The 123,580-nt window shown below is 37.0% G+C and overlaps 11 protein-coding genes and 4 long non-coding RNA genes across 18 annotated transcripts in view; 4 read left to right on the forward strand and 11 right to left on the reverse strand.

Moving 5' to 3' along the window:
- The first annotated feature begins 6,935 nt into the window (after positions 1–6,935).
- LOC106161743 (uncharacterized) lies at positions 6,936–9,725 on the forward strand. The gene has a single exon (XM_013538768.2). It carries the CDS (start codon positions 7,028–7,030, stop codon positions 8,996–8,998), a length of 1,971 nt encoding a protein of 656 aa, XP_013394222.2. The 5' UTR covers positions 6,936–7,027; the 3' UTR covers positions 8,999–9,725.
- Positions 9,726–12,308: 2,583 nt separating this feature from the next.
- Positions 12,309–25,282, forward strand: LOC106160813 (caveolin-3-like). Its single transcript, XM_013537574.3, has 3 exons — positions 12,309–12,618; positions 20,117–20,194; positions 24,156–25,282. The coding sequence occupies exons 1-3, from the start codon at positions 12,469–12,471 to the stop codon at positions 24,420–24,422; spliced, it is 495 nt and encodes a 164-aa protein (XP_013393028.1). The 5' UTR covers positions 12,309–12,468; the 3' UTR covers positions 24,423–25,282.
- A 1,410-nt stretch (positions 25,283–26,692) lies between these two features.
- LOC106160856 (uncharacterized) lies at positions 26,693–29,373 on the forward strand. The gene is made up of 3 exons (XR_001238178.2): positions 26,693–26,970; positions 27,183–27,253; positions 27,737–29,373. It is a non-coding gene; the product is annotated as an uncharacterized LOC106160856 (long non-coding RNA).
- A 2,480-nt stretch (positions 29,374–31,853) lies between these two features.
- On the reverse strand, positions 31,854–43,621 carry LOC106160742 (prestin-like). The gene is made up of 17 exons (XM_013537417.2): positions 43,130–43,621; positions 42,195–42,305; positions 41,164–41,393; positions 40,500–40,670; positions 40,089–40,244; positions 39,303–39,385; positions 38,730–38,877; positions 38,195–38,308; positions 37,921–37,998; positions 37,588–37,683; positions 36,769–36,875; positions 36,458–36,527; positions 35,964–36,146; positions 34,957–35,142; positions 34,412–34,466; positions 33,731–33,854; positions 31,854–33,373 (listed from the first exon to the last, which is right to left on the reverse strand). The coding sequence occupies exons 1-17, from the start codon at positions 43,515–43,517 to the stop codon at positions 33,364–33,366; spliced, it is 2,310 nt and encodes a 769-aa protein (XP_013392871.2). The 5' UTR covers positions 43,518–43,621; the 3' UTR covers positions 31,854–33,363.
- Positions 43,622–49,670: 6,049 nt separating this feature from the next.
- LOC106161740 (protein mono-ADP-ribosyltransferase PARP14) lies at positions 49,671–56,069 on the reverse strand. Its single transcript, XM_013538765.2, has 12 exons — positions 55,937–56,069; positions 54,978–55,109; positions 54,550–54,657; positions 54,244–54,384; positions 53,843–54,028; positions 53,291–53,427; positions 52,996–53,089; positions 52,617–52,761; positions 51,713–51,912; positions 51,259–51,505; positions 50,897–50,994; positions 49,671–50,641 (listed from the first exon to the last, which is right to left on the reverse strand). Exons 1-12 carry the CDS (start codon positions 55,992–55,994, stop codon positions 50,352–50,354), a joined length of 1,836 nt encoding a protein of 611 aa, XP_013394219.2. The 5' UTR covers positions 55,995–56,069; the 3' UTR covers positions 49,671–50,351.
- A 77-nt stretch (positions 56,070–56,146) lies between these two features.
- Positions 56,147–61,925, reverse strand: LOC106160757 (uncharacterized). The gene is made up of 13 exons (XM_087016005.1): positions 61,920–61,925; positions 61,153–61,282; positions 60,696–60,800; positions 60,374–60,511; positions 58,941–60,016; positions 58,479–58,650; positions 58,270–58,361; positions 57,944–58,019; positions 57,667–57,788; positions 57,353–57,445; positions 57,073–57,171; positions 56,695–56,814; positions 56,147–56,424 (listed from the first exon to the last, which is right to left on the reverse strand). The coding sequence occupies exons 1-13, from the start codon at positions 61,923–61,925 to the stop codon at positions 56,173–56,175; spliced, it is 2,481 nt and encodes an 826-aa protein (XP_086872131.1). The 3' UTR covers positions 56,147–56,172.
- Positions 61,926–62,603: 678 nt separating this feature from the next.
- On the reverse strand, positions 62,604–64,888 carry LOC147761351 (uncharacterized). Its single transcript, XR_015335206.1, has 3 exons — positions 64,140–64,888; positions 63,551–63,763; positions 62,604–62,964 (listed from the first exon to the last, which is right to left on the reverse strand). It is a non-coding gene; the product is annotated as an uncharacterized LOC147761351 (long non-coding RNA).
- Positions 64,889–66,900: 2,012 nt separating this feature from the next.
- LOC106160798 (ankyrin repeat and BTB/POZ domain-containing protein 1) lies at positions 66,901–75,542 on the reverse strand. Its single transcript, XM_087015900.1, has 12 exons — positions 75,353–75,542; positions 74,650–74,712; positions 74,126–74,181; positions 73,610–73,754; positions 72,947–73,106; positions 72,166–72,211; positions 71,672–71,788; positions 71,016–71,137; positions 70,233–70,325; positions 69,595–69,783; positions 68,503–68,703; positions 66,901–67,796 (listed from the first exon to the last, which is right to left on the reverse strand). Exons 1-12 carry the CDS (start codon positions 75,406–75,408, stop codon positions 67,590–67,592), a joined length of 1,455 nt encoding a protein of 484 aa, XP_086872026.1. The 5' UTR covers positions 75,409–75,542; the 3' UTR covers positions 66,901–67,589.
- A 25,231-nt stretch (positions 75,543–100,773) lies between these two features.
- Positions 100,774–102,019, forward strand: LOC147761352 (uncharacterized). 2 transcript variants are annotated; one of them, XR_015335180.1, is made up of 3 exons: positions 100,774–100,910; positions 101,201–101,375; positions 101,624–102,019. It is a non-coding gene; the product is annotated as an uncharacterized LOC147761352 (long non-coding RNA). The 2 variants fall into 2 exon arrangements; XR_015335181.1 differs by having other exon boundaries at positions 100,828–100,910; positions 101,288–101,375.
- On the reverse strand, positions 102,009–103,666 carry LOC147761353 (uncharacterized). The gene is made up of 3 exons (XR_015335179.1): positions 103,377–103,666; positions 102,751–102,816; positions 102,009–102,400 (listed from the first exon to the last, which is right to left on the reverse strand). It is a non-coding gene; the product is annotated as an uncharacterized LOC147761353 (long non-coding RNA).
- A 1,566-nt stretch (positions 103,667–105,232) lies between these two features.
- LOC106160768 (angiopoietin-related protein 2-like) lies at positions 105,233–111,083 on the reverse strand. 3 transcript variants are annotated; one of them, XM_087014522.1, is made up of 5 exons: positions 109,846–111,083; positions 109,193–109,337; positions 108,151–108,216; positions 106,999–107,119; positions 105,233–106,712 (listed from the first exon to the last, which is right to left on the reverse strand). In XM_087014522.1, exons 2-5 carry the CDS (start codon positions 109,320–109,322, stop codon positions 106,214–106,216), a joined length of 816 nt encoding a protein of 271 aa, XP_086870648.1. In that variant the 5' UTR covers positions 109,323–109,337; positions 109,846–111,083; the 3' UTR covers positions 105,233–106,213. The 3 variants fall into 3 exon arrangements, with proteins under 3 accessions (XP_086870648.1, XP_086870647.1, XP_086870649.1); XM_087014521.1 differs by lacking the exon at positions 109,846–111,083 and adding an exon at positions 109,686–109,796; XM_087014523.1 differs by lacking the exons at positions 108,151–108,216; positions 109,846–111,083 and adding an exon at positions 109,686–109,788.
- A 986-nt stretch (positions 111,084–112,069) lies between these two features.
- LOC106160843 (fibrinogen-like protein A) lies at positions 112,070–115,111 on the reverse strand. Its single transcript, XM_087014713.1, has 4 exons — positions 114,510–115,111; positions 113,933–113,957; positions 113,583–113,703; positions 112,070–113,249 (listed from the first exon to the last, which is right to left on the reverse strand). The coding sequence occupies exons 1-4, from the start codon at positions 114,861–114,863 to the stop codon at positions 112,748–112,750; spliced, it is 1,002 nt and encodes a 333-aa protein (XP_086870839.1). The 5' UTR covers positions 114,864–115,111; the 3' UTR covers positions 112,070–112,747.
- Positions 115,112–115,851: 740 nt separating this feature from the next.
- On the reverse strand, positions 115,852–118,646 carry LOC106160823 (uncharacterized protein F36G3.2-like). The gene is made up of 3 exons (XM_087014715.1): positions 118,323–118,646; positions 116,980–117,066; positions 115,852–116,678 (listed from the first exon to the last, which is right to left on the reverse strand). Exons 1-3 carry the CDS (start codon positions 118,504–118,506, stop codon positions 116,047–116,049), a joined length of 903 nt encoding a protein of 300 aa, XP_086870841.1. The 5' UTR covers positions 118,507–118,646; the 3' UTR covers positions 115,852–116,046.
- Positions 118,647–118,932: 286 nt separating this feature from the next.
- On the reverse strand, positions 118,933–122,762 carry LOC106160862 (uncharacterized). The gene is made up of 3 exons (XM_087014714.1): positions 121,181–122,762; positions 120,604–120,690; positions 118,933–120,071 (listed from the first exon to the last, which is right to left on the reverse strand). Exons 1-3 carry the CDS (start codon positions 121,362–121,364, stop codon positions 119,440–119,442), a joined length of 903 nt encoding a protein of 300 aa, XP_086870840.1. The 5' UTR covers positions 121,365–122,762; the 3' UTR covers positions 118,933–119,439.
- A 138-nt stretch (positions 122,763–122,900) lies between these two features.
- Positions 122,901–123,580, reverse strand: part of LOC106170970 (uncharacterized) — a 2,496-nt gene continuing 1,816 nt past the window's right edge. Inside the window, exon 3 of the mRNA XM_013551041.3 lies at positions 122,901–123,580. This exon is cut by the window's right edge and continues 324 nt beyond it. Within this exon, the coding sequence (XP_013406495.2) occupies positions 123,273–123,580 (308 nt within the window). The 3' untranslated portion in view covers positions 122,901–123,272.

Raw genomic sequence — 123,580 nt, forward strand, 5'->3', positions numbered from 1 at the left:
ATTAAGCTAAAGGAACCGAGCAGCTACCGTTTCAGTTTTACTTCAGTTTAATAAACACCTTAATCTATAGGCCTTATTGCCCTGAAACACAGTCAACATATTGCTTCAATCCGCTGGCTAATTGGAAACCAAATAAACTTAATCGCATCACATTAAACCCAGAATTACAGAGACAGCTCCTCTTTATTGAGCGATTTGCGATGGGTTAGCACTGCGTTGAACTTGAAAAAATGCATTAATATTTGTATTCCGTGGCCAGTTTTGAAATTCTTTTATGCCAGTTTTGAAAATATAAAATAATTTATCTTTAAGTCAGGAATCAATCTGTAAGTCTGAGATATGAAAAAATTGCGTTGGGAATTTTAAAAATTAAATTCCATTCGATTTTTTATTCAAGCTTGAAATAAGACCCTTTTTTTGTGCATTTTGATGCACGTTAGGTTCTTTTTTAAATGTATTGCCATATGCAGGAAGCAAAACTACGAGTGTTCGTGTGGGGTAGGGGTTAGAAACAAATAAACTACGGGCTTTGAGGGAGGAGAAAACAGCCAAAACACCTCTCGTAAGTTAGGTATCGTTGGATTAGAGACTTGACGCATGGCGTGATACTCTGTCATGAAAATATCTCATCTAGGTTTACATTTGCTTATAGAAATGGACAGAACCTATAAACCCTGCTATGTCCTGCGCTTTTAACTGACTTGGTCGCAAAACCCAAACCCAACCAACTCATTTGCCAAATTAGGACTGTCACATAGTTCGTGCCTACTTATGCTCAAGAGCGCTGAAGGCGCCTTTCTACTCTTCTCAAAAACCTGTCAATCTTGCCTTTCAGTCAATTAACAACGGAATGCCAGGTAGGCAATTTACTTTGGAAAGAAGTGCCAGACATATTCCTTATGGCCATACATTAAATATGGTGTCGATCGATGTAACTGTCGAAAATAGATGGGAGTACGATTAATTTCGAATTTCAATAAGCAGTATACCCTATCACAATGTCTAAGATAGCATTCACAACGAGTTGAGCCATGGCTTTACAAATCATGGAACTAAATATGGCGGACGTACATGAAAGAAAAACCGCCTAATCTTTTATTAGTCTTTCCGCCTCTCACACGCCTCCCCATGCGGCGTCCCTGCGGGGGTACGGTCATTAAATCTCGGCTCCATTGGGACGACACATGGGGAGGCGTGTGAGAGGCGGAGAGACTATTAAAAGATAAAGCGTTTTTTCTTTCATTTACGTCCGCCATATTTAGTTCCGGGATTTGTAAAACCATGGCTCAACTCGTTGTGAATGCGATCTAATACTTGCATCATGTCGCACATTTGTTCCCTATAATCCAGTTAAGAATATACACTGTCCAAAAGTTACTTAACATCTTGCTTTCAAAAACGCACCACTGGGTTCTTAAACCAAAATTAGTACAGTACGTACTTTTCCTGCTTGACAGTGAATCGTGGAGCATGAATACAAAAGAGTCTTTAGCAGAGAAATATGGTAACAAATTGGCTCAGACCGATATTGCAAATATAGTTTAAAGGTAGTCGCGACACCTAAACCACCGTGTTTGATACTGACATCTACCTTGGTAGAGTAATGCCATGGTAGTTGTCAAACTATATTTTATAACTGAACCCACTTGTAAATGAAATCTTTTAATAATTTAAAATCAACTCTTTCATAATAATGCCATTTCCGTGCAAGATACATGTAATGCTTCAGTAACCCAGCCATCGGCCGCGCACAACAATATAGGGATTACAATTACAAAATATATTTGTTATGTCGTCTAATAAGGCAATTGTCAAGGTGCCCTCTGCTTCTTGGAAAGTTTATGCAATGAAAAGTAGCCCAGACACTTCCCTTTCTGTCGCACACATACATGTCGCCTTACGGCAAGTTGGTCTGAAGGTCGCGCGCATTGTCGTTTGTAGCTAATATCTGTTTGGTTGGGTACATTTGTGCACAGGATCGTAGTTTCAAACAGATTTGACATTTGTATCAACCCGTAATGATGGTAGCATTTTTGAATGAGAACAGGATCCCATGAGAACAGGACCCCCCCCCCCCCCTCAAAAGTTAAAAATAAATGAAGTCTATACTCTCTTTTAGAGAACGCTCTCTCCCTCTCTCTCTCTCTCTGGATGCTAGCGTCTTAAGAATCTCACTATAATATTATCATATAGATCATTAAAAGAAAGGGTGCTGTAGCCCGATATCCCATTTATATGTTTAATAGCAAATAAAGATAAAAAATACTTTTTTAAATAAATCAGTACACATCTTGTCACTTAGCTAAAATGAACCGAGCAGCAACCGTTTCAGTTTTACTTCAGTTTAATAAAGACCTTAATCTATAGACCTTATTGCCCTGAAACACAGTCAACATATTGCTTCAATCCGCTGGCTAATTGGAAACCAAATAAACTTAATCGCATTACATTAAACCCAGAATTACAGAGGCAGCTCCTCCTTATTGAACGATTTGCGATAGGTTAACACTGCGTTGGACTTGAAAAAATGCATTAATATTTGTATTCCGTGGCCAGTTTTGAAATTCTTTTATGCCAGTTTTGAAAATATATAATAATTAATCTTTAAGTCAGGAATCAATCTGTAAGTCTGAGATATGAAAAAATTGCGTTGGAAACTTTAAGAATTAAATTCCATTCGATTTTTTATTCAAGCTTGAAATAAGACCCGTTTTTTGTGCATTTTGATGCACGTTAAGTTTTTTTTTTCATGTTTTGCCATATAAGTATGCAGGAAGCAAAACTACGAGTGTTTGTGTGGGGTAGGGGTTAGAAATAAATAAACTACGGGCTTTGAGGGAGGAGAAAACAGCCAAAACACCTCTCGTAAGTTAGGTATCGTTGGATTAGAGACTTGACGCATGGCGTGATACTCTGTCATGAAAATATCTCATCTAGGTTTACATTTGCTTATAGAAATGGACAGAACCTATAAACCCTGCTATGTCCTGCGCTTTTAACTGACTTGGTCGCAAAACCCAAACCCAACCAACTCATTTGCCAAATTAGGACTGTCACACAGTTCGTGCCTACTTATGCTCAAGAGCGCTGAAGGCGCCTTTCTACTCTTCTCAAAAACCTGTCAATCTTGCCTTTCAGTCAATTGACAACGGAATGCCAGGTAGGCAATTTACTTTGGAAAGAAGTGCCAGACATATTCCTTATGGCCATACATTAAATATGGTGTCGATCGATGTAACTGTCGAAAATAGATGGGAGTACGATTAATTTCGAATTTCAATAAGCAGTATACCCTATCACAATGTCTAAGATAGCATTCACAACGAGTTGAGCCATGGCTTTACAAATCATGGAACTAAATATGGCGGACGTACATGAAAGAAAAACCGCCTTATCTTTTATTAGTCTTTCCGCCTCTCACACGCCTCCCCATGCGGCGTCCCTGCGGGGGTACGGTCATTAAATCTCGGCTCCATTGGGACGACACATGGGGAGGCGTGTGAGAGGCGGAGAGACTATTAAAAGATTAAGCGTTTTTTCTTTCATTTACGTCCGCCATATTTAGTTCCGGGATTTGTAAAACCATGGCTCAACTCGTTGTGAATGCGATCTAATACTTGCATCATGTCGCACATTTGTTCCCTATAATCCAGTTAAGAATATACACTGTCCAAAAGTTACTTAACATCTTGCTTTCAAAAACGCACGACTGGGTTCTTAAACCAAAATTAGTACAGTACGTACTTTTCCTGCTTGACAGTGAATCGTGGAGCATGAATACAAAAGAGTCTTTAGCAGAGAAATATGGTAACAAATGGGCTCAGACCGATATTGCAAATATAGTTTAAAGGTAGTCGCGACACCTAAACCACCGTGTTTGATACTGACATCTACCTTGGTAGAGTAATGCCATGGTAGTTGTCAAACTATATTTTATAACTGAACCCACTTGTAAATGAAATCTTTTAATAATTTAAAATCAACTCTTTCGTAATAATGCCATTTCCGTGCAAGATACATGTAATGCTTCAGTAACCCAGCCATCGGCCGCGCACAACAATATAGGGATTACAATTACAAAATATATTTGTTATGTTGTCTGAATAGGTAATTGTCAAGGTGCCCTCTGCTTCTTGGAAAGTTTATGCAATGAAAAGTAGCCCAGGCACTTCCCTTTCTGTCGCACACATACATGTTGCCTTACGGCAAGTTGGTCTGAAGGTCGCGCGCATTGTCGTTTGTAGCTAATATCTGTTTGGTTGGGTACATTTGTGCACAGGATCGTAGTTTCAAACAGATTTGGCATTTTTCTCAACCCGTAATGATGGTAGCATCTTTGAATGAGAACAGGATCCCAGGAGAACAGGACCCCCTCCCCTTGAAAGTTAAAAATAAATGAAGTCTATACTCTCTCTTTCTCTCTCTCTTTCTCTCTCTCCGGATGCTAGCGTCTTAAGAAACTAACTATAATAGTACCATATACGGTAGATCATTAAATGAAAGGGTGCTATAGACCAATATTCCATTTATATGTTTGATAGCAAATAAAGATGAAAAATACTTTTTTTAATAAATCAATACAAATCTTGTCATTAAGCTAAAAGGAACCGTGCAGCTACCGTTTCAGTTTTACTTCAGTTTAATAAACACCTTAATCTATAGGCCTTATTGCCCTGAAACACAGTCAACATATTGCGTCAATCCGCTGGCTAATTGGAAACCAAATAAACTTAATCGCATTACATTAAACCCAGAATTACAGAGACAGCTCCTTATTGAGCGATTTGCGATGTGTTAGCACTGCGTTGGACTTGAAAAAATGCATTAATATTTGTATTCCGTGGCCAGTTTTTGAAATTCTTTTATGCCAGTTTTGAAAATATATAATAATTGATCTTTAAGTCAGGAATCAATCTGTAAGTCTGAGATATGAAAAAAGTGCGTTGGAAATTTAAAAAAATTACATTCGATTTTTTATTCAAGCTTGAAATGTGTATCAAAATGCACAAAAACGAGACATGAACATCCAATGTTACAAGAACTTCTCCTCCACAAGTTTCAACTGAAGCAGTTTGTACGTACATGTGTCATAACTTCAAAGTTTTAACCCTTAGTCTTCAACATGCTGTCCATTTCAGACCAAGCAGATTTAGGCTCTTCTCCTCGTGCCATAAACTGCACGTCGTACATTGGATGTTCATGACAAAAGAACATAAATGGCAGATAACAGGAAACAAAAGGTTAATTGGCAGGTTTTTAATTTGAAAACCATTTATATAACCATTTCATGGCAATTAATCAACCTTTTGCGAAAAAAAAGTTCTTGAAATAAAAATTTGATCCTCATGACGTAATTTGACCCTGCTCAGTCATGCGTGAAAAGACGCGACAATCCATGGTGTGCTTTGAAGCATAATTTCCCTACGAACCTATGTTTACATTAACATTTGTTATATGAAATGAAATTTTAAAATTCTGGGTATTTTTTTAAATGTTCACTTTTTTCTTTATACACCCTGCATAGGGAAATTCATCAGCATGGGATATTTAAAGGTTATTGCAGGCATAGATATATGATATTTTTACATTGTCAGAGGCTTCAGCACCCCAGTAAAAAGAAAACCAACCAGCCATACTTGCGCGTACTGTAACATGGCTTCGCCGAGTAATTATGGGCGGATTACAATACTGTGTATTGTGACAAGAGCCTCCAGGAGATTTTGATAAATTCTTAGTGATCGGAAACAGAGGGATTGAGACACATACCTTATTCATTTGTGTATCATTGCTTTGTAATTTGCGGTATTCGTTCTAATCCATTTAAATTCATATACGATTTTTCGAAATGTTTTTAGTTTTTGTTTTAGCTTATTCCAGTTAAAACACCCTTTGAGTCTCATGGCTTGGCTTGGTTTAGTGTCATATAGTATGGAAAAAGGAAGTACGATACATGGAATAAATTGAGTTGTGATAGTTCTGGATGAAAATTATTGGTTTATTTTTACATAGAAATTTTTAAAAATGAGTTATAGCTTCGAAGAATTTGAAAATTCACGAATAGCATTGCTGTCACTGACACATTTTAAAATATATGCACACCCAAGTGTTAATTTCCTGGACCTGTACCGAGTTGAGTAGTTAAAGTAACGTATTTTTCTTTATTTGTACTAGTTAAAAAGTTCCATTTAGCAGTAGCCAATACCCCAATTAACGTCAAATAAAATTACACTTTTTCTTAATCTGTTCAATTATCAGTATCACAAATAAGGATTTTAAGTAAAAATATACAGTCTGATTAAGTTTCCTGTGATTAAGTTGATCCGGAAGCTTTTGGCAATTGGCCAAATCTCCATTTACATAGTATTTTGAAATAGATATATAAGTTGCGTGCATGTTAATCAGTGTTCGGTTTAACGAAACACGTCATTGCGGTTGCTGGTGACTGTAATGAGCTGTACCTAGCTGAGGAATAAAATAACTGTATTTCTTCAAAGGCATCGTATTTAGCAGGTGAGCTTAGTCTATTATGAGTTTCAAGATTTTCTGCGCGGATGATGATGTTTATCTGTTTAGAAAAGAAGATCAAAAATAGATTTTCATTATGAAACGTATCATATTCTCTTCCAGGCTGATGAATTTGTGAAGGGGGAGAACGATCCTAGGCGCTCGAGTATCAACAAGGAGACAAGAGGAAAGAAAGATTCCCACGTACGTACAACACGAAAGTAACACTAGTCTTCTTTGCATGAAGAGGAGTGCCACGCTTGGTATGACGATAACGTATTAACCGCAGCGTTAGCAACCTTCACCGTCTTAAAACAACCTGTTTCTAAGAAGCACTTGTATGGTTGCATGCACCGAGTCTCTATGCGGTTACCGAAGATTTAGTGCTTCTTTGCATCTACCAACAACGCAAAACATGTAAAACACACTACAGGGAAACGTTAAAATACACTAGTTTTGTAAAAACGATAAATGCCAACACCTAGTTTACTGCCGTAAAGACTGGATTAACTAGTTCACAGGGATGTCGGGGCTTAACCAGAATATCACAGGCATTAACGGCAGCAATGCTTCTATGGCGGTCGAAGAAACAAATTATATTCAAAATGGTGTCGCTCGCGATCCAATTCTAGTCGTCAATCTGTTCCTGCTGTTCGTGGCTCTAATTCTTGGAACTATTGGCAATCTGTCCCTGGTAGTTGCTGTCGGGTGCAGGAGGGCGCTACAAACAGCTGTCAACGTCCCATTGGTCAACCTGGCCATTTCGGACCTGATCATCTGCCTTCTGAGCGTCCCAATCGCGTTTGTGATCATTCTAGAGAATTTCACGACGTACATCGTGCCGTTAGAAGTTTGCGTAATGCAAGGTTTTTTTCAATCAACGGGGGAGATTGTTCAGTTGTTGACAATAGCTGTCATCAGTTACGAAAGGTACCAGGCAGTTGCGAAACCCTTTGACAAAGAGCAAAGGCGTCTGAGAGTGATCGTGATGACAGTGGTGACTTGGACTCTTGGTCTATCAATAGGCATTATATGGGCTGTCCTTTTGCGCGATTCACCTCTGTTTGATATGTGTCTGAAGTACAACACGGAACTTTTACATATGGATGGCGTCTACAGCCTTTATATTCTATCACCATTAACCGTTGTAACAATTCTTATAGTGTCCGTGGCGTACTGCCGAATACTTTGCAAGGTAGAGGAGAAAAGGAAGATATTTAGAAAACCGTTTGGCGGTCAAAAAAACAAGGTTCACCCGATCAGAACTCTGTCAGAGGACGTTCCAAACGGGGAACAAGCCCGGTACATAGTAAGTCCCCGGAAAGACATGACTCAAACAACGGCAATTCTTAACTCGTCAGATTTACTGCCGTCAGGAACCCCTCAAGTGAGTCCTCCCGACCAACATACAGTGGAAACGCACAGACTGAGCACAATTCATTCAACGAGCACAATAACTAAAGAGACACCTGGGTTGAATATAAATGAAGAAAGTGTGCGTAGCACGCAGTGCGTTTCGAATGAAGCGACTGAAAGGCCATCTATTGGTAAGACAAGTGACAACACCTTGCAATTCCATGATTTTGGTTCAAAAAACAATTTGCAGGGAGTAAAGCAGGATTCGCCCAATGTCTTAAACGCTGCACGATGCGCGACTAAAAATCATAAAGAAGCGGCGTTTTTGATGCTAGATGGCGCGGATTGTTGTGTGCAATGCTCGGGGGTGAATGTTTCTGCGGGAAAAAGGAATCCAAACATTGTTTCACCGCAGAGAGTGAACAATTGGCATTTACCTCAAAGAGTACAAGAATACTCAGAGAGGAGTACAAACATAAGCAATCAAAATGACAAAGAAACTCGCGCGAATCTCCGATATTTATCTTACAGCACAATTCCAACAGCACTATCAGATGCCTGTCGAGCCTCCATTAGTGTAGTCAAAGACTTGTCTGTCAGTGATGCACCTGACAGCACAAACAAAGATCTCATTGAGAATGGGCAGCACCTTCGAGGCGACTCGGATCGTGACCAAGGATTCCAAGCCGTTCGTCATAGTTATCAGAGCGGCAAAAACACTGCAGAAAAAAGAGAAGACCAGAATGTGACTAACGAAATACAAGTGATTGACTTTGATGGCAACGTCACCACATCGCAAGCAGTTGCCGTGGGTGAGGCAAAGATATACGGCTCGGTCTGCGTGATGACTAACAAGAACCGGGTTCTTGGTAAGAGACGCCTGGAGACAAAACTTGCCAAGATGACGTCGGTTATTATCGTGACATTCTTTGTATTGTGGCTTCCGGTTCCCATAGCAACGGTCGTGCAGCGGACGTACTCTGGGCAGCAGGAAGGGGGAAGCTTTGTACTTGTTGATTCCTTGCAGCTGCTGATAGCTACAATAGCTATGTTGAGCGCTGCCGTTAACCCCATCGTCTACGCCCTCCTTAACAAGAAGTTCAGAGCTGAAATTGCTTGCATCCTGAAACGGCAATAAGACGCAATACGTACCTATTCGTCCGGGCAGTTGGTATTTAGTATAATTTTTGAAGTTGAGGATTAAATGAAAACGAACACTGCACCTTGCTTTGTAATGCACAACAGTTGCTCGTTGAGATGTCAACGGTACTCGGCTGTTAATCACAGGCAGGTTCCAATATTTGGTTCCTGTATTTCTGAGGATATTGACTTCACATTTAAGAATGATAAAACGTTTATTGTGGGTTTGACATGTCATCCTAGAACCTCTAGCACGACATTTAGTTTGATATTGTTTACACGTTAATCTTCGTTTCATTTGATCTACAATGGGGCTGTGGCTTTTAGATGCTCTTTCCAATTAGCATCCATAAATTGTGCTTTTTACACATCCATTCAAGGCCTTGCTCTTAATAACTTGATTACTTTTAATGATCTGTTCAAGTATAAGTAAATGGGTTATATTTTTCTATCCTGGAACCTCTAGCACGACATTTAGTTTGATATTGTTTACACGTTAATCTTCATTTCATTTGATCTACAATGGGGCTGTGGTTTTTAGATGCTCTTTCCAATTAGCATCCATAAATTGTGTTTTTTTTACACATCCGTTCAAGGCCTTGCTCTTAATAACTTGATTACTTTTAATGATCTGTTCAAGTATAAGTAAATGGGTTATATTTTTCTATCTGATTATCCAGATACATTTAGAGTTGTTATTAATAAATGATGTTGTTTTATCTGATCGCCTTGAATTATCGTTGAGTCATCCAGTTTTCAGACTTCATTAGAGAAGCACGTAAGATAAAAATCTACAGACCAGTGTTGATAAATCTGATCATGCTATATTATATCAGTAACGTCGTATCGTTTTTAATATTGACATCGAGCTTCATCTTGGCAGAATGAGATAATTAATAGAATTGAACTACAATACATCTTTGTTCCATATAGAAAACATAGAAACCTGATAGGCTCTTTCCCTCTCTCTCTCTCTCTCTCTCTCTCTCATTCTTTCTTTTCTCTCTCTCTTCACTCTCTCTTTCTCTCTCTCTTTCCCTCTCTTTCTATCTCTCTTTCTTTCTGTTTCTTTCTCTTTCTTTCTTTCTCTCTCTTCTCTCTCTCATTCTCTCTTCTCTCTCTCTCTCTTCTCTCTTTCTCTCACTTTCTTTATCTCACTTTCTCTTTCTTTCTCTCTTCTCTCACACAATTTCTCTCTTGCTGTCTCTCTTTCTCTCTCTCTTTCTCTTTTTCTCTCTCTCTTTTGTCTCTCTCTGTCGTTCGTCTCTCTCTATCTCTCTACCAGAAATGTTTGCTAGACACACACTAATTAAGAGTACAAGGCACATAGTTTCCGTATGCGTTAACCCCTCGGCCCCCCGTTCCCCGTCTAACAACGCTATCAATAAGGACCATTAGTAAGTCCCTGTGGGATCATACTCTTCACACAATCGATCATTAGTAGTGACAATTCATCCACACTTTTATGCCATCAAAACATTCACTGGGGCATTTTCACATATCTAAGACATACTCATTATTGAATATCAACCTTATATATACTGGTAGGTGCACTCGATTTTCAATCCCTTACGTATGTTCATGTACGGACTGATCTCTAATTTATTTATTTGGGGGTATTTCTACGATAATTTAAGTAAAAAAAGGTTGTTATGTAAAACGAGTTGCATATTAAAAAGGACACTTTGAATGATGGAGCATTGTCAGTCTGAACTCAAGAATGCAACAGATGCGACGTCCTCGAGCAGCGATCACAATCCTAAGCACAATGACGCTTTGGGCACAACCGGTGCTTCAATCGCAGTTGATCAGTCCAGAAATTCTTCTTCGACCATGAGCAATTTGAGATAGATTTTGTTCAGCTTTTTCATTATACAACCTGCATTTCAACAGCTCGAATTCATACATTTTCATTTTGCTCTCTGTGGTATATAACTGGGCCGCAGGGTCTACGGCTGTTTGCCTTCACTTGTCTCCCAGTATTCCAGAAGCTTTTTGTTTTTCATTCACTCTGAGATGCAGGTAATCTGCTTGCGCGTACAGAATATTACGGACCTTCCTTCAGCTGTTGCCCCACTCCTCTCCACAACCCTGCGCGTTTCTTTCAAGCTGTGGTCCTGTATTGTTGAAATCAAACTTAATTTCAGACTAGGGGAATCGTGTCAATAGAAAGACTAATTCTTATGACCCCGAGTTGCAGAGTTCACCTTTATATTATCAACACACATTTGCTGTTAACATTAACCTTCGTTATCCAGGGTGCGCACGTGCTGATATTCCCTTCTACCCTGCAAATGTTTTCCGTCATCTGATACTTTGAAGGTGGGTTGCTTGGATCAGCTGGCTATTAACATCGACTGCAAGATGATATGATTTTATCTCTTTTTTCTGAGGGTAAAATGCATAACAAATCCGTGTTGTCTGTATTAATAATACGCAAATTACTGCACAAGGTATGAAGAACCGTACGTGGGAGAGTAGGGAATTTTTTTAACAGACCAAAGTCCTTCGGCTGGTAACTTTTTGATCGTGGCCACCCTAGCATGCTTTTATGAGATGTTTTGTTCATAAATTCAAAAATTAAGCAATTGATTGTTATTAGGCCAAAGGCATTCGTTCTTTAAAATTTGTAAAACTGAAAAAATATTTGACTTTCGGCACTGGGGTTAAATTATCAAGAACACAATCAAAGTGCGTTCAAATGGTTACTTTGCACAAAGCGTATGCACACACGTACACTCACTCACTAACATGCAGGTACCAGTACATAAGCACGCATACAGTGAAGGTGCACACACACATACTTGTGCATGAAAACGCACTAAAGAAACAATCCAAATACATTATTTACACCTCGAGTTTCCCGGTATCGGTATATACAGCACACTCATCGACCACAACTTCACATTTGGGCCTTAGCTCTACAGAAGCACACGCACACACATTAAATCACACACGCACACGCACGCACACACACACACACGCACACACACACACACACACACACACACACACACGCACAAGATGCAATACCAAATCCAGATTTTTCCGATGCGTTAGCTGAAGTCCACTAAGTATAAACCATATAATTGATTCACATCAACACATGTCAGGTAAATAAATAAAAAAAAAAAACTTACATGCCATTTTTTTAATCAAAAGTAGCTGTCAATTTAAAGTGCCATTTTTTTTTTCAATTATGCACACCCAAACCCTTCTTAATATCACCAAGAAAGGTACATGTATATATTATTTCAAAATCGGAGAGTCATCACCCCTCTCTCAGAATGGGATCGTCTTCAGCTGGCATCCGTTGTTTAGCTTGATCTGAACATTTGCAGCTGGAATTTACTACCAGCGTCCGCGGCAGTTTAGGACGAGAGACACCGCCTAACCGTTGAGGTCAAGCACTTGGGTTATCCTTGCACGTTTACTTCTCTTTCGGCGAGTTTTACGTCCCACGCGAAAATGTCGGATAAGAAAGCTGACGAAGCCGCAAATGAGTCCTCCATCCCTTTGACAGTTGGTGGAGAAGAGACGAAACTGGAAGAGCCTCATCAAGATGTCAACATCGATCTGTTTGATAGAGATCCTAATCTGCTGAATGATAACTGCAAGGTAGGATTAATGTTTCGGTTTCTCTCTCCCTTTCTTTTCTCTCTTTCCCTCCGTAATTCTCTCTCTCTCTCTCTCTCTCTCTCTCTCCCCTCACACAAACGAACACACACACACACACACACACACACACACACACACAAACAACCACATGCATGCATCTATTTATATCAACTGATAATGTCAATCAAAAACGAACGCAAAATTTTTTGCTTTTCTAGTCCCTTAAAAACGCATGAAGCCTCCTATTTCCCCAGACTAGCATCATGGAAACATGAAGCCTTGCACAAAATGCTGATAACACGGAGGCAATTCTGAAGCAAAGCTAGTGCTACATGTAGTACCGCGGGATACCGGTCTTGTAAAATAACCAGATGCACATACAGCTCTGTGGACCAATAAAACCTGCAAATGGAGCCCACCACCAGCCACATATGGCCATTGGCTCCAAAACGGTTCCGAGGGGCGAGGCTATCTAGAGCTGGCAATTCAGTAGAACGGAAATTTAATTTACAGAGGATTCTGTCAGCTTGTGGACCATTCAGGGTGAAAATTATGCAATCTTTCTATGCTATGTGTTGGCGCTTGAGAGCTGTGTATCTTATCACTTAATGGTATGTCTAACTGTTCTTCAAACATTTATAAACACAGTGACCCAGTAATCTGATTTGGTAACAGAATATCAGTCTCACGCCCATCCGATATATAATGCACTCTCCGGCCATTACCACCTTATTATACCGTTCCTTGTTTCACATCCACTTACTAGTAATAGAGACAATGAAAATGCAAGGGATGAAATTATAGTCTTGTTTCTAGATTTTCTGTCTCTTTGGTTTAATCCTAGATCTCCAGGACTTCAGGTCAATTTTTTAGGTACCAGTACTTGACTTTCTTTCTTTTCGGTTTTCCTATTTGGGATTTTTCCAACAGTTCCTGTTCTCATAATAAGAAGATATGAAGCCGATTTCCAGGCACCTGAAAAAGCAATATCTTTAAAAAAATTAATCGGGACCTAGAAATCATTTCTGGAAAAACCTCTAAGAAATTGGAAAAAACAATACATCCCGGTTTATAATACGCAGTCCCCAGGAAAACTGTTTTTAAAACAGCCCGTTATCAGAGTCAATTCACTTGAGGTTCCGGGTAACAGTATACAGCTAACAACGTTTTCATGACCTTCTTCGTCTCCCGTTACTAACACAAATTGGTTAATGGAAAAGATCAATACAAACTGCTACTGAGTGACGGGCAGCGGAGCAGTTTCACTGTAGAACAGTAAAATGCCTTTGGAATTGAGACAAAGGGTAAAATATCCCCTTCGTGCCGCTATCTGAAACTGCTACCGTTTAGTTAAACTAAGAAATATAACTTAGCTCGTTTCCCATCGGTTTAAACCAAAAGCTCTACTGCATCGCTTTGATTCACTTTGGTCTTCGTTTCGCCGCCAGGTGAACTATGAGGTTTAAAAAGGTTTGTGTATGAGGGGGGGGGGGGTTTATAGGGTTTTACATGGGGATACATGTAGCAATCAAGCGCTCTGTACGTGGATCACTGGTTACCACTAAGAGTGTACATCAGTGTGGTTTTAAAGCGAAACTGAAATGTTTTACAATAGCCCTTTCCATTAGCATGAAATAAATACTCATACGAACAGTTCGACCAACAATTGATTCCTTTACCACATGCTATGAACCGTGAATTAAGTATGGAATATCACCGTCATCGCCAGCATCAATGTGAACCTCCCTGTAAACGGGTTGATTTGGTTATTATATGCTGCAAAGGCTGAGAGCGATGATTAAGGACTGACTGGTTGCCTCACTGCGGAAACGCCATTAGACACTTATCCAGGTTTGTTTTCCCAGGGACCGATTACACGAATATGCATATTTTATCCTGAGCTGGTTTTGTTGCTATAATCTTGCTTCCATTGGTTTTAGTCGCGTGCTGAAAACATGAAAACGAATACTCTTGTAAAACAATGCGGTCAGAGATTCAAAAGATTCGCATTATTTTAAAAACGGTTCATGTTTCAGGGTAATTTCAATATTATTGTAAGCCCGCCAATCTTTTTTTTCTATGAAGACGGGTTTTATAATGGAACGGTAGACATGAAAAACAATCACGTTGGAAAAATAAGAATGGGTTCCCACAGATTTAGATCGATCCATCTGGATCGAGCTAACTCCCTGGGGGTTCATGCTACATTGCTGTCAGCCGAGCGCGCACGGAAAGTTAATTACCCCCTTACAGCTTTTAGTAGGCGGGACAGACATTTAAGCTGGCTAAGCTGACAGCAATCTAGTGAGACTCCCCACGGGGATAGATCGATCTAAAAATCTGTGGGAATGCAGTCTAGACACCATGCAACAAGACGTCCCCGCTGGCCACATTGTTCGCAATCACCTCGAAACTGTTACAAACATGGAATAATCGATGTCTAACGTGCATCAAGCTAATGGAAGGCTTCTCCATGGGACTCCGTTGTTATGAATTAGGTAATGGGTTTTTGCGACATTATATCGCTGGATGAATCAGCTCTGGTTTTCCATGCTGCAGTGAATAATTTCTATACAAATAACTATAGAGTTACAATTGATGTAAAACCAATGTTAGTGTTGCAGATGTGGCCGATTGTTTAAAAAATGACGAGATATTAACCCTTTGGCGTTTTTAGGCGTATTCATTAAATAAATTGCTATCATTTTTGCTCATGTTTTACTTATTTATCTATTTATCAGGAGACAACAAATGAGCCCATCTTCGTCCTTTTTATAGCATTTGAAAAGCGGGCGTAAACCTTAGCCCCATTCACACGAGACACTTTCAATCGCGATTAGTGCCAAATCGCGATTCTATCGATGTAAAGCTTCTAGTGTGAACGCAGTAGAGACGTCAAATCGCGATTCAAATTAATCCTACTCGAGAGGTGGATTCTATCGATAGTGCCATTCACACCTACATGGTTAATCGAGATTAAGGGAATCGCGATTCTAACGCGCTTAGCTAAATTCACTTTTTTGCGTTCACACATGTAAAAACGAAATCGCGATTTACCTTGCTAGATCTGGTAATTGCAACTGCGCTCCCTAGGGGAGTCACGGTATATCCTGTTGATCATGCGCAGTAGCTGCCTTCAAGACCATGCTTTCGGTGTGTACGGTGTTATTTTCTGTTTAATACTCTCATCGGCCCAAATATTTAGTTATGCTGCCACTGAGTTTTCAGACCAGTACGTCCTCGTGGCCATTTTGCTGACTGCTAAGAAACTTGAAATTGCGTGAACAGTTTCTTTTCTTTCACTTTCCAGTCGGCGAATAGATGTATTTAGCTAATGTTTCAATTTATACCCGACATGAAATAAAATTTATTGTATTGTATTGTATTGTACTTAGGGCCTACGATATAAACTGTGCACGCGCCTAAGTCCTCAACTTCCGGTGTTAACATCGATCCCGTTCTCACTAGGAAATTTTATATCGCGATTTAAGTTTACATCGATAGAATCCACCTCTCGAGTAGGATTAATTTGAATCGCGATTTGGCGTCTCGACTGCGTTCACACTAGAAGCTTTACATCGATAGAATCGCGATTTGGCACTAATCGCGATTGAAAGTGTCTCGTGTGAATGGGGTTGATGTAAACTTAAATCGCGATATAAAATTTCCTAGTGAGAACGGGATCGATGTTAGCACCGGAAGTTGAGGACTTAAGAGGCGTGCACAGTTTCTATCGAAAGTACAATATAATACAATACAATAAATTTTATTTCATGTCGGGTATAAATTGAAACGAAACATTAGCTAAATACAGCTATTCGCCGACTGGAAAGTGAAAGAAAACAAACTGTCCACGCAATTTCAAGTTTCTACGCAGTCAGCAAAATGGCCAAGAGGACGTTCTGGTCTGAAAACTCAGTGGCAGCATTACTAAATATTTGGGCCGATGAAAGTATTAAATGGAATATAACGTACAAACCGAAAGCATGGTCTTGAAGGCAGCTACTGCGCATGATCAACAGGATATACCGTGACTCCCCTAGCGAGCGCAGTTGCAATTACCAGATCTAGCTAGGTAAATCGCGATTTCGTTTTTACATGTGTGAACGCAAAAAATACCCCATTCACACTACAGTTGCAAAAATGCGCATTTCTATAATCCGAATTTTTCGTTAGGAATCCGATTCGGTATTGCGTTCACACACGCTAAGCGAATCCGAATCCCACGTTGAAAATTTCAGGTTTAACTTCCTGTTTTGAACACTCGCGCATGCGCCGCACAGAAAATCTTAAAATACCAACAACAATTTGTGACGACAAATGCAACTCTAAAGACATTCCAGCATTCTTGAGAAGTATAAGATGGCAAAATAAGTTTGTTTCCTCATGTTGTAGTGAGTGGCGACCTCCAAATACGTTTGGTGCAATCGCTAAAGTAATAAACAAGCGTTCATAGATACCCGCACTTATCTGCACGCATGTGCAGTTAGATCTGTACAGGTGTCGATTCCGGTAAGTTATCCGGATCGCGCTTAGAAATCCACCTCGCTTGCAGGATTTTGAAAATGCGCATTACAAAAATCCTCTTGCGTTCACACTACTGCATTTATTCGAATTGTGACCTAATTCGCAATTTATCCGGATAACTGAGCGTAGTGTGAACGGGGTAAAAGTGAATTTAGCTAAGCGCGTTAGAATCGCGATTCCCTTAATCTCGATTAACCATGTAGGTGTGAATGGGGCTGTTACGCTGAGCACCCAGCACGGCATTCGAGCACGCAGAGTTTCAATCTCAGTGCTCTTCTGAAACTACTGGTGTTACAAGGCAGGTCACCTTCCACTTGACCTAAACTGTTAAACACGTGTTAAACACATTACGCACTCTTGGTACCTGTTCATCATCTAAGGAATTCCTGTTTGGTAAACACAAGGTGAAGAGATATAATTTACATTTGACTTCTGTTAACCCGATAAGCAGCATTTGTTTTAATGGGGATGAATATTTTCTACCTGGAGTATTTTCATTTTACAATGGTGGGGGTGGGAGGTCGGCTGTTTCTCTGAAACTATCTGCTCGATGTTTCTTAAAACATCTAAAATATCTAAATTCAGAGAGATTCACAATCTCGTTAACGAATTTTCAAGAGGAGGCGTTCTACGCTGTTGCTGTGATTGCACTCAGCGAGAGTCCTCGTGGAGTCGGATCACACGAGCTAAGTCGACATAACATATTCTGAACAGACTGCCCCAAATACACCATCACCATGAAATTGAAGGTGGTGTAAAGGTGGGTCCAAAAGATAAGACCAAAATAGGTCAGAACACGTAACATATCGGCTTGACCTTTATCTGAGAGCGTTCCCTGGATTTACTTAAAACGAGGTAGGGGCGGTGATTGATGTCATATTTACAAAATATGGAGTACTTGTTCACCGGCATCTCCTGGGCTCACTCTTTACGGATAATCCGCTTATTGTGGCAGTGCGTTTTGAATTAAATCGACCGCGGAAAATTCCATTTCTGAAACTGTGTTTAGATAGCCATATGTCTTGAAACCGAATTTACTTGATGAAATTTCAATGAAAATATAACTTATCAAATCAAGCCATTTCCCGGACCAGAAATAAGTATACTGTATATAAATTTAGATCTCTTCCTTCATAAGTTTGCAAAAATGGACATCGTTCGATATCCCTGGCTTCAGCCTTTAGTCAAAATCCCTGGGCAAAGATATGTGTTATTTCACATATATAGATTTTTTCCGGTCAAATGAAATAGTTTCTGTTCTGCCACACTGTGGAAGCCATACAGAATTGACGATCATTCCCAGACGTCACCACAGACAGATAAAACCTGATAAAGAACGACATAAAATCGACTTAATTTCAAACGCAAAAACCCTTTACAGAAACGGAGTATGTAGTTAGAGATGAATCCCTTGGCTTATGGTTATCTTCGCGCATTTCTGTGTTATAAAAGGCCTAAATAAAGGACCACGTTGCATTAGCCAAGACGCAATTCATGTGGCTTTTTTTCAAGCACGCAAGAACCGCTGATGTGCAGAGTGAATTTCAATTTAAACAAAGGCGTATTGTGGACTGCACTTACTGCTGCAGTCACTGATGTGTTATTGCTATGTTGATCGAGATGTTATAAATATTTCCCTGGGCAGGATGTTACATTTTGAGACAATTTACTGCTCTTCAATTTATATTCTTGTGAACCACCGTGGATTTGATAATGTTGATTTTTTGTTTATTGTGGGAAAAGAAACCAAAACTGGCGAGTTAGTTAAATGAATGAATATGAATATCTGCATATTTAAGTGTTTTTTTATTCCTGGCAACTCAATAGGTAGACTGATTTCTGTATTTATATCATAAACCAAGGCGCCCGACAGCCGTCACATTTTATAAATAAGAAAAAAAAAACGTTGAAATATGATAATTCAATAGGGTAGATACAACGATTTCTAACGTGCGACCAAAGACCACGGAATTAATATGAGTGCATGACAATACCTACTATCCGACCTATGCTGATTCATTTTCTGAGAGAAGAGACGAGAAAGCAATGGGGGTTTCGGAGGGGGGGTCGGAAGAATCCCTTTTGGGGGGTAAATGTCTCCCCTGGGTAAATTTTTATCTAGGTATACGAATGTTTCATGATAAAAAGTCCACTTTCTCAGAAAAAGAGCTCCCTTTTGGAAATTGCTGGTTACAGGCCTGGGTGTACTACATGTATACTAGCTCTGTAGATAGATTGATAAATAAATCGAAAATATATTGACGGTAGACGATCATCTTCTATATACCCATAGATTTAGACTAAGGTGAAAACATGACTGTTCAGTGCATTATCATAAGTATGATAATGCATTCTCGCCTCGGTGAAAATATCACGGTGTCATATGTGAATGAGCCCTATCCGAGATGAGATTCAACTTTTTGCCTAGTGATGGTTGCATAATTATTTCACCTTGACTTAATTCAGTGCGAAAACGGCATATTATTTTATCGATTATTTTGCTCAGGCTTCTCCTGTCTCCTGACGATGATGGATAGACATGGGATAAAGCATATGCTTAAAACCTTTTATTTTCCAAAATCGATGGGTTTGTCACACGCACACTGGAAAACGTTGTAAAAAGCGTCACGCCTGTCTGTGCGTCTGTCTGTCTTTCAATCTTGACATGTCTAAAGAACAAAGGAAGGGGACCTGAAAGGAGTAACGACATGTCAACATTCGAAATTATAACTTAGATTTTACTTCAATTAAAACAAAAAAAAAAAAAACAACTCTTCCGTGACCAGAAATATGAAAATAAAATCAAATTATCAATCGTCTCTTACCATCCCTTCCAATTATATTTTGACGATCGGTGTTATTATGCGCCACAATTAGAAACATATACATATAAAATGTGTAATGGTTACCAAAAATGGAACACGTGTGAACTTACGAGGTGATTTAACGTTGTATTAATTTACAATTTCAGGTTCGTTTTGAGGACATTATTGCAGAACCGGACGACTCAGTATACAGCTTTGACAAGGTCTGGATCCTGAGCCACAAGGTAGGATATTGTGTATGCTAGTCAGTGAGAATGTATTATTTGGAAGAAACTCTGTATTTTCTGTAATTTCTGCACTACATACCTGTACTAGTCTACGTTGCAATTACAAATAAATAATAATTAAAAAGCAAATTATAATAAGAAATAGAATATCACAATAAAGAAAGGAGGGAATAACAGGTCGGTTGGATTATGTTTTCCTGTTCGTACCCTGAATTTCAAAAGTTCAGAAGAGACTGGACACTCACCTCTCTACCACTGAGGAGTCTGGAAACGCACCTCTATATAGGCGGGACATTAATGACAATATTTGGGCGAGTTCCATTGCCGTCTAAAACACAGGATGCCTGTTTGAGATTCAACAAATGTATTTTTATTATAAGAGATCCTTGAATTGACTACAAGATCTGTGTTACATACATGTATAAATATGTGGTTTGTGCAATGTGTGCGTACCTGCTGTTCAATTTATAGTTTTAGCACTATGAGAAAACTATTACACAGCATGCGATGCATATTTCGCATTCACTTAGAAATTCCTGAAGTAGCTGCATCGACATATATCGCTATGGTTGTAGTCCCACACTTTCCATTAGATATCACACTCAGAGCTACTGAGACCCACACGAAAATCACGGCTTTAGGGCATAATACATTAACATTTCACTTTTCCATTAATCGTGAAGCGTGAATCGTGATCCTGTATTTCCATTACGAAAGTGACACAAAAACTAGAGCTAGTTTATCCTGGTACATCTTAATTTTACCAACGGTCTTGGATACTGTGTAGCTTGTGATTGGTCATTGGGTAAAAATTTGAAATTTCCAGGAAAAAATACGATTGTGTTGTATAAAGTCATAATTACGCTCATGGCTGGCCTGAAAACATTTTCCAGGTGCACTTGAATGCTCTAGTAAGGCCACAACCGCATGCTGCTACACATCATCGTAATCATGTTCGCCTGAGTTACACATTCCGTTATAAGGAAAATGAAAACAATGCCGGCACGCAGTGCAGAATCCATGCGTTTGTTCCGCACATTGCGTTTCACGAAGGCCAAGTCTTTTTATACATACGAGACTATTTATAAAACATAAAGAAATGCCTTTGTTTTCCATCATGTTTATAGAACTAGTTTTTTGTGGTCAATTTTTAAAGGTATATAAGGTATCATTATAGAAGACAGCTGGAAGAAAAGGTCACGACTTACTGGACATTGCCACTTAGCACTGACAAGCGTGAACTTCACGCTTATTTGGGCCCTATCTGAATTGATCACGAGTTTATATATCAAAATCTTCAGCTGCGTTGGGCCGTCCAGTCTGTGCTACAGTAAGCCAAGCAAGTCAATTCCATGTTTTCCAATAGCCATCTCTGTTGCAATTAATGCCGCTTAACATGCAGCGGCACCTGTGAACGCATCAAAAGCGACCTAATGAGACTTGATGCAAACGAGGCTTAAAAGGTCTGTAATCAGAGCGACTAAATGCACTGCCCACGCTCCACGCTTCTGATGCTGTGAGCGTATTTCCTATTCCTTTATAGGAATATCACAAGACAATCATAACTGGTAAATTGCAAATGCAAATTTTGTAATAGACTCACTTCTACAGTAGCCTGCTAGGGTACCCCCTGTGGTTAGAAAGTACTTGCTGTCATCGTCCACTCGAAATGAAGCTACACAGGCCTGGATATATGTATCACAGTGCCCATAACACTGACTAGGGACCACACGGGTTCACAGTTTATACACCCCATTTAGAGCTGGGTCAGTGTTTATGCCCGGTACCGTAGGTTCCGTTTTTCTACAAAAAGCACAAATGGTCTAATTTCTACGTCGTCCTAGACCATCAGGCACGAAACCCTATCAGGGTATTACAGTACTTTCTTGATACAACAGAACCGAAGCTATTCCCCATCTGAACACGTGTTTTCAAGAGAACTAAAATAGTTTGTAAATTAACGTAGTTTCAGTCTTAAGATGGGTATTTGTAGTGAGCCCTGGGTGCAGTGTCCTTTATCCAAAATTTAAAAAGAAGAGCCCAGGAACAGGAGAGACCTTACGTAATTTTTGTCACCAAGGAATTGCTCTCGCTCATTAGTACGTGGTCGGTAATACAAAATATTATTAGAATCTTTTCCTAAGATACCAGAAGTGTTTTGTACCTATGCGGCATATCAAATCAGTCATGTTATCAAGGCTCTTTGGTGAATTGAGGTTCGAAACGTCATGTCCCAACGGTAGACTACACGTTTTGTCTCTTTAGGTATGGTTTTACTTTTGATCAGCATTACAAAGATACAATGAAAAACTCTACATGTAGATGCAAAGTCTGTCTAGCAGATTTGAAGGATTGTTATTCCTCCCTTTATATTCCAAAGAAAAGTAAGTAAAATGTGCATTTTCTCAGTTTCACCAGATTTGAGCCACAGAACTGATATTTTGTCAGAATATAACATCCTTTTAAGCCCAGTTGTATAGCAAAGGTTCCAATCCTCCTTAGCTTTACAGTAAGTTATTGCATTGGGCGTTAATTCCGGTAGAAGCGCACAATTCCAGCGAGCATAGACTTTGTCACCATTTATTGATGAGATTGCAACGGTTACTTGGTCCAAAGTCGTTATTTCTAAGAGTAATAAAACTGTCATAGTGATGTAGTATGTATGTCTAAAACATATTTGTACAAGACCCTGAACGATCTATTAAAAAAGAAAACATGTCGGAAATGCTGGGATATGTCATATGAAACGTGTGAAGCCAAGTCTGTCAGTAAAACATAATTCATCTAATTGTTTGAAAATACGTGAACGGGCCTATAAAATTTGCAAACACTTTGATAATGAATGTTCTTTTTGTCTTTCTTGCAATTATTCCTTAATTTCTAAGGCGAGTTCGGTTAAACTCGATAACACTTCTTTGCTTTCTTGCCTCTTGAAATTAAGTGGATTGAATCACAAGACGTAGCTCGCAGAATACATGCAGTTATCACGTACAGCACCACAGGCTTATGTATATGTACATATATATATATATATATATATATATATATGTAGATGGAATATATGAATATAAGTTAGATTAAACTATAAGCTTTGTTTTCCTTTGTAGATAAGAGAAAATGGCTCCTTGACATTATTAGTACGCAAACCGCCCCTTCAGATTTTAACAAAACGTTGCATTCACTCACTCACAAAAAACATTCGCGTGTGCGCTTTAGAATGAATCGAATTCTATCTATCAATGTCAAATAACCCATTACAAAATTCAGAAAAAAACTACTAATATGCACAATCGCTTGGATGATTACACGTCTATATATGTGTGTGTGGCTATTTGGCCAAGCAGACCAAAGTAGATATGTTAGACTGGAATACATTTGAACATCGCCATATCGCAAATACAAATCTATTATCCCCCAGGATGACATGAATATGGATTTTAAGATTAGATTGCTTCAGAGAGCTTTGTGTCGGTGGATGCGTTTCGGCATTAAAAGAAGATATAACAGATATTTGCACACGTTGCAGCAGAAATTAGACGTGTGGGCTAGCATTTGTGTTTGTGGAAATACCTTTTTCAGAATATTTACGGAATGGGAAATTCATAGGCTGTAAATCAATTGTGGTGCTAGCACTGGGATACGGGGAGTGCACCAACCGTGTCCGAAGTGCCGCACGCCCCTGGCATGGTATAATAATATAACATTGAAATAATATACCCAACCACGCCCATTGATTTTCTCCTTTCTCAAATGGCAAATTCATCGCATACATAGGGTTAGTTTTGATTAAACTAATAACCGTGGATTATATATTTAAACCTGAGTTTTAAAAATGGCAATATGTAGCTTTTTATAATGACTAAAACATATTTAAACAAGCATGCAAACGCCACATCACATTGGTTGCTGTTCATCAAAATCACTTTTGTTCAAGAAGTTTCCCTTAATTCTTCTCCAGGTTTTCCATGGGGCAAAGCTCTGGTGTTACCGCATCTTCTCCCTGGTGCTCGGTCTCCCATTGGCCTGCTGCTGGGGTGTCTACTTCGCCTGCCTGTCTTTCTGTAACATTTGGTGCTGGATTCCCGCGCTGAAGGCGTACGACATTGAGATGGGCTGCGTGCGCAGAGCCTGGTCAACATACCTTGGGGCCATCGTGGCACCGTGTTTTGAAGCCGTTGGCAAGATATTGTCTGGTATTAGAGTCACACACATCAACCAGAATTGATAGGGGCGTGCAATCAAATACTAGTACTCCTCTGGGATGATTTCATTAATTTTGTAGAAACGGTGTCTAGAAGCCACGTTGTATAACACATATTCTGCAGTGACAGTTGGCATTGAAAGCTCCAAGACAAATTTCTCTAGATACATGCAGGGAATTATGTTAGTTTGATTGTGACATAAAACGTGTATGTCTTTGAGAGCGGTATTTTAGAAAATGTATCTTACAGATATCTCATAAAATAAATGATAGTATATTTTGGCTCTAATAATGATATTTTCAGTCAATTCATTTTCAGTCAATACAACGATTGCTTATTTTATCATCACGTGTCACATGAAGATTAAGCGTCATTATTATCCAGATCGGGGCTCATGGCAATCATGTTGTTCTGCTTCCGTAAAGACGTCAGCTTTATGTAATCAAAAGTTGTAAACCAAAGAGGTAAGACAGGCTCATACGTGTGTTGCAAATATCTCATGTATCTGGAAATACTACAACATATATGGATTTTGTACAGTTTTCACCTTTAAGCATATTTCATTATTTCTGATACTTTCGGTTTGTAATGGGTATACAGCGCAGTTGCGAGATATATAGAACCTTTCTAAATTTTATTCCACATATAATTATTCTACTATAATTCATACTGTAACTATGAATGCAACACGAGGTATATTTTGAAAGTGCGTATATTTTTTATTATTTCTATACATATACATGTATGTAACCAAAAGCATACATATATTGAATTTTGTATTTTAGTATAGAACCTAGATTTTAGTCTGAGTTAGATAAACATTTATCTGTAATTCTGTATTATTTTATTATTGGGAATATTTCAAATAAACTCATACTCTTTACTGATGTTTGTAATAAGTTGTTGGGGGGGGGGGGGGCACATCTAGTGGAGCTGTGGTTTATTTGGAACGCTTTTCAAGTGTTCGGATTCCATTTCAAACACGTTCACAATTGGTGCAATTATTAATTCTCCAAATTAATATAAGGACTACCCTTGAGTAATTTACACCCGAACCATCTGGAGCTTCTCTCAATGCAGCACGAGACATCAGTAGAAAAACCACTGTTAGATCCAGTGCTGTACTATAAAACCTCTCGTGGGATAGAATCGCAATTAACTAATAGCGTATTCTCTTACTTTCTCATCATCAGCGGTGTGATTCCGAATGGAGATAATTCAAGACAGCTATATAATCCAATTGTTTCTATATGCATTTATGTTGCGTCTTGCTAAACGCAACTTGGTTATGTTTGCACATTCATCAGTTATTTCTGAGGATTATTTACAGAGACTGATCAAAGTGATTTTCTTTCAATAGTTCGACCAAGCGTAAGTGCTCGGTATGAATGCCATTATACGGATAAATATACCAACAGCATCGTGTGAAACCCCGATGGTCCGTTTGGTAAACAAAATCTCGACAAACGAGTCGACGGGGGACTTGAAGGCAGCACCATTTGTTGGTGCAAGTGGTGGCGTGACTCTCTACGTTCCAGTGAGGAAATCTTAGGTACATGTATTATATATATGCCATTGCATGTATGTGAATCTACATTTTACCAAAAGGGGTCACTGGTGTAGGCAGAGGGTGTCGGGCGTATAATCTATGAAATAATTTTGTATTGATTCTATCCCTAGACATGCATGCTGCTTGTCGCCTAATATCACCAGGTCAAGCTTGGTGGATGCAAATGATCCCTTTTTTCACTGAGGTGAATCTATTATAGAAGGGAAAGACTGACAATTCGCTGAAGGATATAGTCTCAAAAATGCTAGTGGAGTGAAGTATAATGTCAATGCTATTAATGTTGTTTTGCTTTTTGGGGGGATAAACCATTTATGTATTTTCTGTTGCTTTTCAATATACATCCAAAATATTGTGTTGTATTCGCCGTTTTTTCATAAAGAGAACTTTGCCTATCAGAAAGGTAGAAATTAATATATACATACATGTATGCCAGTTAAATAAATGGAACTATCCGGTACATACAGGTAATAGCCGCAAACGAATACTGCAATTTCATTTTTCTTTTATTTGACAAGGTGGCATATTTAGACAATGACCTTATGGTAACGTTGTGGATTGAGTATAGTAAAAATGGCATCGTGTCTTCTCTAACACAATCCCGTGCTAGTGAATTGGCACTTTCGTTCTACGTAACTTTCAATACATGTATAAGGTTGGTAAGCCTGCTCACAGGTAGTCAAATGCAATGGTTGGCCAAGTATTTGTTTTTAATTTCATTATCTAGCCAATAATGAATTCAGCAAATCCGAATCACTGCCTTGAGATGGAATTGCATCATGTCTTATCGCAATAAATACTTAATTCTTAGCTCGAGGCTTCCGCGCGGAAAGTGGGTGAACTGTATCTCAGTTATGTAGATCAGGTGATCGTATTGTGAGAAGTGTTCAGGTAGGACCATGCAAGGTCAGTAGACGACGGAGAATAAGGAATCCCCATTGCACACTGCTCCAATTTCCACGAGAACGCCGACAAAAGGGCACTGAAAACGACAACAATCTGCTGTAAGTATTGCATTGACGGTGTAAGATTACACTGTTACCTTTACAATGGCCACATTTGTCAAAAAAGACACATTTGCCACTTGAGGCATAACGACCACGGAGGTACATGTACAAAGACCTGTATCTTTTTAACGTGAACTATCAAACCAGAAACGCTTTACCTTAAAAGTCCGAAATAAGCTTTATGTTAAAATAGTTTTTGTTATTTTCAGAAGAAATAAAGAATTAGTAAATGGCTTATTCCTGCTGCTCAAACGTCTGAATGCAGACAGGTCTTTGCTAGGTACATAACTATATAACTGCAGCACGCACCTTATAAGCATAATTTTATTACTAACGGAATATTTTACTATTTTCAAAGCACCAAAATACACTTAGTACTGTCCATCAATGGTCTTATCCGAAAACTACAAATGATTCCGTAGTACATAATATAGCAACCAAGAAAGAAAACAAACGAACATATTCCATGGCAATGTTTAATTCTCTCGACTTCGATGTCTTTGATTTCATTTCCATCCCCTTCCTTGATATTACAATTTGCATATGAAGCTTTGCATATATGAAACTTTTGATTTTAAATGGTGAACCTTAACTCAACAGCGATTGTATGGGCATATAGGCTTATATTTCGTGTTTATGTAACTACAAAATTTAGTATTGATTGGATTTGTTTAGTTAAATGTGAAATGTATACCGACATTTTAGTTACTGTCATGATTTTACAGTGCTTTACTTAACTTTAAATCTCCTCCTTTCATTTTAGTGACGCTTACACGTACCTACCTGCAAAGAGACTGGATGCAACATCCGCCAAAGAAGATTCGTGTTTGACAGCGCCTGCACTCTTACCTAGATTTTCTCGTTTGCCGAAGTTTATCTCCTTAAGCTATAGAAGCTTCTTGTTATTTGAAGGGTTTTTATATGGAATATGATATTCGTTGGTGGTTTTAATATTCTGCCTGAAAATGTGACTCAAACCGAAAAGCCAATTTATACATTTTTGAGCGGAAAAATAGGTGTTAATGGAAATGGACTTAATTCATAATATTTGTCAATCCCGTAAGTTACTGCGTTTATACTCTACGAGTGTGACATTCCCTAAGTCGTACGTATGCGGTACTCTATCTGCCCATAGTGTTTTAGTATTATTCCCAGAACCTGAAACTTCACTTTTGGAGATATTATTCAACGGAAATAATGCCTATACAAACATAACCTTGCTTGAGTGATCATAAAAAGACAGAAAAATTGTTATTGCAAAAATAGCATGGGTTGTTCTAATAGAGTAGTGCATATTGTACGATCGGTTTTCTGTCTGACGGTAAAATAGTGTGGGGAAAATCTGCAATTAGAAACTTCGCTGTCTTTAAAATCAATTTAATATTCTATCACGTTATATTACTTTGAAAGCAAAATTTCGCATCTCATTGCGTAAAAACGTAGATGAATGCATAGATTGTGTGTTCAGTAGAATAGAACGAGATGGGATGTGTATTTGCGATAACCCAATAACACTGTCATCTCAGTTATAACACCTCAAATATTACATCTTTCTGATACTGAAAATCGCCCACGCCATTGCAGAATTATCCGCACTTATTCAAACGATATTTCTAAAAATGTGAATGTGCGGTTGTGGCGCATATGCTTAGAATATTTTTTTTCTGTTTTCTGTGTTTTGGTGCCATGTGCCCGATTAAAGTGACACACCCATGTTTAGTGTTGAGAGTGGGTCAAAATGTTCGTATGGTTTAAAAACGATGCAGCCAGGTGTGGGGTAGACACTTCTCTCCTTAACCATCTATTATTGCAGAATGAGAATATACACTGTGTGTTGTGTACATGCTAAAATGTTCCAACTTGGAATACAGAATGGTTGTCGAAAAGTGATTTGGAGGGAATGTTTTGTTATGTCGACAGCTTTTTTCAATCTTGTCCAAATAGATTTCAAAACAAACTGATAAGAAATTTACAGAAAAAATTAATTGCATTATCATTCATGCTGATATTTGGTACACTTTTGCTTAATACTTACTGCAATCGCTCATTCAATATGGAATTTATGAAGTTATCATCAAGAAGTATTTTGTATCTCAAACCTATATTATATCAATATTGTATTAATGATTACATTTTGATTGATTTGAATTTTTGCAGTCAAAAGTTTGTATGTCAGCATTTTATTTAGGGCAGTGCAAAGAATCTGTCACATTTAAGTTAGATATGATGGACCTTTGCTTTTGTTAAAGAAACACTTGACAATCCACAATTTAATGTTCTTAAATGCCTTGCTTTTTTGTAACGCTCTGACATTGTTACTTTTGCATTGTTACTTTATGTATGAAAATCATTGCTTTAATTGTTTAATTTCATTCAGACAATAATAAACGCATCATTACATTCGATCGTTCAAATTTTCAAAATGTATGGCATATTTTCTTCACCACTCCTACCATTCGTTTTATATTTCTGTAGTCCGTAATATGCCGTGTTGCTGCTATGTTTTTTTTTCTTTTTGCAAAAAAGAATTTACTGGGACCCAGAACCAAGCGGATTCGAACCCGAGACCTCTTGTCTCTGAGGCAATCGCGCTATCCACTCCCCTAAGTCTTTCCACCCTCCCTCCTCGGGTAGACTTTCTTCTAATAGTAACCGAAAGAATTGCCCAAATGCCCTACGCTTATAGTAATTTCCCAAGTAATTGACCGAGGATTATAACTCCAACTGATTGGTTATGTCTTTGCCAATGAAAGTACTAAGACAGTGTGCATGTTTGGAAATAATTCATTAATAGCAAAATCAATATGTATTCATTCATTTCAAAAGCGTCTCTCATTAAAGCTTGGTTGATATTCACAAATAAAATGTCAACAAAAGTACTCGATTAAGGTTCATTTTATCAAAATTAAATTTTGAAAAAGCACGGAACTTTTTAAGCATTTACTTTTGAAAGGCAATGGCTGGTCTAGTTCCAACTTAATCACCAACATAAAATGAACATGCAAAAACCAATAATTACTCGACATGGTACAGAATTTTTAAAAGTGCTCTCTTTCAAAATACAAAGGGCTCTTTACATTAGTTTGATATGAAAAATATTGACCGATAATAGGAGTGCCCTTACATGTGCAATTTGTGAAACGTGGACAAAATTAATAATCAAATGATGTATAAACGTTACAGTAAAATGGGGATAAAATACTTCACAAATTTTATTTAGAAAACACAGTATATAACACGTGCAATGATTAACTCCATTCTTAATCTATTCCTCTCACGGAAAGGAAACTAACACCCCATTTCCATAGATTTTTAGATCGATCTATCCCTGTGGGGAGTTTCAATAGATTACTGTCAGCTTGGCCGGCTTAAGCGTCTGTCCCGCCTACTAAAAGCTGTAAGGGGGTAATTAACTATGGTGCCCGCTCGGCTGACTGCAATTTAGCCTGAACCCCCAGAGAGTTAGGGCGATCTAAAACTTTATCTTTAGATCGATCTAAATCTCTGGGAAAGCACCCTAAGCACTCTCTTTGCACTGGAATAAAGATCCATGGTAGGTGTAGTATGCCAAAGAACAGCAGGATTTGGAAACTTTGAAAAAATTCAATCACAGGCCCCTAATTTTTACTCAGAAGCTCGATTTTGTTTAGCATGTTAATGTCACAAATATGTTATCTATACTTTACGATAACGCGTTTCAAATATTATTTTCTACCAGCCTATATTTATGAAAATGGGTAGTATTAAACGCACGATTAAGTGTTTTTCGAGTTATTCGGATTCTGACGATAATATAATACAACATAAAAATGTTTATATCCCATTTTATGATCTGTAACATTTGTATTCACCACATCGGATTTCCCTCAAAAAAACTATTTGATCGTTTTTAAAATAAAATTATCGATTGTGGTTTTAACAATGACTTTTTTCTCAACAAGGCAGCAAGTTCCCACGCTACAGGTTATAATATCCATTTTCTATCCGAAAACAGAAAACAAAACAAGCGATTAATCAAACAATAAGCGTTTCTAATTTCCTAGTTTTTGGGTCACTCTTTTATTGGAGAACGAGTGGTGCATCGTGCATTGTATGCCTTTGGAATCAAAAGATAATAGCAATGTTTCCGGAGTCCACAGTGAGTACGAATATTTTTGGTTCTGCTGGGATCAAATTGACAAATAAACTCTGGCAATTAATATAAAAGGGTTGACGTAACTAAATAAGAAAATAAATAAATAAAATAAATCATTTAAGGTCACATTGTCAACTTATCAGTAAGCTGATTTAAAAATGAATTTTTCATAAGATTAATACCTTAATGCTGCGCTTACATCTTTAAAGATTACTCGCCAGGATAGAATTAAAACGTACAATTTTATGAAGTTAATCATGAAAATGTCCAAAACATACATAAGTGTTTTCGAGGTTGCTAGAATATTTTAGTAAACTTGTTATTTCTTGATAATCACTTCTGCCAACATATAAAAAAATATCAAATTGAGCTTAAAGATATTTTTTCAAGACTGTCTGGCAATCTGTCCATAGCTATGCGTACTTTGTTCTCACCAGCCTACATGTACAGGTATATCAGTAAAGTCAAGTCAACACTTCATGCCTTGCTGAAAAATATTACAAACAGTAACATTTTACTAAGTACAAATGCATATTAAGTCCCCATGCATAAAAGTATAATAATGATTAAAAGAAGACATGTCTAAAGGCATAGGGGGTGATATTCCTTATCGAATGGAAATAAATAGAGTTTTGTAACCGATAACCATTTAGTCTTTAATATGCCACTTTTCAAATATTATATATTTATTTGTGAAATACCTCATGATTGGTAAAGCAATGATCATCAAACACTATATAGAAAATACATCTGTATAGCGTTTTATTCAGAAACAGTGAAAATTCGCCAAAATCCGTTCAAATAATATTTTGTGTCGTCAATTCGCCCCTATATATGCCTTAAAGCTCTATCTGTCACATAAACCAGTCTAACTTTACTTTATCTCACAAAAACCATGGATTGCTACATTTTATTTCATTTGTAAAACTATACCAAAATTAGTAATGGGCATACATGTACATGAATATATAACTACAGGTGTACGTGTACCGTGTTCTTTAATTCGGAAATGGAAGACTATACCACTATACATAATGTTTCTACGTGTGTATACCATGTCATTTCATCCGGTAACCAAATGCCAATATTTTGAACAAGCCACTCCACAACTTTCTTTACCTCCATTACTATTTCCACGTCAAACTTTAACTGTTACAGTTGCTAATACTTTTATATGCACTAACGGAGGTCTAATAGATAACATGTGCGAAGGCATTTTTCATCCCCATGGAATATGGGCTGTGAACTTTTGTAGACGAAGCAAAATGTTACGTCAGGTAAATATCGGGGAATGGCCAAAACCACTGACAGCAGGCGCACATTTAAATGAATCACAAATAACACATCTTCAAATTCCTAATAATAGTAAAGAAAAACCATTATTTTGGATAGTTTAAAACCTGTATACTTAGTTCCTACACTGCACTGCATCCATTCCCTTCTGACTCGACCGGAACTGAAGGAAGTGGCATCTCTCTCTAGAGGGTAAGTTCAATTAGATGGGGGGAGAGGGAGGTGTGATAAATTTGTCACCTTTTTAATAAACACTCACCATAATCTGGCAGATGAAACTGCATTTATAATGTCCTAAATTGAAAATAAATTGAACGCATCTGTGTTCAATATATTTAAAAAAATTTACTCAAAGGAGGTAAATCTCACAACCTTGTCCACCCAAAATTGAAGCGACATTATGTAGGTCACTATGAGTAGTGTTTGCCATGTTTGACAGATCAGACTGTACTGTAGCGCCATCTTGAGATGTAAATAAGCAATTATCGTCTCTACTGCAATTGGTTGAGCTGAACAAATTGTTTCAGATTTATGAAGTTAATTCAAGAAATGAACACGCAGGAAATTATTTGTAAATGTACAAAGTGTAAACATTTTTCTCTGTATAAAATGCACTTGGATACCGATACTTCTTTCAAATATAAAAATGGTGATTAACTGTAAGTTAAATTGGAACGGGACTTTAAATAAAAACTGACAAATATAAGAGTAACATTACGCCATTACACGTTAATGGCCCGACCTTTTCAATTGGAAAATATTTTTGATCTTTCAGATACATCCTTTAGGAATCACTAAAAATATTTCTGTTTAGCAGTTTTGGTGCTTTTACTATAAAAAGTATAACTATAAGTTAGCCTGCTTTTCAATGTAGTTGCTATCTGTACATGTTCGAGGACTGGTCATCGTATGACTATGGTGGCAATCAGTCAGACGGTGGACCTATCATCTGCGGTTACAAATCATCTACAGCTGTCAAAGAAAGAAAAACATTATGATCGGTTAAATGCAGCTTTATATCCTTTCAAAGCAGTGATGCAATGATTGACAGGATTACGAATGTTTAGAAGCCGAGAAAAGGTTATAGGCGATAGTTTGCTATCTATGGCTTATATATGTGTGCTTCATAACTGCCAGGTTTGGATTTTTGTCGACATTCATTTGATCTCCAGTACCTTTAAACAATGTATATATGTCATTATAATCAATTAATATTATCATATTTTTATATACTAAAATCTAAACTTTAATATCTAAGGTAACGATTCAGGCAGCGAGTAGTTGACTCCTTTAGATGAAAACAACGAGGTACTTAACCGTGTACGTTACCTTTCCCTGTTGTTTTTCGCTCTCTCCATTGCGGCCATCACGGCATCATGAACCATGAAATATATAAAATCATCACCAAACTTGTCACTAAAGTTGCTTTTCTGTAGCATATCTCTGATTTGGGCTGAAAAATATATAAAGTAAATTGAATCTTAGTGAACAGTGCTAAATGATAAACACCTTTACTTTGAGTCCAAGAGCACTACAAATATTAACCAATCGGAGTTTACTGTTCTAGAACTAGCTAAATCTGAGCAATGTGAAGAAGATATAGCAAGAGTAGGCCTATGTGATCAAGCATAGTTGACTACACACGGGGTTAACTTCACTTTATTCAAGTACCAGTAGAGTTCTTTACTTACGCTAGATCTACAGGTATAGTGGAAAGCGAATCAGTTTTCTGGGGTTTATAATTATTGCGTGATTAATATTCTGCGTTTTTTTTTTTTCCTCTACCGTATGTCAAATTTATTCTAATTTCAGACCGGTTATCAACCAATCTAGGTATAAAAAACTTTTTTCAAAGAAGAAATAAACAGAAGGATTTCGGGATTCTTAAAATGCTTTCAACTCCACAATCGTCGGTGAAAAAGCCTTTGTCACTAACAACGGCCACAAAAATTACTGAAAATTGTTTTGCGTCCACATTAAAGTTTTCGTACAAGCGCATGGCCCACCTACCTCTACACATAGCAAGCAGCACACAGATGTTGACTTTCTTGTATTCAGACATAACCTGCAAAGGCACATGAGATTTTTTTGTAAAAACACAGGTGAGTATCCTGATATAAAATCCATGCTCCTCAAACGGCACTTGTGTATCATCTGTGTTAGTTTCCCTACCATTGCGGTGTCAATGACTTGATGTACTGATGTGGGACTTGTGTAATTTTCAATAAACTCAATACAAATTTCATAGAAAATAAATATTCATTCCTATAAAACGTACACTCGTGTGCATATAATATGCTTGTATTAGCACAGAATTCAAGGTACACATTTGAACAACATGTAGTTTTTTATGCCCATGCGTTGACCGTATTATGTACCGGTAGTTGGACGGATATTCAAGACACCAACTAAAACCAGTGGTCTGGTTTTATAAAAACCTGTAAAAAGAAGAGACTGTTTGTGTTCCTTTATTTTTAAGCAATAAACGAACCCCCTCCACATACCAGCCACACACTGTGTGTGAGAGAGAGAGAGAGAGAGAGCAACCATTTTACCTGTTTCAGCACCTTAATACCAACGTCATCTATAAACGTCATAGCTGAGCAGTCAAGTATGATGTAATTGATCGGAGGTTGCGCCACCCTGTTGCCAACCCTCTTCCCAGAATTTTCTGTGAGGTGCGGTATTGTCGTTGCGACGTCCAGTACGAGTTCCTCTGTCGACTGACCAACACTAAGACCCTGGAAATGACCATTTACGTCCTTTGATATGTAACGTTCAAGGTACACTCCATGGGTTCGAAATTCCCCCAAATGCTTATTCTGGGTCATCCACAGCTTCATATAAAACCTTTCATACGCTTATTTTAGGTCATCCACAGCTTCTTATAAAACCTTACATACGCATTAAACTGATTTAACCCCTTAAATAGGGAGTGCAGAGAGGTATAGATAAATAACTACGAGAAAACTGCTTATTTTCCCAGGAAATTCCATTTTAGTGGGTAAATCTCATGGAGCAAACCTTTCATTAAATGTAAAGTTATTAACTCTAATATTTGACACTGACGGGGGGATTCAGAAGTTTCGTCCTCATACCAAGGACATCTTCAGGGATCTGTCACTACAAGTGACACTGCTGGTGGTAGGAATAAGAAATCAGGTCGCCCCTTTGACTTGGATGTGTTGGAAATGATGGAATGTTTTGCAAATTAGAGATGTAATTTTTAATATTAATTTCTCTTTGATTATTGTCGCAAAATAAATAATAAATGATAAACAGTTTTGAAATTATGAAAGTGGAATCAACTCTTTGAGCGATGTCGGTTAGAAATACGTATTCTGTATAACAGAATTGGGCAGAATGACAGGCCACGCGTACCCTAATGACGTAGAAACTGGTGTTTGCAGGTCAATTTGGCTCTGTCTGCACATTTGAAGGGTGCCAATACGCGACTTAAAGCAAGAGTGTGTGTACTAAAACGTTTGGTCTTTTTCGAATGGCTAACCTTTTTATAACCATTTCACAAGATAAAAAAAAAAAATAGTTCACCGTATCTTACACGTTGTGTCTGGTCATCTTCCCCCTCCTTCGCACTCTTGTCTTCACCTCTGTCCTGTGACGTCATCAAAAGTCCAGGGTCACATCCGGTGGCTGAGTACAGCTTGTGACTGAAGCGTTCAGCGTTTGCGTAGTACAGGGAAGATTCAAATCGGAATATCTTGATTCCAGGGTCTTGTATGGTCTAGGTGTAAAGAATATGTAGGTTTAAATCGATATGGCTACCCGATAAAAGTGGTAATTTGAAAGCATATTTCAGTCTTATGCACATTCTTCTGCATTTTCTATGTCGAGGTTAGCACTACAGGGTATGGCAATTTCAATAGAAATTGTATAAAAATAGATTTGATCCAATTTGCTCATTATTTACGAGTTAAATAGTTATGGATTTTTTCATAATTATTATTAAATTATCCATTATATGCTTATCAAGGATTTAACCCCCCACTCCCCAACTCTACCCAAATTATACACCATGTAGACAGTAATACTTACATTCTCATAGGATTTGGTATCCACGTATATTTCTGAATTCGGGACTCGTCCTAGCACAGATGACCTCGGCCTAAAATATAATTTCATGAAAATATGCAAATATACATACATTCATTGTATCTATCTATGCATGGGTTTACAAGAATACCCAACTCATTTTCATTTCTTGAAAATTTGGTACCTTTGGTTGCTATTTTCTTTTGGTACATGATAAAAAAGATAAAAAAAAGATAAAGATAACAATACATTCTGAGTACTTTAATGTAGCGACCCTCGTCACTGGGACACACTGTACAAAATGGCATGATTACCACTGAGTTCTAAACACAACAGTCACGAGAGAGAATCCAACTCCAACGATCAGACCCCAGTCCACGTTCAGTAGCACTACGGCCAGAAACGTAACAGTCCAGATAGCCTAGAAGATAAGAACAGGATACCAAATTAACAAAATTAATAATGGCGGATATAGCGGAGGCACAGCGCCACGTGTTCCTCTTTAAGTCTCAGAGGTACATGCCATGCATCCCTTCTGTAGAATCAGTGATTAAATGAAAAATAAATGACGGGCGAAACTTAAAAGAATCAAGGTCTTTTCCATCCTGTTGTCCTAAACTATGCACTTGTGACATTTTTCGAACGGATCAAGGCAGGTCTTTTCTTGCCCCCCCCCCTTTAATCCAGATCCACAACTGATCGGTTATGTACACGGTAACACGATTATTTCTAACAGTGAATATAAAACTGCAGTTGCGTGAACCTTAGACATGATCACCATAGACGGAACCTCACAGCGCCCCGAAGGAAAAAAAACAATTAAATGACATGCTCCATGACAAGTTAATCGATCAATGCAAAGACTATGACGGCGAATAATGGTATATTTTTCTCTAACGTATATATTCTTTACTTGTTGAGTTCGGGGTTATCCGATTATCCGAGGAATATTGCCATGTGTCAAAAGATGAAATTACGTCCAATGTGTCAATAGTAACTACAATATAAGTGGCAATACTAATTGCGCTAGAAGTACCAAATAGTGAAGGTGGTATGGTGTATTGTGTTTGGTGTGACTGCGTGCATTATTTTTTGTAGCACAACCGTTAAAGTAATTATGTCAGATCCCTTACAAAATCAAATTTTGAAATCCTCCAGAGTCTCCTTAAATCTTTGACCTGCAGGAACATGCCTTTCAGTGCCACGATGACGATGGAAGCAAGAACACACTGAAATGAAATATTGTTGCTGATAGTTTATATCAATCTTTATACCTTTGTCAAAGCATTATTGAAACGAGTTGCATGTCTACCTGTTGGAGAGAATATTTTTGTCATTTGAAATATTCTCGCTGTACTAAGTAAAACGATACTTTTGAAATATTTGAAATGAAATTACTCAACGATTTAGGGTTAAATACAAGTAAAATTACATTAACAAAGGAGCAGACAAAAATAAATACTTACTCTTGGAAGTGTCCTAAAAAGTGAGCCAGCAAATAGTATGACAATAAATATGAATAAACAGGAAACCAAGCTTGCTACCTGAAATCACATTTCTTGACACATTCATACATGTATGACAAATGTGTTGAATGGAGTAAAAAATAATTTAAGTCACTGCCTAAAAAGTTATGTCGCAAAATGCCCCTTTCTCAAAATTTGCCTAGAAATGGAAAGATAATATTGGCAAAATCTTATATATTTGTTTGTTTTTTTAGACTAATGCGTTGTGGTATACCTGGGTTCTTCCACCAGTTGTCTCCTGCACCAGACTTCTTGACATAGAAACACAGCACGGGAATGTGGAAAAAACAGAATCAACCACATTACTCAATCCATAGGCAATAAGTTCCTGGAAATGTCCAAACAAACTGAATATTGTCACATTTTGTATATGCAATCAGACGTCGCCATTTAACATTTGACAATAGTATAACCGTATATAAAATTCACAATTGCTTTCCTGTACTTGATCACTTACTCCTTTAGACTTGTGCAGTCCAATGTGCTGGTTTTTGAGCATTCATGAGGATTGGTAGTTATGTAATTAACTACAGTTGTAAACATTTCAAATTGCAGCAAGCCATTTTTAGTCTAAATGGCATACATCTTCGACTAATGGTAGTTCTTATTCGCCGGTTTAAGTTTGCAGGCACAACTGTCACAGAGACTAAATGTATAACTACTGCAATCGCCATTAAAACCAAGTGCACTGTTCCGCGCAAAAAAAAAGTATAGCACCAAAAAGATTCATTTAAAGAAACATAACTGACCTGGGTAGCATCGATGGTGTACGCCTGATGCTGGGCCAGTATCTTTGCCATTGACACTGATATGGTGAATGCAACAATTGACACTCCAAAAGCATCCATTATCAAATTTGAGAAATGTTCCACGGGTGGCAGAGTAGGCTCTGGAATCCTGTAAAAGAGACCAAATATTGGTTTCACGAGCACTTAAAAACACCTGAGATAAACTTCTACTTATTATTTACACAGGTGGTTTCTTTTTATTGCCTTTTATATGGTGTCATATACAAAAGCCTTTGCAAAATTTATCACCTTATAACTCTATATTATTGTGTTTCTAAAACAATTAAATCTTGCAAAAGTGATTTTTATCGACTGGTAACGGCTGAACACTTATGTTGTCTATAACTTGAATTTCTATTAACTCGCTCGAACAAATATCTAGACCCCCCAGGTGTATGAGTCAGTCGAATTCTATTGTAGAAGTCTTCTCATGGTGCAAATGCAAATACACCAAATGCAATGATGGTCCTTCTTAATGATACGTATTTCACACAAAGGTATTTGCCCACACCGACAATTCAAAATTGTAATTACCCTGTAGGAATGTACCCAACCACTGTCACCTTAAATTCCTCGTCTAGTTTAGCAAAGTAACATACAACTGTTGACACGATTACCTGAAATAAGCAATGTATACGGGTTATAAAAGAGAGAGAAATAAATACTATTCAGCCAGTATCACATATCTAAGTTCAATAGTTCAGAAAAGAATTACCCATTCACGAACAAGGATCTGTAAACAATCGTTCCTAGAATTGACAGAAATCTATAAATTTACGAAAATGATATTCAAATAAAAGATTGCTTGTGGACCCAGGGTAGAAAAAATACAATACTCTTCCATTATCTCGGATTACCCCATTAGTATTTGATACTAATATATAAGAAGCCTTTTTTTTTCAAAATATTGTTCTCTAAAAAAAATTAAAAATCATCAAGTTTACGTATTAAGTAACAGAAAACAGAAAAACACTTCAGCCAGAAATTTGGGTTTAATATTTAGGCCAATGGTGTAGGCTAGCGCTACTCAAACTTAATAAGATTTGGCACAATTAATTGAAGTGAATATTAGTCTATGTTATAAGCCGTGTCTTAATGGTTATAAAACAAGGCCAGGCCAATTATCATTGAATTGGCCAGCGATTTCCCTAGGTCAACAAATACAGGATTCAGGCCTATCCAACTCCCAGACTTGGCACCTACGGACCGAGTCTGGTAGTTGGGTAGGCCTGGGATTTGGTCAAAATGTAAAGGTCTATTTGAGGGCTAAATCCCGTTTGTGAAACAGGAACCAGGACACTTATCTATTTGATCACTTACCACTATTAGCTCAATAGGCACCGGCATTTTCATTTTAGATTTGAACCTGGCATTGATGCATTCTTTGGTAAGTGCAAGAGCCAGAATACATATAACAGATGTCGCCAAAGCTGCAAGATTAGTCTGTGGAAGACTTTGGAAGAATTGGATGTAAAACTGAAATTTGAAATTAAAATTTATCCAAATTCTAATAGTTTTAGATAAATTTATTAACCGTTTATTTTTAAACACTCCACTCATACATCATACACTCATACATAATATTATATGCACGAAATGTCACACTACATGTCCCACACTACAAAACAATGGTTAAGATAAATATAGGTCAATGTTTCAGACAACAAAGCAGGTATCACCTTTTTTCGTTTACGGTTCTTTTTTAAACAATTTAAATTACATTTACCTTACCTTGACGAGTTTAAACGGATTGGTGACTTCTGACGCCTTAATACTGAGTCCAAAGACATGTTTTATCTGCGAAGAGAACACGTGGCAGGCTGCCCCCGTGGTAAATCCACTGATTAGGGGGTCGGAGAGGTAGTTGGTGATAAAGCCAAGACGGAGAATTCCCTTCATCAACTGGAATTTTAAGAGATAATTAGGTTTTAATAATTCAATAAAAATAACAGATGTATTAGTTAAAATTTAGTGAACTTTAGACCGTTAAGTTCTATCACTTTCCTTGCAGAAATAAAATATTTAATCAAAGGAAATATATAAAACTATAGGGTCCATGTGTTTATCTGTTTTCACTATAATAAAAGTAAATGTATCCATGATTCGACAATACATCAAGACAAAAATGTTCACATCCTGTCACATATCCATGAGTAAAATCACATAATGTATATCTCTCATCTAGCAGAAGGTCTGAAACAGACATTGGCAAGCATGGTGTTCCATGCTAATCTGTTATCAGCGAGTCGAATTTGCTTGCCTACGGGAATATTTCGGTTGACAAACTTCCCATGAAGTAATATATCATAATGAATATGATAACTAATCGCTATACTCTCACCCATGGAGGATGAATGATAAGATAGAGCGAGATAAAGAATGGAGGATATATCACCTGCCAGAATCCAACCAACATGGCCAAAGCAGTTGCTACACCTATCTTGAAGTCCACGCACTCTTGGTTAGAGTTGGTATCGGCATCACATGTGATGTTTCCAGAAACTGGGGTGTCATTGGCAAAGCTTGAAACGTTTAAGATGTCAAGAGACGAAATAGGAGGTGTCCATGATACGGTTTGTCTGTCAACGACCGCTCCGGCCATGAGACAAACCACTGCCATTGTACCTAGCAATAAATGGAGTCAAAAGAGCTAAGTCCTTCAAACCGAATATATCAAATTGGTCAGAAATCTCATAGTCCTATATATTTGAAATTGGAAACTCGTGCTCGATTTTTTTTTTGTTGTCTGGTTATATTAAATATATATGTACTTGTATACCGTGTAGTTTTGTGCCAAATTAAAGACACATTTAGAGAGACTAAAACGTATGGTCAATAAACTGATCGATGTACCTATCTTTGCCATATTACGCAATAGGTGGAGTATATTCCTCGCCTCATCTCATCCAACTCCTCCCCAAGAGATACTTACAAATAAAAATAAAACGGGGGTCGGGCGTGCTAAATGCATTGCACCGTCTCACATACCACAATGCTACACTCACCTATTGGATACTGCCCGCACGAAAATGCAGTAGTATCGAAGTAGCAAAGAAGCATTAACGCAGTAGTGGTGTGGAGCATATTTGCAGTAGAAATGCAGTATAGCCTACTGCAATTCTACTCCAAAAAGTACATAGGTTTGTGCAGAGAGGAGCATTAATGCAGTAGATTAGCAGCATGATAGAAGCATGTTTCAAATATGCTAATTAGCTCCCAAATCGACGCAGATTTGAAGCATGTTTGCAGTATGATTGCAGTAGTTTGCAGTATGATTTCAGTAGTCTACTGCACTAGAGTATCTACTGCGTTTTCGTGCGGGTGACGATACACAATGTTTTACTCGCCCAAAATATACTCACCTAACCCAATATTATACTCACTCACAGAATACTCACACATCACATTACAGTGCATCAAGCTCACCTAGAGAAGTGTGCTTGGACGTCCCAAAGAAGAAGTAAACTAGCGGGGGGAAGAAGGACACATAGAGACCGTGGATGGACGGTAGACCTGCTAACAAGGCGTATGCCATACCTGGAAACGACACGATGTCACCTTTATGACTACATGTTGGTACTGGTTCAATAAGATACCTTACGGTTAATTTATATGTGATTCTGTAATTATACACTTTATCTTCACTATATACTCTTCACAAATAAGGAGGCACATCAGTATACCAGCTATCAATAATTTATATGACATGACTGAGGCGATTATGCATGTAAGGTTTGGCACCCTGATCTTCCCAACAAGTAAAAAAAAAAATAAAAAGGAAGAAATACTTCAAAACAAATATAAGAATATGATATCCGGTGAGCTAGTATATCGACAAAAGTTCAAAATTACAAAAGCCGTACCCAAGCATTGTCGGCTACATAATTTGTGTAAAAATGTTCTACAAAAAATGTACATTCAATCCGTAAAAACCAAGGACAGACTGAACCAGACTTATTCTATGGGCAAAGCCAACTTTCCATAAATTTTATGATTTCATCATCAACATTCCAATACTAACTCAGATATTTAGATGTATTTAGAACACACGCGTATTTTAATACCCTTTATGTCTTTTTTAAAATTATAATGTATTATTATAAATATTATTATTCACTTTTCAGTCGTAAAAAATCGAAATACTATCTGTAGTATATATTCTTCACACACGTTCAAGATTTTATGTGTTGGTTTATTAATATGTTGGTTTTTCTTGGGGGGGGGGGGGCGTCCGAGCTTCAAGTCGTTTTGGCCTTAATGCATTTTTCATTCTATTGTAATCCAATTTTTTCTAATTCTTCGCATAAATAACTGCAGCGCTTCGATCTAGTGTAGATATTGTATTGACAGTCATGACTTACCCTGCGGTAGATGCATTATTCCCACCGTCAACCCAGACACTAGGTCACCAATGAACCACTGGGGGAATTTATACTGCCTCATTATGGACACGAAGGGAAACAGGCGCAGCAAAAATCCCTGGACGCATCCTGACCCACACGTGCAGTGTTTTCGACATTGTTGGTGAATGCGACTGGCTGCTGTAACACTTTGTTTTGAATATCCATGTTGTTTATCAAAGTCGTGCTGTAAGTACACAGGCCTGACTGGGGTAAATTTCGTACTGTCGTCTGCTTCAGTGATGCCTGGTGTCGTCTGCTGAGGAAAACTTTGTATTGCCTGCCTTGACGATGCTTCACCGCCTTCTGTCGGAGGAGGTGGGTGTTTTTCTTTGCTACTGCTGTCCATCTTTTGTTATATAAGCCAGCAAAGATGTGCTTCGAAAAGAGAATCGGACTTTTTATCGTACCATGCCCACAGAATTGCCTATTAAAGGTAAAATGCGATTTTTTTTCTTTGTAAGATCAATAAACTTGTACGCATCAATTTTGGAGCACGAATCCATATTTTACCTTAAACCATGTTTTTTGTTCATTCATCATACGTACAAGTCTTTTACACTCTTGCTTAAAAGTGTGGGACATTTTGAAAACTATATAGGGAAACATTCATTTCAATATACTCTTCTGTGCCAGTTTTAACAAAATTATTTATCTCGACTTTAGCAACGGATATTATACAATTTTTTTATAAGGGAGGAGGAACCCTTTACTAGAGCAGTGCATAAAAGGCGGTTGTACTGTATGCACGTCTGCATTACGTGTGGCAAATCAGAGCAGAATGTGAATCAAATGGATGTTAATGTGTCTGTCGTTAATCAAGGCGTTGTACTTGTAAATTCTTAATAGGAAATTTGAATGGTGATTATGTTCCCTTTTATATCTAATTGATAACCCTGTGGGTTGAATAATGTATTTTCCATGCTTGGCGCAATTTCAACCACAACATATAATTTTGATATTGTTTTGGACCATTTCATATTTTAGAAACAGTGTTTATAATCAAAACGGGAATAACTAAAAAAATAAAAAAATAAAATAAAAATAAAAAAACATACATCAATTAACGACCTTTTAAACAAAATTGAATAATATGATTAATAAGCCATGTTTTCCACAATGATAAATATATAACTTCGCGTGGAATCAGTTTCAAGATTTTCTTTAAAATGCACGATACGTGACATATCATGATAGCTTATTTGATAATAGTTATTTGTCGAATACCCCAAAATATACATGGTTGACAAAAAGAAAGAAATTCCACTTTTTTCATTAGAGAAGGTGTATGCCCTCCTCCAATACATCTATTTTGTTCATTAGCTTAATCATATGTTTGTTTGTTTATTTAAGTGACCTGTGCTATAATGCAAGTAATACAGATACATTTTTTTTCTTTTTGCACCAAGCCCCAGTGGGCTTATAAGTCACTGTTTCATTTATATTATTCTAATATATTAATAAACAAGAAAATACATAGAAACAATAATCATATACCAGACAGTAGAGCAATTTACGTTTTTATACTAAAATCTTATATATATGGACAAGATGCACATATATAACCAACGCTCAAGGCTCTCAAGACTTTCCGCACGTTCTTTGTGACGGTCGAGGAAATTTGTTCTATTCCCGTCTTAAATGTATGTTGACCCTGAACCTGACGTTAGATGTCATTTGCATTTTGTTTCAACTTGTGTGGTTAAGATGCTTTTAATGAGACATATTACAGCATTGAAGTGCAGGGTAGATCTCGGCATTGGCATTATGCTGGAAGACAGTCTTCACTAGTTTATATATTAAAAACACATCCGTAGGCCTTACAGATAGATTACATAGCAACAGAAAATGTGCGAGAACATCAAAAAACACCGCTGGTAATAACCTCCATGTAGATTGTCTCTCTCACATTACTAAGCACGTTTCTCCTTATCCTTTCATCTTTTCCAACTCACGTACTTGATGCTAAGGAGAAACTGCACAGATACGCCCAAAGTAACTATTTTGAGTCAAATAAATTGCTTTAACTTTTTAATCTACGACCTCGATTACAAATTAAAGGCGTGGAATACACATTCGATCTAAATATAGCTCAAATTTAATTTTACTAGAAATTGCAGCATTATTGCTTAATCACCAAGGTGAATTATACCCAAAACCACTGACAAAATTATGATCTATAAACTAGTTTTCGACTTATACTGTATGTTTCCGATTTACTAATCTCTCTCCTGCGTAAAGAAGTTGGTGGCAAAAATATACAATGTGACCTTGAAAACTGTTTTGTAAATGATAATTGTTGCAATGGTTCTGGATAGGCATGATAAAAAGAACATTGCTGAAATATGCAGAAATTTTTGGGGCTTATCAAATTAACGCGAATTGTATATGCCTTAAAATGGTTACAATGTGGCCTTGAAAACGGGTTTCTAAATGATAATTGTTCCAATGGTTTTTGATAGGCATGATAAACAGAAAATTGCTTAAATGTCCAGAAAAAATATTTTTAGGGCTTATCGAACTCTCGCGAATTGTATTTGCCTTAAAATGGTTACAAGTGCTATTTTTAAAATGATAAGTGCGTAAGCAAAACATTCGTTAAAATGACTCCGTAAAGCGTGCACTCCAACAGCAACTTCAATTAGTTTAAACGATCTCTTTTTAATCTTCCTTTGAACCATTAAAATAAAGATTTTAAAAACCATTAAAAATAATACTTTACATAGGCGTACATTTAACTCTGCAATGTCAACTGCCTTCATTTACTTAGATCGCATTCACAACGAGTTGAGCCAGGCTTTACAAATCCTGGGGACTAAATATGGCGGACGTACATGCCTTTATAACTTCACATCTTGACTACGGAAACAGTCTACTCTATGGTCTTCCTACCTATCAAATTGAAAAATTGCAATCTGTCCAAAATGCTGCAGCACGACTACTGACCAAAATCCCTCTCAGATCAAACATTTCACCCATTTTATTCGAACTACATTGGCTTCCTGTACGACAGAGAATTGTTTTTAAATTACTGTTGTTTGTTTTTAAATTCACTAGAGGTGAATGCCCCTCATATTTTAACTCGATGCTACATCCAAGTACACCCAGTCTCACCAGGTCTACCAGATCCACCTCCACTCCTTGTTTTATCAGAAATGATAATAAAAAAAGAACCAAAACCTACGGCCACAGGGCATTTTCAATTTCAGCACCAATTTTATGGAATCAATTACCCTCACACATTCGGACTATTGACAGTGTTGAGGTTTTTAAAAAAGATTTAAAAACATTCTTATTTGCACAGTATTTTAATTAATATCTTCTCATTTTATCAGAAAAAAAGTTTTATTGTTCAGACCATTACTATTTTAACCAGTTTTAATTATTTTAAGTGTTTTTTTTTACCTTAGCTTTTATTATATATATATAATGAGTTGTAATCCTAATAATTTTACCTGTAAACAGCACTGAGACGCTAGTGTAGTGCGGTTTTATGAAATAAATATTATTATTATTATTATTATTATTATTATTAAAGAAAAACCGCCTAATCTTTTAATAGTCTCTCCGCCCCTCACGCGTCTCCCCATGTGTCGTCCCAATGGAGCCGAGATTTAATGACTGTCCCCCCGCAGGGACGACGTGTGGGGAGGCGTGTGAGAGGCGGAGAGACTATTAAAATATTAGGCGGTTTTTCTTTCATGTACGACCGCCATATTTAGTCCCCAGGATTTGTAAAGCCTGGCTCAACTCGTTGTGAATGCGATCTTAGGCGGTAAGCATACATACTAAATAACTATGACGAAATGTCAAGGTTTTCCGCAAATTACGCAATTGTGAACTATAAATCTACGTCCCCTGACAAGTAAGATTTAACTGACAGAAAATCAAATTTTTGTCTGATAAAATGACTCGAACAAGCATAGACTATTTAGAGCAAGACGTAAATGAATTGCGGGCGGGCAAGCAATTACCGAAGACAGCCAAGTGTGAAACTAATAACATGAAATGGATAAAAACGGTGTCTTTTTCGTCGAGTAATTTATCCATTTTAAAGGTTTTAATATTTATAGTACTATTTCAAACACCATGTACATATCATTAAGTTAACAGTTTGACACATTTCCTCGGGTAATATGCCACTTTAAACGCATATTATCACTTTAATGAGCGTGACATTAAGCAGGTATGCTTAAGGGCACACTAAAGCATTCATTCTCAATCCATAGGTCCATTTAACATACTTTTATTTTATTAAAAATTAGCAAGCGGAATAATTGTGTCTCCAAGTGGAACTATACTAACATCAGTCAAGCAACAAAAACAATAATTACTAGATTTATCTGTTCTTACAAAAAAACATAAACGGACTATCTCACTTCCTCCACTATCTTACTTCCTCCAAGTTAACTTTATTTTTTCTAAAGTAGAAAATATGCAATTTGTCAGGTGGCAATAATGGTGTCTTACATCTCAGAAAATGTCTACAATATTTCTACTCACTCAATAAATACTACTTTCTAGGTGTCGCGTTTTTTTTTTTTTTTTAAAATTGAAATAACCTTCGTTACGTCTTTTGTCGAAGATAATCATTTTTAGTTGTTGGATGTTTTTATAATATTCAAGCCATAATAAAATCTTCAATTCAATAACATCCATTATAAGCTAGACGATATGGTATCAGGGCACAGTTAAATGTTTTACAGGAAACATGGCTTAACTGCATTCTCCTTAAAAGTACTAGTAATGCAAAAGCATTCGTTATCAGGCATGTGAAAAAATATACTTGAGGCCGAGGACAAAATGTTTCAGTAAAATATACGTGCATCTCGTAATACCGCTTTAGCGCAGTCTAATTTTGCTAGTACTGATCAAGTGCAAGTATTATCCAACAAGGTTGTTATTTCTTAACTTTCGTTATTAAAACCGTTATTAGAATTAGCGATTATATCTTTAACTTCATTTTTCACGTTTTTATTTTCTTCAAGTGGGCCTATTTTATTGAAAATGAGTATTTGCGAATTAAATTTTTTTCGAGAAATTTCTTCCGTTTTCGTTTCTTAAGCTTATCACTAAGGTAAACTTTATGATTAATACGCCCAAACCAAGATTCATAAACTTGTTGTAGACTTTACGCTTTATCATATTTACCGACATACCAATATTAAAAAACATACGCTCAAAGACTGTTCTGAACTTCTAAGTTTAAATTAAGTCTACTTTGACCAAATATAAATCAGTTTTAGTGCAATAAAATAACAAATCTTCCCGGATTCTAAAACAAACTGTGGTTAATGTTATAGGGCAGTACCCTATTAGCGTGAAAAACCATGGTTTGACTTTAACTGACGTTGATCAAATTACTAGTAACTTCAGTTTAGACCAATTTTTGGCCTCAGTTCTTTAGTGAAACTGGTGTGAATTGATAAAAAATCTCCAGCAATTTCTTGTCTCTCGGACCTAGATTATAGCAGACATATAATGCCAACACAAAACCCAAATTACTGCATTGATGAAAGTATCTACATTGTCACGCCTTACCTTCACTGCAGTCTCGCACTGAAAAGCGGAATGGTCACTAAAGCAAGTGAGACTGCATGTCCTGCTTACGCGCAGCGAAGCACGTGCTATATTGGACCCTATCCACGATTAGCAAACAAATGAATGTGTACCTATTTCTATTAGCATTATAGTCTCGTACGTGTTAGAGAATTATTCTTCGCCATTACGATCTTACAGTGACGATGCATTTGGTGATTATTAGTTCAACTGTAAAAAATGTCGATTAAGTGGGTAAGGGTTGAAAAGACAAGGGCCCCGTATCTCGAAAGCATCGCGTATTGCGAATAGCGATGTCACATAGAGGCTACAATGTATTATATGGGGCGAGTATGGGCGAGTTATGGAATGGAGACGCTTGCGCACGGTCGCAATGCGCGATGCTTTCGAGATACGGAGCCCAGCTTAAGAAAGTTGTGGGCATTCTAGAATTATGCTCAGGAAGGTGATCATAATATTGATCAATGCTATTAACAACCGACCATTGAATAAAGCACACATGTACTTTCGATTGCTTTACTCGAAAGAAAGGCATGTGCAACGCAAAATTTCGACACCAGAACTTGGTATTTTTGACATCAAAGTACAATTCTACTGAAAAGCCTTCCTTCGTTTTAAAGTACATACCTGTGAAAAAATATTTTCTGATTTGCCCTTATGGAACACTAACATTTGTGAACTTAGAAAGTAGTGTTATATAGAGCTGCCATTGTTCCCATAGGCTCACAGAAATCACGTGATACCCTTGTACCTGACGATTAGTTATAGCGATAAGTTGACACTATTCACGAAGTCCACGCTCCTAAGTAGCGCCCTTAAACATCGATGCCCGTGCCCAGAAATAAATTAATAAATAAATAAAGTTTAAAGTGCCTTAAAATACTGCAGCAATAAACGTTTCAATTCTTTGCCCTTTATATAATCCATATTAAACGAAAATAAAAGAGTATGTTCTGAGTACATTCTAACAGCAAATGGCACTTTATTTCAGAAATAATATGTAAAAAGTGTCCAATTCAAGCTTGCAATGACATTCTTAACTGCTAATATTTTTCAACGAAAAAAATATGTTCAAAATCATATCATACTTAGACTGCAAAAATAACAGTTTTCCGACTACGGTTTTAAAGTGGAGGATCAGAGAGGCGTTAATGCCTCCGGGTATTGTACCACCAGCTGGAGTAAGCGCACTCGTATGGTAAACCAAAAAAGGGACACCACCACCAATGCTATGCTTGACAAGCTCTACAAATTGCAATAAACAGATTTCTCTTTTTTTGTAGAAAATTGCAATTTATAACAAAATCGTGGGGGGAGGTGAAAGGGCAAATCCAAGGTTGCAGTAAGAGTGGTGAATATAAGACTTCCCATCCAAGTTCAAAAGTAGGTCAAATTCAAGGTCGCAGTAAGATTCTAATATATGACAAAAAAAGGGATTAAAAAACCAATGAAACAATTCATCAAACTGAAATCAATCAATCAAAGTATTACATTAGTCTCACAAAACGTCACCATTAGTCTTTTTATTTAAGCTTGCCAGAATGGATTTGTGGCAAAAAATAACATCTCCAATACCAGTATTTCATTCTGAGATTATGACTTTGCTCTAGTATTAACGTAATAACTATGCCTTGAACTTAATTAGATATTCGGGATAAGCTTGCGCGTCATAAAATATCACAAAAATGGTCGGAGTTTTTGTATTGTCTACTACAGAGTTGTATGTCTCCAGTGGTTTCTTAGGATCTTTAGGTGGAGGAGTCAGCATCTCGGGGTTTCCCTTTGTGTAGGATCCAACAAGTACCTTGGCCAGGAACATAAACTGCTCCCCGGCTGCATTAGGCTTGCAGTACGAGGGCTGGGCAGAATAGGTGGCTTTTTTGGCAAAGTATACCCCTTTTCCAAAGATGGCGCCTGTATACATGAAACAAGAGCGTTACTGTTCAAAATATTCTGAAGCACTTTTCAGCAAAAATGTGTATTATAATTTCATGAGATAAACGAGAACACCAACAGATTTTATCCCTAATAAAAAGTGCTCTTTGGTAAGATCACTATGATGTAGACGGATTTCCCTTTTAAGTTCAGAACATATAATTTTAACCTATCATTCACTAAACAAGCACTGGATTTAATAAACTGAACAATGGACTTAATGAATTCACTTACCAACGTTTAATCCACCAAAGCTTCTGTTAAACCCTTGGTGGCTTATGTAATCGCAATTAGCTTCAGACGTTCCATGAAAAAGTGACATCTCATTGTTCCTACAGAACGCAAACATTATGTTTATTGCACTGCTCACTGAGCAACAGTGACATTCTATAAGGTTATACACCACAGTCTAACGAAAAAAAGCTGCAGATATGAAGAACTGTGATAAAGATCATTCGCCCTTTTTAATTAATTGATGCAAAGTTGATTTATTTTCAATGTGAATATGTGTTCGAATAAATCTAAAAAAAAATCTATATTATATATAAGTTTATAAGCTGCATAAAGTTCTCAAGATGGATCCAATGTGCACTTACACCCCTTGGTTCTCACGCTCCAGTTTAGCACTGTATGTCTTATACTGCTTATATAAATGTGGGTTCTGGATTCTCAGCAGTTGAACGATTTTCTTTCTTCGCAAACCGTCAGTGTCAAAGGCGGCGTTGAACTGCTCGGCCACTTTGTTGAACTCCTGGTCCCCAGCTTTTATATTAACTTGATTCACAGCATGCGGGATATCACTGTCACGTGGCTGAGGTGACCAATGAGAAGGTAAGGAAGGATCTGCAACCGAAAGCAATGCACAAAATGCCTGAATATATATAATTTTTTGCACAAATTAATGATAAAACGGGGTATACCAAACCTTGACAATTTTTGTTTTCAAATGCACAGTTAACAGGCAAATACAGTTGAAAAAGAAACGCCTTAGGTAAAGAGCTCCATGGCGTGGTACCATTTACAGAATTCATTAAAAAATGATGATCCTACCTTTGACTTCTCGTATAACCTGGGTAACAATGTCTTTACTGCAATCCGTCTCTGTCATAGTGCTAAAATCCAACTTACAAGGACTGCCTTCTATCTCGTACACCACTGCCCCTTCCCTTGCTCTGTGAGCCAATTCCACGCGATAGTTTGTCATTTTATCAAAAGGCTCCCTACTCTGATCTTTAGCAGCTAACCAACACCTACAAAAAATAAATAAATCCAATTGTTTTTCACAATGACAGTTATTGTGTATGCCTCTGTTTGAAGTGTAGGGTAATGTAAGGACAGGGTAAGACAAATATTCCCTAATTGCTATCCTAACATGTATGTTTTGGATAATAAACAAATGCCAGTGTTCACTGACTAAATGCCTTTGTATTTTTGCAAATGTCATTTTTACCGATGACGTCATGTTTGCGATTTTGGGGTAAATTTGCAAAATCGGTTTTTCATATACCCTTAACCTGAGCACCCACGGACACCGTTTCGATCTCCAATTTCATGACATCATAAGCACTTTGAAGCCCTCCCTGTGATTTATCTTAAAAGCCTTACTTCAGATATAATATCGTTGATAAGGCAAAGTATGTCCTTTGTTCAACGATGCATTGGGGGCAAATAATTCCATGACAAAACAAATTATGACGAAACTTTGTAAAATAAATTAAAGGTCGAATAAAAGTACAAATAGAGATAGAAACACTGCACCTGATTTATTTAAGAATGAAATAGTAATTTTGTGAACCGGGTATTCAGTGGATCGACTGTTGTACATTTTTCGTGGAGTGAAAAAAATTGATCCAGAAATGAATATACCAGTCTTCTGTTGTGAAACACAGTGAATGTGGGAACACGCCTGAAAAGCGAAGAGTAAATTAAAAAAAACATGGAGATATATACTTACCACTGAATTTTCTGCTGGAGTGCTGCAGCTTTTTCCTCCTCTGCTCTGTCTTCTATCTTCCTATGGATTATTTTGTAGATAGTGCTGACAGTCGGAGAAACATCCACAGGACATCCCACAATCGATATTGTTGACGTATTTGTATCTGTAATAATGTTAAATAATTTATAAGAATTAAAACTAAAAAATATATTAACCTGGGTACAGTAATTGTTTTGCTTCCGAGCTTGGGTCTTAAATAAGTGCAGTATTCTGTAGTGTAAACATGTACAAATGAATTATGTAGCTTCGTAATTACCACACTGGGGTTTATTTTAATGAAAACAAAATTTAAAATGTCATTTGCAAAGGAATAGGCTTTAACAACCCTATGCCTTACCTATGGTGGCTGTTACTCCTCGTTCGACCTCAAGGTCTCGTATTTCTGCTATGTCAGCTTGTGTTAGTGTATGTCCCTTCAACTCAATGATTTCCTGTTTACAATAATTACAATAAATAATCACATATCTATATTATTGGTATTTGTTTTACATGAATTTAAAGGCCTATTCTCGTCGCTTTGCAAATTACTCAGTGGCTATATCGAAATACTCAGGGGTACTTGTTATCTGTAAGAATCCTAAACGAACAGAATTCTGAAACCCGAACCAAGTAAAACACTAAAACCTGAGTACCTTTTGGATGTTCTGTTTAATAAAAGCTGCAATGTCCTCGTCTGTTTCGGCAACTTTATCGCTGGCTCCATATACATCAAGTACCACTCTTTGTAAAGCTGTAAGGCTTTGGCGTTGGCGCATGGATTGGCGACGACCTACATGTAGTACAATTGATCAATGGAATGCAAAAACAAATGCAGTTAAGGTATATCGAGATTTTATAATACCAATTAACAGTGCATAAGAAATGACAAGTAAAACATCATCATCACACAACGTGTTCATAAATGAAGCTCCAGTAAAAATCATTTGCTGCTCAGATGGTTCTTTTATCCTACTATATTTTATAGGGGAAAACCTGTTGAATTACTTCTATTAATGGTAGGCCTGTCCGATACCGCTACAAATAAACCAAACATATATCAATAACTTTTGGGATAATAAAGTTAAAGTACAAGTTTGTGACAAAAACTTTAAGCCTTACTGGGTCTTTGAGTCACCGGGAATTACAAGACAACTGAATCAAAGCACATAATGGTGTTTTCAGAATGTACCAGTACAGAAAAATACCTTTTCTTGTTCCTCTTGTAACTGTACTCTGAGCTCTTGCTTCGTCTATAAAAATCGGAATTTGCCCCTGGTCGTAAACCGTAACACAAATCATCTTCAAACTTTCAATATTATTTTCCTGGAGGGTCTGAAATATACCACTCAGTGTTTCTTTGGCACAAGTCGCTGGATCCAAGTTAGCTTTACCTGGAAAATGAATTCGGATAAACCATAAATTGCACATTCACAACCACATGAAAAATGTAAAAAAATCCAAATCCAAATGTAGTGATGCATAAACTGGTGCATGAATATACACGATATGCTACCTTTAAATGATACATTTACATATCGGCTGTATTGGGATAAATATTTGTTCACTTGGTGTCATCTTTGCGAACGGGCAAAGTGTTTGAACATACCTGTTCCTATGGCAGGAAAAGCAATTGAAGAAAATCCGAATTTCTCAGCCAGAAGTAAGCACTGCTGAATGCTTCGATGAATCTGATTGGCTGAAGGAATAACCACGTGGTAAATTCTCTTAAAAGGAAGTTTGCCGGGTGCTACAATAAAAGACAAATTTTCATTTTTTTTACTTCTATTGCAGATTATTTCAATAGTTTGGAACGAAAAAGTAGCTGTATGTGGTAGACCTTATCCGTCCGCTTATGTGATCAAGATAAATTAAAATTATTCAGGCAGACACTTAAAAAGAAAAATGCATTTACTTGTATCTAGAACCGCCCCGCTCTGTGCATGTCTCTTTTTAGTTTGTAGTTCTTTCTTGATATCGTTACCTCCAGCTTTTACTAAATGCTTGCCAAGCACCCCCATATCTGCATGCAAAAAAAAATATATATATAAAGCTCATAAAGTTATGACAATACAACTCAAGCATTGTACAATAGCCATTTGTAATGACATCTTGATAAAAACAAGTTAGACAGTTTATGAAGCCTTATTCCGTGAACGTTATTGGTTTTAATGTACGCACACCACAACGATTATGGGAAAATGATAGTAATATCCGAGAAAATTAAAAAAAAAATGAAATTATATTATGTTCCATAAAAAAGACTTAATTCTGTGTCTTTTATGTCATATATCCTCTACCCCATCCATTCTATGAGATTACTGGTAAACGAGTGATACTTACTGAGTTGTGGGTCAACAGTATTCACAATAATATCAACAGTATATTCCATAACATTGCCCTGCTTGACTTGCACAGTTACTGCATTACAAGACAGCTCCATAAAGTTAGGCTTTTCCAATTGCATTGTAATGCCTACAATTTATAAGAAAAGTGATCAAATTGGGCAAATTTCCTAATCTGATTAAAATAATTATCTTGACGTCGTTCCTATAAACTGAAAATATTTTGTTTCTTTTACATGATTTTCTATTACATTCATGAAAATTAAAGGGATAACAACTCTTCGTTTGAGATCTATTTTTCACAATAAATACATTGTAAACAAAACACAGAAATATAATATATTCCATTTTACCACAAAAAACACAGTTATAGCAGTTAATCTGAAATCTGTGGTTGCCATCCGACCACGTGAACTCCATAGATGGCAATACTCTGCATCAATCTCTTAAGAGATTATTACAAAAACATAAAAAAAAAAAAAAAAAAACTTTTTTAGAAAAAACAGTGACTAATTTTAAATGTAGAAATGGATTCATTAACCACTGGCAAGTACCCAAGGAAAATTCATTTTCTGGCCAAAATCAACAGTTGTTATCCCTTTAATACGATTTACATTTACCAAGAAAATGAAAATATGATGCAGCCTATAAAATATCAAATAAGAGATAATTGAAATAAACAGAAATAAACATACCTTTGATCCTTAATCAACAATATATCTTTAACTAATATACACACCCTAACACCCGTAAATCACGACGAAAAAGTGATATGTGTACACTGTATTTGCAATGTACAACTTCTGTTTGATTAGCAAACACTATGCGTTCTTTCAGATTGTTTTCAGATTGTTGATATCGAGTAGTGACAAATTTCTCTTCAGAAAAACGCTGATGAATTATATTCAATGATGAATATCTTTAACTTAATGTATTGAAAATCAGTATAATATATACCTTTTCGACGACGAAAATGCACAGTTTTGGGCCGTTCCTGTACTTCGAACAATTTCATCTTAAAAGCAGTGATAGTTTGTGTATCTTGAGGATAAAGAACAAATCGAATCTCCTGTGAGGCACAAAATAAAAATAAAATAAAAAATGCGATGAAATTAATAAGACCTTTAAAGCAAAATGGTTACTAGTACAACAGTGTGTGTCCGTCTTTACATGCCAGAAAAAGGGACTCACTGCTAAAATATAATTGAATAAGAAATAAAATTCATTGAGTAAGAAATAAGTGCATTATTTTCAAACAGACTGCTTGCCTTGACTTTGGTCTGCGAGTTCTTTGCACTGAATTGCAAGGCCTCCTTAAACATGACGTCAGCCACAACATCTTTGGGAAATTTCAGGTTCCCGGTTCCAAGAGCAGGAAATGCTATAGATGATACTCCATCTTGGTGTGCTTGTTCTAAACACTGTGACATTAACCTGGACAGCGTCTGGAATAAAATACTGCAATTAGTGAAGGCTTAAACCCCAACAACTATCATTTGGCTTCGAAAGAGCTTGGAAACACTTCACATCGTATTGAGGTCGTTTTGTCATGTGTTCTTACATTCCACACAAGTTCGACAAGGCTACAGACATGATACATGTATGAAAGATCTAGAGAAAGCAAGAATTAAATCATATTGGAATTAAATACAGTTTTGATAAAATAGAGAGACAAAAAGAAAAAGAAATAATGGAGGAAATTAGACCAAGCAAACCTGTTCTTTTGCAGGTCCCCAATCCGGACAGACAACATGGTAGATTTTTTGGCATTGGAGATTGAAACCATCCGTCTTCTTCATTTCCCCAGTTGATATTTTCCCTATTTTTGTGCATTCCTTGTAGGGAATTGAAGCTGGTTATCATGTATTACATGTGGAATTCATTGTTATTCGTCATAATAGTACCTAGCTGATTTTTTTTTCTTATGCTTCTAACTTAGCACTCTCTATTACCTATCGCTGGATAGTCCCAGGATAAGTTCTTGCAAGAAGAAATAATTTTTAAAAGCGACTTTACAACTAAAATAAGTAATTTTGTCAAATCACCCAAAATGGGTTTTTACAAACCCCATTGCAAAACATAACACACTGTACCTGCTGCAGTTGCGGGCCAGCTACTTCAGCAATGGCAGCAGAGACTTTCCCGGCACGAAGATCCATATCGAACTTGATGCTATTAACTATAACATCAGCCTTGTTTGTGAAGAGGAGCAGTACATATAGTGACCAAAAATAAAAGCTTTATGGATATGAAAGATGATACTTTGACTAACAGCTTTTCATTGGGTTATTTGAGGTATTTGTTGGGATAGATTAGCTAAAAATTATAATTAGCTATAGTTTGCTAGGCTTGCTATGTTCCAAATTCACTCACCGTTTCTTGTTCGATATTCCCTTCTACCAAAGTTATGCTTGTGCCTTTGGGTGTGGTAAAGCTTCCAGCTGGCGTTTGACTCGCCGTTATTGACTGTAAAATATCACATTAAATGTGTTTAGCAGAAGTGCCATATCAATGTTTAAAGACAAACGTATTTTACAACCTCACTTTAAAAAAGCTCCTTTTTCTGCAAAGTTTCATGGGCAGTCCTTGTCAAAAGATAGTAAGATCTTTGCTGCTTATGACGCTGACAAAGGTATGAAAACATATTACCCTTTTATGATTTCTGAACAATCTACACAAACATTTACCGTTGTCATAGTTGAGGCTGAAAGTCTTGCAGCCGCTTTGATATCTATATACACACTGTTCTTTTGCTCAAGGTCTTTCAGGAAGAGGCGTCCCGGACCACTTTGCATGCTCGTAACCATTCCTGGAAATTATGTTATGCCACAAAAAAATACTTCATAAAACTCCAAACACCCATACCGGATGTAACCAATAACATAAAACATGAAACATGAAAGTTATCTGATTCTAAAGCATTCTATGTGACAAAGATATTCTTTCTTTTTATAATTCACCTACCTGGCTGTTTGATGACGACCTGCTTCTTTTTAATGCTGTCAACGACTTTCGACAGTGATGACTCAACTTCATGGATCTACGACAAAAGATAAGATGAAGACGATTGTTAAAGTGTATTTGTTAAATATTTCATTTCGAATAGATCCAATGTTAATTCCAATTCCTTCTAAGGTAAGGAGCCGAATCAGTCAGAAGCAAACATATAGAAGTACATAAATGCAGTTATATGAATCGGAGTTATTACGAGGAACATGTAACCATTTCATCAATTGAGTATTAGTGTTTAAATTAACATTATTCCGTAATTTCCTCCCGTGTGTACTTACTATAATAGTTGGGCCCTGGATGATCAGCTCCCCGTTGTTTTTAATCATGACTTGCACTCCTTTCGACTTCTCCAAGTTCTTAATCTCGGGTACTGTTGAATATGAAAGACACATTAAACGCTGAGGCATAACGAATTGTGTGACAGAAATATTCAAACCAGGTATAAATCAGATGCTTATACTTCATAAATCAGTTGGGAATACTTCACCTTTAAATTTGATTAAATATTCCGCCTGACCAGGGAGAATCGACATAGTCTCGCTCGCGACTGATTTCTGTCCCAAATGATACCCTATTTGTCTCGAAGCCTCTTGAACATCATCACTAAAACCATACAGAACTACGGTGTTCGTTTCTTCTTCTGCTGCCTCCACCAAAACCTACAATGCATTAGGGATGTTGAAATTCTTTTGCAAATAATGATATCATCAATTTGTAATTTTTGTTCCATGTTTAGTGACAGATGAATGACCTCACCTTTGTACAGTCCTTCTGCAGTAAATGTGAAGCAATAGACTTTCGGTATGTTTATCGACAGGTTTCGTTGAATATACATAGGAGAACCAATATGCATTGTCATTTCCCTATCATTTTTCCAAACATTATAATGTCTGATACAGATATATAATTATATCTCGCTTCAAGTTCAATCAACATTTAATATACTTACACACAAATCTTTGGCCAGTTTTTTCTCTAGGGCCTCCCAAGTATCGGTTTGCAAATATGAAAGCTTGGTTTTTGGCACGGGGATGCTTTGCGTGGTCAGACTGGCTTGAACATGCTCTGCTGCTTTTTCCGTTGCATCAGCATCAAGTGAATAAAAAAACATTGTGCATTCAGAACCTTTTACCGTGACTTCATGAACGACGTCCAAACCTTCCTTTCTTAATATGCATCGGACTTTCTCCCCGCCGTCACTTGACGCCAAAATCTTGGCAAAATGTTTCTCTGTGACATGGATGCTTTTTTCATTAATGGAAGTAAGAACATCTAGGAAATTACTCACAGCTCTCTCTACCGGAGTGACCTTTCCTTTGAACTCAATCTCCCCTTCATGTGATCGAATCATGACGGACACTCCAGATGGCACACCAGCAACACCTTTACTTATGATGAGGACTAATTTGGCCTTGTTTTTATCAGTCAATACTTTGACTATTTCTTTTTCTTCTTCTTTGGATTTTTTCTTTTCTTCTCTCTGAATTCGAGCGAAGTCTTTGAGGACTTTTTGGCATTCATCCTCAACACCAGTTACTCGGACAGTGTAAGACTCAGGGGAGGCCTGAATATCTATGGACTTTAGGCACATGGTGTGCACTTCACACTCCTCTTCAATCCGAGACCAAACGTCATCGGAAAATTGGACCGATTTAGTCATGAAGCCGTCAAGAAACTCTTGGACCACTTCCGTGCATTGTTTCTCCCACTTCTCTTTATTGTTAATCCGTTCAGTATTGTCTGCCATGACGCGTATTTGGTTGTTGGTGACATCCGTCCATAATTGAGGAAGTGACCCAAGAATCGGCCTAAGTTTACTAGCCAAACGTTTTTTGGGGGCATCATGTTTCCTTAAGAAGGATACAATGTGAGAGTCACAAGGGAATTCCATCAACCAGGAATTACCGTAATCTTCTTCGTCGTCAACTTCGTCATCTTCTTCATATCCGATTTCACGGTAATAAACACTGACATGCAAGCGGAGACCGCCGAGGGTGTGCGAAATCTCAGAGACTCTTTTCGCATCTACATTAAAGGAAAACATCGGCATGTGCGTGAACATTTAGAAATACTTAAATTTCAAATTAAGCTGCTGCTGAAATAGAGGTGAATGACATTTTGAAAAAACATTCATGAATTAAATATGTGTTCAAAAATAATAGCTCTCGGGATTTTTTTTTATTTTTCATTCAGCTTTTTTTTTTCAAGCTGATCACGAAGCATGCATCATCTATAGAATGCTATTCAGTATATACTAGTAACAAATGTAGTCAGCAGCTACATATGTCGGGTTATTCTATAGATCATGAAAATGAATTATCCGAGTAAGAACTGCTGTACAAATAAATATGTGTGTGTGTGTGTGTGTGTGTTTCCTCTTACCGTCTGCATTTTCAAAGGTAACAACAGCAGCTTTTCTATTTTCCAGTATTACAACGTCTTTGACCGGTCCACCCTTGCTCTCTTCGCTTTCGAAATAATATTCCAATTTCTTCTTAAAAAATTGTTCATCTTTGATCCCTGTAAGCACAAATTACAATGATAATTAATTAGCATATTGTAGATTAAGCAATGTGGAGATAAAAATATTTCTTAACAATGAAGAACCCCATCAGTAGAACAAACAGTCAACAGTAATAGAATTACTGGGTTGTGGGGGTGTGCAGACTTGGCCAGGGGGCGGACTAGCCCCGCCTTGTCCTACCTTTGACGAGAACAGCAGATGGTTTCTGGACTTGCTCCACTGTAAGAAACGTTCCAAGAAAACTTTCTTTCGAGACACTCTGTGCTATAGATGTGATAACAGTACCTGAAGAAACAAAGTATAACAGTTTACTAATGTTTGACTTTATTAACTAGATGACGAACTTTGATTCCATTTTTGCAAAAACGGTATGATTTTAATTTAAGTTCTCAGCAGTCATAATTAATGACTTTACGACCATCAAAGTAATAAACAAGAAAGTACAATAACATCACCACCGCTAAGGATGTAACATGCCTTTGAACCATAAACACAATCTAATCGAAACAGAGAAAGCATTCCACTTTATACTGTATATTGGAATATAAAATTTGACTCATCTCATGAATCCTTAAAATAAATTCCGTACATGGATATAAAGTACACAGAAAAATAATAACGAAGAAAATAATGTTACCGCTTATTTTTCTGTCAAAAGTAAGCACTGAAGAAGTGTGATCAATGCCAGTGTGAGCTCCAACAACGGCCAAATCAGTGCCAGCCAGTTTCTCCAGGAAATGTGACACCTTTTCTCGGCTTGTGCCAGGCTATGGAACGCCATCCACGCAAAAAATCAGACTTGCAATTTAATAGCCAAATAACATTCTAACAGCCTACAAGAAATCTAACAGTGGTCAAAATAATCTAATAGCCAACTCATAAAATTTAACAGTGTTAAAAAATCTAATAGCCACTCATAAAATTTAACAGCGTTAAAAAATCTTACAGCCAACTTATAATCTTACAGCCAACTTCTCAAAACAGCCAAGTCAGCATTTTACGCTAGAGGTCACTGCTGTCACGGGTCTATCCGTGGACAGCGCGTAAAGTGATGACGTACGTCTTTAAATATGAATGTAACTCCCTGTGCTTGTAATATATTCTCTTTTCTGTATATGAACATGTAACATAAAGATAAACTCCCAAGTACGCATATGTTTGTCCTAATTGAATATTTTATGTGGTTTTGATATTAATCTGGAATGAATTTAGCGTGAAAATGTAAATAAGCAAATTAAGCCTCAGTATACATAGAATTATTTCCCCATTGTTTTGGTCCCTTTACCATATTTTTATTTTATAATAAAAATCTTTCCAACAAGGCGTTTGTTTTATCTTGTTCTATATATTAAATCATTTATAAATATATGTTTCTAAAAGAATCATTTTAAATAGAACGTTCACTGTCATCCCATCGGTGATTGTAATGCGATGAACGCTGGACTTGTATTACCATCGTAGTAAAACATGAGACTAGTGACCATGCATTGGGTGAAATTAGGTCACAGTTTTGATTCATGCATATGCAGATTACGTCCAGTTGCGTCCTATGATAGGACAATGCGTCCTAGGCACCGCCATGTTTTACCCTACGCGATGTAACCTTGCATTACTTAGTACGGGGGTTTGAAACTGAACACCGTTTTCTTGTGCATCTTTCGGGAAGGAACTCCACGTATTCCGGTGGCAAAATACTCTTTTATATTAGTTCTGATTCGACCTTCCATCCACGTAATGTGGATGTTAAACAACATCTCTCCATAGAAGTAGAGATCTCTCAGACTTCAGATGACGTCATCACTTTACGCGCCGTCCACGGATAGACCCGTGACAGCAGTGACCTCTAGCGTTAGATGCTGACTTGGCTGTTTTGAGAAGTTGGCTGTAAGATTATGAGTTGGCTGTAAGATTTTTTAACGCTGTTAAATTTTATGAGTTGGCTATTAGATTTTTTATCACTGTTAAATTTTATGAGTTGGCTATTAGATTATTTTGACCACTGTTAGATTTCTTGTAGGCTGTTAGAATGTCATTTGGCTATTAAATTGCAAGTCTGATTTTTTGCGTGGATGGCGTTCCATACCAGGCGGAATGCCCTAAATGATATATGTTAGAATTTCCCTGTGTATAGAATTTTATTTGAGGCATGATGCGTACTCTCTTTTATAAATATTTTTCCCAATAAGTTTTTACTTTCACAATTCTAGAATCATATAATCCCTTAATGCCGTCTTTGAAAACAAACCATAAACAGGCACTATCTTTGTCCCCCTTTTCCTCCCCTTTTCAACCTTGTTGCATTAACATCAATAAGCATACAAAAATGCCGACACTTGTTGAATAGCTGTCTTAACTACCTTCACAAGAACACTCGTGTCGTCTACAGAATCCACGCTGTCCTTTAGAACGCCAATGTTGCAGCGACTTTCCCGCAAAACGTCTTCCCTCTCTGCAATAAATACAAGACTTGATCATTTTAAGATATTAGTTTTGTAATTCAATATCATTCTTGCGCACGACTCGCCATAACTAATGCTAATTACTGATGACAACCACAAGTGTATTTGTTACAATGTCGAAAGGCTAGATTACATATGTCATGGGCTCCGCAAAAGGAAATCGTTTAGAATTTTTCGTACGATCATTTATTTAATTTTTTAATTTTATTTTATTTCATTTTTTTATTTATTTATTTATTTATTATTATTATTTTTTTTTTTTTGCATCGTACCAAGACCCCATCCCCATACCTACATGTACATATCGATCTAGCAGGATCGGCCCATCTCCACGGGATTTCTCGCTCTGGCACGCCTACTGAAGCTGTATGAGGGTAATTAACTATCGTTTGGCAGCTTCAGTAGGCGTGCCAGGCATCTAAGCCGCTTAATCTGGATGCATTTTAGCGAGAATCATCGAATAGCAAATGTAATCTAGGCTCAACTCTAAGATGGTACGGCACAACCAGTTAAGCGATTTCTCAATAAATAAAGAAAAATGATAATACAAATAAATCCAAAATTGCTATAATGTACCAGATTCACTTTTAAACGTCACGTAAACAGCGTTCCGCTTCTTGGAGTTATTGATGGCTGATATTACTGGGTCGGAAATAGCATGGCGGCTAAAATACAGCTGGTCGATCATCTCTTCGTCTGTCCTTGGTCGGGATCCCTTGGCTTCAATTAAGCTTTTAGATGTACCAGAGTTGGATTGCGGACAGTTTAGGCTATTAAGCTGTGCCATCACTGAAACAAAAACGGCACAAAATGTGAGCGTGTATTGTCATTTATGAGAGTGACAACGACAACTTTGTACATGTACTTCCCAATTATAAGTAAATGATCTACAATTACATTTAATGTTTTCGTGTAGCCTTTTCCTTGTTTGTTACAAAAGTTGCATTACACTTTCAATAGTTTGGCAAAGGACATGCCATATACACAGAGAAAGCTTTTTTATACCTCTTAAGTATTTATCAGTACCATATTGCTCTTGAACTACCACAGCTAACGGTGGATATTTTTCAAGTTTAATCTGGGCAAGGTGAATTATCCAGCTTCAAAACACATCATTTGTTATACCGATTATGCAAACTTTGAATTCCAGCCACCCGCTTCTTACCTGTTGACTTCCGTTGAGGTCAGAGGTAAAACAATTAAATACCAACAGTATTCTATAGGAACTCACAGCTAATGGCGTCGCACTTTCGGTTTGAAGCAGATCGACCGACGCCTTGTTTGCTGCGCGACCCAGTTCTTTTGTCTGCTGCTTGGGCATCTCTGCTGAACTTCTTTGTTAAACATATTACAGTTTACCTGTACATTATTGATTCAGAATAAAAAAGCTTTGTGTTCGAGTGGTTAGGGGCCTATCAAGGTCAGCCACATAGACAGAGAGGTACAGTAGGTTTTTGGGCGTGCGTGACAGGAATGGAAGTCATAGTGAATGGAAATCCGGGCTCCCATATGATTAATACAGGTTTGGGTTAGACGGAGTATTGGGATCAGTATATGAGCCGAATGTCACATGCACAAAGTAATAGGGAATGGACTACGGTTCCTAACAGACTACTTTTCTTGTCATACCAGTACATTTAATTTTTGACTCCACTCTCGCTCTTAGTTTAAAAAGATTTCGAAGTAGTGTGTACACATTTACTTCGAGTTTTTTTTTTTTTTTTTTTTTTTTTTTTTTTTTTTTTTTTTTTTTTTTTTTTTTCCAGTTAATGCAAAGGATTTCATCTCCATCTCCTCGGTTAACGTAATACACCAGTAAGGACGATGCATATGTAGAAAAATCGTTCTTTTCACAGTCGGGAGACCTGCGACAGCGGGGAGGGAGGGGGTGGTTGTGGGGAACGACATTCGTCATGAGACCAGCCCTACGGGAGGCCCACAGAAGTGAATATATTATGAGGTCGTTTTATTTCATTACTTTTTTTATGCAGGAAAGGGCGATCATTTGAAATCGGTTGTTATAGCATACGTTATTATCAGTTGTTATTGCATTGATAAGACCCACTTTAATCAGAGCGCATTTTTATTTTCATATTATTTCTTTATTTATTTCTTTATTTATTCCTTTATTTCTTTATTATTATTATTATTTTTGTGTGTGATTGTTTCTCAGTGACATAGTTTACTTTCATACCCGGCCTGTTGTTTTTCAGACCCGGCGTACCTACTCTGCGTGAAGGTGGAGTTGGCTGCTAAGGGGATTAGATTTCAAAAATAATATGATTATAATAAAATGGTTTGAGAGGACAGCCTACACTCAATTATTCATATTCTTCTTATTTTTATATCAACATGTTGGCCTTCAGAAACTTTGCCAGCCGAGTTCCATTAAGCAGGTTTTTCTAACATGTATCGTTTGCCGTCTTGTACCGTGTAGATTACTGTAGGCAAAGTTCTGTCAACTGGCGGTCTGTGAATTATCAACCCTTCGAATATACTGTATATCTTGCACAGGTTATGGCAGGGATACTCTGCCAGTGCCGCAGATAAAGTATGTGCATTTTTCTTCTGCAGAGGATTGTGTCGTGAATTGGTCAGAGACATCTGAATATCTAGAGAAAAAATCTTTTGCCCTGGTTGAGGGGTACATGGGGATGTCATGCAGGTTAAAGCCTTTTATTTAAAAACACAAGACGAATCGATGGGACAGGAGGTACATGTACGTCCTGCTACCACAATCGAAGGCCCTTTACACATTACATTCCCACATTGTTTTTTTTCTGCTTTTTCGCTGTTTCTGTAAATTGACAAATTACAAAGAGTACGCATGTGCACTTCATTAGGCATATTTAGCCACGTACAACGTTGAATGTGTACAATTTCCCTAGTTTCAGCATCATTATTAAGATATACATTGTACTTGCAATGAGGGCAATATTGAAGGGATAACAACAGTTTATTTTGATTAAAATGGATTTTCCTGGGGTAAACGACTGTTTTCTCATACTTAGCAATAGTTGATGAATCCGTTCCGACATTCGAAGTGAGTCCCTGTTTTTTTCCTAAAAAGTTTTTTTTTGTTATATTCTTTGGTGGTGATCTGATAAATAATCAATTAGTTAATAAAAAATAATGTAAATTAAGATGTGCGTTCTCCGAGGACTTTAAATTCCAGTTATTTTCTGTTTTGGCACAGGCACTTTCAGAAAGCAGTTTATAGCAGATGACAAGACATAAAGAGAATAAACAATTTATCACAACCATATTTACTATTTATTTTCTTTCACTGTTTCAGATAGCTTATAGTTACAGCATCATACAGATTAAACAAAAGAAATAACTGAGCATTATCAGAAGTAAATTACTTTAATAACAATCTGACTTACTTTAATAACTGTAGTATTGTTTTGATATTTTTATAATCAAGTTGATAATCAAAGCATGCCCCAGTCTGCCAGTATTTCTATATTTGTTGTTTAGGAAAAGTTGCCCGGACCCTGATAGTGTGGCAATGGGAAGATTAATCTAATGGACGGGTACATGTACATGTTGTATTAGTACTAGTACCCATAACACTCAAGACTTTTCACAAGTATAGTAATCATGAAATAAAACAGCTTCACATAATTATACACTGTATAAAGTATGTTTTATTAAACCATGTTATTATGTTCAAATTATTTTAAATAAGGCTACTATAATCAAATTGTATGTTAATTTTGTGTATTACTTCAGCGTCGTCCTTTTAAAACAATGACCTCATGTGTGTGTGTGTGTGTGTGTGTGTGTGTGTGTGTGTGAATCTTATGTTAATTCATGGGTATCTGTTAGTTATAAATAACTTCATCATAACAATCCTGCATAATTAACATATACTGAATGGCATATAACATGTGGAAACTAAATAAAAACAAACAGCCTTCATGCTCATTTTACAAGCTATATTGATAACAACTGTAGACAGAAATAAAATTTAAGTAAAAAAAGAAATTTAATGAAACTCATGCAACACATCTGTTATCATAATATTGAATTAAGAGTATCACAAGCAACAATAGTTTGACACTTGTAAGTCATTAAAAATCAAATATGAATTGTTTTTCTGTAAAAAAAAAAATTACATTATTATATTATACAAGAACCATGTTTTAATGGTATAATGCATTCATCAACTTTCTCAAACCCCTTCAAAGCAGATTTTTCAGTCAGATGAAATAATGTTCATCATAAAATTCTTAATAAAGCCAGTGCAACTAATTGAATACAATTTTCCCTGTGCTTGAAGCACATCAAAGGTAATTTTATATTTAATTCAAGACAAAATACCCAACAAGGATTGTGCAACCCTATTCATATGTAATTATGTAACTATAGAGTTTTGATTAACACATATGTATGATATTACATGTTATAGCTGTGATTCCTGTCCTCTCCCTTGACATCACATATCACTGGATAAAATTATGTTATTTAATGTTATAGCTGTGAGGTGTCTCTGTGACTTTTGTTCTCTTCCCAAACACCACAGATCATTTGCTAAAACTATCATAATGTTAAGATTTATAATTACAGTCTCAATTCTCTTTTCAAGAGACACTGAAGTATATGTACTGCATCAACCTTCCAAGTTCAACTCCTCTAGTAAACCATCAATCAGAATCAGCTTGGCATTTGCGTCTTCCACTTCACTGAAGGTCTGAACAAAGTTTGTGATGTGGAATCTGACGTCATCTATCACTGGGATTGTGTCTGTCTCGTGACGCTCTTTCACGCCCTGGGCATCTTCTGCCACTAGTGAGATGAAGTCTTCTGATTTGACCATCTGGAAAAAATAACACAAATAGAGAATGGGGTTTCAATCTAAGGTGGGTTTCAATTCAATTCTTTACAATTGTCTCAATACTGGTAAAGAGGATTAAAATTGTCTTAGCGAGAAGTGAAATGAGGTGTCAAACTAAGAGAGCATTCACATCGAGAAGAGCCGAGGTCTAGTAAGGCCGAGACCTAAATATGGTGGACCTACATGAAAGGAAGACCATGTAGTCCTTAAATGGTCTCTGGATATGAATGCTCTCTAAGGCGAATATCAAGAACATTATGCATGAAGACAAATCACACAGAACCAGGCTTTTTTAATTGATATCTGCATATTGTACAAGTCGGATACACCCCTTATAAGTAAGGTGTATATAACAACCACTCCTGTTCTGTACTCATGTACTAGTATATCACATGCACTGCCCTGACTTGCTGTGTGTCTATTACAACCAAGACAAGCACATTGTGAAAAAAGAACGAAGTTAGCAGAGATGAGAAAATCACTTCACCATGTTTGGTGATTAGCCATTGTATTCTATCTTAGTGTCACTGGTACAGATGTATATTTACCAATGGCAAGTGAGTCCATAAAATATTGGTATGTAAGACTGCATTCCCACAGATTTAGATCGATCCATTTGGGGATAGATCACCCATGGGGATAGATCGATCTAAAATCTGTGGGAATGCAGTCTAACATTCTGTTTTACCTTGTCGATATTATTAGCAATGTGCTCCGTACACTGATCCTCAAGTCTTGGCAAGTTAAACAGCCGTGCCGTCCTCAATACACTGATGACATTGTCACAACTCAGACAGTTCCCTATGACATTGGAGCACTGCCTCTTCAGGCCAGGCAGCAGGTACATGTCAGCTGTCCACAGGATGTCAAACACATTGCCATCATTTAGCTGCAAAATGACAAAGACATTGTTGTCATTTAGCTGTCGTGTCAAACACATTGTTGTCATTTAGCTGAAATATGCCAAAGACATTGCTGTCATTTAGCTGAAATATGTCAAGCAAACTGTTGTGATTTTACTGAAATATGTCAAACACATTGTTGTCATTTAGCTAAAATTATCAAACATTTTGCTGTGATTTAGCTGCAATATGTCAAATACAATGCTGTCATTTTTTGATGTAAGTTGATATGTGTACTAGTGTTACTCATAATGATGAAATTTAAAGCTGTTCAATTTTTTTCCACTATGTAGATGAAAGCAAACCCCGAAAGCTTTCATCCCAACAACTGGGAATTCATCTGTCACATTGAAGTTATGTGATGATAAGTATCCTGGTAGATGTAGTACATCCCTTGTACCTACCTCACAGGTATCCTGGTAGATGTAGTACATCCCTTGTACCTACCTCACAGGTATCCTGGTAGATGTAGTACATCACTTGTACCTACCTCACAGGTATCCCGGTAGATGTAGCAGAATCACTTGTACCTACCTCACAGGTATCCTGGTAGAGGTAGTACATCCCTTGTACCTACCTCACAGGTATCCTGGTAGAGGTAGTACATCCCTTGTACCTACCTCACAGGTATCCTGGTAGATGTAGTACATCCCTTGTACCTACCTCACAGGTATCCTGGTAGATGTAGTACATCACTTGTACCTACCTCACAGGTATCCCGGTAGATGTAGCACATCACTTGTCCCTACCTCACAGGTATCCCGGTAGATGTAGCACATCCCTTGTACCTACTTCACAGGTATCCTGGTAGATGTAGCACATCACTTGTCCCTACCTCACAGGTATCCTGGTAGATGTAGTACATCCCTTGTACCTACCTCACAGGTATCCTGGTAGATGTAGTACATCACTTGCACAAAGACCTCTTCCTCAACATCATGGAGGGATATGACAGGAATCTGGGGGTCACACAGGGGGTCAGATTGGGGGTCTGTAAGGGTCTCGCTCTCACAGAAGTGGTCTTGTAGCAAGGCTTTGAAGTAATCGCTGCGACCACAGAAGAATGCCTGGAAGGAAATAATATCATTGTAAGTTAGGAATGTCAACAATAATGACAATGAATTGAAAGACAAGTTTTTTAAAAAAAATAGTCACACAGAGCAATAGCAGTTGTATAAAAACAATGACATACTGAAGTAACCTACTCATTCACTTGATCCTGCTCAGTGAGACTTTGGTCTCTTCATCAACGTTAAATTAATGAAGGACCTACTTACTATAGACAACCTGGAGACCATTAAGAGCATGGAAGTGACAAGGTTGTGACCTCCATTTCATCAGTATTAGAATTAATTTTTATTATGTTGATATAATATAACTGTATGAATCAAATCTTTCACTTAAAAAAGAGAATTAGACTTGAAGGAGAACCTATGTAGTTTGTTGCTTGGAAGCTCTAAAAGTTGATTGTTTTTCAGATGTTGTTGTTACCTTTATGACACAATCCATGACATACCTTGTGCACCATATAGTGATGACCCTGTATGGAAAGACAGAGATCTGGGTACGTCAGCAATCTTTCAGAAGGAAATGGGAGTTCACCATCAGCCTGAAAACAATTTTTCAAGATTATACAGAATTATTATATGTATTTAGATCTATATGTAGCTACTGATTTGGAACCTCATCTGCTTCATCTGTCTAACAGTACATGTAGTTGTTTTTATCTGTAGACTTCTGAACACAACAGCTGAACATTAAATCCATCATCAACTACAGGCCTTATAAACAAAATTGCCATTTATAATGTGGATCTGCAGATCTAATCTGGTGATTTCCAATGTGTCTGTGCGTGTGTGTTTTTCCTTAACAAGACATTGGAGATACTGAAGTTTCATTATACATACTGCTTTGTAGTTTTCAGTCATGTGAAAACCACTGTATAAGTATTCACCTCCACTAAATTTTCATTTCATTATCTTACTTTTAAGCAATCTTCACAAACCTATATATTAAGATGTAAAAATTCATGTATTAACATGGGTGACCTTGTCCTTTCTCTCTCTTTTTTAGCCAGAATTGTCTTGATAGACTAGTGCCCCTGAAATGTGTGTGTGTGTGTGTGCATGTGTGTGTGTGTGTGTGTGTGTGTGTGTGTGTGTGTTACTTCATGCGTACATGCATCCATGCACATGTGAGTACACACATACCACTTTCTAGTGTATGTGCATGCATGCCTGGGTTCGTGAATGTGTACGTGCATGTGTGCGTAATGTGTGTGCATACAGCACATGCTTACAATACACATTTCCTGTGGCAGAGCGTGGTCAGCCAGTACACCAAGTTCCATACTTAGAGTATTAGAATTTAGCAACGGCTCGATTACAATCTGGGTCACATTCACTCCAGGCTTGGTAGACTCTAAAAAAAAGAAAATGATCATCATAGATTTTACTCGTAACTGAAAATTCAACAAGGAACTTTAAAAACAAATGACCATTATGGTTATTAGTAATATTACTCCATACTTTCAATGGCCAAAAATTATCAAACTTTCAGATATATAATTTTATAATTGCAAAAATTACATTTCTATACAGCATTTGTGGTGCTTTTACTGCAAAAAAACAAAAAATAGAACTAAAGAGTAGCCTGCTTTTTAATTTTATTGCTACCCTGTACCATTCGTCAGGAATGTTCTAATTATAAGAAATTATGTCTCTAAAAAATCCAGTATCTGTAAAAGTCACAATTATCTGATGTGGCCCCCAATGAAAAGATCAAGTAATTACTGTTAATTACTTATTTCTATCATTTTTTTTTGATCCAATTGTTCTTAAAAGCTAGTTAGCTTCAGGTGAGATAATACATTTTTGTGATTGACTAAAAAACATGTCTTGACATGCTCAAATATTTTAAAAAGAATAATTGAAATCATTCCCTGAGGTTACTCACCAAAACTAACAACCTTCTTTAATTTGTCCTCCATTTCTTCCATTAACTGTTCCAATCTGCACTGCTTTGCCACGCGGAGTATGTCCTCCACTTGGTCTATATGGCATTCTATTTGAGCTGAAACACAACATGGGAGAGTTCAATAAGACATGAGAAAATAAAGGATGCAGCATTACTGTGGTTGGGGCATTTCCTACGGTTTATTCGAGTATGAGAGAAACTGCATTCTTGTAGGATATAACCTTTTGGTGTACTGGTATATGGGCAGGAATCCAACAAAATTGCTGCAGCATTACATCTTATATCATCAGACAATTCTTACTGTAGAAGTCAGAGAGTTGTCAGCCCAGCAGCAGAACACCTCACAGCGGCAGTCCACGGGATGGCCTCTTATGGATTTGAACAATTTTCTTTAAAAATATGACATTTGTTATAAGAATAAAACTTAAAGTCTAGACTAAAAAAAAATATATATATAATAGCTGTTCACCTACCTGTATAGAGATATTGCAACACTGCCTTAAAGGCCCATGGATATACCTAGAAATAAAAAACAATTTTCCAGTGTAGTAATTTTTCCTAACCAAGACGCTGGAGATACTGAAGTTTCATTATACATACTGCTTTGTAGTTTTCATTGCAGTCATCTGAAAACCATAGTATAAGTATTCATCTGCACTAAATTCTCATTTCATTATCTTACTTTTAAACAATCTTCACAAAACAATATAAAAATTCATGTATTAACATGGGTGTCCTTTCTCTCTCTTTTTTACCCAGAACTGTCTTGAGACACTAGTGCCCCTGAAATGGTCTTAATCTGCACTTTCATATCACAAAATGAACTTAGATGGTCTTAATCATTATAGAAATGGTCTTATCATGGACTGACTAATTTTAAGATCAAAAATGATCTTAACCTGGATGATTAAGGCTATTACTGGACTGACTTTTAAGTGGTCAAGCAATTATCTCCCCTCACAATGGGGGATACCTCCCCTTACATTGGGAAAAATGTGTGAGGGGAGACAATATTGCATATTAACTTACCCTAAGTCAGTTCAAAAGTCTTACTCATTGATTAAGACCATGTAAGGTCATTTGTTATCTGAAATTGCAGATAAAGACCATTTTAGGCTTCAGGCTACAAGAATTCACCCTCTCCAGTAATTTATTGAGTGTTATATAGTCAACCTGTTTGCTGCACAGCTATTCCTTATACTTTGTTTTTGGAGTTAAACAAGGTAAATTTCCCACAACATTTACTGAACTCACCAGTGCATGAGTAATGTGGATCTCCTTTCTGTCCTTCCACCTGGTCTTGAAGAGCTCAGCAAAGTATTTTGACCTGGCCGTGAGTATACACCTGTGTGCTGGCAGTGACACGCCATGTACATAGAATACGATGTCTGCATAGAATCCTCTATCTGACAGCCTGATAAATAAGTTAATAATATATCAGTGCAGTCTGACCTGAGAGTAAGAAATGATTTAATAATGTATCAGTGCAGTCAGACCTGAGAGTAAGAAATAATTTAATAATGTTTCAGTGCAGTCAGACCTGAGAGTAAGAAATGATTTAATATTGTATTAGTGCAGTCAGACCTAGAAGATAAATAATCATAGGAGGGGGGGGTTTAAAATCCAAAACTGTACTTAAGGTAGATACTAGGTGACTCCTGATAGTTCTCTTTTATACACAGTATACTCAAAATATATTTAAAACTGTATGGGCATGGAGTAACTACATCCATCTATTGGTCTTTCTTCGTTCAAAATATGCATATAAAATATGGCACTAATTTAGAGTATATTAGTGAGCTTTCTAATACAGAAAAAATAAATAAACCTAATAAACAATTAGAAAATTAGAAAAATAGAAAAAAAGGAATACAAGTCATTATGTTACTAATTGCTTTGAATGTTCTTGATACTTACTTCCTCAGAAATTCATCATATTCATGCCTTCGTATGGTTTTACTACTAATAACTTTGTACTTCTTCAGCAGGTTCCTTATCTCATCTGTCAGAGCACCATAAAGACAGCGCTCACCATCAAATGTGTGTGCTTCACATTTAGCACCTGAAATGTGATTCCACGGTACTTCACATCTTCTGAATAATATATTTTATACCAGTTGTGCATTAAAAAAGGTGTTCCTATAACATTCTGTTCTGCATAAAATATCATTCTGTACTTGAGAAAAAAAAACATATTCAATATATTGTTTTTAATGCACTGACTAGTAATTATAAAAGGTTCATAATTACAGTTTATATCAGTGACAGATTGTGAGATGAAGGGTGAAGTGGGAATGGATGGGGTGCATCTTGCTTTCGCTCCCCCCCCCCCCCATCTCAGTTTTGAAGTGATACGTATTTCTCTAACTACAAGCACAACAAATCAATATTTTACCCCCCAGAAATGAAAATCCCTTTGCAGTGAGGACTCACCATTTTCCAACATATATTTCACCAAATCCTCATGGCCACAGAGGCAAGCATAATATCTGGAACAACACAAAGACATTTTACAATAGCAAAATAATGTAGCATTCTGCAGAAAATTCAAATAGATGTTTTGATGACCATTCACCATGATTATCATTTCAGAGATAATGTATTTTTTGTCACATGACATCTATTTGTATCTAAAACACCATAAATCTTATAAGAAACTGAGTTTTATTTAAAAGCATTTAAATGTAAAGTAAATTCCACTGTGCATAACTTTGTCACAATCCAACTTGTAACTTGCCACAGTTATTTGTCACATGCAAAAAGTAAATTCATTAATATCTCTTCTATATTATATTGGTTTTTCTCTTGCAATATTTTCTTAAAAGAAAACAGGAATCATGCAGTTTATTGTACTCTAGTAGGGGAATTCAACTTTTGGCAATATATATGCTTGTAGCGTTGGCAATAAATTGGTACATATATTCCTAATAATTTGTAGATGTAATTATTATACTTACAATGGAGTACTGTCCCATCTGTCCCTTACATTGAGTTCCATCTCCTTCTGCTCCACAAGATGCCTGTGTCCAAACAGCAAAACACATTATATTAATAAACAAAATCCATCCACTATTACTGTGTATCTTTATCTTTAAGTACAGATTTTCTCTTATTCCATTGAGATACCAGTGGATGCATGTACATGTAAACTGAGATACTAGATATATTTTAATTTTTTTCCAGGATTTTTTTTTACTTGGACTTAAAATATTAAGTACTGACATGTTATCCATCAAAAACCAGTATAGTACATGTACCGGTACTTGTGATAAGATTGACAGCCTCTAGCACATACTGCAGTAAATATATTTCAAAAACCTTTAGTAGTAAACATAGTAACTATATGAGAATAATAGAGAAATAAATAGTTAAATTAGTATATTGTACCAGCACTGGGTGTCTTTGATCTACTAGTACGTAGTACTACTTATACATGTACATCAATTTATATGAACATACAACAATGAACAAAAACTTGCCGAAGAAAGAACAGTTTACAAATAGTTTATAAATATAAGACCTAATGACAAGCTAGAGATCAGCTAGCACGAAAATTCATGCGTTAGCACTCCTATTGACGATTCTGATATGTACACTGTACTGTCTGTGTTACAGCTGTCTGTGTTTGATGGAGTTTTGTAATATTTTTACAGTACTCACTGGACTTTGGCTAGGTCACCCCGTTTACAAGCCTGGAACAGTTCATAGGTGTCCATTATGCACCCGGTGTTATCAACGCTGACACAAAACCCCTGCTGTCTTTGAATTTGATGGGTTTACATTTGCAGTGCTCAGAGCTAGGCCAACATCAACAACGCCAGACATATCTGAGGGCCGCTTATAATTTATCAAATGTAAATATTGGAGATTTTGCAATCAGGATCAACCAGGCGTTTAAATCACATAAAAAAAAGATGCCCTTACTTCATGCGTGGAGTGATGCAGGGAGTATATGAGGCCTGTGCACAGAACTTTTAACTTAAATTAAAATAATGTTGTAAGCGGTATGTTAATTTGAGAGGTCAAGGTCATTTTACGTACTACCAGTTGTAATGACAGCCCCAGGCGCTTCAACTCTGAACTTTGATTTGCGCATATGTACAATATTTTACAACGCACGGGTACATGTACTGCAGTTACAGCCTACAGGGTATTGAGTACATGTAGATCGATGGTTCATTCACACATTAGAAATCACAATACAAAAGACACTCAAAGCTGAATTAAGATGTTCACTTAATTCATGTTTAACAGGTGCGTAAAAAAAAAAAAACAATCAACCTACCGATACACCAAACACTAGGTAAAGTAAGTCCTATTCATTATAATAGCTGGTACATGCACATTTACAGTGTATCGGTAGGTACCCGGCAGTTGATTATAACTTGCTTCTTAGAAACAGGGCTTATATAGGCTATTATATAGTTCATATAATAATTAATTATAATAATAATTATCATTTAGTCCTCTGAGAAGGAAATGACAGTTAGAATACAGGGGCGGATCCAGAGATATTTTCTGACAGTCTTCTAAATTATTTTTGCTGAACCATCCTCCATTTCACCGTCATCCGACAGAAAAAAAAAAAAAAAAGATAACCGTCAGTGTACTGTACAGTAAACTTGAAAATCTGACCGTCTTCCGGAAGACCCAGAAGATGGCCTCAATTAATTTGCCCCTGAAATATGTACTGGTACATGCCTTTAACTGTTTTTTCACTGTTGCTATGCTATCAACTTCTGGTGATTTTCTTTTAACTGTTAATAGCGCTGTCCATATGTAGGCTATAGGCCTAAAGGTGTGAAATCTAAAAAAAAAATGTATAATTTTAGGCAAATTAAATCATTTCACTGTCAGTAGTCAAATAATTTGAGAGTTGGAAAAAGGATATAAACCAATGAGATCTAAGCAGCTCCATCTTATTATCAAAAAAAAAAAAAAAAAAAATTAACGTCGAAGCAATTAAAACAGGATTTCCAACAGTCCTTCAAAGATGAGCTAGGTGGCTGGTCGTTGGGTGCAGTATTTTATTCAAAGAAAGTTTGGTTGCATGCTTCACTGTTCGAGCAACAGGTGTCTGTTCATAGCTATTTAAGTATTAATATATTGCAAGTTGCTTTTACTTATACTTTTTCTTGGCCTTAAAATGTAATAAATGTGCCCCTGTCAGCATAAGTAATACAAATATCTTTTCAACACATAAGAAATAATGTACAGTTGCAAAAAATAGGACAAAGCAATTCTAAGACGAACGTGCAGGTAAGAGAGAGAGAGAGAGATGGAGTGAGATTCTGTGCTAGAGAACATGGTTGCTTGATACACTGATTTCGTCTTTCAGCTAGTGTATGTCCGAACAGGCGCAAACCGTTGTACTGGTAGTTCAAATAGACAGGCACTCATAATCAGCGTTTTTAATTTTATGCTAGTATTCTAGCACGTTGCGTAGAACTTTGGTTTAGTACGTGTAATCTGTTTCAACAAAATCATCACCATCTCCGTGTATTACCTTCAGTCTTATAAGACCAGCCAGTACCTGCTGACAACTAATATTAAGTGTGTATAGGCGTGGGGATTAGGGAGAAGCTGCATTATACCATGAAGTCGAGCTCATTTTTGTTTTCCTCTCTGTGATATACTAGTACTCATTTACATTAAGCCTGGTGGAAAGAGAAAATGTTAAGTGAAATTAACCAGTTTGTCTTTTGCGTTTGATTATATCCCAAAAATTATGTAAACTATAGAGAAATAATGTAGATTGAAATGACGGTGTGAAGTAAAACAGATACATTATTGTATTAGATGAGAGAGAGAGAGGGGGGTGGGGGTGGAGAGAGGGATGGGGGGGGGTTGTGTATCCAGCTCTTGCCTTGTGATTCTCCGATCTAGTTTCCATCACGATTGCTCGGAGTTTGCGAACAAAAGGGAATATTGTTACCCTATATTTTTGCATCTTTTTTATTACTTTTTACAGAACATTAATTTTTGTTTTACTTTTTCATATTGATGTCATTATGCAGATATTGCCAGAAATAGCATAAACTTATTATCTGTTGTGAAAAATTTTAAGTGTAGAATGCTTTCTATTTTACACGGATATTAGAGGCTGTGTTTCTTCGAATGATGAAGGAGAAAGAGAGAATGGGGTGCGTAAAGGCCATCCATTTTACCGTCATTTTACTCGTCTACACAAAGAAGCCTCTCTCAATATCCTCCCCACCCCAATCTGCTAAAAATAGTGACCTTTGCCAGACCCCCTGTGTGGAGCTGAGGAGTTAATGATTTTTTTATCATTATCTCAAAAGCTTGCCGAATATATTACCCCCCCCCCCCAGCATGTGCGTTGTAGATTTGAGACAATGACCCCTTACCAACTAGCGTGAATATATTTTAACCTTTTGTTCCGTAGCCAGTTATCTCGTCGTGTGTTATCATAGTTAACTAAGTTTTGTTCAGATTTTAGGAAAAAACTGCTCATTAATATTTTGTACAGCTTATTAAAATATATATCTTCATGTTCTTAAGAATATATGAAAGAACAAATCAAATTGTGAATTGTGTGCCTCCTCATAGCTAACTTTGTAATGAAGGGGGGATTTAAGTTCTAGAGAACATCTAAAGAATCTCACTGAACCCAGTAATAACTGCTGTGGAATGACCAACTACAATTTTGTTGGTTTAAATTATTGTTTTGTTATTATATATAAAAAATGCAGAATAATGTTAAATATTTGAGCATGATACAAATTTAATCTGGCTCCGGCATTTTTTCAAAATGTATAAGGTCCAAACAAAAGTCATTGTATGAATGCTCCACACTGCCGTAGGTTAGGATGTACATGTACAGTTAGTGAAAAAAATACCTAGTTCAATATTTATTCACTTGAATATAATCCACTTCTCTGTAATTAAATTACCTTGCAGTATACTCTTACAGTGTAGGAACATGTTTTCTTAAAATTTATAAAAATAGAACATTGATAACTTACTTCGTCACATCTTTAATCAAATTAAAAACAGGGCTTATAAAGTTTACCATAATTATTTTTTATTACTATTATTATAAGTCTAACTCTGACAAAGAAGCATCAGGAAAAATGGGTAAGCCCTTTCTATTGCTTTTGTGGTGTAAACTTCATTTTGATGGCTTTCTTTTACAGTTAACGGATTCGTCCATGTAGGCTATAAAGGTGTTGCGAAGTGCAAAAAATGTTAAAGTTAACGTTTTGGCAGATAAAACAAGTTCACCTTCAGAGAATGGTGGATTTCTAACCAATGATTGTAAGTTGAAAAATAGTTATATGAACCAATGATATTTAAGCAACTCCATCTTATTATCAGTAAACATTTAGGAAATGCTATGTCCAAGCGATTAAAAGCAAATTTCCAATAGTCTCTTTTCCTTCTAAGGTGAGGTGACTGGACATATGGTTCATTTTTTATACAAAGAAAGTTTGGATGCATGCTTCACTGTTCGAGCAACAGGTGTCTGCTTATAGCTATTTGAGTATTAATATATTGCAAGTTGCTTTTAGTCATACTTTCTCTTGGCCTTAAAATAAAATAAACGTGCCTCTATCAGCATAAGTAATACGAATATCATTTCACAATATGAGAAATAATGTACAGTTGCAAAACTACGGGCTAAGGGATTCCACCATGCACGTGCAGATGGAGAGAGAGAAAGAGAGAGCGCTGGAGTGAAATTCTGTGCTAGACAACTAGGGTGCTTGGTACATTGCGTTCTTCCTGTGTCCGTCCATTGATAATGAAAGAGCTTTCCCCTGCCTTTGGGCTGTCAACTTCATTCTGATGTATATCTTTTACTGCTAACAGCTTCGTCCATGTAGCCTATAAAGGTGTTGCAAAATGTAATAAAAAGCTGAAGTTAACGTTTTGGCTGATAAAACAATTTCACTTTCAGAGCATGGTAGAATAGGGAAAATAAGGATATAAACCAAGGATATTTAATCAGCTCCATATTATTATAAAAAAAGCAAACACCATGTCCAAGCAAACAAAACAATTTTCTAACAGTCCTTCAAAGATGAGGTGATTTCGCGTTTTGTTCAGTTTTTTATGCAAAGAAAGTTTGATATCAGGCCCTAGTGTTCCAGCAACAGGTGTCCGCTTGTAGCTACTAGTATATACGTATTAATATATTGCAAGTTGCTTTTAATTATACTTTTCTTGGCCTTAAAATGTAATAAATATGCCTCTGTCAGCATAAGTAATACGGATATTATTTCAATATATAAGAGATTATGTACAGTTGCAAAAATGCGGGCAAGGGAATACTACCATGCACGCGCAGATAGAGAGAGAGAAAGAGAGAGCGCTGGAGTAAAATTCTGTGCTAGACAACAGGGGTGGTGGATAAACTGCGTTCTTCTTGTGTCCGTCCATTCATAATGAGCCCAACACGCACAAACTGGCGTAATTTAAATAGACTGGCACACAAAATCAGTGGTTATATAATTATACTAGTACTTAAACGCATTATGGCATTTGCGTAGAATTTGATTAAATACTTGTAATATGTTTCAATAAAACCATCACCTTCGTCGTGTGCGATAAAAATCAATCTGTGACCCTGGTACAGTATGGATTAGGGAGAATCTGCAGTATATAGCCATGAATGAACTCGAGCTCATTCTTATTTTCCTCTCTGTTATACTCATTTACACCAATGCGTGAATTAAAGCAGATACTTTATTGAAAGACGAGAGAGAGGGGGAACCTTGTGATTCCAGCTCGTGTCTTGTCACTCCTCAGATCTAGTTTCTATCACGCTTGGTCGGAGCTTGAGAGCAAAAGGGAATTATTTTACCCTCTATTTTTTATTACTTTTTACAGTACAATAATTTTTACTTTACTTTTTCATATTGATGTCATTATGCAGGTATTACCAGTGATAGCCTAAAGTTATTATCTGTTGTGAATAAATTTAAGTGCAGAATGCTTTCCATTTATAAGAGAACCTTGCTTCCTAGAGTTATGAAGGAGAGAAAGAGAAGCGGGTGGTGTTAGGATTACCCGTTTTATTGTCATTTTTCGATCTACAAAGAGAAGGCTCTCAATACCCTCGTCCAACCCTATCCGAGTGAAAAGTTAAAAAAATGGTGACCTATGCAAGAGCCTTTTGGGTAGCTGAGGAGATCACGATTTTTTTATCATTATTTCAAAAGCGTGCCAAAGACATTAACCCCCCCCCCCCCCCCCCCCCCCACCACCACCACCACCATATGAGTTGTACATTTGCGAAAATGGCCCTTTATAAACTACGGAGAATATATTTAAGCTTGTGTTCGGTAACCAGTTATCTTCTTGTGTGTTATCTTTATTATCTAAGTTTTGTACTGATTTTAGGAAAAACCTGCCCATTAATATTGCGTACAGCTCTTTTGAAAGCCTTTGCATTTTCTTGAGAAAATATGAATTACAAAAAGTGTGGGTTGTCTGTCACCCAGTAGCTAAACTTCGTAATATTTGCATGCATATTTACATGCATTTAGTAACCAAACACATTGAAGGCGAAGTTCTACTATATGATCATCAGCATTACACACATAATTACATTTCACATCTAAGATATCTTAAGAATCTGCATTTTCCTGGTCGTTTGGTGTAGTTTTTTATCCAAAGCAAGCTTGGTTGCATGCTTCACTGTTCGAGCAACAGGTGGCCGCTTATAGCTATTAAACTATTAAGATATCGCTAGTTGCTTTCAATTATACTTTTTCTTGGCCTTAAAATGTAATTATTAGGCCTCTATCAGCATAAGTAATACGAATATCATTTCAACACAAAAAATAACGTACAGTTGCAAAAATACGGGCAAAGGAATTGTACCACGCACGTGCAGACAGAGAGAGATAGAGAGACCGGTGGAGAGATATTCTGTACTAGACAACTAGGGTGCTTGGTCCACTACGTTCTTCTTGTGTCCGTCCATTGATAATGAACCGAACAGGCGCAAATCGGTGTAGCTCAATAGGCACATAAAATAAGTGGTTTTGTATTTATACTGATATTCAAACACGTTATGGCATTTACGTAAAACTTTGATTAAATACTTGCAATCTGTTTCAACGAAATCATCATCATCTCCGTCTGCAACATGTGCATGCACATTCAGTTTAAACATCAACAGGTTCATGCTGACAACTGATGACATAGGTGTGTAGACGTGGGGATTAGGGAGAGGCAGTATAGCTATGAATAAACCCATTACAATTTCCCCTCTGTGATTCAATCATTAACACCAAGTCGAGTAGAAAAAGAAGGTATCAGGTGAAATTAGCTAGTTGATCTTTTTTATTTTTGTTTAAAATTATTCTTGACCTTTATTTAAAAGCAATTAACGTACCTTCATCAGCATAAGTAACACGACCATCATTCCCATAAGAAAGAATGTACAATTGCAAAAAATCTAAATTAGCGATATATCGGCAATTTCAATTCATGAAAGTAGAAAGACGCTCTGAGCGAGCTCTTTACTGACTTATACTGAGGGTAAATGTAGCAATTATAAGAGGGTCCTGGACGCTTTGCCACCTGGAGGACAGTGAGTAACAACATCCACTCACATCAGCCTCATGAGCCTCATACGTCCAGGCTGGCCGTAAACTAAAGACATGAAAATACAGTCTGTATTTCACCTTAAGTTATATGATTATCATATTACTAATTTAACTGCTTCACAGTTAATGGATATCATAGATATAAGTTGATGTTCAATGTCTTACAATTTAACTTGATGATTTTAATCGAAAGGCGCTGGCGTGACTACAGGCTGGTTATTTTATTATACTTTACATCTTGACGAGATGTTTTTCTTAACGGCAAATATTTGCAGTGCAGGTACACTGGAATACATATTCGTGCATATCCAACACACCTACCCGTATATTCTTTTCAAACAGAGACGTATCTACGGAATTAAATGCAAGAATACAGATTTCATTAATTAGTTTGATACATAAGATTGAAAATACTAAATTTCTTTTCTAGAGTGGTTCACAGAAGTGATTTGTGAATAAAATTTAATGTGATATTTTTGAAGGGTCACAATAAACATTTTAAAATCTGCAAGTCTTATTCTAAAGAGTACCCAACAACCGAAGACTTGATGGGGGGGGGGGGGGGGGGGGGGGGGGGTATTGACAGCAATAATTTAACTCGTTGTAAGCTTCTACCCTGTTTTTGTGCTGCATTTTTAACAAAATCCTTTTCCCCCGAAAACAGATAATGCGGGTAAAATTGAAATAAATAATTATCTACGAATTAACCCTAGATATGTTCTATGTCCTAGTGTATTTTTTCCTCTTTTTTGTGGCCCAATCTTTGTTTTTCTAGGTTGGGAGGGGGGTGACATCAATAATTTTACTCATTGTAAGTTTCTGTTCTCTTAACCAGAGATATTATCTGTATTCTAATGTACATGTTTTCTTTCATCTCCTTGTTTTTTCTGGGTCGGCTAGTACGTTTTCTTCACTTTTGCAAAAATGGTAGACTATTTCAACAGAATATTCCGTCTGCGATTTCAGTATGATCAAAGTAAAATCCTCTTTTTATATTTGTCCACTATCAACTCATATTGGCAGCCACTTACAAAAATAAACAAAAACATGAACGCAGAAAGATTCCATAATTCCGCTAAGCCTGTTAAGTCCAACGATATAGGCATAGTGGAAATAACTATCAAGTGAAATTAACTTGTCACGAGAAATTATAGTAAAGAACAAAGATGGACTATATAAACATGGTAAATTTGACAAGCAATCTGTCCCCTTTTTATAGATGATGCTTGGTATAAGATATTCACGACAGTCAATTTTAATCTCAATTTAAATTCGTTAAAGCAACGCCTTTCCGTGAGCTGTTATTTGGCGTGTTGCACATATTCTGGGTGTAACAGAAGGTTGAAACGCAGGTCTATCAGCATATCTTACAAGAAGATCATTTAGGTACAAAAAGTGTGGGGGTTGCAAAAATGAGGGTGCAAAAACCGAATTTTAGATTATTATGATAATTAAACACACTAAAATTAAGATGCAGATAATTTTATTGGACAGTGAGGGAATTCGCAGAGGGAAAATTCCCTTTCGCAAGCTACTGATTGGTTAATTCTTCTCAAACAGTAAATGACAGCCAACATTGAGAATTGTCTATAAAATTACGAGTATATTGAACTTATTATCAGATCCACAGTCGTCTCTGACAACCAGTAGATCAACATTTTGCCAGAAATCAATTCAGCAGCTTCAGAACTATCATTTGAAGGTGAAGATGATCAGATCAATTGCCCTTTGTCTTGTTTTGATGGCGGTGTCACTATGTGCAGTCGATGGTGCCCGTAAGTACAAAAATTTTTTACATTATTATTTCAAAGATGGATGATATGCTTTCAAGTTGTCATGACTGGCAAAGGAGAAGTCAAACCTTTGAAAATATTGGAAGATGTTCACAATGCAAAGCAAATTATATTTAGTCATATGGTCTAGTCGATGTTATTTAGAAAAGCAAACGTCATTTTATTAGTCTCTATTTCGACAGCATAATGATTTTAAACATTTTACAGTTCGGCCTTAAATTATAATTCTTTCCATGTGATCCGACATGTACTAAATTCACGGCCTACCAGTTTGCAATTATAATAACAATAATAATGATCAAATTATTCAACCATTGTTAGCCTAAATTTATTGTAAAAAAAATACACATAAAAACGGAATCTTTTTCACCATCTTGGATTTATGCATGATTAAATAAATGAAAAGAAAAAAGTTTAGAGTAATCGGTAAAAATAATGTCATACTATTAAAGAGAGATGTAGCGGTTGGATAAAAACTTCAAAGCAATTTGCTTCGTCTAAAAGATAAAAGTCTACATTTGAAAAGTTCATACGCAGAGTGAGCAATCTTTAATAATCTTTGCTGTTTTGGAAGCCACCCTTTCCATATAAATGCTTCTAAGAGCGGGGGAATCAAGTTTATGCTTGACACGGTAGACATGCTTCGTAGTTGACTTACTCCATTTTGTACTCAACAAACATTTGAATTTCCTCTTTGGATTCGATATTAAGTACCATTAGGAAAAGAGGAGGGGTTGGAACCTACATACTTTTCGAGATATATGGAGAATGAGACAATCGTGAGAACCATCTGAAGTAATGTGACGAGAACTTATGAAAATTTAGAGTTCCTATATCCTCGTAAAGACAAAATATTCTGTCATTTCTTGAAAGGTAAACCGTCAACTGCTCATGCTTTAGCCAATTAACGAAATTTTACTCTGTCTATTAATTCTGCCTTTTTATTTTATAGCAACGGCCGATATGCCACATTTATGCGGGAACGATACAAGGTGCTGCAGGATTGACAAAAACAACGTGACTCGTTGCAAGAATACCCCTAGTCCAAATAGCCAAGGTATTGCACCTTGCCCCAAGCCCTGGTCCTGTATTTGTGCTGAAGGATACGCATTAGACCCTTGTTCTGAAGAAGACATTTGCGTTCTAGGTAGGTGGAGGAGGTGAGAACTTTCATAACAAAGTCTGTTGCATAAAGTGCATTTGCAAATAATACAATCATTTATCGATGCATTGCAACAATTTTGTGTGTGGTGTGTGTGTGTGTGTGTGTGTGTGTGTGTGTTAAAACAACGCGTATTGTAATCTTAGATTAAAAACTGAATATTGTAACAAAGAAGCTTGCTATACAGTTTTTATTCTTTTTGTAACGAGTACCCCCTTTTTTTCTCTTGGTATTATTCAACATAAAATGTTTCTCCTGGTCTGTTTTTTACCCATGATTGCACTTATATAATCACCAAACAATAGTTATCATGGAATCCCATATATTTTTCACTGCAGCTCTAATGATGACACCCCCACTTTCATTATTCGGCTGACTTTTGGTTGTGTATAATATTGCTTTCTTCTTTTTTTTTCTGCTAGAGCCACTGGCATGCCGTAAGTATAACGTAAAACTTAGAATAATGTGACATGTAGTTTGCTTCCCATGTATAACTTACTGCAAGCTAATTTAATTCTGATTTTTATTATAATTGAAAAATTGATTGCGGTAGTGGATATTAGCTTACGGTCCACGTTTTAAAAGTAGGCTCGTTCAAAAAGTTTAGCAAATAGATGAACATTTGATATGATGGGGACTTGGCGTGTGTGTGTGTGTGTGTGTGTGTGTGTGTGTGTGCGTGTGTGTGTGTGTTTTGATGTTAACAGAGGTAAGTTCTTTACTCATATGTGCTGGCATATGTGCATAGTTCATTTGTATGTATAATACTGATGAAGCTTTTATAATATATCTCTTGTTATCAATTTTCAGCTGAACTTCCAACACAGTGTCGTAAGTATGATATCTTTTAAACACTTACCAGTGTGTAGAAAAAGAAAACAGAAAGGAAAAACGATCTTATATCAAGTTGTTTGTGGTCTCATAGCTACGTAGCTTACCGTTATGCTTTTCCAAATGTTTACTTACTGTCTATTAAGTATATTATGTTTTTACATAATAAAATTAAAATTATTAAAAAATCATTTTATATCCACGTTTTAAAATTTATTATTATTATTATTATTATTATTATTATAGCTCTTACAGAATCCATTTTCCTATATGTATTATATAATGGCTGAATAAATTAATATAAGTACGTAAAATGTTCATTTTGGTGGGCAATGTGAAAGTTAAAATATGCTAGTTTTTTGTTTATTTGTCACTTTCAGCGGATGTTCAACAAGTCACGTGTGATGGTACAGCTTACAACTTTTCCGGCAGCTATCAATATGTCGGCACTGGTCTGGCACCGTTGCGATACTACATCATCTACTCCGGGTGCAACGATGTCATTATATCCACATGTAACACCGCCGACTTCGACACAAAGCTGGCTATTTTTGAATGTGATGCGTTGTCTAATATTGTATCCCGTGGGAGTCAGATATGCAACATCTTCCAAGAGTTCAGTCTGTACTATTACGACGACGACAGAAGGTGTTCTGGTCGCACCACTTTGATTCAGATTCCCAGAGGAGGGCTAGCCAGTGGAACATATGCAATAAGTGTATACGGGTTCAACGTTGGAGGGACCTTTACGGTCTCTATCACTTGTTAGAGATTTCACGGTCGTTGAGCGCAACCAAGAAATTGAACTGTATACAGGCATGATCCGCTCGAGAATAACTGAATTGCCAGAGACTGCATTTGTATTCCAGATTATATCAAGTTTATCGTAAAGACCAAATCACTGAAATACTTGTATCCAGCTGATCGAATGAAAAATGATGAATTATAAAAGTTGAGATGAAGATTATACCCTTACATAAGCCATTAATAAATCTCTGCCAATTCACTGATAGTTTTTATATTTTCTCTCCAAATAATGAATAATATGAAACTATAATAATAATAATAATAATAATAATAATAATAATAATAATAATTTATTTGCTAAAATCGCAACCCAAAGGTTGAAGTTTTACAATGTGTCATAAATAAAATCATAAGGTATTTAAAAGTAACTAAAAATTATAAACTAAAAGACCAAAGCTTTAAAACAAGACTTATAAGACAGTTTGGAGCAGTATTTAACATAAAATTTAAAATACTGTGCATTATAAAAGATGATTTAAAACGATTGTTTTAATAATTTTAATTTTTATTATGTTAAAACATAATATACTAAATAAATCCGTTTTCACTTTTGGTATTAAAATTTTGTTGCTGACCTTGAGATTTCTTGGGTTCTTTTCTTTAAACAGATGGTGTAGCTTATTAAAATTCTTGATTTTTGTAAAAAAAAGTTCTTAAGTAAAACGTCTCTTCTCTCCTTCAGAAAGGTGAGATTACTAGCCTGTAGGGCATCCTTGTAAGTATAAAATTGGTAAATAATTCTAAGCATTCACATTGTTCGGCTGTAAGACCAGGCCCCCACACAGGACATTATAGATTGATAGGCCCCCACACAGGGCATGCTTATTCGAGGACTGATCTAATTATAGATTGATAGGCCCCCACACAGGGCATGCATATTCGAGGACTGATCTAATTATAGATTGATATATAACTATTAGATCCTCAGTGGCCAGATTTGCCCTTTTCAACTGCCTGAGATAAAAAAAAAAGCTTGGCACAAGACTTGGAATAAATAAACTGCACATGTTCTGTCCACTTGAGAACAGGGGTCAGAGTTACTCCTAGTAGCTTAAATTTACTCACTTTTTCTACAATTTCTCCATCTACCAATAGTGTTGGTGTGGTATCTATACATTTGGTAAAGTTAAAATCCATACATTTTGTCTTCTTTACATTTAATTTCATATTGTTTTTTCTAACCCAATTTTCAAGTTGCTCTATTGCCTGTGGAATTAGTGACTTTTGGCCAAACTGACAAATTTCATAAATAGATGTGTCATCAACAAATTTTATATCTGGGCAGCAGGTTTTTAGATCATTTATCATTGCTATAAACAGGATTGGACCTAACTTTGTCCCCTGAGGTACCCCTCCGTTAAGCTGGGCCCAGTCAGATTTACACTGACCACATTTCACTCTCTGATACCTTTGGCATAAAAAGGAGTAAATCCACTTCCTAATAAACTCTGGAATCCCTTGACTGCCCAGTTTTTCAATTAAGATGCTGTGGTCTATTCTGTCAAATGCCTTAGAAAAATCTAAAAATAAAACTTTTGAATAAGATTTGGTTTTAGCAGATGGTTCAAGACCTTCTAGTATTTTGTGAGTCAGCTCTACTACGTGGGTAGTAGAGCTATTTTTGACTACTCCAAATTGGGACTTATCGATTTGCAGGCCACTCATCACTTATTTTGCCACAAATGACTCCAATATTTTACTCAACACTGGTGTAAGCCATATTGATCAGCCTCTATCACATTTGGTTGGTTAACTTTTGGGACAGGGATTACTGTGCAGATTTCCAAGTGTCAGGTACATATCCCTCTCTGATAGAGCTATTAAAAATTGCGCACAAGGGCTTGGACAAATCTCTGATGAAAAAGTTAAGTATAGGGTTTTTTTTCAATCACTCAGAGGTACATGCAGTTTCATTTATATAAGCCCCCCCCCCCCCCCCCCCCACTGATGACTTACCGGCCCTAAGAGTATAAATCAGTAATTTGTCACTGAAAGCCCACCAGGCACTTAAAATCATAAGGTCATTTATCCACAAGGAGTCTATCGTGCGTAGATATATCTTAATGTGTTTCTGTTTTAATAAATTATAATTGCGAAGCTAGTTATTGTCTTAGGTGCCGTTTGCCTTCCTTATATATAAACTCGACTTGAGAAGAAAGAAAGTGCAAGGTCCATCTTTCAAAGAAGTTGATAGTTTATTAATAAAATTGAAACCCATGGGTTTAAGTTACGGGGGGTATATAGTTGCTTAAATTTGTTTAATTTTCAACTTTGTTTGAAAAAATTGTCCGCGTTCGACGGATTACATTCCCGAAATATGGTGAAACAATCAAGCATTTTACGTAAAAAACTTCACAATTGACAATTTTTGGGGATATAGAGACATTCACGAATATCCCAAAATGGTCGGCAAATACAAATTTGGCATCAATAATACAATTATCATACAGACTTGACATTTAATATGGAATATTTTCTCCAAATCATAATTCATCAGTTTTTTTCCTATTTTGCTGACTGATATATGAAAATAAGGATTAAAATCGTGTTTTAAAAACTTCTGATAATCTGTTCGATGTCATTTTGACATCAGTGTATTAATTGAATTCGCCAGTGAAGCAAGCAAAAATGCATTGCCTATTTTAAGTCATACGACAACCATTGAGAGCGATATATTGGATCTCCATATTTTTCAAATTATCGTCTTTAAAAGAGTTACACACCCCACAAAGGCCCCTCATGTCAGTGTCTAGTCACAGCAATGGTCTCTGTTACGCCGACCTCATCTTGCTGCTACCAGAGCTTTCAAGCGGCAAGGCATTCCTTAGGATAAGTTTTTAGAGTTTAATCCGGAATAAAATTCCAGAAAACGGTTAAAACTTGTCCAATTTGGTTCAGATTTGTTGTAGGACATGCCGGCCGTTGATTTGGCAAGTAATGACCTACCCACATATTGGCTATGTGGTTCAAATATGGCGATTTTGATGACCTAGGTTGCTGCTCATTCTCTTGGTTCTGTACGTTATCTGATATTAAAAGTGCTCTGTGTGAACCGTCAAAGACATCGTGCAACCTAAAATTGTTCCTAAGGTGCCCCCTATCAAATGATGGTCAAGTGGTTCCCAGACATTTCGATACAGATATCTTATTTGAGATATGAGTTTTTTGAAAAAAGAACGCATTTACCTAGGTATACCTTTAAAACTGACATATTCCATATTAAATGTGAAGTCTGTAGCTTTTTAACTTTATACTAATTTAATAATAACTTTAATCTCGCTGGCGCAGGGTGAAAAATACCTGTGTATATATAATAACCCCATCTGACGCCACTGCATAAAGCACACAATAGCAATACAAAGGACAAAGCATTTACAACGTCCCGCTGGAGTATCGAGCATTGCCACAAGGACGTGTTACATGTAGTAGAAGATTGTAAAATAAAAAAACAGCAAAGGTCATTGAATATATTTATATTTGTATACTATGAATATTTCACTACATAACAGAATTATGATAAAGAACAATATAAACAAAACTATATTACTTTTTATCATTAATACCGAAACACGTTTGGATGTCATTATAATTTTTCTGAGTTAACGTGCTGAAATAATATACAGTGGCGGATTTAGAGGGGGGTCAGGGAGGTTTTGACGCCCCTTTCATATCTGGTTCCCTCTTGAAATTAGAATTTAGACTAGCCGAATCATAGTTCTTCACCGTACCAAAAGACATCGTTCGCCCTCTAAAATACAGAAAATTTTCGGGGCCCTTCAGCTGGTCCCGAACCCCACGTCAAGTTGGGGGGAGGGAGTTGCGGCTTCGCATCCGCGGACCCCCTCCCCCCTCCCCCTTCAAATAATCCTGGATCCGGCCCTGATATATATATATATATATATATATTTTTTTTTTTTTTTTTTCTGACAGGATAAATGTTCACTGGAGCACATATTACATATCATTTGCTTATTCAAACCCTTTTTCCATTATCGCTAACGGACTGACTGCCCTCTGGAAAAATACTTTAAAATGTCTCAGAAGTAGGGGCAGCACAACCAAGGGATTTTGATACTCTGGCTATAAAAGACGCATTTCTGTAACAAAGTCAACAAGAAAAGACATGTCAATGATTATGTTTTTGCAATTCGACTATCTGAGTGAAAATGAACCCCCGTCAAATGTGTTGTACTCGTTCGTTACGGTCAAACTATCACTCTATATAGCACATCCAAATTCTAATCGGCAATGGTCTTCACAGCTTTTGTCTTTACAAGTTTAATCAAACTTCTTTATCTTCATGACGGCCCAACTAAGAAGGGAACTCTCGTTGTAGTTATTACTACCAGGCAAACCGTTATGCTTAAACCAGTGGAAACAGTGCTTCTCACACTCTCCTGGAAAGGCCATCTTGGCTGTTAGAGCGACCAAGGTGCACTGATTGTACCACCAACCCCCATGGAATCCACTGGCACAGTATACTGCATTCTTGTCATAGGTAGAAAACGGCATGTTAAAATTGAGGGGCCAAACGTCTTCAACACTCAAATTTCCAGAACCTGGCAACAATTTGTGCAACACATATTTCTGGGATTCTGATCCAATGCAAAAACCGTGCTGGATTTCCCAGTAGTAATTGCCAGTGGACAGGCTCCTTACTTCGACCATTAAGGAGTAGTTTCCCTGGTTGGTGAGATGATGAAACGCTTCCAGTCCCAGCCAGTGGTCGCCGGCAACGTCACCAAATCCGTCACGATAATCCACCCAGGGCCTAAATAGGCAGTGATCAAAAAAGACCGTCGTAAACTTGTATTAATATGCAAAATTCACGTGAAAAGCACGTGTTGCAAATAAGACAACAATCTATTTTTCCTTATAAATGCAAAAATATGAAAATAGTCCTAAAATTAAAAACATATATTATTTTTTCTTAATCTATTTATTTTTCTTAAAATTATATTATAAGATGATAAAAGTGACAACCATCGTTATAATTAATTAACAAAGCTAAAATATAGAATTGACAACTAATATGCTATTTGTATAAATGTATCTTAATTATAAATTATCTTAACGATAACCAACGCCAGTACATCCCCGGGTAGAGGTATTCGATAATTACCTTGCGAAGTCCAGCTCTGCCCCCGTTCTACGCATTAATACCGTCCATCCCTTCTCACAGTACACTTTAATGTTTCTTCTCATAGAACGTAAATGGATGTATCGTGTTCCATCTGACCCATCTAAACAGTTATTACTATTATTATTATTATCATCATTATTATTATTATATTTATCAAAGTCTATATTTACCAAATCAATAAAATAATAAAATTAAAACCCTGAAATTCAAAATAAATCTCATGATCCTTAGGGTGTAAATGGAACTTCAAGATTTAGCTAGTTCATAGACGATGATAATAGAGATAGAGTATGCATACCCTATAAAACGTTTTCAAACCTTTTTTGTCATTTTTTGCCCTAATATTAGTATTAATCAATCATACCGAAGATAACAATAAAATAACTTACTATAATCACCACAGTCCCTTGGCATCTGAAACAACAAAGAAAATAATACCTTGAGTTCATTTTACATACATTACAAAAATAAACAAAATGCATTTTCCAATAAGCGATTATATATGGAACTTCGGCGGTAAAACAACAGACTCTGTTTAGCAAGGAAGCAAATAAAAATAATTATAGGCTTTTGATTATAATAGGTCAAGAATACAAAGCCAAGATTGAAGATAAATTTGAATTTAGTCCTTTGTTCCTTTTTATACTATTGCAATGGCACACGCTATCACTTCAATACTCTACTTACTTTCATGAAGTGCTGACTTTCATCATCGTCTTCGAGTAACTCCAAATTTGGTGAAAAATCTGCCACAGAATTCAGTTCACACACGGTATTATCGTACCGTATATTAAATGACATACAGTCTGGATTTCTCTGGCATTCAGCCGCACATTCTATTTTATCAACTCCGGATTCCAGTTTTTTGGTTTTCAGTAAGGAATTAGGTAAAAATTTCCCCTGTATGGAGTGGAACATACCGGTATGTGTAATTACCCCGTTTGATACCATTGTAAAACAGACGATTGCCATGCAAACGGCAAAGCACCCGCAACGTCCTGCTCGAGTATCGGACATGTCTACAGGGATGAAGAGCATCTACTGATAAAAACGTAAAATGAAAAACAAAAAAGGCCATTGAATATATGTACATTTGTGTACTATGAATATTTCATAAGATCAGTGACGAGAATGGAGTTAACGACGATTGATAATCGTTTGAAAACAACACAATTTATAATTGTATTATTGATTTATAGGGTGAAATCGCCTCGTGTATTCCCCAGGAGGTTGTGTTTTCCACCCACGAACACAACTCCAGAGATCCAGGTCAACCGAAGACATAAGCTACCCAACAATTGTTATTATACCGATATTTGTAAAGGCATGCACCTGTATAGGCCTACATGATTTGTTCAGGTTTTAACGACAAAGGCATTTTTTCTGCTGGAAACTTATATTTGCAAAGGAGCTAAGAGCCCCGACACTTCGGTGTCGACCGACGATAAATGGCAGATAAATAGCATTGTGACACAAAGCAAAGATTCAGCGGAACAAAACAAACAGTGAAAATGTAATCTTCAGCGAATGTTTTGCACCGACACGCTTGAAACAGTTGGGGCAGGAGAGCAAAATATGAATTGCGTGAAATGGGTTTCTCCTGTAATTAACTGCAGGAAAAATGAAAATATAATTAAAAGTTCAGTAGCGGGATTTGATATCATGCATTCTTTTAATACTACTCTTTTTTTTCGAATGATTCGTGCCAGTGGTTTAATATCTTCACTTGCTAATCATCTATAAAGCTAAACCAGTTTTCCTTTATGGTATTTTCTCTCAAAAGTATTTTTCTTAAATATAAGTAATGAATCATTGTTTGATCCGTCCCTGCTTTTGAATGCAGTGTGTAATACCATTTTTTATCAATTAATTCATTTTTAAATGACTGGACATCAACGATGAGGAAGATGCTAAATTAAGGGCTAAAATTAGACAGATAAGATAAATCAAATTAACTACAAACTTTGTTCCTAGAAAATTGTTTCTGAAGTTTTTGAGCCTTCAGGGTACACGCACTAGAAGTTCAAACAGTTTCTCCACTGATCGATGACACTTAGTACCATGGATTATACTATAATCTCAAATTCCCGGCTTTTGAAATTCTATTCAACATTTTTCCTAATGGCAAATAATGTAAAGTGGGGTTGGCAAATTGTAGCTCTTTTAGGCATTTGTATTTGTTGTAGATATAAAGAGGCATGTTGTCTCTAAAGGCCCTTAAATAATGCATAACTTTAAAAAGATATACATCCCTGAGATACACGTAATGAGCAGCGAAAGTTTAAAAAGCAGCTCTGTACTAGTACATGGTGAGACCCCCCCCCCCCCAAAAAAAAAAAAAAAAAAAAAAAAAACCTAAAAATTTTAATAAATCCTACAAAGATCCATCAAATTTCAAGAAATTTGCTGGATTTTAACTTCGATATGTGCATGATCATTCTCCAAAGTTTCAAATTTTCAGTTATCTTGGTCATTTTGTATAAAAGTTATATTCGTTTTAAAAATATATGACTTCCGAGGCAAACACATTTCTTTAGTAGGCTTGTTAAGGACCAAAAATTGGCCAAACGCTGCATTTTGTAGTACAAATGTCCAACTTGGCATAAATGTTCCTTGGGCCAAAAGAAAATTTTTTATCCAAAGAGACACGCTCTATCTATTAGCATAAATTATGCAAATTAGGTGCAAAAATATATAATATTTCATATTTCCATTAATTTTTGACCTAGAAACACGTATTGATTATCAAACCTGACTAAATTAGGGACAAGGAACCCATTTTTGAACATTTGGAAGCAATTGGTGGCCATTTTGTGCCTCAAATCCAAGATGGCCGCCACCCGCCATTTTGCAAGTGGACATAATTTTGCTATTTTATGTTGAATTTTGAAGCATTTACTCTATATATTTGACATATATATTGATTCCTACTATTTTGGGGGTGCAAAATTCATTTTTGATATTGTTTTGGTGATAGTAGGCGATTTGAAGGGACAAAGAGGGTGTTTTAAGTGCCTACCAAGATATGTGTGAACGCTGCAAAACCATGGACATTGATAACCCGTATTCAAATATATCTCAATGCAATTTTTTGTTATATACCATCGCTATTTGACTATATTATGAGCAAAAAAACTCACTTTTACCATTATGGAGGCCATTGGTGGCCGTTTTATTCCTCAAATCCAAGATGGCCGCCAAAAACCATTTTGAAATTGGGCATAATTCGCTATTTTGAAACTATATGTATTACATCTTTGAAAATGAGTAATACGTCGTTTTATATTATTTTCTGGTGCAGAATGCATTATCTGTCTCATAAAATGTGAGTCCAAACTATTTTAGCCTCCAAATTCAATATACATGTAGGCTTAAGTTGTCACATAGACTTATATGTGCCATGCAGTCTAATAAGTACAAAATGTTTTATAAAATCCTAAAGAGCTTGAAACAAGTGTAAGAGACCAAAATGGCTTAATTAAAGGTAAAGAACACATACTTGGTGCTTTGGGGACAATTGGTAGCCATTTTGATCCTCAAATCCAAGATGGCCGCCAGTCATAATTTTGAAATACGCGTAAGACATAACTCATTAATATGAATTTGAGGGATAAAATGGCCACCAATGGCTTCCATTATGGTAAAAACGAGGGGTTTTTTTTGCTCATAATTAAGTTCAATATCGATAGTATATAACAAAAAATAACATTGAAATATATTTGAATACGGGTTATCAATATCCATGGTTTTGCAGCATTCACACAAATCTTGGTAGGCACTTAAAACACCCTCTTTGTCCCTTCAAATCACCTTCTATCACCAAAACAATATCAAAAATGACTTTTGCACCCCCAAAATAGTAGGAATAGATATATATAGCAAGTATATATAGACCAAACGCTTCAAAATTCAACAGAAAATAGCAAAATTATGTCCAATTTCAAAATGGCGGGTGGCGGCCATTTTTGGATTTGAGGCATAAAATGGCCACCAATTGCTTCCAAATGTTCAAAAATGGGTTCCTTGTCCCTAATTTAGTCAGGTTTGATAATCTATACATGCTTCTAGGCCAAAAGTTAATGGAAATATGAAATATTATATATTTTGGCACCTAATTTGCAGAATTTATGCTAATTTATGCATCGATAGAGCGTATCTCTTTGGATGAAAAATTTTCTTTTGGCCCAAGGAACATTTATGCCAAGTTAGACATTTGTACTATAAAATGCAGCGTTTGATCCCTTAACAAGCCTACTACTTCTTCTGGATTTCCCTGACTTTTGCTGTGATTGATCCCCGCAGTTCACCAATCATTTGATGGTTGTTTTGGTACACTTTATCTTTGAGATAGGCCTACTCCCACAGAAAAAAAATTGGGGAAGGTTTAAGTCCGGTGAATGCCGTGCCCACTCAATATAATTTGGAATTTGGTAAAAATTTCCCCTGTATGGAGTGTTCCGGTGTATGTAATAACTGCATTTGATGCCATTGTAAAACAGACGATTGCCATGCAAACGGCAAAGCACCTTCAACGTCCTGCTCGAGCATCGGACATGTTTACAGGGATGAGGGCCATCAACTGATAGATCGTATAATGAAAAAAAGGGTCACTGAATATATGTACATTTGTGTACTTTGAATATTTCATTACATCTGTGAAGAGAATGGAGTTAACGACGATTGATTATCATTTGAAAACAATACAATTTACAGTTGTATTATTGATTAATGAGGTAAAATGGCCTAGCTTGCGTATTCCCCGATCGAGTATTCTACACAAGAACACAACTGGAGACCCTTAGCAAAATGAAAAGTTTGCCGCAATATTGCGGCAATATGGCTGCAGTATTGCAGCAAACTTAAGTTTGCAGCAACGAGTTTGCAGGCGTAGCCAAGAACAATTTATTGCTGCTAATTTGCAGCCATATTGTAGCAAATGTGCTGCAAATTCGCTGCGCATTTGCAGCAGCACTGATATTCTGCTAAGGGGCGTTCCAGGTCAACCGAAGACACATATGTATCACTTTGAAAGCCGATACATTTCCAGGGCGTTTTTTATAGCTTAGTTTTTTAAAATTATATTTTCAGCTATTTATAAAATGATAAATGTATACTGTTACTCTTTATACGTAATATTGTCAACAGTGAATATTTCATTAGTTCAAGAGAAACAAGTTAATTTGTAAGGCACTATATAAAACATGGCCTCGTGTTTTTCCCCGGTAGATCGTGCCACCGTTCAAGGCACAGCCCGAGATATTCAGGTCAACCGAAGACGTTGTCAGAGGGAAAACACACCGAAACAAAAAATCATTCCATTTTCACCCCCTCAGGAAGGCAACAAAAAACTTATTATACTGAAATTCTTGAAGGCATGTGCCTATATAAAAAAGTGGGCCTTCATGTATACATTTATCAGGAATCTCACATCTGATGTTCTTTTTAAAATAAAAAAATTATCCAACTAAAATTCTAATCTTAAATATTGAAGCATATTTATTATAAAACCAATTTCTTGGTAAATCCAAGAGAAGAGGTCGGTGTACCTGTTTAAGTTGAGTTCTGGTCCTGTTCTACGCATCAGAACTGTCCACCCTTGCTCACATGATACCCGGATGTTTTTACCCATGAACCTGGCGTAAATATAATGGACACCATCGACGTCATGTGTAAGGGTTAGTCTAATCTATTTTGTGCAAAAGATATGCAAAAAGATATGCATTTGGAGAGACTTACAGAATGAATTGAGACAGCTATTTTGGGGAGAAAAAATAAACAACCTCCTTTGAGGTGGAACGGACAAAAAGGCAGCCTTTAACTTCATCAACGCTACTTGATCAAAATATGCCAAAAGAGCCAAATTTAAACAGAGGATTGCCCAAACAAAAACTGAAATCATAGGCAACAATACAGTAGATAAATAAAGGAATTAAAAGTTAAGTAAAAAAGAATAAAAATAAATGAATTTTTTGACAGATCTGATTGGCTATTTAATCACTGGCAAAAAAAAGAATAAAATAAATAAAAACTTACCATAATCACCACAGTCACGTGGGACCTACATAGCAAAACGAAGCTAAGTATTGACGGTTCATTGTGGGTAATGACATCAAATTAAAAACGGGTTTAAACATCATTCTATAGATAAAGGCTAAATGAAACAAATTTCAAATAATGACTTTTCAAAAGAAATAAAACAAGATGATTAATTAAGTACATCATAAATGAGCTGAAAATGTTTTCCCCTATGTTTGGGGTTTGCATTTATTTCATGAACCTGACTTTTTAAATTTACATCCAAATCTGCAACATGGTTCAAATGCTTTTAAATAACTACCCTTCATTCTAAACTGGAACTTTTTCCAAATATTCAAGAATCCTAAGATACCTACCTTGACATAGTGTCAACTGGCAGCGTCGTTAATGAGGGCCACCTTGTTAGGGGTGACATCAGAATTCAATTCACACGCGGTGTTGTCAGATCTTAGGTTAAAAGACATGCATCGCAGATTTCTCCGACATTGTGCTGCATATTGGATTGCACTAATGCCATTTTGCCGCTCTTTGGTTACCAACCCAGCTCTAGGCAAATATTTCCCTGGCACAACAAGGAACATTTCGGTCACACCATCATTTCCCTCTGTGTAAAAACGACAAAGAATTGCTGTACCAGTGGCAAGATTAAGCAGGCATCTTGTTTCCGACATTCTGATGCCCAAATAGCCGTACTTACTGAAAAACGCTGAAAACACTACCAAGTCGACAATGCTATCAATAAAAAGGGAGGCTAACAATGACAGATTTTGACATGTAAATTAAGCCGTTTGCCTTCTGTTGCTATGTGTTTTAAATAAAACGACGACCTAGAGAATACAATAAAACTGTGAGCACGTTTCACTGAAAAGAAATGTCTAATCTAATGATTTAGACCGATGATTAACTCCTACTACTTTAATTTAGCGGGCTAACTGTGCCTCAGGCTCCTTAAGAGAAGTGAGCGAGTCACAAATATTTCAAATTGGACTAGAGACCAGTGGCAGCCAGGAAGATAATTTTGGTCAGTTTCTGTTAGTTAGATGTTGAAATCCTGTAAGCCCTTTTACCAGTAATAGCAAGGAAAGTTAACGTGAAAGCATTACCCCATTACGAGAGACACAATTCTGCCAACCAGTAGCGTTAGAAGATTGATTGCTTTAATTATCATAATTACACCATTTAGAATGTATTTACTACAGAGCTCAAGTGAATAATCGATATTAACGTATTGCTATTTGTATGTTCAGTGATGATATCGTTTTTCTTTATTGACACCTTGCCAAAACATCAGTCATCTGCAGTGCAGCAAGGAAAACCACTTATTACAATCATTATGACTCTATGCCAGGAATTCTGAAACATACGTATAAAATAACAAGCTTAAAGCATTCTACAAATTTCGATATGAAATCTTATCTATTTCTCGCATTTCTATGTAAGGAAGTATTGTTGTGAACGTGGGCTAAACTCATAGGTGTGTGCTTACAGTATACGTCGCTGTTAGTGATAGGGGCACGTACATGTTTTCTGGTGAGAACGATTTTTCGAAATTGAAAACAAATCAAAGTTGTTCTATCATTTTAATGGTTAATTTTAAGGGGGCTCTTTCCGATATGAGGGAAAATAAAACATATCCCAAACTTTTTCTTATATATGAAGGTCACGATCTAAACCAAAATTCGCCTTTGAGGTAGACGGCAATCAAAATAATTAATTATTTCACATTCGAGTCTGTATTGGAGAACGTCGTCTCCCCAAAAAAGAGAAGACGACTACCGCAAGGTTTTAGCCAATCAGAGTGCGTTGCCTAAAATAGCACTCGTACACTAGGAGAAACAAATATGGCGCGGTGGAGTTCGAAGTAAGTCGTTTACAGATGCACGTTAGTAAAACTCTCTCCCTTCATTGTTCGTGAACAGGTTTGTGCACATACATACCACGGGGCTGATATCTAAACAAAAGGATTGCAGGGACCGATATAATGAATGAGACGGAGTGACTGCCACGTGCGAAAGATGGGCAGGAAATCAGCCAACTTCTCGCAGAAAATCACTGACCCATGTCCCTGTCAAGACACACGCAACCACAAACCATTCACGTAAATGAAAATGATTGGACGGTGACCGCATTTAGGCGGTATACGCGGGGAAAGTCCATTCTTTGATATCACCCCATGCGCGGTGATATCAGCGTGTTCTATTCAAAGTAAGGGGGTTTGGGTGGGGAATACGCACGATTTCCCTTTGTATGTATGACAAATAATGCACTGTTACCCCCTCGCCCGAAATCCACGATAGCATGCCTCGCTGACGCTCGGCCTGCTATCGTGATATCGGGCTCGTGGACAGTGCATTATTTACTACTTAAACATTTAAAGAATTCATTTAACTTCTCGTCGGTAAAAATAGTCCAAAAATCAACGAATGGCTTGGAAATATGCCAATTCACCGAATGAGTAACTTGTACCAGGAAATATACCGGTGACATGATTAGAGACAGTGATATTTTTCGGGTCAACTGAACCAGCCCTTTTCGGTTGGATATTTATGAACGACTTTTACTTTTTTTGTTGTTTGCTATGCTTTCTGAGCCGCAATTTTGACATCGCGATTTGCACGCACAGCGTAGCACGGACTACAAATGCGTTCCAGACGATTTTGATACTTACTGGCAGTACAGTGGTGAGCATCGTGCAGATGTCAAGATCGTCAATAGGAGTGCCTGAATTTTGTGCTACGCACACACGTATCTTATCTTGCTTTTCTAGTCGATCTGTTTTTATACTTTTCAGGTCGAGAGTAGGCCTATTGTTGATGAGGCAAGCAGTCAGAGCAGTCCAGAACTAGAGGGTAAAGAGCTCCCTGAGGTAAAGAGTTTTCTGTTATTTTTAAATAATACAGGCCTTTTAGTTAATCTGGCATATTCCTTAGTTTTGATAGTAATGTGTAGGACCCACCTTACCCTCACCTATATTCACGTGTAATAATCCACACATACAAAAAACTTATAGTTTAGGGATAACAATTGATACGCTTGAGTGCAGGACAATGATTAATTGAAGTGAAACCCATTTTGAACAGTTCACAACATTATTACTAGTATGCAATTAAATCAGTGCCAATTATTATTATTATTAGTTTTATTATTATTTTACAGCATACTATCTTGTGATGTCAACCTCATTAGAAAAAAAGCCCTGTATAAAGGTTTAGTAGAGTTGGCAGTGATACAACGCACTTCTAGGTCCAGTAGTACAAGGCTTGGAAGAGGTGTGAGATCAGGAGGATTGACTCAAGAACATGAAAGGAGAATTCAGTAACTCACAGAAGAGGTATAAAACTCATTAAATCCTTATTGAAAAGATAAATTCTAAGTTTCTCACAATACACAAACACCATTCATATTCCTTCTTATTTTCAAAGTAAATTTATTCGATAAAATTTGGTGGTGTGAAATCCAGTCCTTATGGTTGTTTTAGTGTTCATACATTTTCAAATATTTTATTTTCGAAGTAAGCTATTGTACATATCAAAACAGAAATGACAGATATAAAAGTGAATATATTTTTTTCATTATCAGAGCATACATGATGGTGTTGCCAAGAAAATGATGGTGTTGCCAAGGAAAGTGCTGAATACATTGTGACAAGTGTGATGGAAATCCTGGCCTTGCACTGGATATAAAGATGCTTTGGCTAGAGAATTTACCAAGCAATGACTCAGCATCAGTGGAGATGGGACTGGCCCATCTCCCACTCACTGTAATGTCCCCTACATTTTGACTGCCGTTGAATTTGCTGGATTACTTCACTTTGAAGAAAATCACAGAATAACTATTACCACGAGTATCAGTTTACTGACCAAACATTCATAAGACCTGTAATATGCAAGTCACTGAGTAGAAGGATTCTTTTCATTCTACTGTAATTTGTGCAACCATTCAGTGAACATAAAAAATAAAGGCATAGAAAAACAAGGTGCTTTCATTTATCCCTTTCTCATATCAAAAGTAAAATGCAACTCTGTACACAATCTGTTCATAAAATCAATCATTTTAAAAGTTAATGTCATACAAGGAAATAATGTATGTCTGGATGGATTTATAAAAGAAAAGTTTGTGAGGTAATCATCATTTTGATAAAAAAAATTCTTATATACATATAAGGACCACGGTGCCTTGAGTCTCTTGGTTCCATCTGCACCATGGCTGCTTAGAAATGTGTACTTGTAATTCCCATGTCAAATTCCTGGTTTGTAAGACTGGAATGTACCTTTATTTGTGCTAATTGTTTATGTAACAGCTTGAGGTCTTACTGTCATCCATGATTTTGAGTGCTTGCTTTGCTGCTTAGTATACCTAAAAACAAAACATTGACTATTGGAAAGACTTCAATGCATTTTTTTGTGAAATTAATAGCACCCACTATCTATAATGTCTACGCCAGACATAAGAGCACTGAATAGAGCATGGTTATCAAAATTATTTGTTTCAAAATCCAATTTATTATATAATGTTCCCCACAATAAGTACTGATATCCTGTGCTTGTCACAATTCTAGGACTAGCTGCCATGGCAGTGTTAAACTTTATAAAATGGCATTGTTCCAAGTACTAACATGCATTAGATTGATATTGATGGCAAGGTGTACTGAACATGGTAAAATAAACAGCTATTGTGTGTTTGGATTCTGGGTGTCAGGTACTTACTTTGGCTCTGGCTCTATGTTGGCCTTGAACCTGATGTAGGGGTAGATGTTACCACATGCATATTACCTGGATAAAAAAAATATATATATACCAGTGTATTATCCTCATTCTCCAGAGAATCCCCATGAAGTCAACTTTAAAAACGTAAACAGAGAATAAACATTTACTACCATCAGATGCTGCAATTAATGTGCTCGCTTTAAATATTTTAATTTAAATTAAATTCGAATAAGGTAAATAGTGAAAGGTTGTTTTTTCTCTTTTTTTTTTGGACTTGAGGATATAACGACGTTAAGTAAGCCGACAAAAACCAGTCTTTAATAGAAGACTATTTAGCTCAATCCTTGTTTGTACTGACTGCTCTAAAGAATAATAAACTTTTCTGCGTACAGCAGGGATAACAGGGGCGGATCCAGAGATATTTAATATTTTCTGACAGTCTTCCGAGTAATGTTGATCCATCCTCAATTTTTGACCGCCTTTCGACAGAAATATTACATATACCCGCCAATGAAAACTTGAAAATCTAACCGTCTTCCGGAAGAACCAGAAGACGCCCTAAATCCGCCTCCTGAATATGTTCTCAATGAAAGAGTCGGACGTGATAAGAGATCGAAATAACCTACCCGTATCCGGCAGAATTTTGTCAGTTTCTCGCTTGTCAGTTTTATTTCCTACTTCTGCTTTGTCTACCTCACCGGCCTGCCAATGAAAATAACATCCTCTGCTTCTGCATTTCCCGTTTTATTTCCTTTTTCATTGTCCCGTAGAGTTATTCTTCTCTCTTTCATCTCACGTGTACTCGGACTACCCTCCATCTTGGTTTGCAGTGACATCCGGGTCTTCTCCAGAGCGTAGTAAACAGTAGTATTCAGTCATATGCAAATTGAGGCAAGTCCCAGAATTCCATGCGTAGGGGAGTAATGGCGAGAAGTTTAGACGAAAAAAAAAATGCTGCGCTTTTTTTTCTTTAAGGCCACACTTTTTTATTTTTATGGATGACATCCTGCGCGCGCACCGATTTTCGTCCGTTCTCCAAAAAAAAAAAAAAAAAAATCACCCCCCCCCCCCCCCCCACTCCCCATCGAAGTCGGTTGTCGCAAACGTCGTTATTGAATTTGCCGGAAAATGTGCTTTTTGCGCATGCGTATTACTGCCACGTGGAAATGTGGCCGCTTTGCCATCAAATTCATCTCTAGGATTACTTTCAAATTACAGGACAATTAATTATATAAAGTCATAAAGAGAACGGGGTCGTCGTTTTGGATTGTTATGCCATTGATATTGGGCATGGAGATAGCCACTTTTTTACAATTATGCGAAAGGCTGGCAGCGGCCAGCAACTATTGCTTGGAAAATTTCAGTGATATTCTGTCCAAAGCAACACATACCAGGTTTTTTTGTAGCGAAAAAAAAGGGTCGACAGGGCGTCGAGGTATTTGGTGGGCTGTAGGTCGGTCAGGCCACCCGACAGTTTGGCTGCTTCATGTGAGTCGAAGTAGACCAAATGTCATCGACCGAAATGACCTTTTATAGAATTGGTAGTATTAAGCATATCTTTGCATCATTTTTTAACATTTCTGTGTAGTGTTCATAATGCTTTAATATTCTGAGAGTACAAATAAAGACATGCTGTTTGTTTGATATTTGTTTTATTGATTGTTATACCAACAAAATGCATGAAATAACCTTAAATAGATTGGGTAATATGCAGCATGTCTATCAGGTCTGTAGCCAGCAATTCCAAAAGGGAAGGGGTTCTTTTTTTGAAAAAGTGGACCATTTTCCATACAAACTTAATGTATCTAGATCAAATTTTACCCAGAGTGGACCTTTTCCCAGCAAAAGGGGTGGTTCTTTCTAACCCCCTGGCTACGGGCCCATATATTCATGACTTTTTTTTTTACCTTTCTACGAAGTATTCACAATGCTTTGATATTTTGAGAGCATGGATAAAGACATATTGTTAGTTTGATACGTGTTTCTGTGGTAAATTTAAGTTTTCAGCTGTGTACTGACAGCATTCCTTCACTTAAGCAGCATTTTTTTTTTTGACTGTTTTTTTTTTCGCCCTCTCGCACCGATTTCGGGGTCTCCAGAGGATGTCATCCATAAAAATAAAAAAGTGTGGCCTAAGTGATCTTAAAAACCTATACCTCGACCTTCATTTTCTCAACGGTTTTGTGTGAGACATGCTTTGGGGTTCAGGATCAAATAGGCAAAGTTTCAGAGAAAGGCCTATTTAAGCGTCTACAGCGGAAAGACATCCTTTAACAACTGCTACCAGAATATTTCCATTTTTATTTTGGAATGGTGGCTGAATGCATACCAATGATTTCTACCAACAACAAAACGATCAAATGATTTTAATCAAAATCTTAAAAGCTTAAAAGCTTTACTTGCATCTGTAAAATTCGAAAATGTGTCACCGCAAAGAGAAAAAAAAGAAATAAAGTAAATCGCTGTCAAGAGGACCTTTCCCTTTTCCTTTATTTTCATGTCATTACACGTCAAATTTTACCAAAAAAATGAGGTCTGTACTTAATGTACCTGTACTATGCAAGTAAGAAGATCTACCTCCTGTACATACTACCAATTTCAAGTAAAAAGATCTCATTCAGACCATCATGAAATTAAACTATTGATTCAGTTTCAAACACGATGCTATTAATGTTCAAAAAGACATCCACATATTTTGTGTATCTGCAACATGACACTGCACACATAATTTTAATTTCACCACCCTTCTATTTTCAATATAAAATCTATTACAATTTGTTATGGTATGGTGGTGAAAAAACGTTCACGTGGCCCAGATGCTCCAAGGCTCACCGAAGCCCTGTTGTTGCCAAGTTGAAGGGTCCAAACTCGGACTGTAAAAAACAAACTTTAGACATGTAAAGAAATAACTTCTCGCATCAGTTAAATTCGAATATGAACACTGCACATTTTTCATTATCAATATAATAGAACTTTTTAAAACTCTTTTTAGAACTTTTCGTTCTAGTGGTAAATTTCAACTCAAGCAAAATGATACCAAGAAGACTTTTAAAACATATGGTCACAAAACTTTTGAGATTGCTACAGAAAATTTATAGTCTATTAACGAATCAAATGTGTATTTTAATGACTCTCATCACTGTTTTAAAAGTATTAAAAACTTTTCTGTTTAAATAATTTTTGGTTAAGTTAACGTTTATGTTTTAGTTTTAATTAATCTTAATTAAACTTTGTAATTTGAGTTTTTATATGTTAATGTAAACAGCGCTGAGGCGCACGTGTAAAAACATATTTTTGTTCTTCTTCTTACTATTATTGGTTATATAAATGACCCAATTTGTATCAAGATTATTAATAAAATGCTATTAAAGGGGGGTATCAATTAAAATATAAAAGAAGCAAAATATTCTTCTGAATGATGCTGCACACGATTTCCTCTCTGAATTTTGCTTTCCTTCGCCCCTCAAGCCAATTGCTTTATCTTCAAAACAGCCGCACTAAGCAGATACTTGTTTCCATCATCCACGCCTGTGTGTTTAAAATGCTGATAACAAAACGTAGTACACTCCAGTGTCGCCATTTTCCCCGTGAGAACGATATGCGTGCAATCGCGGTACCACCAACCGCCCTTGAATTCATCGGCACAGTTTCTAGACATGAGGTTTTCATCATTGTCAGCATCATAGGTGGAAAACGGCATACCAAACTGGAAAAACCAATAATTGGGATCTTGACTTATGTTTCCAACACCTGGATGGAATTGATTGAAAACATATTTTTCTGATTCCGGGCCTATGCGGAAACCGTGATGGATTTCCCAGTAGTAATTATCAGTGGGCAAGCTCCTAACTTCGACCATTAAGGAGTAGTTTCCCTGGTTGGGGAGATGATGAAACGCTTCCAGTCCCAGCCAGTGGTCGCCGGCAACGTCACCAAATCCGTCACGGTAATCCACCCAGGACCTTCATATGTAAAGAATAAATCAAAACATGAAATTATATATTTCCGACAATATCAATACAGGGGTCACTAATTTAACTAAAATCATTATATTTTATCCCACTTCAACTTCGGCGTCAACGAAGCTGTGCCAGAGAACGCCAGGGAAATTAAGGTTAATCTTAGTGTTTTATAACACTTATTAAGTACTTTTACAGAATATTAAAAAAATTAGATTTATAATTTGATTAACCGCACAAATGGTGGATCTTAGAGAAGAGGGCGGTGTAAATCTTGCCATACATTTACCTGCTAAAGTTTAGTTCTGGTCTTGTTCTACGCATCAGAACTGTCCACCCTTGCTCACATGACACCTTGAGTTGTTTACTCATTGATCTTACGTAAATATAATGGACACCATCGACGCCATCTGAAATGGTTATTATTTAGTGAAAAAAGATCGTCATACAAAGAGACTTACATGTAGATAAATCAGATGAACAAATAACATAAAAGCATTCTTAGATATATATAAAGATAAATGACTAAATAATGGAAATGATAAAATAAGTTTGTCGTTATTCTGCAATGTCTGATTGGGGCAAGAATTCGTGGTAAAAATATAGATTGATAATTGGTTACTTACTATAATCAGCACAGTCGCGTGGGACCCAAAATATAAAATTGAATTTAGTATTGATATAAATAGCGTATTTTGTGCACTTATCGCATAGGCTAAATGAGACTTTATCCTGTGATTTAGCCAAGTTCTTTTTTTTTCAGACATTTTAAAAAGACTATGATACAAACCCTGGCATAGTGTCGACTGCCGGCGTCGTCGATGAGGGCCACCTTCTTAGGGGTGAAATCTACAGCGGAATTCAGTTCACACACAGCGTTGTAAGATCTCATGTTAAAAGACATACATCGCGGGTTTCTCCGACATTGTACTGCACATTGTATTGCACTTATTCCATTTTGCCGCTCTTTAGTTTCCAGCACAGCGTTTGGCAAATATTTCCCTGGTACAATACGGAAAACATCGGTCGCACCATGTTTTCCTTCTATGTAAAAACGACTAAGAATTGCTGAACAAACGACAAAACAAAGCAGCCCCCTTGCTCTCATTTCCGCCATTCTGACGCCCAAATAACCGTTCTTACTGAGAAACTCTGGAAACACTCACAAGTCTACCATGATATCAATATACCATTAAAGGCAAGTTAACAATGACCGATAGTGACATGCTAGTTAAACCGTTTGCTTTCTGTTGCTGTGTATCTCAATTGATATAACAAAATACTTGTATCGCGGACTACGTTCTTGGAAAAAAGGAACATCAGTTTGCGCGACGATAATGTGCACAAACATATTGGCATTTCAGTCTGTGGATTTCAAGGGTATCTATCATTTTATTAGGATAACAGAATGCGTAACTAAAATAAACTAACATGTACTTACCAATCACATGGAAATTTTTGTCATACATGAGCGTTTGTGCCTTTCCTACCGAAACTTGGATCTCATCTTAAGAAAGAGCACGGTTCAAGGGTTGGCATGAGTTAAGAAACAGAATAAAACTGTCTATTTCGATCAAGAGGTGTCAATAGTAATTCACATAAACTAAGATGATCAGCACGTTTCACAAAAAAATGAAATGGCTAATGTTGCAGACCGACCTTTCATCCTAACTACTTTAATTTCCGGGCCTAACTGTCACAAATAATGAAATTAATGGCCCTTTTTTCTTCCTACTTGTGTGTTTTTGTTTGATAAAGAAAGTCCTTAACAATGGAAAACAGCGAAGTTAATGTGTATTTAGTACCCCCATGACGAGATTAAGATGAAATATTTATCATTTATCTTTTTAAATAATCTTGCAACCCATGACGATTTGGATAAACACGTATACATAGACATAATGGTACAGTCAGATAAAACTACAAATTGATAAAAATAAGAACACTGATGGATAATAAAACGCAAACAAATCCCGTTACATTATAAAAGGCATTTACCAAATGTTTTATAAGTTGACGATCAGATGTGACACACCGTAGATGGATTGCCATAATGATCAAAACTGCGCTACTAACAATGTAAACCACTTATTGTAATCACCACTGCTCCAGGGAATGGGACACACATACAAAAAACACGATTAATGCATTTCGCTTACTTGTAACACCAACTAATGATGCTAAATATAACAACTAATCAATTACTTAAATTTCAATGCATATATTTATTGTTTGTGATAGATGATTTAAGTTGTGTGTGTGTGTGTGTGTGTGTGTATGTGTACTTTATTGTTATAGTCTCTCTCTAGAAAAGATGACAATGGACATTTAATCTAATTTGTCATTAGTGTATGTTTTAAAAAATTATTTGCTCACGGTCTAACGAAACTGAGGGTCCGTGTAACAAAAGTACACTCTCCATTTGGATATAATGGTTAGGGTTAGCCTGACCTAAGTGGGTTAAATTTTAGGGTGAGGCTTACCTGATAAAACCTGATGAATGGGAATGGACTCTCTTTCATGAAGGACTCTCTGCCACGTTCTACCGGTACGTTTACAAGCTATCCTTATAGTGAAATGGTCTTCCTTCTTGCCCTTATTATCAAAGCACATGAGGCAAAATACGAGCTAAAAGGAAAAGCGAGCACTATCATCTAAACGGTCACACTTGCTTAAATACAGCAAAACCCGTCTAGTTATCTTCGTGAAATTGATACCGGTACATTTGAAATTAAAACATGATTGCAAAGCACGCATTTTGTTATAATTTAGAGCCAAAACTTTTCATCTTACGTTTTCCAATGTGGCAATATAATCGGCTCATAATGTTATAATTTTTCTGAAGTTCTGCTTGCATTTGTTTTTTAATTACCAAAATTTAGTTTAATTCACATTTGCAAAATTCGTCCGCCGCATTTTCATTATATAGGTGCATGTTAGTATAATTCTCTACATAAAACGATTTAAAATCACCACCTTTATCTTTCTGTCATCCATCCCCGTCTACTTTAAATAGTCAGTGTGAGATAATACACTGTCACCCGAGCGATATATGCCATAACACCTCGAGCGTCAGCGAGAGGTGTTCATGGCATATATCGCGAGAGGGTGACAGTGTATCATTTGACATACATACCGAGAAAAAATACAGTCATTCCATCTTAAAACACCCCTAAAACCGAATAAAGTGACCCCATATCACGCTCTAGAGATGTTATACGAAATAAACCCGTCGACGTGCGCTAGTCATCTCCCGCCAAATTCTTACGTAATGTTTGACCAATTTGGTCAATTTTTGCTAAATACTTGTCGTGGACGTTCAACTGGCCCGAAAGGTATTTAATCAACCGTCGACACTGACCATGCGAGTCTCAGCTGAGCCACACCTAGCTGGAACTGCTGCGGAAAAAAGGTCCCGAGGCAAAACCTCTACTTTTTAGTGACATTTCTGATAAAAAAGGAGCGTCGGACCGGAATATAGTCAAACTAATTCTTCACAAGTGCAAAGGAAAAAGAAATTTACTTTTTGGTGATATTTCTGACAACGAGGCAATTCGGAATATAGTCAAAATCGACGGATGATTATTACAAGTTCACGGGAGTAATAATTCTAGTTTTTTATTGTTATTTCTGACGACGAGGCGGTTTCGGAATATACATGTGCTGGTTTTCAGAGTATTCTTGTGCTTCATGTAATTACAAGTTCAAAGGGTGGATACATTTTATTTTTACCGATATATCTGATACAGAGGAAGAATGAACAGCTTGAAAACAAAAGGTAAATAACACAACCCTCGTTAAAAAGTTATAGATTTACAAATAATTTGAATACACGTGTGGCTTAAATTTAAACTAATTCCCGTTTTCAAACCATACCCTTATGATATGTAATAAAATGATAAATAATAATTGTTAAACGTGAAAAGTTTATGCTAATTTTTTAAGAGTGTGAGAGATTTTTAATTTGTCTACTGGTAGGAATATAACGTAAGCAACGTCACTATTCTCTTGATGCGAAGAAGGTCACATGATCACTCTGTCTTTGGCTTTCAGCATTTAAGAGACCTAGACTGATTTAACCAAGATGTAGTCGTGAAATTCTAGACTAAATCGAGGTTAAATCCGAGTTTTCCGAGAGACGCTACGCAGAAATGTCGAGTGAAGCGAGACATTTTTGGGTAGCGGCCCGAGGTTGCCCTTGATCTTCACTGAAGCTTGGCTAAATGGACAGGCTTCAGTGATCATCATATCGCCACGGTCATATAACATCCCTAGGTATGTATTTCCTGAAAACACGGTACTTGATCTTATCCAAATTAGATACGCTTCTCCAAACTACCTGCAAATTAGAATTCTTAAAAGAGAAACAAGTTGATTCCTCTCATGGACGAAATAATGCACAACGCCTTTGCCATCCATGTCACCCTTCCTCCTCAGGTATTATTTTCCCAAAATTAAATCTGAATTATTTAAAAAGAAATTGATCAATTTAAAATATGAAGCAACGATTTCAAACCATTTCCTCCGACAACCTCCATCCTCATAAATCCTCATATTCCCAACTGCTCATGTCAGTCGAGGTAGAGTCAGCTGATTTGCTCTTTTAAAATTCTGGCCTTTCATATATGGAATACATGTAACTATAATGCAACAGATGCAACAGGGTATTATCTCAGGGGAAAGTATTTCTGTCAAAGAGGGCAGGATGCTTTTACTTGGTTAACGCAAAATGTCCATCCACATTTTCGCCAAAATCAGAATGTTTTTAAAAATCAGTTCAATGCATAGAGTTTGTTTAGATGTGAGAAAATAGGAGCAATTAGAAAAAAGCAAAAAAAAAAAAAAAATCACAACAGGTTGAGAAAATCATTCATTTGTATGGAAAACAATCCCTAATATAGCCAAGCAATCGCCCGGTCGCTTTTTTTTTCTCATTCCACCGAGAATGAACATAGTTTGTTTATGGAGGCACGCTATCCGCACTTCGCAAACTCGAGCCTCGTGAAGTAATGGACAGTCATTAAAAACGTAAAAGCCCAACCGTACATGCAATTGTAGGTCTCTTCTACCATTATCATTTACATTCCTTGTTTCGTTCTTCATTGTATATTCTCAACTGTACTTTCTTGTTACATACTTTTTGTACTCTCTGATAGCCTCGACTTTGTCGATGATAAAAGGCATGTACGTATTACTGAAAGACAGCGGTGTCGCCTGTGACACTGTTATTGTAATGTTTATAAATGCGTAGAAATATCTAAATGCCACTCCTTAAAAAAGATGGTACATTTTACAGAACTTTCAAAGGATTGTCCAATTGTTAAGGTAATTTATAGAAATGAAAACACTGACTGTGTTGCAATTACACTGACTAACAGTAATTTTATTATTTAGTTGCGTAAGAATACAAGAACCATTTTACTCATTTATAAGAGATTATTCCCCTGTTTGGTTTAGTTTCATGTCATAACACGTTAAATGTATCAAACACAAATTATATCTGTACTAGATGTAACGTGCAAGAACGGAAGTGCTACTACATGTACCTAGTACTCCTCAGGCATGCCGAAACACCATGAAGTTGGACTGTCAAATTCAGTTTAAAAAAGACGATGCTTTCAGTACTCAGTTTTAAAGAAATAGTCTTATATGCTTTTGCTATATGACGCTGCACACTGTATCATTTTAAGTTAACAACCTAATCCTTATTATTTTCAGTATGCACACTTCAGCAATTTGTTGACAGTCCATGGAAAATAAGTCCACGTGCCCAAAATGCTCCAAGGTTCAACGGCACTTTGTTTGCTAAACCGATGGGTTCAGAGTCGTACAGTAAAAAAGCAAACATAAGGACTTATACAGGTTTGTTAAAATATACCATTTACAAAAATGGCTCGGTTTAAATTAAGATACTAGTAAATAAGTACAACGTATAATGGTGGTACGGACTGTTATAAAAGAGAACAAATTACGAACTTCAGGAAAACATCTAATGGAGTTCTATACATTTTTGATCTGCGATTTGGTTTCCCTTCCCTTCAATCGAATTTCTTTATCTTCATAGTAGCCGAACGGAGCAAATGTTCGTTGTCTCCATCATCCACGCCTGCATGTTTAAAGTGCAGATAACAATGTGCAGTACAGTTCATCGTCGCCATTTTTCCCGTGAGGGAGATATGTGTGCAATCGCTGTACCACCAACCGCCCTTGAATTCATCAGCACAATTTCTATGCATGATGTTTTCATCATTGTCAGCATCATAGGTGGAAAATGGCATGCCAAATTGGAAAGACCAATAATTGGGACCCTGACTTATGTTTCCGAAACCTTGCTGGAATTCATTGAAAACATATTTTCCTGATTCCGGGCCTATGCGGAAACCGTGGTGGATTTCCCAGTAGTAATTATCAGTGGGCAAGCTCCTTACTTCGACCATTAAGGAGTAGTTTCCCTGGTAGGTGAGATGATGAAAGGCTTCCAGTCCCAACCAGTGGTCGCCGGCAACGTCACCAAATCCGTCACGGTAATCAGCCCAGGACCTATGTATACGGAAAGAAAGCTAACCAGAACTACATGTCTCTCTATTTATCGCCAAAACCCCATTTGAATCCATTATAAGGACTGGTGTTATGATTACCCCATTTTGCACCTTATCTGTTTCATCGTTGCGTTTTAAGCAATAATTTGACAGCACAGGGAGCAGGATTGATAAGAATTGCCGTAATGCTTCAGATGAACTCTTACTGATCGTTTACGCGGCGATAATTAATTACATACCCCCCCCTCGTGTAAAAGAAATGATGACATTTAAGATACACATCAAGACAAAATTGTTGCCCTTTTGATATATTTTTGCTTAAAACTTGTCATACCTGTTAAAGTTTAACTCGGGTCCTGTTCTACGCATCAGAACTGTCCACCCTTCCTCACATGATACCCGGAGTTGTCTATTCATAGAGTTGACATTAATACAGTGAACGCCATCCAACCCAACTGAAAGCATTGGGAGACCCAAAGGTATTTAAAGAAAAATAACTGGAAAATCCTCATATAACACAAACAGACAGAGAAACATGGAGAAAAAGGGAATGCACATATGATGTACAGATACAATACATTAATAAAAAGAATGGGCCATGGGTACCATGCAGGTGTATTATTTCAGCGATTTTTCTAAGTATCATATAAATCCAAGTAAACACACTATTTAAAAAAAACTCACCATAATCAGCACAGTCGTGTGGAACCTAAAACGATATGAAAAAAGACATCAGCTAAATTTTGTAATGGTTGAAAGAATGATACAGTCAAAATAAAATTAGAAATGCATTCAAAATATAAAATGATTATAGACGGTTTGATTTTTAAAAGGATTAATAAATTGTTAAAATACTACTATTATGCAAGATTAAATTTCTTGGATTTTTCCCATAGTTATAATTTTGCAAGTACAAAAATGAGTTTTACAAATTTCTTTCGTACTAATTATTCTCAACGTTCATGGTTAAAAGGGTCATTGAACCTTGGTGGTACGACATAATAAGACAACGTTGCCTACCTTTGTATATTATCTACTGGCCTTATTGTCACTAAGGGTTATTTTGTTGATTACGTTCTTTATAAATGAACTGAGAAACATTTCCCCTACATTTTTAAACATTCTGTACATGTGGTGTTTGTAAACCTGACCTTTTTGAATTTATATCAAAATCTGCAACATGATTCAAATGGTATAAAAGGCCTACATTTTATTCTAAACTGGGTTTTTCCCAAATATTCAAGAACCATTCGATACCAACCTTGACATAGTGTCGACTGGCAGCGTCGTCAACAAGACCCACCTTGTTCGGGGTGAAATCAACTGCGGAATTCAATTCACACACGGTATTCCCAGATCTTACGTTAAACGATTTGCACTCTGGGTTTGCCTTGCATTCCGCTGCGCATTCTATCCTGCTTATTCCTTTTGGTTCTTCTCTGCTTTCCAATAGAGCATTGGGTAAATATTTTCCTGGTGTGCCATAGAAAATGTCGGCTTTTGTTACACCATTTTTTGTCCCTATGTAAAGCCCAAAAACAGTCGTAATGAAAATATGCAGACAAATACATAGTGTTGCTCGCGTTTCTGACATAACTGCGTGGATACAGATCATTCTCTGAATGGCACAAAAACACCAGATATCTACAGGGATAAAAAAAAGTATGTTATTGATCAGGGAGTGGAGCTTTTGTTGCTAGGTAACTTCAAAATGTTCTATCCACGATCGAAAATGCATGAAGTCGATCATATTTTTCCATGTCCACGTCTTTCAAATCTACTTTTTTTCCAAATTTGGACCTTAAACTTATAAAACAATATAATTCAAATCAAAAACTTATCTCTAGAGAGAAAAGCAGAATGTCCAGTATCCAAACGGATGCAGGGGGGGGGGGGGTGACCCCCTTTCGATTTCTGAAAAAAAGTCACACCGATGGTCCCCTCTAGAAATTAGAATTTTGACTACCTTAATTATAGTTCTAAACCGTACCAAATGGCACCATTTGCACTCTAAAATGCCAAAAGTTTTCTGTGCCCTTCAACGAACCCCGAACCCCTCGCAAAGGAGGGGGGCGTATTCGCATCCGCGGACCCCCCTTCAAACAATCCCGGATCCGCCCCTAAAACTGGTAGCAAAATGGCATCAAATGAACCAGCTTTGGGACGGACCTCATAATAAGCGACCAAGGTTTGCAAACGCAAGAACCAAAAGTCGTCTAGTCAGATTTGGTCACCAGAATTGCGTCATGTCGGCAAGACAACTTGGAAATAGAATTCCTTATTAAACTGACAGATAGGCCTATCAAGAAAGTAAGTTACGGTTTCAAAGTTGCATACTTGCCACACTACACGCCAATTCCAGAGAGCGCTTTCGTTCATAAATGATTATACTAATAGACACAAATTCTACAGGGATTTAAGGATTTTGGTTGCGCTTCCGATATGTCGCCCTTTCATGTCCGCCTTTACTGCATTAATCATTCAAACGCATTCCCAACATCATGTTATAACATATTACATATAGGGGCACTGTATTGCTCGTAAATCGATAATTATTTTTATTTGGAACATAAACTGAACTCCAATACGTGTATTATTTATACATAAATTAACGGCATTTATTTCAGAAAAATTGAGTAGAGGAAGAACAAAAAACACAAATATTGCGTTGGTCGTTAACTAAAGACTTAATAGATATCCCGTGGGGAAGTATTCAAGTGGGTCGGCCATATTTGACACTCGGACTTGTTAGTCCACTGTTGTTAATGCAGCCTAAGTCGAAATGCGCATTTTCGCCTTTACAAAAAGCACAAAGACGCAGACATTAACGACAGTGCATTGCACCATTTCGGAAAAGGAGGAGTAGTATTATTTTCCATTTCAACGCCGGTTGTAATCTGAATTGCCGTGTCAGCGTTGGCCCCAAGTAATAGTTGTCCAGCTTGGCTAGAATCCGGGATTGTGAGATACACGGGCGAGCTAGGCGGTAGAGGGGCAACAAGCCTCTTAAACAGGACCAAACAGGCTTCAGGGGTCTCTCCGTACAGAGGACTGACAGCGAACCCATCATTTGCAGGCATTATGGTGCCGTACCCAGCAATTTTCCCATCCTGCAGCAATACTTTGGTCTTGGAATCTTCGATTCCAAACCATATTTGGAGAACACGTTCCCTGGGAATGACATGGAAAGAGGTGTCGTAGTCCAAAATGGCTTTCCAATCAACCTCTGAATAATCTTTTATTTTATATTTGGACTCAGCATCGTATGACAGTGGGATTTTTATTGTAGTAAACCGATATTTAACCAAAGAACCACGTATGGATCTTTTGAAGCCCCATTTAAAATAGACAGGCATCCCAGCTTCACCTCCAACTAAAGAGATTGTCCTGTCACCAGCAAAGGAGTCCACTTCCTTTTTGAGTGCTTTCCCTGTGAAAAAAACTTAAATTGAAGATTTGCAATGCATATTTTTAACAATTTACATCTTCCAATTTTTCATTGTTTCGTCAGAAAATAGCGATTGTTTTGTATCGTTCGCAAAAAAATCTGTTAGACTAGAATCTCAAAGAGTCTACTCCAAACAATCGGTTCCCCGATGTAACTAGGTTTTCAATTTGAATAAAAAAGGCCGAAAGTTGTGAAACAGACCAGCATTATGAATTTGATGAACACACCTCGTCGATGCAAATGTTGAAATGTGTTAGCAGCTAGCTAGTAATCAGTTCCTTACCAATCCCCTTTCCTCTATATTCAGCTTCCACAATCAGTATACCAAGGAATGTGTACGTTTCATTGAAACCATATAGCATCACGCAGCCTGAAATAATGACGTATCACACGTAATGTCAGCTGTCAATAAGCTCGACATTTGGATTTTGACCCACTGCTGAGACAGCGTTTCAACGACTGTCTATAAACCATGTCACCCTGATTTTAGAGGACACTGGAAAAACATCTCTCTTAGAGAGCATTCACAACAAAGTTAATCCACGGACTAAGTAGCCCGCATATCAAATATGGCTCGTTCATGACAATGGATTCCCGCCTTCCTTATACACCGTCCCAACGGGGGCTGAGCAATTAAATCTCGGCAAGCTTTGGCGCCATATTTGATCCGCGGATTGGTTTGTTCTTAATGCGCCCTTATATGAGCATACCTCTAATGTATCCAGTGGTACCCTGAGTTTCAGAGGTACCTGGAAACTCGCCTCTCCGTTACATGTATCAGTATTTATCAGTATGCATCTTTCTTTGCATGTACGCAGTGCCCAGTACATTTTAAAAGTCAGGGTGCCATACGCTTACTGGTGTTGTGTGAAAGATTATAGATTATACATAAAAAAATTATTTGTGAGAGAGAGAGAGAGAGAGAGAGAGAGAGAGCAATACGCGTTGAATTATTTCGACGCTGGCAAAAAAGTGTCATACGCCCTACTTTAAAAAACCACACATTTTTACATAGAACAGCTAGCACTGTGCGGAATTAGGCCAAATTGTCTTTCTGAGACCGCATTCACATACATAAATCGACCTAACAGGATCGACCCGTCTCCGAGAGGATTCTCGCTAAATCCCGCACGAAAACGAAGTAGATACTCCAGCGCAGTAGACTACTGCAATCATACTGCAAACATGCTTCAAATCTGCTTCGATGTGGGAGCTAATTAGCATATTTGAAACATGCTTCTATCATGCTGCTAATCTACTGCATTAATGCTCCTCCTCTGTACAACCCTATGTAATTTTTGAAGTAGAATTGCAGTAGGCTATGCTGCATTTCTACTGCAAATATGCTCCACACCACTACTGCGTTAATGCTTCTTTGCTACTTCGATACTACTGCATTTTCGTGCGGGATTGCATTCAGATTGAGCGGCCTAAATGTCTGGCACGCCAGCTGAACCTGCTAAAACGATAGTTAATTACCCCCTAACAGCATCAATAGGCGTATCAGACATCAGAGCCCCTTGGGCTGGATGTAACTTAGCGAGAAACCCCTCGGAGATGGGTCGATCCTGTTAGATTGATCTAGGTATGGGAACGGGGCTAAGAAAACATGTAATTTGCCCTTACCTACAACTTTCCCGTCAACTTCAGCTACCCACCAGCTGTCTTTGGCAATTTCCATATACGCCTTGATCAGCTGAAGACTAAAAGGTACCCATCCCGCTTCTTGGACGATCCTCCAAACGTCACCCGCATCTTCCAGTTTTGCATGGCGAACACTGAACCAACCTTTGTCGACCCTGTCCGCCATGTTAATGTGAGAGATCCATCTATATCGCTTATCAAATCGGTGACCTACATATAGGCCTATCAGTTCACGTGTACATGAATATTTGTCTCTTTTTCACTACTTTTCGAAGCCAATGATAGTTCTTGCTTTTCATATCTCAGATATTTTCAACCACCAAGATAAAAAGTAAATTATGCTAAATCTTTCGAGTGTCTCCCATCAGATAGCCATTTAGGGTTAACCTGTGGGTCAATTTTAGCAGGTCACAAGTGTTTAAGCTTACATCCAGGACGCAATATACATGTGCACTAAGGCTGTGTGATTAAAATAGCCACATAATGTTATACAAACACCGACCGTATTTATACAAGACTGTTTGACGCGAAGGATGCCAAGGTAAAATATTTTTTCCGAGGCTGCTAAAAAGGCCAGTCAAATTCTCACAAATTGGAGGGTATATATGCACTTTATTTCTTATTTGCGTATGCGTTGTATTTCAATCTGATAAAAAATAAACTAATATTTTTGATTCAAAACAAAAAAGATGTATAACAATACCTCTTATGTAATTGAAAATTGGTAGCTTACTTGCCGGTATCTTGAGCTATGCAAGGCTATTTTTCTGGGAATTTAATGCATTAGATTGGGGCAAGAGATTTAAGATTTTCTGTAAGGTGCAGTCTTTAATGGAATGCGGCATGGAATGATTCATTGCCATTACATTATCACTGACACGTTACATATACAATTACAGTAGTGCGTATAAGGATAGAAAGTAGTGAGTGACCATTTTTGTTTTTAAACCTTACAATTGAAATACTAAAAAGTATATCCTTTCAATTAAATTGTAATATTAAAATATTTTCCCATGTGGATAAAAATCTAGTCGGTGTTATACCTGTAAAAATCACAAGGAACCGAACTCTCCAACATGTGACAACGGAGACCACATTGTTACAAAAAGCAAAAGGACACAGATATTAAAGACATTGCATTGGACCACTTAGGAAGAGGTGGAGAATCTCCGGTCTCCAACGCATGCCCATACATTGTTTGCTTGGTCGTGTCAGCGTTGGCCTCAAGTAGTATTTGACCAGCTTGGCTAGAGTCCGGGATTGTGAGATACGCGGGCGACGTAGGCGGTAGAGGGGCAACGAGTCTTTTTAAGAGGACCAAACAGGCTTCAGCAGTCTCTCCATACAGAGGACTGACAGCGAACCCATCATTCGCAGGCATTATGGTGCCGTAACCGGCAATTTCTCCATCTTTCAGCAAAACTTTGGTCTGGGCATCTTCAATTCCAAACCAAGTTTTGAGAACACGTTCTCTTGGAATGGCATGGAAAGAGGTGTCGTAGTCCAATATGGCTTTCCAATCAACCTCCGAATAATCTTTAATTTCATATTTGGACTCTGCGGCTTCAGCGAGGGGAATTCTTTTGATAGTGACCATGTATTTGCCAACACCACCACGCAAAGACTTTTTATAGCCCCATTTTAGATACATTGGGATCACCGCTTCACTTCCGATAAGACTGATCGTTCTTCCGGCGGCCAATCTGTCTGCTTCTGCGTTTAATGCTCTAGCTGTAAAAAAAAAGTTATTTATTTTACTCCGAACCGATACAGCAAGCCAGTGTGTGTGACTTAAGAGTACATACATTTACACATAAAAAATGTTTGGCATTCTCCAAAAGTAATTCAAACTACCTTTTAGTTTTTCTAATTCATATGTTATATGTCTGTTTATTGTCTATGCCCACCCAGAAAAAGCTGGTGGTCGTGTGTCCCATGGTATAGAGCCGAGCACCTGCAGTGCCAGTGTGACAGGAATGGTCGTCTACTAGGAAGTGCAGTCCGTTTCCCATTTCTTTCAGTGCAGTTGACATTTTCTCCATTTACTGACCCCATCAGTCATACTTGCAGCCAACCCCAATTTGTAATAAGAGTACAGCACCCCCGTCTTCCATCAACCATTCATGTCACACCGGCGGCTTCATGACACCTTGCTTTTTCAATTTTTAACTTAATCCACTTTATTTTTATTATTTTATTTTATTTTATTGATTGATTGTAGAAAGGCATTTTCTATGTGTCGGCAGCCAGTGGCTTAACTTACCAATCCCCTTGCCTCTGTGTTTTGATTTCACTATCAAAATACCAAGGAAAGTATTTGTTTCGTTGAAACTATACAACATGACACAACCTGAAATATCAAAATACCATGGTTAGGAATAGTGCGTGTGTGTGTGTGTGTGTGTGTGTGTGTGTGTGTGTGTGAGAGAGAGAGAGAGAGGAGAAAGAGTGCTCCCATATAATAACATATACCGATAAGTGGTCATAAATTTCTACTAAACAATACATGTCATTTTCTCCTGCTTTCTTCATATAATTCCAAAACGGAAACAGGGGCGAGTCACTTCACCATAAAATCAAATTTACTACACACTTGATACCTTTGTTCTTTACTGGTCAATGCCCAATGTCGGTGTTACTGTGATAAGTCAGCTAAAAACTGTTCGCAAAAAAATGTGTAGTGCTTATCGATTTTCTAAAAAATGCATCCATATACAAATCATGTGTGGTGAGAGGTTATCATTTTCAAGTAAATTTTTATTTTAGCAACGTAGGACAATGACTGTACTGCCAAAATGTATGGTGAAATATCATGACGATTCAAAGTAACCTGTTCTTACCAATAATTTCGCCGTCAATTTCAGCAACCCACCACCCATCTTTGGCGATTTCAATATACGCCTTGATCAGCTGCAGACTGTAAGGTCTCCATCCTTCCTCTCTGACAATTCCCCAGATGTCGTCTGCATCACACATGCTTGCTTTGCGAACACGGAACCCATTTCTGTCAACCACGGCCGCCATTTTACCCACTAATGAGGCCTTAAAGTCCCCTTTCGATGACCCTATCTACCTTTATCATAGCAGTCAACCTCTCTCTACTTAGTGATGAATTTAAACCGTTTTCATTCAATCATGTCTCTACAATATTATGCTAATGAGTGAACTTTGATAATTATGACTGAAGTTTTTTTTTTTTTTTTTTTTTTTTTTTTTTTTTTTTTTTTTTTTGAAACAGTCGCTTTGCTTATGAAACCTAGAAAGATGCACAGAAAAGGTACAGTGGAACATTAAGTAGGTCAGAGGATTACACCCTATATATACAACATACGTAACTCACGATAAGCATAGCCATATGAAATAGCGTGTTATATAAGGCAAAGGCGATGGCCATGCTTATCGTTATGCAAACCCTTTCAGGCCAGTTTTACTATCTGCCTTGCTTATACTGTACATGCATAGCCTACTTTTTTCGCATGTATGCAGGTGAGTTCGTGGGACCCCCCTTTTAACCCCAAAAAGGTCTACTTTGAATCAAAGTACTTAAGTTTTCATGACATTTCTGAACTAGGATCAGTTTCTCTGTCCGAAATCCACCCCCTTCAGTCTTGCACATAACTACAGCGAATGCTTTTCGCTCTAGATAATGAGTTTTTCCAGTGATTCCATTATTTGGATCTCTGTACATTTGGGGAAACTAGCGTGCCAACCTGTAAAATCATGCGTTAGTGCGCCAAGTCATATGACCCTGTGGTCACTCTTAGTTGGGTGAACAGTAATCAGTCACGTGGTTTTAGGTGTGTGTGGTGTAGAAATCTCGAGAGAATTTAGTAGACAAGTAGCAAGCATGCCGGTCCGTCACCTGTGTTTGGAACCGTAGATAGCATATAATGTGAGTAATTGTAAAATGTTTTTTTTACTTTAACGCATATGCTGTAGTTTGTTTCTGTTAGTTTCTGTGAGTTTATTATTTATCGCATACTTACGTAATTTTTTTCATTTTTTTAGATTTGTACAAAAGCCCAACGTACACAAAGAACAAACGTGCCACGGTGTCCATTGTGCTAACGAAAATGTTACAAATTGTGCTATTTATACGTCAAAAAAAGGATTGAGTCATTTTATGCTTAACGTCGTCTACAATAACATGTTATCTCTCATTAGCCACCTAGGCCTAAAGTTTCTATTTTATGTTCACCCCAGGACACCAACAAAGCCAATAAGTTGCATCTGAAAGCATAAATGGGACGTTTTTAGATGCTCATGTACCTGACGGTACTTTGATCAAGTATGCTCTTTTTCGTGAGCTGTTAGGAGTGCGTTCCATGTGAGGTTATTTTACTGGAAATGCATTTGACTGGGACCAGAGATTAGGGTACGGTATACGTGACTGCCCATCAAAAAAAAAAAAAAAAAAAAAAAAAAAAAAAATTCCGGAATATACAAAGAATGAAATATGAAATATAATAAGAAGGGAAAGAGACTTCCAGATTAAGTAAATTTGCGCATTCCAGATTTGTAACTCTCACCTGCTTATAGTAAAGCCTACAGAAACATGAGTAGCTGTATTCAGTGCTCAGCTTCTTTATTGCAACGTATCATGGTTGTCAGTTGGGCTTATGTGCTGGTTCAACAATTATAGAGATCTCTGTGAACTTACGGCGCTGAATTTAGTCTATTTGCAATTATAAGCTTCTATCCAATGTTTTCTTTTGGGTAACGACCAATTTTTTAACTGAGTCGTCACCGAATAAAAATAAAAGAGAGTCTGCTCTCCATTAGATTCATACAGGATAAGGTTACCATGACGTAAGTGGGTCAAAATCTAGTACGTCGGTGATATAGCTTTACAAATCACTGAGAACCGAACTGCGCACCACAGCTGACTCTCAGTGTCTCCAACATGTACACATGACAACGGAGGCCATAGTGTTACAAAAAGCAAAAGGACACAGATATTAAAGACATTGCATTGGACCACTTAGGAAGAGGTGGAGAATTTCCGGTCTCCAGCACATACCCATACACCGTTTGCTTGGCCGTGTTAACATTGGCTGCAAGTAGTGTTTGACCAGCTTGGCTAGAGTCCGGGATTGTGAGATACACGGGCGACGCAGGCGGTAGAGGGGCAACAAGCCTCTTTAACAGGACCAAACAGGCTTCGGGAGTATCTCCATACAGAGGACTGACGGCGAATCCATCATTTGCAGGCATTATGGTGCCGTAACCGGCAATTTTTC

The sequence above is a fragment of the Lingula anatina genome, chromosome 6 (assembly GCF_051362555.1).
Source record: "Lingula anatina isolate TDL-2025a chromosome 6, LinAna3.0, whole genome shotgun sequence".
Lineage (NCBI taxonomy): Eukaryota > Metazoa > Brachiopoda > Lingulata > Lingulida > Lingulidae > Lingula > Lingula anatina.

Excerpts from the sequence above, each read along its gene's own strand:
- LOC106160768 (XM_087014521.1), bottom strand. The coding sequence starts at position 109,706 with ATGGATGACAGAAAGATAAAG. Across the intron at positions 108,217-109,192 it reads CATTCATCAGGTTTTATCAG|ATGAGATCCAAGTTTCGGTA; the intron begins GTAAGCCTCACC and ends CTCTTTCTTAAG. Across the intron at positions 106,713-106,998 it reads CCAGAACTAAACTTTAGCAG|GTCCTGGGTGGATTACCGTG; the intron begins GTAAATGTATGG and ends TTACATATGAAG.
- LOC106161740 (XM_013538765.2), bottom strand. The coding sequence starts at position 55,994 with ATGAAATTGTTCGAAGTACAGGAACGGCCCAAAACTGTGCATTTTCGT. Across the intron at positions 51,506-51,712 it reads GGTTATACGAGAAGTCAAAG|ATCCTTCCTTACCTTCTCAT; the intron begins GTAGGATCATCA and ends TTTCGGTTGCAG. Across the intron at positions 50,995-51,258 it reads GAGCGTGAGAACCAAGGGGT|GAACAATGAGATGTCACTTT; the intron begins GTAAGTGCACAT and ends TGCGTTCTGTAG.
- LOC106160862 (XM_087014714.1), bottom strand. The coding sequence starts at position 121,364 with ATGGCGGCCGTGGTTGACAGAAATGGGTTCCGTGTTCGCAAAGCAAGC. Across the intron at positions 120,691-121,180 it reads AATTGACGGCGAAATTATTG|GTTGTGTCATGTTGTATAGT; the intron begins GTAAGAACAGGT and ends TTGATATTTCAG. Across the intron at positions 120,072-120,603 it reads ACACAGAGGCAAGGGGATTG|CTAGAGCATTAAACGCAGAA; the intron begins GTAAGTTAAGCC and ends TTTTTTTTACAG.
- LOC106160823 (XM_087014715.1), bottom strand. The coding sequence starts at position 118,506 with ATGGCGGACAGGGTCGACAAAGGTTGGTTCAGTGTTCGCCATGCAAAA. Across the intron at positions 117,067-118,322 it reads AGTTGACGGGAAAGTTGTAG|GCTGCGTGATGCTATATGGT; the intron begins GTAAGGGCAAAT and ends TCATTATTTCAG. Across the intron at positions 116,679-116,979 it reads ATATAGAGGAAAGGGGATTG|GGAAAGCACTCAAAAAGGAA; the intron begins GTAAGGAACTGA and ends TTTTTTTCACAG.
- LOC106160798 (XM_087015900.1), bottom strand. The coding sequence starts at position 75,408 with ATGGACACCTATGAACTGTTCCAGGCTTGTAAACGGGGTGACCTAGCC. Across the intron at positions 73,755-74,125 it reads GAAATATATGTTGGAAAATG|GTGCTAAATGTGAAGCACAC; the intron begins GTGAGTCCTCAC and ends ATCACATTTCAG. Across the intron at positions 73,107-73,609 it reads TATGATGAATTTCTGAGGAA|GCTGTCAGATAGAGGATTCT; the intron begins GTAAGTATCAAG and ends CTTATTTATCAG.
- LOC106161743 (XM_013538768.2), top strand. The coding sequence starts at position 7,028 with ATGTCGGGGCTTAACCAGAATATCACAGGCATTAACGGCAGCAATGCT.
- LOC106160742 (XM_013537417.2), bottom strand. The coding sequence starts at position 43,517 with ATGGACAGCAGTAGCAAAGAAAAACACCCACCTCCTCCGACAGAAGGC. Across the intron at positions 38,878-39,302 it reads GTTGGGTACATTCCTACAGG|GATTCCAGAGCCTACTCTGC; the intron begins GTAATTACAATT and ends TCTCTTTTACAG. Across the intron at positions 36,528-36,768 it reads GTTGTGTTTAGAACTCAGTG|GCCGAGGTCATCTGTGCTAG; the intron begins GTAATCATGCCA and ends ATTATATTTTAG.
- LOC106160813 (XM_013537574.3), top strand. The coding sequence starts at position 12,469 with ATGTCGGATAAGAAAGCTGACGAAGCCGCAAATGAGTCCTCCATCCCT. Across the intron at positions 12,619-20,116 it reads TGCTGAATGATAACTGCAAG|GTTCGTTTTGAGGACATTAT; the intron begins GTAGGATTAATG and ends TTACAATTTCAG. Across the intron at positions 20,195-24,155 it reads TCTGGATCCTGAGCCACAAG|GTTTTCCATGGGGCAAAGCT; the intron begins GTAGGATATTGT and ends ATTCTTCTCCAG.
- LOC106160757 (XM_087016005.1), bottom strand. Across the intron at positions 58,651-58,940 it reads AACTGGCCAAAGATTTGTGT|GTTTTGGTGGAGGCAGCAGA; the intron begins GTAAGTATATTA and ends AATGCATTGTAG. Across the intron at positions 56,815-57,072 it reads CTGGCCCGCAACTGCAGCAG|GAATGCACAAAAATAGGGAA; the intron begins GTACAGTGTGTT and ends ATTCCCTACAAG.
- LOC106160843 (XM_087014713.1), bottom strand. The coding sequence starts at position 114,863 with ATGATCTGTATCCACGCAGTTATGTCAGAAACGCGAGCAACACTATGT. Across the intron at positions 113,958-114,509 it reads CCAGTCGACACTATGTCAAG|GTTCCACACGACTGTGCTGA; the intron begins GTTGGTATCGAA and ends ATATCGTTTTAG. Across the intron at positions 113,704-113,932 it reads ACACGACTGTGCTGATTATG|TTGGGTTGGATGGCGTTCAC; the intron begins GTGAGTTTTTTT and ends CAATGCTTTCAG.